The following is a 144,179-nucleotide window of genomic DNA, read 5'->3' on the forward strand; positions in this document are numbered from 1 at the left end:
GTCAATGAAAACAATATTTACCTACATTACCTTTTAGGCTTGGGGAAAAAATATAAATTTTTACTATTTCTTTTACAGTTAATTGTGTCAGACTCTGGAATTCCCTACCTGATGTCTGATGACATACGTCAGGCAAAATCCTTGCCTCTTTTTAAAAGTCGTTTGAAAAACTATTTTTTATGTATGTAGCGTTATAGTATGTAGTTTATTATAATTATATGTATGAACAATATATGTTATATATAATAATTATATGTTTAGTATTAGAATTTATACCATGTATGTAGTTTAGTTTGTAATATTTTTATGTAGGTAGAAATTTTTATTGCCGCACCAACCCGTTCCTTACAAAAACTACTATCGCCAAAGGTTGTCTGGGAGAGATCGCTTTAGCGATAAGACCGCCTTTGCACACCTAAACTAGTTTTTTTTTTTTGAATTATTATTTTTGTAAATGTGTTTCTTTGTATTTTGTTTTTGTGTGTGCAATAAAGAATTTAATATTTAATTTAATATGTATATTTTTAAAAGCCATTTATTTGTTATTTTTTCAATTTTAAAACCATTTTACACTAAAAGGTAATGTAAGTACTAAGTGTACGTATTGTTTATGACAAAATTAATGGAGTTAGTATAGGTAGATCTCAGCCATAGTGCCGCTTTCGAGTAAAGAAACACGATATCATGGGTTTGCTGTTCACAATTAAAAAAAATCTACTTAATATTTATATATAACAAAAGTCTTTGAGCGTTGCCAAAAAACATAAAAAAACTATCATAGCTAAACGACGTATTTACATGAAATCTTATTTCCAACAATAAAATAGTATTATACAATACTTATCGTCTATAATTTACAGGAGTCAAATATCTTACCTAAACAATAATTATAGTTGCCTAACTATTTTACAATAATTTACACTGAAGCTTACTATAAAGGTTTAAAATGATATGCAATAAGCTATACAGGATGCTATTTTGGCTGCGGTCAAAAATGTCAAAGAACTAAATTAGAGATAATACCTCAAAGAAAATAAAATTCCAGCATTTTCAGTATAAAATTGTTAATGCAATGACAGTTTAAAGTGGAAGAAGGAGGCATAGAGGAAATGTAAAGGCTTTTAGACTCCATAGTCGGTTATCCAGTCTCTTGAGGCACGCTCTAGCGCCATCGACTAATTTGAGCTTTTGTTACAAGGTCAGAGCCAATACCACCCACCTCGAAATATATTTTGGAAGATATGAATAAACAATTTAATATAAATGATGAACGAAGAAATTGAATGAACTGAAAATCGTTGTAAATATTGTATTATATTATACAATATTTTCAACGATTTTCTTAAACTAACTGTAACTCGTATTAACTGTTGCATTCATATCACTTGCTTTTTTAAGAAGGACTTAGAAACGAGTTATAGTCTCGATCTGTTAGTTTAAAATCAGTTTAATCTTTAGGTACACCAAATTTATTAGTTATTCGGTGACATAGTTCCGTAGACCAAATTTCCGTATTCGTTTAAGCTGTAACCTCTTTGACTGCTGCCAATAGAACATCCTGTAGCTTAGCGGGTATATAATTGACCCGCTATATATAACACATTAAAAACAAAATACTGTTTAGGCATATGTGCCGCCATTTTGAATACATTACAGATAATATATCGCCATTTTGTAAAAAAGGGGCAATATAATGATCATATAAATAACATTATAATTTTGTAATTTAGCCACGTATCACTATAATACTGTAAAGACAAAATACTGTTAATGGCTTCTTTTTAGCTTAAGTACCGCCATTTTGAATTGTTTAAGTACAAGCTAAATTCTGATAGTAGCAGTTGCGTTTACAAATTATAAATAGGTATGTTATAGTAACATTTAAAATTCTAATTAAATTCCTATATTTTTTGTATGCCACATTCTGTTTATATTTTTGGCACAGTATCTGAAAACACTTATCATAAAGGAAATTCAACTATTGTGTTGGCCCATCCTGAGTATTCGATTTTAAGTCTTTTTACATTATGTAATTGTATCCCTCATATCCCATAATAATCAACGCAAACGAAATTACTATACAAACTAATTTATAGAAAAGTTTTCGAAGATAACAAAACTAGAAAACAGTATTAACAAATGAAAAACAAACTTCCAAATAAAACTATTGAAGCCTTCAAGGAAAATTCCTTCGGGGATATCCAAACTATTTCGTCACTAATGCAAGTATGGCTATGAGCTGCTCGAATACCAATTAGTATTTGGCGGAGCTGACTTATCTGTCGATTGGTGCGAGTGAGACGCATGAGCGGAATGCGCTTGCGGATGATAGAGATGGAAAGATGTAGGTGGATGGAAGAACTGCGACTGATCTATCGACGACGCGTAGTCCAAAGCACCGGGCACGGCTGAGTAAGCCTGAGGTTTCAATGGAAACGAAGACTCTAAATAGGAATGCCTTATTGCTTCGGAATAGTGACTGTTATCGTACGGCAACGGGTATTGTTGTTTATCCCTAGGGGATACTGATCCTGGAGGCGTCATTGCCGGATGATAGTCCGCGTACGGTCCGTAAGGCAAAGAACTGATATCTGTCCCTTTGTGGCCTAATTGTTCACCATAACCAGACCCTTCGCTTCCGGGAGGCGTCGGTAAAGGTCCGGATTGACCATCACTAGAGTAATAACCACCTGTTCTTCCATCCCCTAATCTAATAACGCTTTCTCGACTCGCGTAAAGTTGCCTTAATAACGCCGATGCGGGCGTAGAAGAATGACTCACAGGGATTTGTCGATTCAAATGATTCAAGTGATGGTTTTGCGTCCCGATCCATTGGATGGTAGATTTCTGCTGCTGTTGTTTTAGTAATGCATCGGTTGAGAAATCTGTAGGCCTATGCGCAATCTCTTTTCCGTCTAGCGATGGCAAATGTTTGGACATTGCGTTCTCTAAATCTCTCACTGACGTAGCATCGGATGTTTCCGGAATTGCCAAATTTGTCTTTGTCATGTCCCGTTCGGAGGGAATAGTGGCAGTAGGGTTTGATGAGCTTTTTCGCCTCTCTTCGTCTCTTTCTGGGTCTTCTTCGCAGTCTGTGGTATGTTTTCGTTTTTTCATCCTTCGCGCTGGCATTGGAGAGGTCTTTTCTTGGGTTGTGTGTAGTGATAAAGGTTGCGCATCGTTGAGTCTTGTTAAATGGGGGACTTCGGAGGTAGGAGGTGCGGTTGACGCTGAATCAGTATTCGAGGGAGCTTCATTCCTCTCTGTAGTGTGTCGTGTCGGGGGCGGGGGTGCTCCGGGCGTGTCGGCGTCCGGTGGACCATTGTCTGGATCACCTGTAGTCTCCTCCCGCTTAACTCCCTGTAAACTTTCCTCTAATTGGCAACAGTCCATCACCGTGTTTGGGTATTCTCGGCCACTGAAAGGAAAAATGATCCATTAACCAAAGAAAATAACATTTTTTTATTTAGTTTCATAGATTTTGGTTCTTCGAATATCTACAAACATGAAGACACAAAATTATTTGTATAATTTTCATGTTTAATGTAATTTTTTCAATACTGCATAATAAGGCATGAAAGACTAAGTTATATACGAGCAAAAGTAATAAAAATTGTAATATATGATTATCTACAAAAAGTAACTTCACTGAAGGTTTCTTATAGTTATGAAAGGAATTTCGGGGTTTTACCTAATAACATAATTGACGCAAATAATGTTTTGCTCCTCAGCATTTTTGGTCGAACAGATGACGGTTGCACAGGTCTGCATCCAAGTGTAGCCGCCCAGTTTGTTCATCAGTCTGTAGTAGTGTGTCAGCACTTGACCCTTGTTTATAACTGTAAAGAGATACATACTTTGTAGGCCAACATCTCCTGCATAGACTGTCAGACTTTGGTGTTTTTTTTTTGTAGTTCTAGTTTCTAGTATAGGGAATAAGGTTATTGGCATCGGATCGAATAAGTAAAAGAATAATATTTCATGGCCTAAAATAGTTAAATGATAGTGAGGTTTTTACAGAACTATGTAACGCAAAGCAATTTAAAACCAAGAAAAAAATATGAAATACGATTTAATGTATAGAATCCAAATAAGGAATATTTGGTTAACAATTTCTAAAACCAACATAACACTGAAGATAATATTATTTTAATAGCACAGTCCCTAGGTATGATTTTAATAATATACACAATAAATTGACAACAAAGACACTAACTTAAAGGTTCTGGCCATATATGCATACGATTCAAAGAAATAATAGCGATTGATCATGTAATTCAACCGCCATAATTATATTTATTATAACTGAATCAGGACGGGGATATTCATAATCATGACCTTGAATTAGTGACTTAAAACGCATTGATGACGATAATATTCAGATTGTGCGAAACAAAGACGGCGATACATTAGCGACAAAACAACCAGGTCTTCAGAGCTTTATTTTTAATTTAAGAGACAAAGAGGTAACCGTTTATACTCGCAGTTCTTTAAACTTCGTCCATTTTTTTGATATTTTCACTTCTACCGTGAAACGAATGAGAATCTAAACGGGAAACGAAAGGAATATCATCCGTTCTCAATGTCGTTTCACTTCGATTCAATTAACTAAATTGATTTTAAGTATTGTAAAATCTATAGCAGCACCCGGAATTATATCTAGCCTTCTGTCGAGTAGATTCTTTTTCACCAATAGTCACAACCTTCAGTTATTTTCAAAAGCAAGAAATACTTTTCTTCGGAGCTATATAACAAATGTATGTTTTTCTAGAGTCCGTCGTTTTGTAGTGCGTGTGTAGTCATTTTATTTTGTAGGACGCATCATATTCCATATTCCGTACATACAATACACAAAGTGTTCGACATGTGTATTGTGTACGTGAATCATTAAGACAATCCCGCTTTTTGGTTTTGTTATTTTATTGTTTATTGTTGCCACTGTTAATTTACAATGCGTATGGCGTCGGGCCAAAAGTTAGGCGTCATTCGCTAATAGTATCTTATTGTTGTGGTAAATTGTATTGATCGCATATTTGAGGTTATGCCTTTTTATAACTTCACTAGTGTAGCTCTATGACATCAATTGTTTATGATCGGGCAATTGTTTCTGAGAAAGCTGTTATTCCAAGATAAAAAAGAGGGAATTGTCATCGTTCCTTATATAATATTTATGTGCTGTTGTTTAGTTTATTTTGATTAGTTTATTTTTATATTCATTAATTATATTATGTATTTGTGTAAACTAGTTTATGTATTAGTACGTAGTTATTCGAATGTATGAAGTTTTAAAATTTGTACCACCAGCAGTCTATTCTCCTCTTCTTTTTTCCAAATTCGAAGGTTGTCTGGCAGAGATTGCTATTTAGCGATAAGGCCAGCTCGTGTATTCTATTTATTTCTTCATGTTTCTGTTTTTTTATTATTTTTGTGTTCATATGGTAATGCTATGGAATACAAATAAATAGTTCAACGATTCCTTGATAATTAGGCACGTATTAATAAACCGACCTCAAGCCTAGAACAGTTACCCTAACTATCAAGGAATGATAAAAAATGCCCGATTTGGTGAGACTTAAGCGGAGATATAATATGTGATGCCATTTTTTGTGATGCACCCAGCGAAAATCCGATTGTAAATAGGTATATCGTCATTTTGGATGTTTTAAAAAGATCTGTTGTATATTGTAGGTACAGTGAACAATATTCAGATCGAATCAAGAACGGAATAAGTTCAACAGAGTTTTATCGAAAGTTCAGTGGAATTGTATCGGTAGTTTACAGCATTTCATAAATTTTGCCGAATCGCAAATAATAAAATCGACGATAGGTTGTCCAGTCCCAAAGAAGTTGGTCGTAAATTTTCCTTCCACCTTGAAGTTGTCTTGACACGAATTTCTATTCGCACACATTGAATACAAAGTGGGGTTACGCCATCCGATGGATTTCACTCTTATTGGGTCATGGGTGGTATCGACGAAAACAATCGTTTATGTCAATCGATAAGGAAAATCGATTAACCTGTAATGACTAATGTGGAAAGCAAAGATGTGCAATTGGAAAAACATTGCGTAAATAAAATTTCATTGCTTAGTAATGCAGCTAACTTTTTTAATGCTAGAAGTGGTCTTTTAGTTCAATATCATGTTTCAATGGAACCAATTTGTAAAGTCAAAGTCAAAGTCAAAGTCAAAAATATCTTTATTCAAGTAGGCCCACAGGTGGCACTTTTGATGCGTACATAAGAATTACACGGTAGTGAGATGATGGCGATAACCACATTCGTAAACTTAAAACTAAAGCTACGAGGGTTCCAAACGCGTCCCGGTCTAAGAAGAAGCCCACAACAAACTTAGCCGGGTGTTTTTTTTTTTTTTTTTTGTTATCGCCATCTCACAATGTCATTTTAAATTATTAGAAGAGCAACCTGGTTAGAGCAATAATTTACACCCAAGCTTTTTTATCGTTGATGTAGTCCTTTATACTATAATAGGACTTTTCTATAAGCTTACGTTTAATACAAACTTTGAACTTTTTAAGAGACATCTCCAAGATGTCAATTGGTAGTTTATTGTAAAATTGTATGCAATTTCCTTTAAACGAATTATGAATTTTATGTAACCTAGTATATTGCACTGTAAGTTTATTCTTACTTCTAATGTTTAAATTATTGCAGTCACATTTTTTCTTAAATTTAGAAATGTTTTTATGGACGTACATTAAATTTTCAAATATGTACTGACTATACACATAAATTATTTGGAATATGGTGGTGTGTTAAATTGGTTAAACTATGGTTTATCAATAATGCATTGATCGGTTGAAAATCTAGTACCATTCCAATTCAACAAAGAAGCAGTATAACTATCAAGTAAGGATCACCAAATTTTTAGCCCAAGAGCAATTTAGCTAATTGGATCTTTATCAGAATTAGTAGGTAGTTAGTTACCAAATATATTTTAAGTAAACAGTGATGTGGAATATTAAAAAAAGGTTTTCCACTCCACATTTAGTATCTGCCATCATAGCAGCGGAAAAAATAGAGCCAAATAAAGCCATCTCCGCGAGTATGTGCGTGATATCATTATTTTTCCACGCATCCGTCTGAATACAATTTAGGCCTAGCGCCATACGGTTTGTGATTTGAATAATAATTCCGTAGCATCATTTCGTTTCCTTTTCCCTGGCTTAGACGTGGGAAATGTCGGCCCGTAATGCCTTTGAAGCAATCCTTCTTGGTTGACGCATAAAATAAAATAGACATTGTCTTTTATTTCATTCCGAGGATACTTAGTCATCTACATAGGTTTTACGACTCGAAACATTCCGAAATTCAGATGGCGTCTTTTCCGAAAATTTACATGAGTTTATTACTTTGCCTCATAATCATGAAGCGAACAGATCAGAACATCTAACCGAAAAAGAAGAAGAGAACATGCGTATCAAAAAAGAGAAGGGGAGTAAGAAAGAACAGAGAGCGATTGTAAAGAATTGCGGATCGCTTAGAAAGAAACAATTATATCTTTTACTGAAAGATATAAAATGAAAAATGCCATGTAATTTGAAAAATGTATATAACTGATGAGTTTTGAGATGTTTTTCGATGTTAATTTCTGATGTTTAGGTTCATGCCGACTGCAAATATATGTTTCACTAACTTTCACTAGGGTAGGCTTTAGGGAATGTGGGGAACTACCTAACATCGAATTAACATGTTGCAAAACTATAAAAACTTATACACGCAGGTCCAAGGACTTTCACGGAAGTTCAGTTACGGAGCACCTGATTCATACCTGACAAATATTTTGAAACTGTATCAAACACTTCATTTAATCGATCGAGCTATTAAAAAAATAAAATTGAATTTGATGAAATACCTTTTGTATTGTTCCTACTGAATCTATTATTTGCAGATATTATTTTTTTAGAAAACTGTTTATTTACAGATGATACTTAGTACAAAACTGTTTTTTGCACGTAAGAATCCATTGTTATTTCTTAAAAAGCTAACCAAATTGTTTGTCGTGTTATTTATTGAAGATATTAACCTAAGTGAAGACAGATACGGATTGCATTAACTCTCGAAATTTGTAATTAGTTCTACTTAGGAAGCGATGAACTCTATAATCTATTTCAAACACATTTTGAAACTTTGCTTCTTGAATGCTTTAAATAAAAAGTGTCAATCCCTAAAAAGCATCCAGCATTGTTTGTGACACAAAAAAAAATTCTGAGATTCAAAACTCCAAAAAAATCCAATGCTGGTACTAAAATAAATTAATTAAAATTCGATAGAAACCAAAATTAACCAACCAAATTTTTCCCTTACTTGTGCTAGCATAGGGACAGTTACGTTTACTTTACACACTCCGTAACAGACAAAACACTAGGCATGTGTAAATTACAAAAGCAAGATGGCCGCCGATTAACGCGAATCACGCCCCATCGACGTCATTTAGTAACTTTTTCACTACAACCGTTGATAGGTTTACGAGACCATTAATTTGAATTTAAAATGCACAATATACAGATGCCGGTCAAATGTGGACAATTCTGCTGTTGAATAACAATTGTTGGAATTACCATAAAACACCGGGTGTTGGGTAGAAAGCGGGTGATTTGGTTACAACTGTACGCTCAAATTGTATTCCCGATTGTGATATCACAGTGCATATTAAAGTATATTAGGTAATAAAGTTAGGGGTATTTTACGGCTAGAATTTCCGTCATTGAACGATAGTGGAATTTCAATTTTATAATGTGGTTAAGTACCTAGTACCTACCTATAAAGTAAATTTACAAAGCGGTGAATAGTTTGACTAGCAAAACAAGCATATGAATTTAGCTGATGTCTTCAACATTATGCCTTGGCTAAGCGGAAGTAACGGAATGAGGACATCCCAGTTTTTGTTATGGATTCTTTTATGCTTTCCATGTTTAAGTCTCACGTTTTAGGCAATAGGCTCGTGGTAAAGTGTTGCCTTGTGATCGCAGGATGGAACTCGCAATGTAGAGTATGCTTCCACTGGCCAGAAACTATGCATCTATAAACTTCGGATAGTTCTGATTATTTTCCGTTACATTTGGATTCTAATGGGTCAGTTTTGTTAACCCATATAGATTATGGGTTCGAGAGTAAAAAACATAATTTACTTACGATCAACGTGACATTTTCTAAGCTTATTGGCGTCTTCTCCGTGGCAAAGAGCGTAAATATTTTTCCCTGTAAGTTCCTCGGCGGTGTACCCCAATAGCTCTGACACCCTGCTGGGAAATAGGAAAAAAACATTAATGCCTGATATCTTAAGGTTAAAGAAATTTCTTCTTTCCAGAAAAACTTATAGTGGCCGGAATAAGCAATATGTGTTCCTACACAAATGATTTTATGTTTCTGGAAGGCCATCGTAAGAACTTGAGATGTTAAAGGAGTAAATGTAGGTCTTTTAAAAGTTATCCTGATCTTGGGACTAAATCATACCACTAAATTAAACGATTTTAGGAGGAGGAAATTCTCTACAAATCCTTGAAAGTCTCGTGCTAAAAGTCAAAATCATGTAATTGTAATACCTGGGCTCGCAGTGCGCTATTCGGAAGTCAAAGTTGATCCTAGTGACAAACATGTCTGACTCCAGTCTTATTTCATGAACTGATGGTGGAGGTAGTGCTATCGCCAAAGCCACCATTCCTAGTAAAGCAGGCGGTGTCTTGCGACTATGTGAGAAGGAATATTGCGGCCGCAGACGACAGAGCATAAGCACCACCTGGAAATAAATGAGATATTGTAGAACATGAATACAATGCAAAATTAGCGACTGAAATAGTTGATCAGAATGTTGACACTGAAATAAAAATAAACGATGTACCTGTTCGAGCTTGTGAGATACTTAAGATGTCAGCATTAAAATCAGTTAATTAATTGAATTAAAGGTTTAATGAAAGTACAATCAAGTAACACTCATAAATCTAAAATACATTGACAGTAGGCTTACATCCAAATGTTCACAAATATTAATTGATTCTCAGTCACACAATGATTACACCAGTTTGATAAAAATGAAACAATAATTTGTTTAGTTGGAGCATCATACGAACATAAAATTTGAAATTTAAAAGCTCGTTATCAAAATCAATAGATTACTCGGAATCAATAGATACATATTTAAATTGCGCAGAAATTAATTGCACAAATCTAAATAACAATAATCTATCCTCTAGCAGTCTTGTCTTTGGCATAAAGCAAGTAAATTCGTAGCGTTGCGTTGTTAAAACTTTGTCTTTAGCTTAACTTGATACTTTGCCTCGAGACGTGGTTCACAAGAGCGCCAAACTTCCGCAGAAGATTCAAAATCTAGTCGTAACGGATAAAGTCACGTCCACAAATTCCCAGGTAACTTCCAAAATCATGAAGGATGAACTAATTTGAAATTTTCGCAATAAACGCTTCGCCTTTGGCACAAAAGCCATATAGAGGGTTAGGAACGATTTTCTCTAATTGCTCTGTCGATATTTGCGAATTGCATGAGCAATTTAGATTGCGATAAATACGAATTATGGGCTAACTTTAGAATTGCTAATCTCTATAACGGTTACCTACTACGATTTTGAGTATACAAATTTTACAATAAATAAATTCTTTCAAATGATTTTTAATTAATTTAAATTTTTTAAATACCTAAAACCGAAAATACTATTTTATTTTATTTTGAAAAAAAGAAATTTCAGTATAAATGGACATTTTTTGAATTAAGACAAATTCAATGATTAAAATCCAATAAATAAAGCCTATAAAAGTAAACTGTACTAAATATCGTAGGTAAAATCTGGTAGGTATGTAGCTGAAATAACGACGTCGTTTATAAGAATCATAAACTTCCTCAGTTGATAAATAAAAGAAGTATAACCACCGGAAACAATCTATTACGAACAATTTTACCCACCTAGTACGTTATTCGCAAGTCGCTAGAGATATAATCACATTTTATGTTCTAACACTGAGTTAAGGCAAAAATTATGGGCCCACAATTCGCCCTGAGGCACCCCACGCTCCGCAATAATTCCAACAATAATATTTGTGATCTAAAGACGGATAAAGCTCGCGTGAATTTATTTAGGTGCAATAAAATGGTAATTCGAGTATTTATGAGAACGGTATGACCACATAAATTATATTTCCAAGTTAGTTCCAATACAACCTTGACTTGTGTAACCTTTTCAAATGCAATGCTAGATTTTAAAAAGGACCTTTCTCTTATTTTATTTATTATTTTCATGAATTTTATCTCTTTTATACATTCTATTTAACTGACCTATTTCAATGCTCTAAGTTCAAGAGTTAACAAAATGTAGTCGTGAATTTAATTTAACTCTCAAAGAACTTTGCAATCCATGATAACTTAATTATTAAAGGGTAATTTGCAATTTGAAATTAAAACTCTGTCTCCATGTTGGAGTTTAATATATTGCCAAAAGACTATTCCACGAAGCTAACTAACTAAACCGTTAATAATTCCGATTTCATCTTCGAGGGTTGTCTCGCATTAATCCTAAAGCTCGAGCCTTGCTGATTTAGCCACCTGTATTTTCTACCACGTCTCTTTGAAAAAACCTGCAGTATTATGCTGAGTAATGACTCGTGACCGTGTTTCTGCGGATATTTGTGAATGCAAAGAACCTTCCATTGTAACTGCTGCACTGCTATTACCAAAGCAAGCGTCAGAGAGGGCAAGAAATATATCAGTCTAAATAAGAAAATGACATTTTCGTTTCTAAATTATTATGTATCATTAGTATTTTGACTTTATATTTTATATTTTAATTTAATTGCGTTATTTTACTTTGACATTTTTAATTTTAATTTTAACTTTAATTTGAGTTAATTGACATTATCGCAGTCTTTATATGGTTATCTTTACTGTATTTTTAACTCGATTTTTTTTTGTGGGTATTTGGCCTGAAATAAAAGCATTTATTATTATTATACCTATATTATTATTATATTATAAATGCCTATATACAAATAAATATTTATTAATACACATCTTGTCTATTCAGATACCCACCCGCCAATAACCACCCTCTCCGTTACTGGATGGATCACCGTCCTTGCTTCTTCCAACCTAAATCGAAAATGAAAATACAGCGTACATTTACTTCTCATTCCAAATCATAGATAAGAGTTATGTCCACAAATTTTCAGATTCCCTTTAATACTATTGATATCATTTACCAGATAATAATCAAAGCTATACCATTACCTATTGGTTATAAACCAACACGTAGTTTGACAGTCGCATTTGCGTTAAGACATCTAGATATTCTTGTCAGTTGTATCTCAAAATCAAACTCCTCATCTGTTTCTGTAATAGGCCCATTTGATTGAACCAGTATCGAGTTTATGTTTGTCCTTACTCATATCTCTCAGCTAATATATAATTTCAAAATGTATTAAAAAAATTCAGAACCAACATGATTTGAATCCGCATCGCTCCGTAAATTCCGTAAATTAAGGGCAGAGTGCTTTGCCAACTCAGCCACGGTTCTGGTTCGTTCTGATCTTTCGTCTTCTCAGTCTGATCTGTAGCCGAACAAGTTTGACATACCTACCAGGACTTCAGTAGATACAAAAGCTTAAATTAAGAGATTCCTTACCCTATAACCTGAGGACTTGAAGTGGCATCCTCTCTTTGTGAGAGTGCTCTTCATCCGGATGCAGAAAGCTCTGTCCATCCCTCGGAATAAAGTCCCGCTGGCCGCTAACGTCATTTGTGCTGATACTGTGAACAAGGAAATCATACTGTTAAGTATCCCTACTAAATGTCAATGTAAGTTTGTTTGTTACGCTTTCACTCAATAACTACTTAACCGATCCTCGTGAAACTTTTTACAGATATTCTTGGAAGGGTTAGAATTAATATAGGATACTTTTTATCCCGACATTAAGCTCGGTTCCTTTGGGAAAGGGGGTGAAAGTGTTTGAAATTATAACCGATTATAATAATCATTTTTGTACTATAGAAGTTATAGATCAGATGAATGTGGTTGGAGACAGAGGACAGAACTCCTCAGCGGACAGCAACAAGCCCCTCATTTAAGGCTTAGCGATACTGAATACTTTAAATTTTTTAGAACTACAACTAAATTGAATGCCACATCAACAAAACAAAATCCAACGCAGACGAAGTAATAAATATACTACGACAATACAGACATCACCACCTAGCCTTAAAGTAAGCGTAGCTTGTGTTATGGGTACTAAGATGACTGATGAATATTTTTATGAATTATATATAGCTACATAAATACTTAGAAAATATATATAAACACCCAGATCCTAACAAACACTTATGCTCATCACACAAACATTTTCCAGTTGTGGGAATCGAACCCACGGCCATGGACTCAGAAAGCAGGGTCGCTGCGCACTGCGCCAGTCAGCCGTCAAAATGCGAGTAGGTGCTTCCCCGGACGAGCTCTTCACAAAAAGCCCTAAAGCGTCACTTAAACATGGTGTAAAATGTTACTAAATTGAAAATGATGGCTTGATTCATTTATGGGCAGGTAGGTGCATATCCAGTTAATATCTAATTAATGAACCGTAGTTCAACGATGAGGCTTGGCAAGAATCGACGCGGCCTAATTGATTTCTTTGGAGATCCAAAGTTAATTTACCAAAGGTTCTCAAACTTTACTAGGGTCCTTGGGTTCAAAAGGAATGTTATCTCAGTTAAGGTGTTCGTTTTATTCGATTTTTTTTTGGTTCCAAGGAGCGGGAATAACATTTTTGGTTTCCCGGGAAATCAATCATTGTGAGAACATTCAGCCATTCTGGAAGTTTGCTACAAAAAGTCAAGTTTAACACTTCAACAATCATATAATCATAAAAACAGCAGCAGACAAGGTATTTAACAATCACGAATAGGTGATCACTAATAATAGTAACATCGTCATAATCATCTGAACTAATTACCGGCTCACTACAGGGTACCTACAGGTCTCCCGCAATGAGAAGGGTTTAGACCGTATTCCACCACGCTGGCCCAGTGCGGATTGGTGGACTCCACACGCATTTGAGAAAAGTATAGAGAACTCTCAGGCGTGCAGGTTACCTCACGATGTTCTTCATCATTGAAGCATGTGTTATTTTAATTGCTTAAAACGCACATAACTCGAAAAGTGGCCCCCTGAAAGTGAAGCCGAAGTCCTCGCCTCTAGGCTATCACAGGTTACTAGGCTTTCACCAATTTCTTTGGCTATTTTATGTTAACTATAGGTAATAATTCAATAAGCCATCACTACTTTTTCTGTACTTACATCACTTAGAGATATCTACTCAAAATGGCACATATTAAATGCAATTCGTCACATGCAAAATCATCTTTTATAGGATTAGTTTAAGGAAATCCTAAATCAGAAAGTGTTCTTTGCAGAATTAATACTTTATTGTAAGAAGTGAATTAAGAAACAAATTATAAAACAAAATATCCAAGTTAAAATGGCGTACTTTTATGGAGTAATGAACAAATTATAATGTATTTTTACCTTATAATAATTTGATAGGTTACTGATGTTAATAGAGATTTTAGTAAAAGTAAGTCAGTGACTAACCTCAACGTATTTTGAAAATCATGATTCACCAAGTATTAAACGTTGACTGTAATAGGTTTTTTGCTATTACCACCTAAATTAGGCAAAGAGTTTTGTATCGGTAAAGAATGCCATGTCTATAAATATTCGTGATTTTTATATCACTAGTAAAAACAACTCTGTTACGTAGTGTTACAAATCGAGTGTAATTTTAACTCGAAGGATAGGTTCCCACAATGATACCTACGAGGGTATTGTTTAATAGTTAACTGGAGTAGACTTACGTTAGAGGCTTATGGTAGGGATACCTATTTGTTGAGTCTTTCATTGGACTTTGGATTCATTGGACAATAAATGGTTGAATAGTTGTTGTTTTCATAAATCATTATATTGCAATATTAGGCAAATGGGTAGGTCCTCGGTCGGACTTCGACTTCACTTTCATGGAAGAGGACTTCACCTCACAACGTTTTAAGCAATTAAAATGTTACATCTCCGGCGGTGAAGGAAAACATAGTGAGAAACTTGCATACTCGCGTACTCCATAATGTTCTTACAGGTGTGTGAAGTCCACCAATCCGCAATGGCCAGCGTGGTGGACTACGGCCTTAACCCCTTCGTGGTACCCTGGCCGGTAATGGGGTGTAATGATGATGATGATGATCTTAAATCAGTAAATAGGTACCATAAAAGTTTGGGAAAGTAGATTAACTTCCCGGACGAGCTATGTCAGAAAAAGCTCAACTACAACTCTACTAGATATCTAGAATCTGCAAATTGAACTTTCATTTGATACAATACTTACACCTCAAATAATTGTCTGACATATTCGCTAAAAAGGATTTGTCCTGACTTCAAAATTATGTCGAACGGCACGCAATAGGTTAACTAATATGACGGCATAAATACGAAAGATGTAAATGACTGTTTGTATCTTTTCCTTTTGGCTTCCGCAGGCCAATAAATTTGAGAAGCACTGGCCCAAAATCAACTTGTCCCTATTACGCCAGGAGCCACTTCTATGGCTATCACGCCACAATACGACTTTATCCACGCACATCACCTGTCCATCACTCCTGTGCTACATTCACCACGCCATTCTAAACACAATTGGAGACTGTCACCCGTGCACCTTGATTGATTTCTTTCCGTATTTTTTTCTTCACATTAAAGTCGAAATTGATTCCTTTCCTAAGCATTGTCAAAATTCGGAAGCTTGGTTATTTCGTGGGTGTAATTAATTTGTCCCTACCTAGATAAACATAGGTACCTACTTCTATTGACGGCCGATTGGTGCAGTTTGCAGCGACCCCACTTTTCGATTCCCACTACTGGAAAATATTTGTGTGATGAGCATGAATGTCTTTCAGTGTCTGGGTGTTTATATGTATATTCTAAGTATTTATGTATAAAATTCATAAAAATATTCATTAGGCATCTTAGTACCCATAACACAAGCTACGCTTACTTTGGGGCTAGATGGCGATGTGTGTATTGCCGTAGTATTATTTCTTTATCAGTAAGTTTCCCTAATATATGAATCCCTTGCGGTCCCTGGCGACTTCGTCCGCTTATAAGTCAAACTTGAAAGATAGACTGAGAGAAGATGCTGTCGCGGACTTTTTTTTTACAATTTTTAAAGGGGAAGAACTTTGTCATACTTGATTTTATCAAAACTTTAACCGATTTCAGCAACGTGGCTGTTTTGGCAAAACAGCAATAGCCAGAGAGATTCGGCTAAAAATCCCGCCGGTTTATCATCATGATTAGTTTATTCATGTCCAACATCTGGGCACCGGCTTTCTATTGGAAGGGAGAATGAAGCTAGCATCAATTTTGATCATAATATCGACCGCCTTACAGGGCAGGGGTCTCCTCCCAAAATGAGAAAGGATTAGGGTCTAGTCCACCACGCAGTCGTCAAGTGCGGATTGGTGGACTTACACGCCGTTAGGAACATCATCGAGAACTCTCAGGCATGCAGGTTTCCTCCCGATGTTTTCCTTCACTGTTGAAGCAATATTTTTATTGCTTATACTTACAAAAATTTGAGTTGCGTGCTGGGATTCGAACTCGGGCCGCTGAAAGTGAATCCGAAGGTCTAACCACAAGGCCATCACTGCTTTCTTTTTGTTTTCTGTTTGCTTTTTAATATGAATTAAAATACGTCATCTAAAACATCACGTATTTTTATTCATGTGATGTAAAACATCACAGACTACTTTGGGATTCTGGGATGTTTTGTTGCGGAAAGATACTTCTTTCAATTAAACTCAAAATTGTCGCTACGTTTATTCGAATTGCTATTTAAAAATAATTACATTAATGTAGTGAAGCGCGAATTTCGTTTATAAAAAATGCGACAGTTAAATTAGTTACGACACCATGAGTATTAACTGTGATCTAAAACCAGTTAGGTGGTATTGTCATTTGTCAAAGCGTCTTAATGGCAAGTCAAGGCGAGTCCACGTTGGTGCGTTTCCATCTGCATTTTGCTTCTTGAACTGTCGAATCCTAACCTCGCCACAAGATTAAACAATCATCATATCAACCTATTACCGGCCCAATACAAGTAGTGGCGTGCACTTCATACATGTACAAAAGCACGACCTACCCTAAATTTTTCATATTAGGTTGGGGAAAAAGTTTCTTCGCATTTTTTAAGAAAATTCAAAACTTTTGTATAGTTTTATTTACATTTAACTAGAGCCAAATATCCAGCTTTTCTGCGTACCCAGTTTCTTTTAAATGCGCCAAAACTTTTTCGTGGTCAATTCCAAGTTCTTCAGCAACGTTGTAACTACTGATATGCTGATTTTGCTCCACTTTTTCAAAAATGGCATCCATTTTATCCGTAATAGGGCGAACAGAGCGAGGTGCATCTTTGACATCAAAATTTCCGGATTGAAAACGCTTAAACCAAATTTGTGCTACTCTCACAGACGCTGCACTAGGTCCATAAACATCGGAAATTTTTTTCGCGGCTTGCGTTGCATTTTTACCTTTTTTGTAGTAACATTTTAAAATGTATTGAATTTCTTCATTAGATTCACTCATCTTCACAGTACGAAAAACAAATAAAAATTACACATTTTCCTAAATTGAATTTGGAATTATCTTCTTTAAAATTTAAACTTTAAATGATACCAAAACCAGCCAGATACAAATAGTATAGACAAAGAGATTTTATTACAAGTTCATACATACTATAATGCGAAAAGACTTTCCCCAACCTATTATAACTTGTAACGAGTGAGAGGATTTTACTACTTTACACCATCTTCTGGATTTATGCCTACCCTGGTCGTGCACTCAATTGACTACAGGGCATAGGTCTCCTCCCAATCTGAAAAAGGTTACGGTTTAGGCCGTAGTCCACCTTAGTCAACTTGTGCTTATTGGAGGACTTTACCCGCCTTTGAGAACATTATGGAGAACTCTTAGGCATGCAGGCTTCCTCGCGACGTTTTCCTTTACCGTTGGAGCAAGTAATATTTTAAACTTAGAAAAGTCAGAGCTGCGGGCTGGGATTTTAACTCGGCCCCCCGAAAGCGAAGCAGTAGACCTAACTACTAGGCTATCACGCTTTAGGAAACAATATTCGTGATATGAAGCTTTCTCGAGTGGCAACTTCAAGACAGATTTTCAACCGCGGTTGGATAAACGGAGGGAAACAGTTTTCTTCAGTGTCAGAAAGGACCCGTTGAAGAGATAGCATATATACCGACAAGATTACTAGCCCAAGGAGTTATCTCGATGTTAGTCGTGTGGGACCGAGTATTAAACTCTGTATCGTCAAAGTAAAATGAACTTAATGCCACTCGTTTGAGAGTCTCAAATCCTGGACTTCTGATTTTGGTTTTACAAAATTGCTGTCGAAAGCCTGAGCTAAAGAACTTGAGATTTAATGCAATGCAAATAAGATCCATTTTACTCCGACGTTCAGGTATTCCATATTCGAAAACGACTTCCTCGATTGATAGCTACTGAGAGTTACACTCCTACAGGTGTAACCGAGACCTAAGTTACTGTACAAAATTGCGTTACAAACCGAGAAATGTAATTGAGCGATTCCAGTGAAATTCGCGGTACTTTCGATCGCACAAAAAAAGGTGGACTAATTCAATTTTTTTGTCACACAGTATTACAAAATAAAACTATTCCTATTGAAACAAATACAAAATGACTATTACAGATGCGTAAAATACTGATTAAAGTTTTTTGTAACGAAATGTACATTGTTATTTACGTACTTACTTTTCGTAGATAGTAAATTAAGTATTCCGTGTGCAGCGGACCGTATGATGGCATTTAGAGAAATTATAATATTTTTTTTGCCTACCTTCACTTTTAATTAAGCTTACCTATTCTGCTAGGTGTTGGGAACGGTGAGAAAATTTCAATTTCAGAGAGAAATCGGTTTAAAGTTACGGTAGTGATCGATATAAATAAAATAATAAATGGACATGCTGCTGTAAGAATTTTTTTTTTAAACAAATATTTCAGTGCCATCTCTTAGCATTCTCATGAACTACGTTGTAATTTTGTCACAACGAATAACAGACTGTCAACAAAGGTACGTGTTTATGTAGAAAGATCTAGAAGAGATAAAGAAACATGTGCTGATCTAAAAAAGATACAGATCTCTGCTTAAATATCTGTACGAGATGAGATTTCTTTTTGTTACTCCTCTACAAGTAAACCCCGTCACTACGAGTATAATCGAAACTGGTGGTAAGCGATCCTAATCATATTTTATCATATTGTTATTTGTCTGGTGGGAGGCTTCGGCCGAGGCTAGTTACCACCCAACGACATAGACGTGCCGCTAAGCGATTTAGCGTTCCGGTACTATGATGTCGCGTAGAAACCTATTAGGTGTGTGGGTTAAATATAACTGCTAACTCCCTTACAGGTTAGCCCGCTATCATCTTTTACTGCATCATTACTTACCACTAGGTGAGATTGCAGTCCAGGGCTAACTTGTAGTGCAATAATAATATATATGTATATATTAATGTATAATGCTGAAGAGTTTGTTAACTTGAACGCGATGATCACAGGAAATACTGGTCCGATTGTAAAACTACTTTCAATGTTGGATAGCCCATTTATCGAAGAAAGCTATAGGCTATATAATATTTATTACCCTGGGAAGACCAATAGGAGTATAGCACCAACAGTGGCGTGCACTTCATATTTGCACAAAAGCACTGCCTACCTAAATTATTTTATATAACTCGTATTGGAAGGGATTTTTCAATTGTATGCCATGTACCTGCTTTATACCCTGGCCAAAGACCCTGTGCACGCCACTGAGCACCAACGAGGAATGATTAAAAATCAGGGGTTTATTTTCCTTTTGAGAGCTTCCGCATGCGCTGCGTAAACGGTTAATGTGTCGATAAAATAATGTATCACAAAGTTGTTTATCTTCAAAAGTTCTATAAAAAGACCGCGACAGCATATGTCTATCTTTTAAGGTTGACTTATACGCGGACGAAGTCGCGAGTGACAGCGAGTCATTTAATAAATGCGAAAGTGTTTTTATTGGTGTGTCCTTCATTTATTTGCATAGACAAGTTTTATAGATAATAGAGTGACAAAGTAACTACTTCAAAGCTCACGAAAACCAACGGTTCCAGTGGAAATATAAAAAAACCCGAAAGAAACACGGGTGAAGTCATGGGTGCCACTACGGAGCTCGGGTCTCCTCCCACAATAGGATGGGGCTAAGGCCGTAGTCCACCACGCTGGCCCATTGCGAATTGGTGGACACCACACACCTTTGAGAACATTATGGAGAACTTACAGGCACGCAGGTTTTCTCACAATGTTTTTCTTCACCGTCGAAGCAAGTGCTAATATATTTGCTTAAAGCGCACATAACTTAGGAAAGTTAAAGGTGTGTTCTGGGATTCGAACTCGGTCCCTGAAAGCAAAGCCGAAGTCCTACCAACTGGGCTATCACCGCTTCAAAATATATAATCACATTTCTCTAACTTCATTTTTACAGCGCGACAACGTGTCCTAAATCCAATAAACATTCGATTAATTCCCATAACGACATAAATATAATATTAATCAAAAGTATAAAGGTCGACGCTGACTCCCCATTGACCGTTTCATAAGGTGGCAACACACCGTGACGTTTCCCTAATCTAATTTCAATTTGGTGCACAATTTATTACCATTATAGCTGGACCATTGAATGAGCTTCGAGACCAGTAAAGTTTACAGCTTCAAAAAGGCGCATTATACTCCGAGAGCGGGTGGGGAGCTTTGAGGACGTGCTTGATACAAGTTTCAAGTTTGAAAACTCTACCTAACCGTAGTATGGACTACTTAGTCCACCCAATCAAGTAGGTAACTATTACTTGATTGGGTCTTGATTTTTTTGCTGATTTTATTAACTTGAAAAATGTGGTGTTTATACAGCCGACTATCGTGACATAAAATATAATAGTTGTGACTTGTATTATAAGTTGTTTAGACGACGTAATTGTTGAAGCCAGAAACTGCTTTAACCATATTTATTGAAAGTGCATGCTAATGAGAGATAGTATAGGTAGGTACTATAAACTTACTAGTGGAGTAACGCAACATATTAGACCTTACCAAGGAAATTATGATGTCTTTGCATACCTTACAACATCTCCATAACTCTCAACAGTAGGAATGTAATCTTGTGATATATGAGTCTCTCTATCGGGTCCTGTCCTTGGCCATTTTTACTAAATTGTAGAAGGTACGGACACCGGTTTCTCTTAGTTCGTCTTACCACCTGGTTGGAGATCTGCGACGAGTACGTTTGCCTTCTACATTTCCAACCACTATCAACTTTTCAATGCTCTTGTTTTCGCGCCTACCATTCTTAAATGTACTGATAAATTACTAATTCACCACTCGAAACACAACTTACCTGACCTGACGGTTATACCCACTCAAGTAGGTATTACTTACTTGTAGCTACGTATCTACTAAAGTGAAACTTACATACAGCTTATTTCAAGCTCTTTCTCAAAATGCTCCACCAGCTCTCAGCTATAAGCCTTCAAAAAGAGGGAACTTTAATTGAATTCCGTATAGTTTTTTCTCAATTTGACAGTGAGGTCGGTCGCGTTTTTGTAAGTAGTCGTTTTAGCTGGAAAATGCAGCTAAGTAGATTGGCTAACGGTATTACCGCTCTATTTTATAAATTACCGCTCTTTTATTAACTTTTTCGATGCTAAATTCTAATTTGGGTGCGCCTCGTCACCACAAGCGATGGATGCCCATACTCAAAGTCCTTTCTACAAAGGTTGCCTGTAAGAGATTGCTTGCAGCAATAAGGTCGCCTTTGCATGTCTCCATTGTTTACTGTATACTCCTTAATGTTTCTTTTCGTGTATGTTATACGTGCAATAAAGTGTCTCAAAATTAAAACTTAAACCGACCGCATTTTATATGTTTATAATGATGGGCCTTGTTACCTGATGCAAATATATAAATTAAATAAGATGATGGTCAGGGTGGTAAATCGAATTGTATATAATTTAGATAAAGCACATGCAAATAGCAATGGGCTATATATACACTTGTATTTTTGGCTTGAATGAACGGATCTATAACAAACATTATAAAGGTCGAGTCACGTAAAAAGAGCGCGGTCAGTCGCCCTGTGCTTAGGACTAAATTTTATTTATTACAATCATATGCAATGGAGAAATTGTATCGCTCGTTCGTATCAAAAGTGTCATACTTATAAAAATTTTGGCACGTAGGTACCTAACTACTCAGAACTAGGTAAGAATTAATTGTGTATTAGTATTAGTAGCGCTGTGTATTTAAGTAGGAGGTCCCGGAATATTTATGATTTCTGATTTTTTCTCGTCTGTTGGGTTGGTTTTGGCCATGTCTGGTTACCATCCTACCGACAAAGATGTGCTGCTTAGCGATTTAGTGTTCCGGTACGATGTCGCGTAGAAACCTATTAGGGGTATGACAACCATACTCCTTAACCAGGTTAGCCCGCTACCATCTTAGACTGCATCATCACTTACCACCAGGTGAGATAGCAGACAAGGGCTAACTTATAGTGGAATAAAATAAAATAAAAAAGGCGTTAATGAAACATCTAGTGCTTTATAATATCTAGGATCTGGTGGGATGCTTCGGCCGTGGTTAGTTATCGCCCTAGCGGCAAACACGTGCGCCTAAGCCATTTAAACCTATGAATATATTCTATTTACTCCTATGATGACAATCTTAAACACAAGCCTATCATGAAATGTCACCCCGATGCCATTCATAGGCGTTAGATTTTAGCTTGTAGCTCACTCACCATCCCGCATTAGAAAAACGTGGCGGTTTTAGAACCTAAAACTCCTCCCCTCTGAAGACTGAGATAATCTGTGCCCATAAGTTGGGCGGTAATACGCTTAAGATGAAGAAAATATTACTGTGTTTATTTATTAAGGACAAAAGCTTTCTATCCATCCATCCGCCATCTCTTAGGATTCCTATAAACGCATAGAAACACGGAAAACAAAATATGACACAAAGGTTCACAGGAGACACTCGGTTATATGTACGCATCAAAAGTGCCACCTATGGGCCTACTTGAATAAAGATATTTTTGACTTTGACTTTGACTTATGTATTGGGTTATATAATAAATTTTCTCAAGTTCATGCTGAACTAACTCTAACTTTTTATGGCTGCGGCATTTATTGTCAAAATCATCCTAAACACAGTATACGCTCTTTTTATCTGACGCGACTCATACCTAGTTGTATCGATATACGTGCCTTAAACATCGATACCCAATCCATTGTTGAATGAAATCTAAACTACAATTACGTTCGTATTATATACTGGATTCCTAACTCCGGATAATTTGCGGATTTGAATCGCATCCGCTTGTTAACTAACAAATGGTATTGTAAATTCAAAATGCAGCTTTAACAGCGTGAATTCTCGCCTCGCAATCAAGAGGTCTTGATTGCGAGGCCAAACCAATTTGGGTTTCAGTACCATCTGAAACCACCCGTCCAGCAATTATTTCTTTAGCGAAGTTATATACATGGTGTACATAACATCGCTAAAGAAATAATCTATGTCGAATCTAAACAAATGTTGATGTTTATTTCTATTCATAAACCGCGTAATTGATCGCATTAAAGAGGACAGATCCTCAGATAATCATCTAAATAAAAAACAAATTAAAAAAACTAAAAATCACGCATATAGAATAGCGAACTAAAAAAATAGAAAATAAATTGTAATAAATTGGAATTAAGAATACTGTAAAAATTCTAACAAATTTAAATAAATATCATTCATTTATATTAGGAGTTGAAAAAACGTTTTATTAAAAAAAAAGAAAAAAAAGCATGGGTGCATAGTGTCAATAGTTATAAATATTTCATTGGCAGATATGAGAAAAAGGATTATCATTTCGATAATATCTTAAAAAGCTTTTTTTTTAATAAAACATTTATTTTTTCTTATTATTTTTTCTAATTTGACTGAAATCTGGCCGTCTGGTCAAAATCGCGCCCTAAGATTTCGGTCACAAACATACAAGTGAAGCTAATATAGAGCGAAAAAGTTTAATATGTTTCTGTTTTTCTAGTTTGTGGTGTGGTATATTTTTAGGGTTTCCAAAATAAAAGTGCAATAATGTCGTAATTCAGTGTTTTGCCACACTCTGTTATTTGAAAGGTCTCCGTTCTCTCAGTTGAAGTATAACAAAACATTGAGTAACTTTTCCGACTTTATTCCACGTTAATTTGTATGGCCCTTAAATTCTATTCTTTCTTATCTAATTTTGACATAACAGACAAAAACAATAGAGAGTATAAAAATAGTCGTTTGACTCCTAGTTTAGGTATGTAATGTCAAAGATTTAGTCAGAACTGTGGCTTTTTGCTTGTGTTTTTAAAGAATCTATTTATAAACGTTTCTTATTAAGAATAAACGAATCTACATTTTATAAAACAAACCGAATACCTGTTTTGAGAAAAACTAAAGTGATTTCTCATTGTTTGCTTAAAATCCGTAACTGAGATTTCTGCTAGAAATGGTGCTACAAGTCATTCGGACGGACCCAGGAAACCTTAGATATTTTTTACAAGAATTCAATTATTCGGAAATTCAACATTATATATATTTTACTATCGGATTAAATCAAACCTCCATTAGCCCCGTAAATAAATTTGCTTAGTTTATTAATTTATTATGTATGTACCAGAAATTGTGATTAAAAAGATAAAATATATGAAATAAACAAACAAATAAATAAATATACTAATGAATGTACTACGACAATACACAAATCGCCACCTAGTCCCAAACTAAGCGTAGCTTGTGTTATGGGTACTTTGATAACTGATGGATATTTTTATGATACATAAATACTTGTAATATACATATAAACACCCAGCCACTGATTAACATTCAGGTTCATCACACAAAAATTATCCAATCGGCTGTGGGAGTCGAACCCACGGCCTTCAACTCAGAAAGCAGGGCCACTGCCCACTGCGCCAACCGGCCGTCTTATCAAACGCACGCACAAAGGAACGCTTATCTCTATAGAGATCTCTTACTGTCATCCTAAGGCAAAATAATAGTTAATAGATTAATTATTTATAGTTATTAGAGAATTAGTTTCAAAATAATAGGTAGCCATACACTTTTTCCTACAGTTCAGACCTCTTTAATTATTCGGCTGTAAGATATTATAATTTTCTTGCAAAGACATTATTTTACCTTCTTCATCATCACTGGAGTTTGAAGGAGGTAATGAAGAACAAAGATATCAGCATAAAAGCCAGGTTATACGATGTCGCAATTCTCCCATGCTTAATTTATGGATGCCAAACATGGACACTTAGAAAAGCGGATGAGGAGAAAATTGCGGTATGCCAAAAGAAAATGGAAAGGAATGCTCCTTTCCATGCTGGGGGTAAAGTTGTCAGACAGGCTAAATAACCAAAAACTCAGGAAAAGAACGGGTGTTAGCGACGCCCTGAGGCAAGTTATATTGCTAAAATGGAAATGGGCAGGTCATGTTTGCAGAGCAAATACCATTTCATGGACGAATATATTGACAGAGTGGCTGCCACGGAATAAGAAAAGGAGAAGAGGAAGACAAAGGAAACGCTGGGCGGACGTTTTTACTCGAGTATGTGGACCTTTGTGGATGAGAAACGCTAAGGAAAGAAGGGAATGGAGAGAGTTGGGGGAGGCCTACGCCAGAGAGGCGACTTCTAACACAACACAACAAAACAAATAAGAATTGAAGAGTAGCTATTAAATAAATGTAATGAAATAAAATATGTAATTTGTTAAAATATGTATAAATTTAATTATGTTATGTTGTTTAATTATGTGAATGAATGTAATATGTATTTATTTATTTTTTTGGTAGCTTTATTTATTGGTAGTAGAATAAATGGCTTTTATTTATTTATTTATGTTATTTATCATCATCACTATCCCTACTTTTATTAATGAATGAATGAATACTTTTTTATTAATAGTATTATAGAACATTCTATTACACCACAGAAAATTCACAGATATACAAATACAATAGAGCTTTAAGGTAAAAGGTACAATTTGGCTTCCCTATCGCTAAATAGCGATCACTTTCAGGCAACCGAAGGCATACGAGAAAAAGCTACAGGTAATTGGTAGGTGGTACAACATATATATAAGTAAGATATTATGTTTTAGCTATATTTATTTCAAGTTTAGTTTAAATATGTTTTATAAATATAACCTAAACTAACTATATAATGTAAAACTTAATAAAATCTAAAACGTCTTCGAAACCACCGCAGCGAGGCGAGCATTTAGAAACTATAAATACAATGATGATGTTGAAGAAGAAAAAGTGAGTTGAATAGAAAAATATCGGAAGAAGAAGAAGAAGAAAAACTTTATTGCACGTATAACCTACAGGAAAAGAAATAGAAGGCGGCCTTATTGCTGCAAACAATCTCTTACAGGCAACTTTTGTAGATAGGACTTACAGCAAGAGAACGGGATAATGCCAAGAGTGCGCAAGAGTGCAATCGGAATTGATTTCTTGTAATTTATTTTTCGTGAGCCTCAGATTCCGAAACACAAATGAGTTTTGCTTAGCAATCAAGAACTCTTGAAAACTACTAAGAAGGGAAAGTAGGCAGCTTGTAAACATTAGGTACATACCGTCAGGATTATTCGTCCCATGCTGACTGCCCTCTTCGCTGCCCGAAGCTGGACTGTTGAGCCCTGTACCTCCAGACCTGCCAGCTAAAGACAGCCCCAGTTGCTCCGCTATCTCCGCGTGATCTGCCTGGTGGACGTAGTCAAATATACTACTGCCAGTCATTTCTACCTGTTGACAAAAAAGGACTGTCAAATTTCTTATATCTTGGATGTCTAGATGATCCACGAAACATATCGTTTATTTCACTTTTCAATGATGTTTAGATCAACATATAAAAACTTGTCCTGTTAACTATAGTTTTGACTTCAAGACTAATCTTCACTTTCGGGTTCTTTCGCTGATTTTGAACCACGGCACGCACCTATAACTTTTATAAGTTATGTCCGTTTTAAGAATTAAATAGCTTTAACTTAATGCTTTAACGGTGACGGAGAATATCATGAGGAAACCTGTCATCCCTGTCCAAGAGTTCTTCATAATGTTCTCAAAGATGTGTCCACCAATCCGCACTAACCCTAAACCCTGAGCCATTCTGAGAGGAGACTCGTGCTTCATAATGGACCGATAATAGGATGATGATGGAGACCAACAACAAAATCAGCGCCATCTCTTAGAATTCTCATAAACTCATAGCATCACGGAAAAAAAAATATGACACAAAGCTCAGGAAAAGATTTCTTCAGCAATAAGATCGCCTTTGTTTACCAATGTTTGTGTAAATTTATTAAATTGTAATTTGTATTGTTTGTAATGAATTTGAGTGCAAAAAAGTGTCTTTCTATATAATAAATCTAAATGTGAACTCTGAAGGAGTTATACGTAACTGAAATTAATCTAAACTTAAAATTAAACTTCCGTTGCTATAATATTTCATGTTTTTAAAGTACCTACTTACTACCACCGGTCTAATATCGATCTAAAATGTACCTTATGCCAACAAACTAAAGTTGAAATTACTTAAGATCAGCTATTGTAGTCAAATGAAGACACCTCACGTACGGTCATCGTTATGAATGAACCTACCGTTATCATACATCGCATAGCAGGTGGCATCAAAAAAGACAATGAAGCAAGTAAACTAGAACCCGTGCAAACAGCCTCAGATGCTGGAAAGCCGACTGTTAAAGTGAAATTAAATGAGCATGATTCCCTTGAAGATAAAATTGTTTGTAACAACAAAAATGGGAACTTAAAATAACGTTTAATATTACTTATAATAATATTGGTATAAACATCTACTTTTAAAGAATCAGCTTGCACTTATGTAAGGTTCCCTTCTCCCACAGGAACAAAAATCAACAGTGGTAAAGCACCTGTAGCCACAGAATTTAGAAATTATCTTGATTGCCATTGACCATCGATTGGAAACTTGTTGCTATCTAACTTTCTTGCTTCTTTCACGGCGTATGCTAATGTTTTCTTTAAATAAATTTATCAAATATAATTGTGAGATCCTATTAGGCATTCAGTGGTCGTGTATCCGCAGTGCTGCCGTGCATGTGAATTGCGCGAACAATGGTGACGTTACGGTGGTCGTTTCTGGGAAAGATCCTAAGCATTTTATGGCGTTTACCGATTCAACGATTGAGCGCTCACAAATTTGATGCTGTTGACAGGTGATTTGATGCTGAATATGTTTAGTGGCTGCTGTTCATGTTGACTTCTGATTGTTGTTTTGTGATACGACACATTGTCACTGTCGGTATTATATGGAATGTTAATTCTGTTACCTACCTAATACTTACTCATCAAAAACTGCCTTGTGGTTAGCATGATCGACTCTCGAGATTTGCTATCAAGAAATTCAAATTCAAATTCGAATTAATGTAGACCTATTATAGGCACTTATGAAGCAGTCATATAAATAAAAAAAAAAATAAAAAAAAAATAAAAAAAAAAAAATAAAAAAAAAATAAATAAAATAAAATAAATATCATATAAATATATAATTTATTACCATTACTGGGAGGTGATGGTATATTTTAAGAACCAACCCTGAGTTTGAGTTTGACAGCCGATTGGCGCAGTTTGCAGCGACCCTGCTTTCTGAGCCCAAGGCCGTGGGTTCGATTCCCATTACCGGATAATGTTTGTGTGATGAGCATGAATGTTTTTCTGTGTCTGGGTGTTTATATGTATTTTCTAAGTATTTATGTATATAATTCATAAAAATATTCAACAGGCATATCAGTACCCATAAAACAAGCTACGCTTACTTTGGGGCTAGATGGCGATGTGTGTATTGTCGTAGTATATTCATATTTAGTTTTAAGTTGGTGGCTAGAGAGCCTTGAAAGACACGTAAAGCGGTCCTGCGCCTGATGTCGTTTACGCTCCTGTTGGAGCGGTCGTCCCAATCGACTATGAGAGTGAAGGAATAGAGTGAAGTATAGAGAATAGTTATTTGGAAAAGCTCTCTGAAGATTGACCACCTTTTTCGAAATCACCCGAGTAAACTGTTTGAAGTAGTATTTAACCACTGTGCATTTAGTATGAAATGAGTATCTAAGCTGTAATGTAGATTAAATGAAGTGCTTGCTTTAGAGATGGGGATAAACGCAGCATTAATCGTCCCCCATAGAGGTGAAAAAAAGACATCAAACGAGTCTCTGAGAGTCACTGAAAACAAGCTATCCAGAATCCACAAACTCCACAATTGACCTATGTCCAGCAGTGAACGTCTATCGGTTGAGGTAATGGTGATAATGAAAACAGCAGTGTAGATTATAATAAAAAAAAATTATACGCAATTATAATTTTGTCTTGTTTTTGTACTTTTAGAACTTATAACCGAAATACACTTATTTAAACTTTACAAAACTAGCTCAGAATAGTGCACACTAAACGAAACTATTTCCTTGATATTAATGTGATTGAATTAGTTGAGTTTTCAGCTATGTTTTCAGCAGCTAAGAATAATGTGGGATAATGTGGAGATAGTAATAGTTCTAGGTATATTAAAAATACTATGTATGAGATAAATCGTGGCTAAAGTAGTAGTAGGTGATAAAGGCTAACTAAGACTTAAATAAATTGAGCTACATCTAGAACAATCCAAGTCCATATCTCGTAGAGTAGACGCTCGTAACTCACAATAATGGACCTACGTGAACCAGCACGTAAATAATTTCCAAACGAAGGGTCGAAAGCATGTCAAAACAAAAAATAAAATATCCATTTTCACGTTTAGCTATCCATAGAAAATACGACTTCGGATTTCCTATTGTCGGCGTTATCATCAGTCTTTAGGGTTCCTTAAATCCCCCGAAAAAAAATGGCGGCAGAATTTAATATAACAGGAGCAGGGCTTATAAGGAGGCTATAAGAAAGTTGTGTCTGCTTATTTACCAGGAAGTTTATGTATTTTATGTCTACTCACACCGACACAGCCTAATGTCCATATGTTAGGTGTTGGTACTTTGTTTGTGTGAGTGTTTAGGGGTGTGTGAGTTGGCTTCAGAATTAGGATGAAGAGCACGCGCGCGCCTTACCCGGGACGTGACTAGCATATCTCATTTCTCTTTCCCCCCCGTTCGTTGTCTCCCTCACACCACCCTCCAGCCATTTTGAATCAACTGTTTCTCAGTTTTCAGATCTTTTCCTCCTTTCCTTTAATTTAGTAATGTTTAATTTCATCTGGATGTAAATTTCCCATTTTTTTCCAACTAATGTTTTTCTTAAAAAGCTTGATTTTGAAATTTTGTTATAAACTCTTTAAGAAAAGTGTAATATTTTGTTATCGCTGAAGATCTGAGGGTTTCTCTATGACACTTTGTTTCTTATCTACGCAGTCATTGATTTACTAACCAATAATTAGATGGCAGACCGAATTCCAATGTAAAAAATAAGAATAGCACTAGTAAACTTAATCTACCATCTTAAGATTTTGTTTAGACTGATTATTATAAATTTGATTTGAATTCTGAATAACAGTTTTAAAATGTCAGAATTAACATAGTTTTTAATTTAGGAGCTGTTCATTTAAACTTATGTCAAAATAAATCAATGTTCAGCTGAACAGTTTGCTTGAAAGCCCTTATCTCTGGAACTTACAGTCAGATTTTTTCAGAAAGCCCAATTAGGAATCGAGTAAAAATAAAAAAAAGGAAAAATGTTATTCGAAAACTAAGTCATTTAAAATTCTGTCGTCAGGCATAGCTGCTATATATAATATCTAGTATATTATGTACTAGATATATTACAACCCATTGCGTGTTTTTTTTAATCTAGTTATTTGTATTTAGCTACGTCACAAAAGATATGGTCGCAATAAAAGTATGAAAGTTATAAAATAGACTTCATTCATAGTTTCACAGCAGAGCGGAGACGCGGCGCGATGCTATCGTGAGCGTACACCGATCTACGATAAAACTCACGTGTGTATACGTGGGTTGGTTACGTTGTAGTTACCGGGCGTTAGTACATAAGGTACTGCTTAAAGCTTTTGTGTCTCTTCCAACTTTATTTAAAACCAGCTGTTATTCGCGGCTTCTTGGTTTTTTGTTTTTTCATGAATCCGGCGGGAACCGTAAATTTTCCCGGGATAAAAAGCAGCCTATGTGTTAATCCAGGGTGTAATCTATATCCATTCCTAAATTCAGTCAAATCGGTTCAGTAGTTTTTGTGTGAAAGAGTAAAAAACATCCGTCCATCCATCCCTACTAACTTTCAATTTATATTAGTACGACGTAACGCTTGTGGGTAATATTTCGGATAATAAGTGCAAAGCTTATATAACACGTAAGCTAATAGAAAAATACTTAATATTAAAGGTTATATAAACTTATTTTTAGACCCCTCTAGCGCAATGGTGAGTGCTATTTTAAGTGGGAGGTCCCGGCTTCGATCCCGGCGGGGGCAATTAGGGAATTTAAATTTCTGAATTTTCGACGTGCCGCCAAGCGATTTAGCGTTCCGGTACGATGTCGTGTGGGAACCGATGATGCAGCCCAAACCTGTTAGGAGTATGGCAGATATATTAAACCCATACCTCTTATCGGTTTTTACATAAAATCGTTCTACATTTCGATTCGACGGCCGACTGGTGCAGTGGGCAGCGACCCTGCTTTCTGAGTCCAAGGCCGTGGGTTCGATTCCCACAACTGGAAAATGTTTGTGTGATGAACATGATTGTTTTTCAGTGTCTGGGTATTTATCTGTATATTATAAGTATTTATATGTATTATATTCATAAAGATATTCAACAGCTATCTTAGTACTCATAACACAAGCTACGCTTACTTTGGGGCTAGATGGTGATGTGTGTATTGTCGTAGTATATTTATTTATTATTATTTATTACTTATTTATTACTATTTGTCGGTAAGGTTGTAACTAGCCACAACCAAAGCCTCCCACCGGACAACACCCCAGAAGATTCAGAAATTATGAATTCTCAAATTGCTCCTGCCGGGGATCGAACTTGGGAACTCCCATAGAACGCACCACTGCGCAAGAGGGGTCGTCAAAAGATAGTTATGCAGCGCATTCATTTGAATGCCAAGTTAAATGCAGTACATTTTCTGCACAGCGCAATGTCATTCATAAGCTCGCTTGGTTGATTAATTATATCTATGAATTTTCATTGAATTAATAATAGGTATTAGGTACCCATGTAGTAGGTAATAGTCAGTCATGAAAATAAACATGCAAACAGGTATTCGAATTAGCATGCATGCCGCGCCTTTATCCATACTTTTCCATACTAATATTATGAATGCAAAAATTAGTTTGTCCCGACTTTACGCTCTAACTGAGCAACCAATTGTCTAGATTTTTGGCATAAAGTTATTTATTGGATAGAAGCAGGCGTTACTTTGCGGAAATCCATGATATATTATCAAAATTAAGCTTAATTTGCTATACTCCGCGAAAAGCAGGAGAATCTGTGTGGTGTAATTTATAATTTCTTCAATCCTTATACCCCACACCAAACAGATCTTCGGCAATATACCCTCTACGCACGTTTCGCTCCGAAACCGGAGCATCATCAGGAGATGTTGACTTTACAATGAATAATTGTTAAATTGTTAACTTAACAATTATTCATTAAACAGATTGAAGAAATTATAAATTACACCACACAGATTCTCCTGCTTTTCGCGGAGTATAGCAAATTAAGCTTAATTTTGATAATAAAGTTATTTGAAAGCACGTGAAGTAACACAGGCTTTTTATCCCAGAAAAGTAAACAGTTCCCACGGGATTTGTGAAAAAGTTGAATAGTCGTGGACGAAGACAGCATAATCGGATAGAAAGTACATAAAGAAATTGATGGTGTACTTACTTGTGAGAGCCCTAAATATATAGAAACAGTTTCGGATATGTACAGAAACCTTCCATCCGCTGCCACCGACAGCGCAAAACCGTCGAGAGACTGTGGACAAAGGAAAACATATGTATTAATAAAAAGTAAACCCAAAATAATTCATTAAACTGCCTGTCTGAGGCACCTATGAGAAATCACATATTTTCCATTATACACTGTGAGATAATGGTAACATTTTATATTGGTTAACTAAAAAAAAACGTAGATTAAAGCACACAACAAACTTAGCTAGGATTAAGATTTAGGTGAAGATCACCACAGTGTCACTTAAAACTAATTAGGTATTGCTATTTCTGAAAACATGGAGTAAATTATGCAATTTATGGTTTTTAAAAGAAAATAAACATCCACGTAAACATCTACGTCTAGATCTGTATGTAACTATGAATTCTAAAATTTGAAAAGAGCGTCATCTTTTTTTTTTAATTAACGTCCGTAATCCGGGAGTTTTATAATATCATGTAAGTACAGCTTTTTTTTTCCGTCACTCTATCGCCATCTAGCCTCAAGATGAGCATAGCTTGTGTTATGGATACCAAGATGACGGATCAATATATTTATGAATAACATACATAAATACTTATAATATACTTATAAACACGGCACAGACGGCCGATTGGCGCAGTGGGCAGCGACCCTGCTTTCTGAGTCCTAGGCCGTGGGTTCGATTCCCACAACTGGAAAATTTGTGGTTGTCATTTGTGTGATGAACATGAATGTCTTTCAGTGTCTGGGTGTTTATATGTATATTTTAAGTATTTATGTATCCTGTTCATAAAAATATTCATCAGCCATCTTAGTACTCATAACACAAGCTACGCTTACTTTGGGGCTAGATGGCGATGTGTGTATTGTGTGTATTGTCGTAGTAAAAAAAAAAAAAAAACACCCAACCACTGAAAAAACATTCATGTTCGTCACATAAACATTTCCAGTTGTGGGAATCGAACCCACTGCCTTGGACTCAGAAAGCACGCTGCCCACTACGCTAATCGGCCGTAAATTTTAACGACACCTCACACATCCTTTGTTCATGCATTTAGTAGTTATGATGGAATAGAGAAATTTACAAACACATACATGGATCCTGAAAATATAAAACCTCTTCTTTCGGCAGTCATGTAAAATTTTGTATACAGTGGTCTGCCTTGATTGCTCAGGATGCTTAGCTAAGTTCCAAATAAATGGCGCTTTCTTTATCAATATAATAAGCTTACAAGTTTTGTAAAAAGTTTAGCACATATCTATAGATCTGTCATACATAAATGAACGAACAATCTTCTGCGCCGCACGAAAAGTAAACTCAAAACACGATAATATAAAAATTAACTAAAAAAACACTTATTCACGTAAAATTGTTTGAAAATCGATTACGCGACCGAATTGACCTCCAAAACGTAAAACGTAAATCGTTGCATGCACGTCCTTATTTTTTTCTCAAAAAACGTACAACTAGTACCGCAACGTTGCACCTATTAAAAAAAAACCAAGTGGGAGTTGCGCTCCCACACCGATGGTTCCGTCTAAACTTGTTGCATAATGGTTTGTCTATTACTGAAGTCGATTAAAACGGTTTTCGTATTTTTCCCAATGTATATAATTTATTGTATTTATATCTTTACAGTGTGTATTATATTACTGAGAAGATAGATGAATATTATATAGATAGACGAAGAAATAAATGAATATCTTTAAACGAGCAATTTTTGTATATACATAATTGGAACCTCGGAATCGGCTCCAACGATGTTCATGAAATTTAGTATACAGGGAGTTTCGGGGGCGATAAATCCATCTAGCTAGGATTCATTTTTGGAAAATATCATTTTATTCGTGTTTTCCGGTAATAACCGATTTGGTGCAGACGAAGTTGCACGGGTCATCTAGTTATTAATATTGAAAAAGGTCATTACTTCTCGCCAAAATCATGAATCTTATTTATCAGGAAGTAACACATTGGTTTTGATTCCTACATCATCAACATATCAACCCATTACCGGCCCACTACAGGGCACGGGTCTCCTCCCGCAATGAGAAGGGGTTAAGGTCGTAGACCACCACGCTGGCCCAGTGCGGAATGGTGGATGGATGGAGTCAAAATATGCAGTATAAGCAGCACCTACCTTTATATTTACCTTACTTTAGACGTACCCTTTGAATGCATTGAATTAAAAGATTTGATTTGGGCTTGCAGACCTGAGTTTTAAATATTATTTGAAACTTGATACCTCTACGCGTTCCTCATAGAAATGGTCTTGTGACATAGACAGACAGATAAACAGAGAGCTGGACAGCGATCCTATAATGATCTTGTAATTATCAGAGTACCCAGGAGACTGTATGGTAACGCATTTTAGTATATGGTAGTAATAGTAAGAAAAAACCGATTTCAATGTTTCAAGATCGACTCCACGGGATCAAAGGGGATTTCCCGGCTACGCTTCTGACCCAACCAAAGGTTCCATGTGTCCATTTGAGGTACGGAACCCTAAAAACAGCCGATCGAATCAAGGAATCACGTAGCAGCCAGTTTTCGATCCGCAATAGAAACCGCAGCACCACAGTATTATAATGTAAGATTGCATAAAATTATATTGTTTACGTGAGCGAAATGATAGTATTATAATCGATTTTTTTAGCATTCCGCGCCCGTTACGTTGAAACGCGTTTTATCTTTTTTTATGTCTTTGCGGCCCTCAAATACCAATCAAATGTGGTAAAGTTGTATTTTTTTTCTTAATCTGACAATTCCAGGGTTTCAAATAAATAAATGTTGAATCATTAGGTTATCTGTGTGGATAAAAAAGAGGTCTATGTTTGACTGTATGTATTTTTCTTGATTTTTGCTGTTTACCGATTTCTACGATTAGAAAAGTTCTATTATAGTAGTCAAGGACTACGTCGACGACAAAAATGCTTGGGTGTAAATTATTTCAAACCAGGTTGCTTCTTTTATAGTTTTAAATGACAATGTGAGATGGTGATACCAAAAAAACAACCGGCTAATTTTGTTGTGGGCTTCTTCTTAGACCAGGGCCCGTTTGGAACCCTCGTAGCCTCGTTTTAAGTTGACGAACTTAGTTATCGCCATCAACTCACTTCTATGTCATATTTTCCATGTAATGAACGTGCCATCTATATGCCTATGAATAGAGAAATATTTGACTTTGACTTTGACTTTACGTAAATTTTTGACGAAATTTAATATCCCTATAATAGTTCCATTCTCCATGGAAATCGAGGGAAATCCTCAAATCTTTTAAAGTGTGTTTTGAACTTACTTTAGTATAATCAAACATAAAATCGTCATCGCCTTTTAACAGAGGAACACTTTGCAGGGCATGTAAGGAATACCTCCTACCAAGTATCCTCCTGCACTCATCAACCTGAGCCTTTTATGCCTTATGCGCAGTATTAAACCAACAAACACGGTCTTCAGACCTGAACACAGTAAAGTTGCTTGGAGGCAACATAAATAAATATACTACAACAATACACACATCGCCATCTAGCCACAAAGTAAGCGTAGCTTGTGTTATGGGTACTAAGACGACTGATGAATATTTATATGACTGCTATATATAAATACTGATAAACACCCAGACACTAAAAAACATTCATGTTAATCACACAAACATTTTGCCGTTGTAGGAATCGAACCCACGACCTTGGACTTAGAAAGCTGAAGCTGATGCCGAAGATTTTCGTTTCAATAAAAAGTCGCTGCACACTACCCCAATGGGCCGTCAAAAAAAAAAATAGTTGGAAAATCCAAAAGTGCACGCCTCATAATCTCATTCATTACAATAAAATTGAGATTATTTGTAACTAATAATTAAACTACATCTTATTATACCGTGAAAAGTAATAGGCTTTTATTCCTCAAAATACTGAAGCCTATAAAAAAAACCAACTCGACAAGTGAAGTATTTCGCTCGTTATCGTGACCACAATGATACGGGATCCACACATACAGACACACGGACGTCCAAGGCAGAACTTTTTTAAACCATTTTTTAATTGGTTTAAATAATAAAGAGAGATTTTAAATAAATTTGTCTATATTCACTTATAAAAGCAATAAAGAATAAAAAAAGTGACATTTTAAGTTGGAGAATTAATTTTAAGTCGGTGTGCGTAAACTGACAGTGATACCCACCTCAACGCTTCGCTTATGAGGCGTGCAAAACATGAACATGGGACAGAAAAATAAGCTTGGCTGTAGAACATCTCCGGACGAGATTTATCACAAAAATAATTACTACTGCAAAAGTTAATTTTTAAGGTACAAACCAAAATTAATTAAAATAGTTGACCGTTGTCGACACCAATTGTGTAGATTTTCGGTAATCTTATCGTTCGCCCTCCGCAACATTGTATATAATCGAATAAAACAACGAAACTCCATTAACAAAACAACAATGAGATTAACTATTTCGTCTATTATTTCGCTAAAGTTGCATTACATTCAATACAGAACCTAAATTACGAAGCCGTTCGCACTTGGCCGCGATTTTTTTAAGCAATCCTTTAACAAAGTGAGGTATCTTAATATAAATGTCGTTTCAATTAATATCGGTTATGAAATTTTCGGTGAAACCGGCGAATTATTAAGTTTTGATGTCGAAAGTTATATGTTTAGACACACTGCGGCCGGGCTATTGTTGAAAACTTTTTCAACTAGGTTATTGAACAGGTACCATTATTATGTTATAAAAAGCATGAAGTTAGCCAATTGTGTAACAAAGTCAAGTTCGATTGTGTTTTGGGAGGTTTTAGTTTTTTATGAAAATAATACCGGACGATGATAAATAAAGACCGGGAGACGGCGGACTGTTTATTCGGACTGTTTTATAAGTTTATCATCGTCATTATCATAAGCCTTGATAATGTTATACAAATCTTAAAGCTTCCTCTTTTATAATTAAAAAATAAACGTATTATTTAAATGGGATTTATTTTTTTTGATCAGATTAAATGATCACATAGCATATAGTTGTTTTTTTTTTTGTAAAATTAACAGTACTTCTAAAAATTAGTATTTTTTTCCTGCCCCATCCTAAAGAGACGGGGTATGTTTGTAATTAAGGTAGAAAATAAAATTTACTGCTGTTTACGAGCCAATATTAAAAAAAAGCTATAGACGAGCCTGCTAGAATGTTTTCAGTACAACAATATTTATATGAACGAGTATAGGTGGTAGGTTGACAATATTATGCAATATAGGTACGAATCTAAATTAAGTATAAAAGTCGTCTGCAAAAACACATACTTGAATAATATAACTTCGAATTTAAATCGGTTATTTATTTTGTAATGTATAACTGTAAAATAAATTCCAGTACGACACTGTCAACAAGTCGATATCAGACTCTTTTACTATAAGCAGATTGATAAAAAATAAAACTTCCGAGACGATGGATATCAGCTGTGAAGTTAGAGTGTCAATCACATTATTACGAATGACCTTCAAATTTTTTGGGTTCAATTGTGTCGGAGATTCTTATCTAGTTTAATACTTTCTCTATACGTAAGTTCGTGGCTACTACAGTGGTGTTCTTGGAATTGTATTCCAATGCGTACAGCAATAGTTATCTATTTGTGATTTTATTTAACGTTCATTGTTTTTTTCTTGATTCGTTTTGCGTATGGCTCTCAGACTATCTTATTGAGTACTTTTCACGTGAAATGCATATTGTGTAACAATAGAAAGCTTTTTTATTATCAATGCAGGGCTTTTCCTTGGATAGGAAAAATATACTCAGCAGATAGTCTTACGTTCTTCAAGGTTCGACTTCTACTAGCAACTTCTGGTATACCTATATTTATTAAAAAATATATGTATCAGTAGTTTCAAATACTTCTATTTTCATAAAACTACTAACGGATGCCCGTGACTTTGTCTGCGTGAGATTTCTGATTTCTTGTGAGTAAGTAGTGTTTATATCTCGCAGTACCTTGCCTTGCCACCCTGCCCGCCGTTGTCCTCTGTGTTAGTCGATCCACATGAGCACGTTAAGCTGTCCCGGTTATTATAACTAACTTGTGATCTTCTTCTTTAGGTGCCTCTCCAACTAGTGAAGGTTTCTTTTGAACTCTAAAGGCTAAACAGCTGGGCGGCACTCGCGATCCCAGTCCACTCTCCAAGGTTGCGCAACCAAGACTTCCTCTTGTGACCGATGCGGCTCTTTCCAGCAACTCTGCCCATCATTATCAGTCGCAGTAGCCTGTATCTATCATGCCTAAGCACATGGCCTAGATAGGCAACTTTTTTCTTATTCACGGTCTTCCAAAGTTCGCGCTGACAACCAACTCGTCGCATGGCATCCTTATTGGTAAAGGATCTTACAACGTTTAATCGTTTTAGTATCTCTAATTACCAAATAGCACACTATTATCTCTAATATCAATAACGTGATATCTTAATTATTATTTAACAATTATTAATAATAGTGTATATCAATCCATCTGAACTTATAGCACTTTGGTAATTCGGTACAAACTTCCCTTAACACTTCTTTCCGTACTCTGTATTTTACCTCTATTTTTCCCGTCATTTTATACAACCCTTTTTTTTTGATCTGGGTTCCTGTCATTTTGAATTCCTACTCCAACTTAAACTGACCTCAGATTATACAAGATTTTACATGACCAGTCTGAACAAAGATTCCTTTTAATCTTTAACCAAATGTACATATAAAGGCAGATTTGCTAGTATTGGTAACCTTTTGAGTCCAGCAGATTTTTAGCAACTTGTGATAATATTTGTTAAACCGCACCAACCTTTTTAAATCTCCATTTTTAGATATTCATTAATTTAAGGACATCGAAGATTGTATAAAATTGGAAATTGTACCAATAGTTTTTTTAGGAATGGTAAGAAACCAGTTGAACTCGTTTTTGACTGTGTATCATTTTATATTTACCTGGAGGATGTGTGTACCCTGGTGTTGCTCAAACAGCTCCATCGCAAGACTTGCAGATGTCCGTCTGTTCTGAGCACCTGCAACAATTCATACATTTATAAGCATATTACACCAAAAAGAATAAATTATTTAAGCATTCAATGATTAATTATAGAGTGTTTTATTGTGAATGTATTGACTTTACATTCTAAGGACAATTTTGAATAGTTTTACTTATAAGGTTATTTCAAAAGTACCAATATAAGAGTTTTTTTTTTAAATTCCATCACAAGTTAGGCTTAGAATGCATTATGTAAACGATAAGATGTTAGCGGGCTAACCTCCTAAGGAGTAAGGCATTTATTTTTAACATGAAATGTAATAGCATAGGTTTAAGAATTATGAAATGATATGAGTTAGAATTAGAATATAAATAAATAATAAAATAAATAAAAAGGGGCAGGCCTTTTATGTTTACGTAACTGAACGCTTCATCGCTGGCATGTCCTTGTTGATGGTGGTAACTAGCCACGACCGAACCGTCTCACCAAACCAGTAAGTTTAGTTGTCAATACCGTAGGGTTTTAGTCGTAGAAGTTCCAAAAAACCTCTTCGCCTCTTAGTGACAAAATATACTTATGAGGATATCGGCACGAAAAATACAAAGGCTAGGTGCCAATATTAAAAAAAAAAAAACGCTGGTGCCGGGACGATGCCGAAGTCCATTAATATGCGACCATTAACTCTGACACTATGTGTAATCAAATATTCCATATTGTATTACGGATTGCCTTTAATATAATATACCTAACTGGCTACTGATTATGAAGACATCGTTTTGATTAAGGACAACTGTACGCAAGTAAATAGTCAGTGAATAAAGACGTAAATGTAAGCCTATTTTATAGGTCGCGTCACGTAAAGAGAGCATTGACGGTGTAGTTGGACATCGAGAATTTTACAACTGTGTCAGTGTAACATACTTATCTATACGACTACTATTAACGTGAAGAGTGGGTTCTTGCGAGTTGTGTTGTTAAATATAAGTAGCTTTCATATCTTAAAACTCAATACTCTATAAAGTCTTAAGGTTATGTGAGTTAACGATCGATTAACTAACGAATCAGTCTCTCTGGCGAAACGGTGAGCGCTGAGAATTTAAGCAGGAGGTACCGGGTTCGATTCCCGGCAGGGGCATTCGGTAATTTATTATTCCTGAATTTTCTCCTGTATGACCTGGTGGAGGCTTTGGCCTGGCTAGTTACCACCCTAACGATAAAGACTGCCGCTAAGCGATTTAGGGTTCCGGTGCGATTACGCTTAGAAACAGATTAGGGGTATGGCTACCATACTCCCTAACAGGTAAGCCCGCTACCATCTGAGACCGCGTCACTTACTACCAGGTGAGATTGCAGGTAAGAGCTAACTTATGGAGGATAAAAAAAAGAGCCTTTTTTTTTCCTAAGATAAACTACGTCCTTTCACGTAACTCTATTCCGAAAATCCAGTTGCTTGGTTGCTTAGTTAGGGCGTGTAGGACGAACACAAACAAACAGAAACACTTTCGCACTTATAATAATTAGTAAAGATTTTAAGGACAGTCGTGTTAAAAAGTGGTTGGTGGCGTCTGCCGCCCGCCAGTGCTCGTTTTTCGTGACGCGACCCACAAGGGCGCACATAAAGGCCTATAAACAAAAGGAAGCTCTCGTCAGAAGCGGCGCGCGATACCATCAGTGTCGGGTTACAACTTACAACTTTCCTTTGACAACAACTTTACGTGTCCCTTTGTTCTACTGAGTGAGAAAAATAATTTCTACTATTAAATTACTTGTTTAAATTAAATGTTTAAAATCACGCAGCTTATTTCGCAGTTTGGATTGCAATAAGTAACCTTCCTCATCATCACCATCTTGCCGGCCCTCTACAAAGCACGGGTTCCTCTCAGAATGATATGGGCTTGGGCCGTAGTCTACGACGCTGGCCAAGTTCGGATTGGTAGACTCCACACGCACTTGAGAGCACTATGGAGAGCTCTCAGGCATGCAGGTTTCCTCACGACGTTTTCCCTAACCGTTAAAGCTAGTGATATTTAATTGCTTACACAAAAAACGCACATTACTCGTTAAGTTAAAGGTACGTCCCGAGGATCGAACGCGGTCCGAATCCTCGTGGATAAGATCCTCGTGATTCCTTTTCGGGAATCTGAAGCCTTGTCCTCTAAGTGACTTCGCGATGGTTTCCCGGTAACCAACAGGTGGGCCAGTTCCTTGGTTCCATCTATTCTTACGTTGAAAAACCCACTCCGGACTCTAGTTCGTCATGAAGTTTTCCACGTACATAAAGCATTGAAAGTGACACGCAAGGACACGTCGTGACAAGGTCCGTGACGCGCTCGTGACCGCGGCGCAACGGACAGACCAACGGACAAGCACGACCCGCGCAATATTACGATAGTCGACGCGACGCTGTCCGTCACGAGTATACGCTATAACTTATAACACACCGCGATTATTTTGGTGTCCGATGTGAATCGCTTAAATTGGTCTGCATTGGTAATAACATACTCTTTTTTTAAAGAGAGAGACAGAAAGTTCTCTGTCTCTCTCTGTATCTCACACTCTCTTTCTTTTTACCTTTTTCATGATAGAGATACGATTTTATGTATTTATTTTTAGTCGGTATTTATTTAATAAATTATAAATTATATAAAGACGACGTCACATCTGCAGGGTACTTTTCATTTATATAATACTAGCCGATGATAAATTATGAACTTCAGTAGTGAACGCTAGATTGCACTGAAGTAGCAACATGTTGATATTTTATAACAAACATTTTTTTTATTACTTGTAAAATTTTTAAATAAAAGTACCCTATCTTACTTCTGATACCTTCAACAATATTTTTACAAACTTTCAAGACGATCGGCTGAGTAGTTTTAGCGTGACAGCGTAACAAACATCTTTACATTCTCATTTATAACTTTAGTGACAACTAGTTTGTATAGAATTGTTTAAGACCGATCACATGGGATTTAATTGTATGACTTTGTTTGGTCGTTGATGAACTCGCTAGCGCTGAGAGGTCCCGAGTTCGACTTCGACTCAATCTGATCAAAATATAAAAAGCACTTTTGATTGATGCCTTTTTTGGGAGTTATATGACTCTTATAACACACTGCAAAATAGTGGTCTAATATTTAATAAAGCAGCATAAAAATTAAAATGACAAAAGAATATGTATATTTTAGTGGAGTGTGCGTAAAGCACTGTTGGCTGTACAAAGTAGGAACAAAATGCATATTGTTTAAACAACGCTGTCACAAGAATCCAACCGTAACTTCGCTTTACAAAACAATACAAAACAACTTTTGCTCTATGACTTTACCGTACTGTAGGGGCTGCATAATTTTAATTTTTGAAGGAAATTCTTTGCAGATGGGGTTGATTTTTAATGATTTAATTTTTATTTTTTTACATTGTTTACAGATGGTGGTTTTCTGCTTATGTACTTGATATTATATAAACACCTATTGTTCTTAAAATTCAACAGTAATGAAGAATACATTATTATTATTGTCAACTGGTTGAAGTCATAATGATGATCATTATTATTATTGATTCCCACCAATCAGCAATGGGCCAGCGTGGTGGCCTTAACCCTAAGGCCTTCTCATTGTGGGAAGTGACCCGTGACCTGTAGTGAGCTGGTAATGGGTTGATCTCATGATCATTATTGATAATGGTTTTCCATCTTTTTTTATATGCATCTCATCATTAAATGTCAGTAGCCTTATTTTTTAAACTTCTACTTGTTCATGGTACGCCTCCGACCGTCTAGTAGCGAAAAAACATCCGTATAGGTCGTATAATTATTCATTATGATATCAACCTATTACCGGCCAACTACAGGGCACGGGTAAATAGAAGGGTTTTAGGCCGTAGTGTACCACGCTGGCCCAGTGCGGATTGGTGAATCCACACGCCTTTGAGAACATTATTGAGATCTCTCAGGCTGCATGCCTGAGAGGTTTCCTCACGATGTTGTCATTCACCGTTAAAGTAAGTGATATTTTAATTGCTTAAAGCACACTTAAATTGGAATAGTTAGAGGTGGGATGGCGTGCTGGGATTCAAGCTCGGCACCCCGAAAGTGAAACCGAAACCGAACCACTAGGCTGTCACCGCTTCCCGCCTTATAACAATTCCGCGCTTATAAAGATTCATCCATCCTTAAAAGGTTTGAAAGTAAAATACGATTATCCGCAGCATTGTGAGAGCATGGCCGCCCTACGGGGCCGCAAGTCGGCAATATCAAAGCTAAGTTCTCTCTGTTTTGTTGAATTAAATCGTAATAAAGCACACGCTTGGCCTATCGCGGCATCGCGCGGGTTAAATATAGTCGCGGCCCAAATGTGGCCATGTGAACTTTTGGTTTTATCAGTGTAAAATTTCAGGGCAGATCGAGTCGCGAGATTAGTTTTGCTTTTTTTATGTTTTAACGATTGAAATTGAAATATCTGAATAGTTTCAAAAAGTCTGTGTCGATACCCTGTTTTTTTTTGCGTGGTGGAAAAGCTGTATCGCTACCTCCTTCGGCAGGATGGAGGTTATGTGGAACTCCCCCCAAAAGGGGGTACACCCAAACTAAAAACCCGTGTAATGTGAGACGCCCGGGGAACCTGTGTTGATATAATGTAGCTGCATCACACATCCCGGCCACCTCGCAATGGTGAAAGCGGGCGTAAATATGGAAACCTTGATAGCAGTTTAATTTTTGTGCCTTTCGGAGTAGAGAGTTTGGGACCGTGGGGGCCGGGGACTCGGGCTTTTTGAAGATTTATCAAAAAGGGTTAACGAGTTTTCTTATAAAACAGACAGAGATATAAACAGTTTATATAAAACATTTCCACTACCTATTGTGGTCACCAAAAATCACTTGCCGTCAAGTTAACAATAATAAATAAATAAATATACTACGACAATACACACATCGCCATATCTAGCCCCAAAGTAAGCGTAGTGTTATGAGTACTGAGATAGCTGATGAATATTTTTTTATGAATACAATACACATAAATACTTATAATATACAGATAAACACCCAGACACTGAAAAACATTTATGTTCATCACAAAAACATTTTCCAGTTGTGGGAATCGAACCCACGACCTTGGACCGAGAAAGCACTGCTGCCCACTGCGCCACTTGGCCGTCAAAGTATATAGTAAGCCAGACGCTCGACTTAGTCAAACATTAGTTAGTAATGAATCGGCCACTGGTTCGCAAGGTCTAGAAGTAATAAATAAAACAATTTATATAGCTCCATCGCCCCCCAAGCAAGAACAAATTTTTATTAAGGCCGCTAAGTCTCGGTATAATTTTCTCATTACACCAGCCCGGAGTGGTATTACCCTTAAGTCTGACGCTGGCCCCATAATGGCAGTAATTTCCGAAGCACCAGTTACAAGTTAATAAAGATGTAATAATCCGCCATTTATAAGAAACTTTGACGACCTCCCTAACGTGGCAGTGAGCGCTGTGGTTTTAAATGGGAGGTCCCGGGGTTTCTCTGGTCTGGACTGGCAGGCTTCGGCTTTGGCTAGTTACCACCTTACTGACAAAGACGTGCAGCTAAGCATAAGCGTTCCGTTACGATGTGGCGTAGAAACCGTTAGGTTTTATGTTTATTTATTTATTTTCTTATTCTAACACCATCAATACAGAATACTTAAACCTAATGCGATATTGTAGCTTTATTTAAAAAATAATCTTAACATGCTATATCCTATGCTATATAATTATCTATTCCCGTAACAAATAACCCACATTGCGATCCTTGTGAATCCACTCAGAGCGCAACAATACAATCCAATACAATATAACTGCCATACCCCGTTCAGGTTAGCCCGTTAGACTGCACCAATATTTACCACGTGAGATTGCAGTCAAGAGCTAACTTCTATTGGAATAAAAAAGTTGATGACTGAAACGTCATCTGCGTGTATTACCTAAGGTTTCCATAATTTTCGGTGAGAATTTCCATCGTATCAACCCTTTACCGGCCCACTACAGAGCACGGATCTCCTCTCACAATCAGAAGGGGTTAAGGGCGTAGTCAGTGGCGTGTACTTCATATATGCGCAAAAGCACTGCCTACCCTAAAATTTTTATATAACTCATAAAGGGGAAGGATTTTTCAATTTTGTGTCATCTTCCTTCTATATGCATACCCTGGTCTAAAACCCTGTGCACGCCACTGGCCGTAGACCACCACGCTGGCCCAATGCGGATTAGTGGACTCCACATACCTTTGAGAACATTATGTAGAAATCTCAAGCATGTAGATTTCATGACGATGATTTACTTCACCGTTGAAGCTAGTGGTATTTTAATTACTTAAAACGCATAAAACTTAGAAAAGGTAAAGGTGCGTGCTGGGAATCAAATTCAAAATTCATTTATTTAACGTAATTGTTTTGATTTTGTAATTCCTACCGCTCACGTACCAGCTGTATTAGAACCGATTGGTTTGGCGCGGAGCGACGGCAAGAGCTGCATCACACATCAAGGCCTCCTCGTCAATGGTGGGTGCGGCTGCTACCGAGCAGGCCAAGAGGCGTAAAATTCAAAATTCAAAATTCAAAATTCAAAATTCATTTATTTCAAGTAGGCCTAATACAAGCACTTTTGAAACGTCAAGTCTGTCCGTGTGTAGTGACTCTACCACCGGTTCGGAAGGCAGATTCTACCGAGAAGAAGCCGGCAAGAAACTCAGCAGTTGCTCTTTTCCAACATCAAAAATTTACATTTTATATTTTAACATTCATTTTTCTATCTTGTGAGAGATGAAAGCGGAGCCGGATGCTTCCAAGCAACCTTGTCATTAAGAAACTCATCAATTGTATAATAACCTCGCTGTAATAAATGTGTTTTAACACATTCTTTAAACTTATGGATTGGTAGGTCCAAAATTACCTTAGGAATCATATTATAAAAGCGTATACTCAATCCCACAAATGACTTCTGCACCTTTCGCAGACGATATGCAGATGTCACTAATTTATGACCATTTCTTGTAAGTCGACTGTTTATATCCACTTTTTGTTTATAAAGACTAATATGTTGTCTTACAAATACTATATTGTTATAAATGTATTGTGAGGCTACCGTAAGTATACCAATTTCTTTAAATTTTTCACGGAGGGATTCACGTGATTTAAGTTTATATATTGACCGTACAGCTCTTTTCTGCAATATGAATATAGTTTCAATATCAGCAGCTTTGCCCCATAATAAGATCCCGTAAGACATCACACTATGAAAGTACGCGAAGTAAACAAGTCTTGCTGTTTCTACGTCAGTAATCTGTCTAATTTTCCTGACGGCGTAGGCAGCCGAGCTTAGTTTACCTGCTAGTGTATCTATATGGGTACCCCACTGAAGCTTACAATCCAAGGTCATGCCCAGAAAAACTGTGGAATCTTCCATTTTTAGTGATTCTCCATTTATTATTATATTTTTATTAACTTTCTTTACATTTGGTAAAATAAATTCCACACACTTAGTTTTTTTTGCATTTAAAAGTAAATTATTGACAGTAAACCAGTGCGACACATGCGACATAGCACGGCTTACATCGTCAGAGTTGTCTCTACCTCTATCAGTTTTAAAAATTAGAGATGTATCATCAGCAAACAGTACAATGTCACAGGTTTCACTGACATGGTGTGGTAGATCATTTATATACACCAAAAATAGAAAGGGACCCAAGATTGAACCCTGTGGGACACCCATTGACGTAGCCGACCCCTGCGACTTAATGTCTTTTATGCAAACCCTTTGGGTTCTGTCACTGAGATAAGAGGCAACCAAATTTAGTGCAACGTTTTTGATACCATAATGGGCTAGTTTAAGAAGCAAGGTTTTATGATCGACACAATCGAATGCTTTGGATAGATCACAAAAAACACCAATGGCATTCTGCGAACGTTCCCAGGCATCGTACACATGTTTTAAAAGTTTAGCGCCTGCATCCGTGGTGCTACGACCTTTAGTAAAACCGTACTGCTCCGGATGTAGTAAGTTATTTACATTGAAGTGATTCAAAAGTTGATTTAATATAATTTTTTCAAAGACCTTACTAAGAGCTGGTAAGATTGAAATGGGTCTGTAATTGTTAATGTCGTTTTTATTGCCAGATTTAAATAGAGGTATAAGTTTACTATGTTTCATTAAATTTGGAAAAGTACCTCTATCAACACATTCATTAAAAAGTATGGCTAAGTAAGGGGCAATAACGTCTATAATGTTAGATATTACCATTACAGACATACCCCATAAATCACCGGTTTTTTTCTGTTTCAACAACTTAAAATTCTTTATTATATCATATGCAGATATATGTTTAAAATTAAATAAAACGTTGCACTCATTAACGTTGTTCCTCAATAAACTCTGAGCTGCAGTAGGTGAAGAATTAAGTGAATCAGTCAACAAAATAGGAACACTCTGAAAAAAGTTTTCAAAGGTACTTGCAACCTCACTGTCAGCGGTAACTTTATTATCATTAATAATTAATTCAAAGTTTACGTTGCGAGATTGAAAGTAAATATGAAAACCTGGATAGCAGCTTCATTTTTGTGCCTTTTGGAGTAGAGACTTTGGGACAGTGGGGTCCGGAGGCACGAGCTCTTTTCAAAAATCTATCGAAAAGGGTTATCGAGTCTACCGGTGATCCTAGAGCGGGCATTACCTTGGCCAACGAATTAGTTTGGCCATCCAAAGGGGCAATGCTGCCAGCATCTTAAGAACTGTACCTCGCTGCGGTGGTTTCGAAGACGTTTTAGATTTTATTTAGTTTTAAATAGTTTATTTTAGGTTATATTTATAAAACAATTATTTTAAAGAATAAATAAATGCTAGTCTTTATTTAAAGTAGGCCTAATTCATAAGCACTTTTGAAACGTCAAGTCAGTCTGTTTGTAGTGAAGTTACCACCGAAAGTGAAGTCGAGCTCCCACCCACTGCGCTATCACCGCTTTTTTCAATGTTCAATTAAATTGATTGCATTTTATATATTTTTTATCCTTTTCCAATCATACTAAAAATTATCGAGTTAAGCGAAAGAAGTAGAACAAAAAAAATATATGTTTATTATTATTTTCTATTTTACTATCATTTGCCAAGAATAATTAACGATCAATAACAATGAGGGAATAGGGAAAGCACCGATGTTTGGACAGAAAAAGGCAATAATTTAGCGGTATTTGTCCACTTCGGCGTGTGCGGCCAGAGTTAACATTGACCGGGGGTGTTTTCACAGGGCGAAATTAAATAAGACTCAACGCCTAATAAACTGAGGGGTGGCCAGCTGAAACTAAGTTTCCTCAACACGAATTCCTTATCGTCGAATATTGTGTATAAGACGGTATATGTTTCTACATAGGTTTAATGTCTTTATGAATAACTTGAGAAGTTTAGGTTATAAGTACCTTATAAATTAAACTTAAATTCAATTGTATTTGTAATACTGCGTAGAAAAATTTTAAGATTAAATTATTCAGTAAGTTTATTAATATACTTTAATATTATTTTAAATTGTCTTTGTTTTGTTTTGTGAAGGAAAAATGTTTGGTAAGATTTAATTAAATCTGTGTCAGAAAAAAAATTGCTACGTAGCCAAATTTTCTAGACTGTATTTGTACTTATCTAATATAAAATAAGGAAGTGAAAATCGTGTACAGTGTAGTGTGTAAAGTTTAAAACGTTTTGGATTTCAAGAAAACTACAACCGAGATAATATATAATAGTAGCGTAGAAAACTCTCAATAACTCTCCAATCCACCCCGATAGTGGGACAGTCATATGCTGAGGATGATGACGATGTCAAAATCTTATCTTATTAATAATTATAAAACTTAAAACTATTGTATCCAAGTTCAAAAATATGAAATTAATTCCAAAATTAGTATTTTAATAAAAAAATATCAATTATGAATGGAAAATATAACATTTGATTAGTAATAACTTGTATTATAAGCCTTAAATTAATTCCTGTGCTCTATTCAATATTTTTAATTGATTAGCACGTCCTACTCCGCAAACTAGATGGCGCTCTACTAAAACACGCAAAAAATTAAATACTCGTTAGGTTTGCGCACAAAAACTGCCAAGGAAAATATTCGGTTCAGAACTTTGGTTTCGAATTGCTTCCAAAGAAATACCCGAAAGATAAACTACACCCCCTCAAAAATAATACAAGTCTCGCGTTGATTACCAACCCCTGGGGGCGCCACTTGACCGGAACCGGGGCATCTAATGAAGAATTACGCCCTTTGTGGTCGAACCCACTCTTAAAGGCTATTGATTGATTGGCCGAATTTAACCGCTTGCGAAAAAGAAAGTTATTCCACCAGTTAAATTGTTTACCTGTAAGTAAGAACATTTTGCCATTACATCGTATTAGATAGTCAAACATTTTTTTTTTCAACATAAACCAAATAATGTGTGTAGTATTAGAATGTATGAGTAAGTAGTTTATTATAATAATTTTGTATATATAAATATATATTTTTAAACTTAAATTGCTGCACCAACCCGTTCCTTCGTTTTTTCCTAACGTCAAAGGTTGTCTGGAAGAGATCGCTTTAGTGATAAGACCGCCTTTGCACGCTCTATTTTATTTTCTCAGTTTCTTCTGTATTTTTGTTTAATTTGTATACAATGTGTGTGTGTAATAAAGACTTCAAACAAACAAACAAATAAATGGGATAAATATAAAAAAAATATTCCCAAAAAAAACAACCTTCTATGTTACATTGAATAACTAAGAAATAGCGCACATATCTTAACTGATAAAACAAGAATCAGAAATAAGCGTAAACACAGTATGTGTATTAGAATGTGTTTTTTTAAACATCCATCCATAATAGGGTAAAATGTATGCAACTGTCGGATAATATTGGATAGAAGCAGGCGTTACTTTGCGGAATTCCATGATATATTATGAGAATTAACCTTCATTTGATATACTCCGCGTTAAGCAGGAGAATCTGTATGGTGTATTTTATAATTTCTTAAATTTTTATACTCCACACCAAACAGATCTTCGGATTCTCTAGAGCGTAGAGGGTACATTGCCGTCGAGCTTATCGCGGAATATAGCAAATTAATAGGCGGCCGATTGGCGCAGTGGACAGCGACCCTGCTTACTGAGTCAAGGCTGTGGGTTCGATTCCCACAACTGGAAAATGTTTGTGAGATGAACATGGATGGTTTTCAGTGTCTGGGCGTTTATTTGTATGTTATAAGTAAGTAAGTAGTAAATATCATCTTATTGGTGAACCGGTGGTAGAGTCACTACACACAGACAGACTTGACGTTTCAAAAGTGCTTATATTAGGCCTACTTGAAATAAATGAATTTTGAATATTGAATTTTTGAATTATTACCTATAACACAAGCTACGCTTACTTTGGGGCTAGATCGCGATGTGTGTATTGTGTAATGTATTTATTTTAATTAAAAAAAATGAAAATTAAGCTCAATTTTAATAGCTGTTGGAAATTTATAGCAAACGCAAACCTTATTTTAATAAAAATAAAAACCATTTTTCCCGATTTTTGGGGTAACTTTCTTATTGGAAACATTGTAGCGTTATCATAACCAGCCTAATCTATGTCTCATGCTGCTCACTGGACTCGTTTCTAATAAGAAAAAAAAACCCACTATGCTTCTTTACTGCGTGTAGTTTACACACGATTCTTATCAAACATTAGTTGTAATGACCGACCGATAAAAAAAACAAAAATAAATTTTAATATGTAAATTGTTAATGTTGGTAAAAAGCAACAGTTGAGTTTCTTGCCAGCTATTCTCGATAAAATCTGCTAGAAATGGTGGTAGAGCCACTAATTAACAGTCTCGTTGTTGCCAAAAACTTAAAAATGAATAAATGAATTTTGAATTTGATTGTTTCACTAACTTGAACAAAGGTTTAAAACGATTAGGTACACAGTTCGACATCTCTGAAATTACATATCCATACCAAATCCGCGCAAAGTGAGTGCGAAATATCCAAAAATCAGGATAGCATAATGAATTGTAACTAGCCAATTACACGGGCGAATAACCCTTCAACCGGCGTCCGGGGTCGAAGCGACCCGATCGATACCAAATAAAAATGGCTACAAAGTACGGAAAACGTTGCTCATTCACAACACGTACTGTCAATATAGAATGGCGATGATTGTGATGCACCGGCCGAAGGGACAAAAATGGCTGCGGATTGAAAATAAACGGAAGCTATGGATAGTTTTGCGTTGGCTATGTTATATAAACGGTGCACGAGTAGTTATTTGGTTGAATAAAAAAGTGGTTAGGTGTCATCATCTTTTACATCAATCAGCACATTTGTGTTCTTTTAATGGGTTCTGGCTTGTTCTCCCATACAACAGATATTTTTAGATTTTAGAAACACAGCTTAAATACGAGTTGGCTTCAAATATTCCTTTAAGGGTAAATTATAATCACAATAATTAATCAATTATAAATTGAAAATGTCGTTAATATACGTACAAACATCAATTAAATTGACTATAATAAAAGAAGAGTTCGATAATTTAAAAAACTATAATAAACACGTATAATAATCTTTAATATCTCGGATTATGAGCATATGTGTATATAATTTACGTTACGAACAAATGTGATGAAATATACCTACGATAACTCCTGTTTCTTTTCCACATCTTTTGTTATCTAAAACATTGGATATAAAAACTAATAGTAGGTTTGCAAAATGAAAAACACTTAACGTTTTACGCTGGCAGTTATATCAAATTTACGTACAATATTGCACACATTCCTTAAGTAGGCATTATTCAAATGAAATAAGTAAGATAAAGTTATACATTCAATTTAAAAATACCTACCTACAATATAGAATGACTACTGCAAGTCTGAGATAAAAGAAACCGAGAATAAAACCAGAATACATTAAGCTGACGTGTACTAAACTGTACCTACTTAAGGCCGAGAGTGGAGAGTTAATCAAAGATGGATTAGGAAGGGTTAACTTATTGAATGAGACCACGGTATTCATGAGTGTATTAAGAGATAAAAGGGGTTTCTTGGACTTGTTATGGAAGTAATCAAGAGTGTCTATTTGTTGAGTCTACCTTATTATTTCTCTTTTATCTCAATTTCTAGAGCACTGCTCGGTACTTGTTAATAGCACTAAGCATCGATATCACATCAGAAATAATAATAATATAGATACTAAATACTTGGTCCTTGCTCACGAGATTGCCGTCATGTGGAATGTTTAGTCGACCGTTATTGTTCCGATCGTCCGTTTCAGTCAATGGTCTTCTCGCGATAAGCTTCGACCAACATCTTAAGAAGCTTTCGCTTGGTTGTTGGATCAAGGGTCGGATACAGAAGGCAGTAGTGCTTGAAACTGCGCGTATTGTGAGGAGGTTCCTCACTCTGGTGCCCCTACCGCCGGTTGCTTGGGCATTCATGTTTTTTTTTATACATTTTTAATAGTGTTTTTTTGGAGGCAATGTTAAGAATTAAAAAAAAAAAAAGATATTTATATATATACTACGACAATACACACATCACCATCTAGCCCCAAAGTAAGCGTTAGCTTGTGTTATGGGTACTAAGATGACTGATAAATAATATCCATAAATACTAATAATATACGTATAAACACCCAGACACTGAAAAACATTCATGTTCATCAACATTGTGTAGTTGTGGCAGTCGAACCCACCGCCTTGGACTCAGAAAGCAGGGTCGCTACCCACTGCGCCAAACGGCCGTCAGAAATAAGCATGACGGTAGAAATTCCTGTTCTACTACTACTAAAATCTATTCACTAATAAATCAAGCTAAGTTAATATTAAATAAAGCTTTCTTAACCGTTTCAAAAGCTTGTTTCTTAGCTAAGACAAAACAAAGGACTTGTCGAAAAAGAAAAATGGTGGAAATCCAATATTTCGCGCGTGAGCCGGTGTCGTGGAGCATTTTCCCTTATTTATTGTTATTTTTCTATTTCGCTGGCAGATGTGCCGCACAATGATTTACGGACGCCTTCGGTATTAGGATTTAGTAGCGAGAAGTATTACAGACAGGTCAGCTAACATGTATGTACCCTTTGTATGAGATTTGTCCGCCAGCCTGCAATTCAGTAGCGTGGTGGATTTCAGCGCCGATTCCCTATTTGATGAAGTGAATGATATTTTTCAACAATGCCATTAAAAAGGTATTTTTGGATAATCAAAAAACTTACCAATAAAAAGACATTCCGGATCTTTCAGACGAATTGCTTGTTGTCGTGCTTAACATCTGTATATGTTTTTTTTTTGACTATTTGTTGGTTCTATTGTATTTAAAAATAAAAGTCCTTACGTCTGGTGACCCAAGAGCTGGCGCTTATTTAGCCCAACGGCTAAGTCTGGCTATACAAAGGTATTGCCCCTTTGTATAGCTAGACTTAGCCAGCATTTTGGGTACCATGCCCATAAGTGAACAGTTAGACGGCTTATATTTATTATAAATATTAATTTTAGTTTGTAATTATTATTTCCATCTATATTTATTATTACTTAAATAAATAAATAAACATGAAAGTATTCTATTGTATAGAATTCCGCAACGTTACATCGCCATTAAACATTGAAAACCAAGCAATATGTTATATTCGAAATGAAACAAGTGTAAAATCCTGGTAACATACAACACATCCTCCTTCGGAACCCTAAACGCTATAAATCAAAGGTGCTACCGCCGCGCCAATATGGGGAACAGAACATGTGTTTACCACCCAGTTAATTTGTCGAATTTATCTGCTTGCCTCGCTGATATTGTATTGAGAAATATTGCAATTTCTTGAGTTATATCTCGAGTTTCGGCTGAAGTTCTTTTCAAAAGAAAAAAATATTTCTATTTTAGTCACCATTTTAATTGTACGAGGCTCGAATTACATTTGCGCTTTTCAAACAGGTTTTTAAAAATTATCTACCATATTTATTTCCACGCAAGAGTACCTACTTATCTATATCTACAATTGCGAGCGAATGCTGAAATCGTACACACACATCGACAGCCGATTGGCGCAGTTTGCAGCGACCCTGCTTTCTAAGCCCAAGGCCGTGGGTTCGATTCCCACTACTGGAAAAGGTTTGTGTGATGAGCATGAATGTTTTTCAGTGTCTGGGTGTTTATATGTATATTCTAAGTATTTATGTGTATTTTATTCGTAAAAAAATATTCATCAGGCATCTTGGTACCCATAAAACAGGCTACGCTTACTTTGGGGCTAGATGGCGATGTGTGTATTGTCGTAGTATATTTATTTATTTATTTCATTTATCGTACCTAAACGTTTGAACCTATACGCCAATTACTCAATTAGCCACGCTTAATAAAGAACTGGCTAATTTGACATCCGTTGACATTTGCCTTAATAATGCTATCATTCAACGGCCGACCATATTAGGGCGCTCGCGGACGATGATAATCAGTTTTACTGGTCGTTAAATGACCGCAAGTTATTTATCTCCAGGTCATTTGCAGTAAATAAAATCTCCTTGACAAAGTGCAATTTAATTTTTTTTTGCTGGTTCTATTTTTAAACTTCATTAAACTTTTAGACTTTCAAAAAATTTTCAGTATTTTACCTGTATTATGTTTAGAAGCAGGACTTACTTTGATTTTTACAGTGAATAATTAGTATTGGATATTGGATAGAAGCAGGCGTCACTTTGCGGAAATCCATGATATATTATGAAAATTAAAATTAATTTGCTAAACTCCGCAAAAAGCAGGAGAATCTGTATGGTGTAATTTATAATTTCTTCAATCCAGATACTCCACACCAAACAGATCTTCGGCAATGTACCCTCTACGTACGTTTCGCTCCGAAACCGGAGCATCCTAAGGGGTGCTCGGGTTTTTCATAGTGAATAAGGCAGTGCTTTTGTGCAAGTATGAAGTGCACTTTATACACTACACTAAAAAACTGTTTAAAAATGCAATCTTTAGCATCATTGATGATAATAAAAAAAGTATTTGTCACGCAAAAAGACTGAATTGAATCAAATTTCGTATATAAACAATTTTTATTGATTTTTGGCATAGAGTTAGGTGAAAGCTCAGAGATTAACGTAAGCTAGTATATTGTACCAAGGTAGTTGGGTCACTGCGCGAATTCTTTGTCTCCCACAAGAGAGAACCTTTTTATTTATTTGGCGTGGTGGAAAAGCTTCCTCCGACCCTTGGGCAGGACATAGGCTATGTGGGACTCCCCCCTCTAAAGGGGGTATACCCAAACCAAAAACCACCACGGCATCTCCCTCTTGTTGGCTTTGTTAAACCCGGGGAACTAAGAGAGAAACCCTTTTGCAATTAGGCTAAAGATGATAATTATTGAGAGAAAAAACTATAATAATTTACAAACAACCTGCAACAGCTGATATGCTAAAAATAAATATCCAATCATAAAAATATAACTAACCGTGCAGGCGTCTTTATAACATGGCGTTGGTAATATAACGGGCATGGCTCGTAATGGTCTTTTTACTGCAGAGTTATGCAGTGAATGCGTTTAGAACATAATCGCGCCATTCAATAAATGTACTGAGCGTAAAATAATGTGTTACGTTCACGCGACAGTTTAAGACTAGTAATAGCTTGTGATTCAGCAAACATGGTTATTTGAACACACTTTTGTTATTATGAAAATTAAGCTTAATTTGATATACTCCGCGAACAGCAGGAGAATCTGTATGGTGTAATTTATAATTTCTTCAATCCGTATACTCCACACCAAACAGATGCTCGGCAATGTACTCGTATGCACGTTTCACTCCGAAACCGGAGCATCCTCAGGAGATGTTGACTTTACCATGAAAAATTGATGTAAGTAAAAGGATGAGGTCATTGTAAAGTCAACATCTCCTGAGGATGCTCCGGTTTCGGAGCGAAATGTGCGTAGAGGGTATATTGCCGAGGACAGATCCTCGGCAATGTGTGGAGTATAAGTATTGAAGAAATTATAAATTACATCATACAGATTCTCCTGCTGTTCGCGGAGTATAGCAAATTAAGCTTAATTTTCATAATATATTATGGATTTCCGCAAAGTAACCTGCTTCTATTCTATCTTTTGTAACATCAATATAACTTTGAGAGCTGAATACATAGACTTTTCAGTAGCAGTGGAGCTTATTGTGACAGAGCTCATACGAGAAACTTCATGCTTATTTCTGCTGCCAAACAGCATTGCTGTGTTCCGGTCTCAAGATGGTTGCCGGTGTCATAACGGGCACATGACGCTTAGCAAGCAGTGGTAGCCTAGTGGGTAGGATTTCGACTTCACTTTCGAGAAGCCGAGTTCGAATCCCAGCTCTTCTATCTCTAACTTTTCTAAGTAATGTGCGTTTTAAGCAATTAAAATATCACTTGCTTGAACCGTAAAGGAAACATCGTGAGGAAACCTGCATGAATGAGCGTTCCACATAATGTTCTCAAAGGTGTGTGAAGTCCACCAATCCACACTGGCCCAGGGTGGTGGACTACGGCCGTAACCCTATCTCATTGTGGGAGGACCGTGCCCTGTAGTGGGCCGGTAATGGGTTGATATGATGAGGCTCTACGCCTCTGGTTGATGAGACTTTATACTAAAAAGCTCTTAAGAAAATATACTTGGTCTTCGCCACAGAAATAAGAACATATAGAACCCTCATTCCCCTCAACCCCATTATTGCATGTGCATTGTGTCCAAAAACAGTGAAAACGCCCCGCGCACGCCTCCCTTCCCACGCGCGGAATGTTGCTAGCTCCCAAACTTTTTCCCATTTTCCCCATTTTATGGTAAACGTTTGGAACATTAGAAGTAAAATAATTATTATCAACTGTTAAATGTAATAAGGTTACTAACCGCCTGTACGAGAAACACTTCTAAAGTTAAGTTTTTAATGCTCCAGTATTAGTCGCGTACACTGTTTCTATATATTTTTATCTGTTTTTTTTTTTATTCTGTAGTATTTTCTTATACTTAGTACTAACCGGCAAACACTTCCTTCAAGACGAATTAAGCATGGTTGTAGTATTTTCACAGGTGAGCTCTGTCATAAACGTGTGAAGCCCATAGACATAGCTGATATATAAGTAAAAATATTAACAAAAAAAAACATCTTTTAAGCTGCATAGTCAGAAACTACTGAGTTTCTTGCCGGCTTCTCCTCGGTAAAATCTGCCTTCCGAACCGGTGGTAGAGTCGCCACAGACAGACTTGAGGTTTCAAAAGTGCTTATACTAGGCCTACTTAAAATAAATGAACTTTTATTTTTTTGAATTTTGAATAAAGTCTTTGAAAACGTCAAACTTACTGTGAAACGCCGCACAGTGATAACCAATTAAACGGGCCAGACAAAATCGTCAAACGGACCCCCGAACGATTTGAATAACCGAGTCACGTTCGCCAAATAAGCAACACTAACAAGCGGTATATCGTTTGCACTGATTGTTAATTGATTAGATTAAAAATTTTGGCCCAATTCACGGCGTATTGTTACGGGGGAGGCACCGGAATAATTAGATATCTAAGCGGTGTCTTTTACAATTCGCGTGTTGACAGATGTGATGAGTCGATCCTGTTATAAAGTTTGGTAAACTTTAAATACTGATTGTGTTTTTTGAAGTGAGACTTGCGAGGCGACGATTCTTTTTTTTATTGTAATAATTGACGCGAAAAAACCTTACTCCTACTGATTACTAGAGATACTTCTACTAACGCTTTTATAATATCATTCCTAAGCTAATTTTGGACCTACCAGTACATAAGCTTAAAGAATATGTTTCAACACACTTATTACAGCGAGGTTTCTGTGCAATTGATGAATTTAATAATGACAAAGTTGCTTGGAAGCATTCGATGCCGCTTCCATCTTTAACAACACGTAAATGTTTAAATGTGAAATGGAAATTTTTGATATTGCAAGAGCAACTGCTGAGTTTCTTGCCATAACCGATGAGAGAGCAATATACACAGACAGACTTGACGTTTTAAAAGTGCTTACAGTGTAAATTTTGTATGGAATTTCAAAATGTTTTCAAAGTGCTTTATTTAATACAAGTAGTCGTTATAACGAAATTTGTTACATAAATTCGTAAGGTTACAATTTTTGGATTGTATTTTAAGCTGAAACGTTATTTTGAACCGACTACGGAATGCAACACAAAATTTAGTATATAATATCTTAAAATGTTGACTTAGCAATGACAAAATAGTTGTTTCTAAACATGTGAATCAACGATTTATTTTGGTATTCTTTGCATTTCATTATGTTATCTAAATTTAGCTCAAGTTTAATCGTTGTGGAAAACGTATACCTGAATTGACGTTTTTTTTTCTTTTGTACAATACCTATTTATACTCGCCAGTGTCGCGCTGATTAGTAAACATAAATAAAAATGTTTTAGGCTGATAATTTTTTCGTCGTTGCTGTTAATCATATTCTTAGACTAATCCAAGGTTTAAATTGACCGACGTTTTTTTGTCGTCCGTCATTGTTGTTTTAAGAAATGTATTTCTGTATGTATTGTAGATTTTGTTTTTAGATATTCATCAATAAGTAATATTCAGTAATGATACATTAAATGTTATATGATTTGATGTACCTTTTATATGACGCGGAAGTATATTAAATTTTATAGCTGCTTTAATATAAGGTTTATAATGAAATAGTACCCGTCTATATGCATCAACGCAATACAAATTCGTATATAAATGCTCATTTGCATCCTAGGTTCTACAAACGTACATAATAGAGTTATAAAAGCCTCATAAAATAGTTAAAGAATTACAATCGTACATACATCTGAACTAATTTGTATAAGACATTGTAAAAACAATACAAAGTGCTAGGCTATTTATTATTGTACTACAGAGAGCGTATAAATCTCACAGGTGACATTTACTTACAAATCGAAGTACTTTTTCAAAGTACCCCACTTTATAGCCTACGTGAGCATATTGGAAACTGTAGAGCGTGTAGTCCCCCAAAAAAACATTTTGCTACACAATTTTGACACCCCTAAATGGCCATGTTTTATTGTCGAATATTTTTATTTTAATACCGCTATAGACTATAGGTGGGTTTGAAAATTGAGTTAAAATGACAGTGGCATACGTAGTGATTCGCTCCGCGGTCGCATTAAGCGTATTAGGGGCCAAAATTGGATTTGTCGTGGGGCGGTCTGTTGGTGCACTTGTTACGAATTTGGTGATGTTAAAAAACTGGATGTGGAAATTCTTCTAAGTTAAGTTCGTTCATTTTGTGTACCAGAATCATTTAATGAAATCATTCATTAAATGAGTAATATTCATTTATGACGATAATGAATATTATTCATTCTGGTACTTACTCTATGTGAAAACTTATCTTAGCATTTTAAATAAAATTAAACAATAGCTATTGAATGTATTCTAAGTTAAAGTAAGTTTTAATTTCTAGTTTTTTAGGAACATCATTTTTTGACCAGGAAATATTTCTTCTAGAGGTCATCACAGCAACTCTTCTTCTTCCACTCACTTCTATTAGCGGTCATCTCATTACCCACTCCTACTATACGCAGTCTTCTTTCTCGAAATCTATCTATCTCTTCTTTGTTTACCTTTTTTTTTGTACTCATAATATAATTTAAATTAAAAAAAAAATTTAAGTAAATTAGATACAATATGTCTGATGATTGTGATTGTGATTATGATTGCGTTAAAACTCATCTTTAAAACAATGCTAAAGAAACTTTTTTAATTTCATATTTTATTAAGAAACACCAACATTATGTACATAAATAACAGAAAAGAAAAATTCCCAGCGCATCCTACAATCAGCCACATGTGCCACGTTTGCACAGTAAAGCAAACGTTTGTATTTTTTCCCAATAGCTGTATAGGTAATTTATTTATTTGAAGTATTGCGGTGAATCAGTGTCCCCAAGGCGTCTTTATTTGCGTGCACGCTTCGCTTGTCAATGTTTGTGATTTAGTCCGCGCCTGTGTTTTTTATTCGGGAGAAAAGATTTTGTCCACGCAATTGTTTTGCGACCCACTGTGCTATGTTTTAGTTATTGATGGATGTGCATGTTTTTAGTTTTTTTTTTTTTAACTACTAGATAGCATTAAGCAATCACACCTGGTGGTAAGAGATGACGCAGTCTCAGATGGTAACGGGTTAAACTGTTAGAGGTTCGTCAGTTATATGAAGCCCTTCTTCTGTCCTTCCAAACAATATACTATATAATATGTTCTTTGGAAGGACAAACAAACAAACACATTTTCCTATTAATATTCATCATCATTATATCAACCTATTAGCGGCCCACTACAGGGCACGAGTCTCCTCCCACAATGAGAAGGGTTTTAAGCCGTAATCCAACATGCTGGCCCAGTGCGGATTGGTGGATATCACACGCCTTTGAGAACACGATGTTTTCCTATACACATAACTTAGAAAATTTAAAGGTACCTACTGGGATTCTAACTCGGCCCCCCGAAAATAAAGCCGAAGTCCTAGCAATTGGGCTATCACAGTTTCCTTTTCCGCTTTCATTTATAGTATTAGTAAGCATTAAATTGACTCAGCCGGAGTTCAACTGTCCCCTTACACTTATAAGACCACAGCGGTAACCATTGCGCCAGGGAGTTCATAAAATGTACCAATATACATAATCTATTATTTTTGCATTTTATTTTTTATCTGCGGTGTGAAATAAAAGTATTATCATTCGTTCATTCATTCAAGTTAGGTACAACTATTTCGCCATAAAATCAACAAAACGTAAACTGTAAACCTTGTTAAACCCGCACAGACGTAACTCGGTTAGTACCGACAATGACTTGACGAAGGCAAATCAGATTTGCGAACCCTCTCCGGTTATTTTAAAGCCACTCACTCACTTTGCATAGTTCTAGAGGGTGCGCTCTCGCCGGAAATATTTGGTGTATTATTTTAAGTATATCTATTGTCTTTGATAATCTTTTTAAAGTCCTGAATCCTTGGTTGTCTCGTTGGTCTAGTGTTAGCATACTCTACACTAGTAGAGTATGCTAACACTAGACCTTCACGAGGGGTTCGAGTCCCAGGTAGGGTAAAACATTGTTAGTGTAGTGTGCTGTACCTAGTATGGTGTATTTTCTGTTAAGCTGTATTTGGATATTATTTCCTCCCGTGCTCGGAGAGTGGATAAAACTGTGGGATAAGATAATAATTTTGTCCTTTCTCCGTGGAGACAGTATCTCCTTGCTATTCTATCTTTGCTGGGTAGGGATAGATCTTACCTTTTAAAGCTTTACTAGAGGGCAGATCGCGACTCCACGGTGGATCGCCGTGGTTAGCGAAGTCTCTTAGCTTGAGGTAGCTTATGGTGAGCCTGATGATGGAGGCCTTGTCCAATTGGCTTGTGATGGCAGCTGGTAGCGGCAGCATCTTCGCCAGCTCGTAGAACTCGTAGTTCTCTTTGCCGCGGCGCGATCTCGCTGCGTCTCTGCTCTTCTCTTTCCGCAGCTCGAGGATGCTGTAAGAGAAAGGAAAGGTTAGTTTTTTTTTAATTCTATTAATTCGCAAGTAAAGCTTCCATTATTTAGAGCTTACTGCCAATCATTTTACACGTGCAGTCTGTGGACACACTATACGCAGCGATCATATAGCGCCCTGCGAGTTCAGTACAACAATGTGCTGAGGGCGGTGTTCAAGAAGCCACGACGCTGCAGCGCGTCAGAGATGTTTGCGGAAGCGCGGGTAGATGATTTCTACGCGATCATCCGCAAGCGTGCTGCGTCAATGATGAGCAGGCTCGTGAGCAGCACCAACACCCTCCTCAGTACACTGGCATTCAGACTGGACAGCTCTCTCTGGGGAAGCTGGGATGGTGTGCACACGCGCTATAGGGGTGTTATATGTAGATTATAAGGAATTTTGTGTATAGAATAAGGTTGTTTTTTAGTTGTTAAGTACTAACATAGGTTTAACTTCATTGTTCTACTAACACGATATGGACAAATGTCTGAAATAAAGATTATTATTATTATTATAGTACCAACATCGCCATGTAGTGTGTAATGCCGCGGAATTTTATAGGTACATTGTGTACTTAACTTTGTTATTTACAATATTTCTGTATCTTTACGTTGTGTAAAAAAAAAATGTGCATTCATTCATTCATTCATTTATCATCAGTAGGGCTATCACGGGCGGGCGATAAAACCTACATCCCCCGATTTTATCACCTGCTAAATCACTGGAACATGGAATAGAAAAAGTTATTAATAATACACATTATATTATTTGGATATTATTTCCACTTGTGCGCCAGTGCTCTGAGAGTTTATAAAGCGGTGGGAGAAGATAGATTTATATCCTTTCCCCGAGGATATAATTGTCTTCGCCCATGCTAGCCGTGCAGCAGCATTTTAGGCACAGGCCTCCTCTGTCATAGGAGAGGGCATTCAAACTATAGACCCAATAGATACCTACAAATATACACTGGTCTTGTTTGTTAAAAAACCCCATCAAAAGCAACTATGAATCGTTCATACATATGTTCTTGCATTATTGTAAAGTGACGGTAATAACTATAGCGGTGCTGTTAAATATCCCAGTTGACACCAAATCAACCAAGCTACCAGTCGCGTGCAGAGAGAGTATACACAGGGTATGCAGATGATATAAAATGAAGAAAATCTCCAATGAAGAAAAAAAAACTTTTTTTCTTCTTGAGTTCTTGCTTATAATACATAGGTAGGCAATTATATAATTTATAATTTATATACTACAACAACGCACACATCGCCATGCTCCAAAGTAAGCGTAACTTGTGTTATGGGTAGATGACTGATGAATATTTTTATGACCAATATACATAAATACTTATAATATAAATAAAAACACCCAGACACTGAAAAACATTCATGTTCATCATACAAACATTTTCCAGTTGTGGGAATCGAACCTAAGGCCTTGGACTCAGAAAGCAGGGTCGTTGCAAACTACGCCAATCGGCCGTCAACATTACAATCTTAATATACACTCTAAAAAAAAAATTGGTTATTCCTAACAAGATAGTGATTGTTGTGATCAAGCATCTTGATTCCATACGAGCCTAACGAGAACATAGATACATCAAATAAGATGATAATGATAGTTTATCATAATTCAATGGACTGGGCAACTGTATTGCTCCTATTATTGTTACTTAACTAAGGCATATTCTTAACTGATTCAATTTACGTACTTGTTTAAGCTAAATAATTAAAAATGATCTAATCATACAAAGAAGTAAATAATAATAGAAACAACGTATTTATTTGTTAGAATCAATGAACATACCTACATTGTTAGCTCAATCTATAATGAACTTGCTGCTATAACTAACCAGCTTTTGTTGTTATGTTTATTATCATAATTGTTATAATTTATATAACGTGAACTAAGAGAAAATCTCTCTTAGTTGGCTTTCTTTTTTTAGAGTGTATAGTAGTAATCTTAATATGTAGGTTACATTACAATGCATATTAAGATTTAAAGTGAAAACATAAAATAGAAAAATTAAAAAATAAAAATGTAGTTTTTAATTGCATTTGTAAACAGATTAATAATTATTAACTGATATAATATTTCTTCTCGTAAAAACCCGTCTCATGCGAGCGTAAAGGCCTCCTCCAGAGATGACCACCGGTCTCCATCTTTGGCTACTTGCATCCAGTTTAAAATATTGACCCCATTTATACACGTTGTGAAGTGGTCTGTTAAAAATCGCATCCAGTGAGGTGGGATGTTCCGCCCCTCCCACGCCACTCCCACGGGCGGCGTCGCTAATGACTTTGTTTTATTAAACGGCACTCTTAGCAACCTTCCCGTAGATGCGTATCTATACGTTACTTAAACGTTTTATGTTGCTTAACCGTTTAATATCGTTATTACTAACTAATTTAAGTAACTTATTTACCGGCCGGCTGGCGCAGTAGGCAGCGAACCTGCTTTCTGAGTCATGGCCGTGGGTTCAATTCCCACAACTGGAAAATATTTGTGTGATGAACATGAATGTTTTTCAGTGTCAGGGTGTTTATCTGTATATTATAAGTATTACTGTGTATTATATTCATAAAAATATTGATCAGCTATCTTAGTACCCATAACACAAGCTACGCTTACTTTGGGGCTAGGTGGCGATGTGTGTAGTGTCGTAGTATATTTATTATTTACTAGCGTACCCAGCCCGCTTCGCCGGGCTAGATTTTGCTTAATTTATTTAAACAACAAACTTACTACATTAAATCAACACTCTTGATTTTAAGGTACTCATATTGTAAGCACTGGGGAAAATGGAAGCTGGAAGGGCATTCGAGATCCTAGCGGTGCGGATCAGAAACGAAGATGCAAAGCGCTTCGTACGCGTCCGCGGTATATCGACCACGTAAGGATCCAGATCCTTACGTGCCTCGCGTTTCGATGGTAAAAAGGCGAGGGGGGAACTAGATCGAATAGTTCTTGAGCACACTCTCCGAAATATATCCTATAGAATAGAAAGGCAGGCAACCTTGCGATGATGTTCCAAACTCTGAAGTTTTTTATTTGCTAGGTCACCGATGAACCTTCTAGCATGGCGATCCACCGAAATCTCCAATCCGATCTTTTCGGAGATTTTCTTCATTTGATATCATCTGCATACCCTGTGCATACCCTCTATGCACGCCACTGAACATATGTATGAACGATTCATAAGTGCTTTTGATGGGCTTGAGGGTACATTATTGCTTCAACCAGGTCGCTCCTTAAATTGTTTTAAATGACAATGTGAGTTGCTGATAACAAAAAAAAACCGGCTAAGTTTGTTGTGGGCTTCTTCTTAAACCAGGGCGCGTTTGGAACCCTCGTAGCTTTGATTTTAAGTTGTTGAATTTAGTCATCACCATCAACTCACTTCTAGGTCATATTGGCACTGAAGCTGAAATACAAGGTTTCTTAGTTTAGCTTCAGAAGCTTGTAGTAAAATAATTATTTAAGAGGTCATGGATGCCTTGTCCTATAAAATAAGAAAACCTTTAACTATATTGTTTAGACTTGAGATTTTTTTGAAATAAACATATTATTATTATTAGGAAAAAAAAAATTTCACATGTAATGCACGCATCAGAAGTGCCATATAGGTATGTGCCTATTTGAATAAAGAAATATTTGACTTTGATTTTCACCTTGATAATAACGCGTACCCAACGTGTAGTCTAGTCGACAAGTTGAACATGGTAAAAAATAGAGATACTGCTCTTAAAATTATGTGCGATAGCTCATTGGATCTGGACTGACGCCTCCAAAAATGTGCCAAAAGCGTGTATTAGCATATAAAAAATTGCAAAAGTTATAAACAACTAGCGGACCCGCGCGACTTCGTCCGCGAATGAGTCAACTTCAAAAAGTAGTCGTATGTTCACACGCTCACAAAAAGAATATTTTTTTGCAGTTTCTGCAACATTTCTCGTTAATAATGGTAGCCATTGGTCGTAGCGTGATGTTATATAGTCTTAATCATCATCATCATCATCACATCAACCGATAGACGTCCACTGCTGGACATAGGTCTTTTGTAGGGAGTTCCAAGTTCCACGATTCACGATAGTCTTAATAGATACTACCAATCCAAATAAATCGAAATCGATACAGCATTTTCGCGGTCAACCAAAAAAACTCAAAAGCTTGATAACATTTCAACTATGCCTATCTAAAAAAAACACGTCAATCTAAAACTCCGTCACGCGGATTTTGAAAGACAAATGCAGAAAAAATAGCGATGTTATCCTGTAGGAGCTGTTGGCTTTTCCAGGATAAAAATAAGCCTATGAGCTATTCCAGGATACGCATGCATTCGATCGTTGTCCCATATGCCTAGCGACGTGCTGTTATCTGTGAAGAGTTTTCTCCTTCATCTCCGACAATATTCATCAGATCAAAAAAATGGCATTTCGTTTTTTGAAAATAGTTCATAAACTATTAATTTTTAAGAAATTTCAAAAAAAGATTCTGAAAGAGGGGGAATAACATAACTTCCAACAAAAAAACTCCCAACTCCCGGAACTCTATCTCCATTATTTATACGCTTTTGGCACATTTTTTCCGGATACAATGAGCTATCGCACATAATTTTAAGAGCAGTAGGTATTTTGTACAATTTACAACTTGTCGACTAGACTAGTGCTTTTTTATCGCGCTTCAGACTTTGCTGCAATCAAACATTAACAAACTTTCAAAATAAATAATATAAAACCTTTATAGGATTATCTTTGCCACGTCGTCAACGGGTAAAAAACAAGAATACAGATTTAGGCTTATGTCATTCATGTTTATTCAAACCAAAGATGGCGCAATCATTAAAAATAAACTGTTTTGCATTATGCTAACAATTGCAATAAAACTCATGTTTTTTTATAAGTATTGAAATGTTTATTTTACCGTTACTTCTATATACTGCCAGCGATTGACTTTAAACGAAATCTTGTCAAGTCTAATGGTGTCTATGCTGGAAATAGTTTTATTTTTTAAAAATACTAAGAATTTACAACATATCGAAATCGTGTACACGACTAATATAAGTATCTAAAAACAACTCCACTTTAGAAATGTTTCTCGAACAAACGTTTAGTGACTTCATATAGCAGTTGACAGTAATTATTTTACCTCTTATGTTCTACAACAACCATAAAATGTTACCATGAAATGTTAACGTTTACCATAAAATGGGGAAAATGGGAAAAAGTTTTTGAGCTAGCAACATTCCGGGGGTGATGTGACAAGTGCGCGAGGCGTTTTCACTGTTTTTGGATATTGTATCCAACAATATCCAAAATGGCTGAATGAGGATTCTGTATGTTCCTAATTCTGAGTAATAATAGTATAAAATTCCAAAGAACTCCTCCGAGTTTTTTTTATTCTAACCAAAAAGGTACATAAATTATCACAATTTTAAATTAGCTATATTAGGGGTATGTCTACCATACTCCCTAACTGCTTAACCCGCTACCATCTTAGACTGCATTATCACTGACCACCAGGCAGTGGCGTGCATAGAGGGTATGCACAGGGTATGCAGATGATATAAAATGAAGAAAATCTCCAGTACGACTCATAGACAACTTAAGGATTGGCATTGTAAGAGTTATAAAAAGCCTACCCTTAAGTATTTATAACTCTTACTGGAGATTTTCTTCATTTTATATCATCTGCATACCCTGTACATACCCTCTATGCACGCAACTGCCACCAGGTGAGATTGCAGTCAAAATTGCAAAAAAAAAAATGGGTTTTTATATTTATTGATCTAAGCAGTTTAATAAAATGATATAGCTTAAAGCGTAATGCCCGCTGGCCGTCTATTTCTTGAAAGAAAACTTGCGTTTAAGACTGTGTCATTATTAATTTAAAAATTTAAAATGCATATAAAATGCGTCATTATTGATAATGATTTGGTGCTTACTCATATAAACAGCGTGATTAATATTTCGCGCGTCAATTGAAATATCTTGGCTGCATTAAACGTGCCTACGTTTTTTAGACACACGATAAATGTATAAGTACAGCCGGGCGAAGCCGCGATTAGGGCTTGTAAAATATAAAAACATTGCAGGCAATTTCGCTAAATTCAAAACGACTCAAGATATTACGTAATGGTCTGGGGCGGTCAACCCTCGCCCGCTATAAAGTTATTTTAAACAATTTAATGCCGCATTGGGTCAAAAGTGACCCTTGAGAAGCATTAAATCAAGCTCAAAGGGCCGGTTGTTTTATACATTAGCTATTTTGTATGGTTATCGGGAAATTTGATCTTCAATCGTTTAAAGGGTACCCGCTCAGATTTTCTCTATTTTAAAAGAGTTATTAGTCCCAGAACTGCAGTAACTTTTGTGATAAGGATATCGTTATCAAAATTTTATTGGTGCCTCTGATTCGAATGTTTTTTTTTCTTTTGTCGATAAACATTTTCTTTTTCAAAGAATCATCTAAACTGTTTCATGAGACGCCAACAGTGTCGTGCAACAATATTAAGGAGGTAAGTGGCAATATTAATATTTGGCTTTAAAATAATATATATTTATTTGTTTTAAAATATAAATGGTTTTTGACTATGCAATTTTTTTATACATTTTGCTAGATTCTTTATTTTCATGAAAATAATTTTTATGTTTCAGATCCAGCCAGGTGTCACGCGACGACACCTAGCGTGACACCTAGATCTGTGGCCACACGACCGAATACTACCGAAATACCCTTAGGTTTAGATTCAATGTTTACTTAACGCATAATAATAAACAGGATTTCCTTTACTACTGACATAATTGTGCAATTGATGATAATCGTTTCCGAAGCCGAAGAGAGAGCTGGAGAAGGAGAGTACAGCAATGAGATATTATTTATGACTCCTATACTCAATATTATAAAAGCGAAGCAGTGTTTTGTAATGTTTGCTGGATCAAAAAAAAATATTTTTTCTACTAGCAACAGAACAGATCGTCATCATCTTGATTGACGTTAATTAAAGCGAGGCTACTTTTGTCCCTAGCAAAGAAATCTTTAAATGTAAACAAAAATTGCCTGGCAAAGTAATCCTAAGGCAGAGATGGTTACTAAGCGATAAGGCCGCCTTTTTTATTCTGCTTCTGTCTTTGTTTTTTTTTTTATTCTTTTTCTGTTTTCTCAACTTGTTGTGTAAAAATGAGTAATTTACAAAAAATGAGAATTATTTTCTAAACATCAACTATTAAACTGTAATGTAATTTTACTTGTAACTTTTTTAATGCGCATATTACACCTATTTTATGACAAATAAGCCTGTTGATAAATAAGCTTTTTTATATCGTAATAAGAACTTAGAAATGTCTCCAGTGTCAGGGAAACAGGCTGTTTCCGATGACCTCACTCAGGTGACAATAAACCAGCGTCCTTCGGGAGGGAAGTAATCGGGCTCCGTCGTAAACTAAGCCCATCAACGGAACGCGTACTCAGCACTGATTCAACACGCCCTCCAGTAAACTCCGCATGTTAGATATTTAGTGCTTCACTTTTTTTTTACAGACATAGTTTACCATTACATTTTTATATCAAAACTTACTTATATTTCTAACTAAACTAAATTTGAAAATGTTTACAAAAATGAATTATTCATTCATTGTTGTAAACATTTTCAAATTCAAGCAAGGCTTAGAAAATAATTTAATTATGATATTATTTATAGTATATGGTAAGATATACATAACCATAGACATGCCAACCCGTATGTGCGTGGCGTGATGGTTCCATCAAATGAAAGAGAGGAGAGCCTGTGCCAAAGACTTAAACATCAGAAGTCCGAGGAAGTTGAATGTAGAGATGTGCTATTTTATTTAATAATAGCGCAAAATACATTTTAAAAAAATGAAGAAAAATAATAAAACCAAATACAAACTTCACAACGCTTAATCCCGACTATTATCAATTTATTACACCAATCATCAATACCCATTGGACCACAACAATGAAAACCAATGTTTAGACTTACGACTATTCAAGCAGAAAATACTCTAAAGTTCCCAGGCGCGGTCTCAAAGACCCACAACAACAGATTATGCCCCCGAATACACTCCCATCATTTGAACGGTTAATCGATGAGCTCGACCTTTGATGCCAACCCTTCAAAGGTGACAGTTGACAATAATGTACCCAGCGTCACAGACACTTGGTTTTCTTTAATCCTCTGCTACCCGATAGCTTAATCTGTAAATAATAAAGTTTAAGTGTGTTTCTTCAATAAAAGATTGCGCTCTGTTGGTAACTTATTAAAGAGGGATTATTGTAGTAAAAGGTTTTTCGCGCTTTTTACTGTACTTAGTAATGCAGGGAAGTGCTTTATAGCATTTTTAAAATTATTTTGTTGAAGAAGATATTTAATCGTTTTTTTTCCTTTAATTATAATTTGTATCACTTTCAAAAGAAAGCGAATTTTAATATTTATTAATAACTAGGGTAACTGCCTCAGTAGTCCAGTTAGGATGTTCCAATGTGGATCACTAAATCACGAGTTCAATTTACGGACCAATTAGAATAATGTTGAATTTGTGTCCAGATTTTTTTTTGGATATAACCCTATTTTTTAACCCTAGTTGGCTAAGTTACATTTTGTAAACAGTATCCTGACTTGCTTTGGCATTGAAATTTTAACGTACTTGAAATCTGCATAACTTAAGTTGGCCGACTAGCGCAATGGGCATCGACCCTGCTTACTGAGTCCAAGGCCGTGGGTTCCCACTACTGGAAAATGATTGGGTGGTGAACACGAATGTTTTTCAGTGTCTGGGTGTTTATCTGTATATTATAAGAATTTATGTATATTATTCATAAAAAAAATTCATCAGTCATCTTAGTACCCATAACACAAGCTACGCTCAATTTAGGGCCAGATTGCGACAGGTGTATTGTGTACAGTATATTTATTTATTTAAAAAAAAACTTAACACCACGTGAGATTGCTGGCTAACTTGTAGTGAAATAAAAAAAGAAAAAAGAATAACTCCAATTAATGCACCCTGCGTGTCACGTAACATAAATGTAATCATAGCCTGACACCTCCGTCATACTATGCAAGTAACTCCCCGGGGCGAACTAATTCCTACCCGGGCGAAACTCAATTTGTCCCGGGCACATTAGCCGTAACTACTGCGACACGGTTGCGTACCGGACTTTTTATGACCGGTTTCGATTTCTGCGTACCCCGGCTTTCTACTATTTCAATTCACGCGTTACTTTTCCTCGGCAAATATATTTTTTGCTCTTTATTTTTCCGCATAAGGTACTATTTTCTTTCCCCCGGTTTTGTGAGTTACGACCTCTTTCCTCGGAACTAAACTAATCAACGCTGACCGCCGCGTTTGTATGTTTCCAATACATTCTGAACTCTGTATCGAGAAGATTTATAGTTGATTTTCGTCTGTTGTTTTCGGGCTGAGTTTACTAAGGGGTCAAGACGTTAGTGCCGTATTGTGGGTTCGATTCCCAGGTGTACAGCGCGTCGGGACACGTACGCGAACACTTAAAGACAGACACTTCTAAGATGAAGGGAGGACGTCATAAAAATAGGACGAAGAGCATTGGAGTGGTCTTCAGTTTAAGTAGAATTTATGGGAAACAGGTAACCGATATAAGAGCAAAATAATGTCCCTTAAAGCTATAATATCTTGGTGCTAAATAATGTATTAACTAAACTAAGTTGTAGGTAGACCGTCTAAATCTCTAAACATCTTTAAACAGCGCGTAAAAACTATTTCCTATCTACATATTAGATAGGAAATAGTTTTAGTAAAATATGCAATGATTTATATATATACAAATATGTATATTTATCTTTATTGGTATGTTAAGTACATTTAATGTATATCAATTATTTATTTTTAAATTTAATGTCGCACGATCCCGTTTTCGATAACAAACATGCTTCTATTTAATTTTATTCTAACATATGCCCTATGCACGCCACTGGCTATCACCGCTTATTTACCCTTATTACTAGACCCATAATAACCAAAACATCATCATCATCATCATCTCAACCAATTGACGTCCACTACTGGACATAGGTCTTTTGTAGGGAGTTCCACAATGCACGGTCCTGGGCCGCTTGCCTCCAACGGCTCCCAGCTACTCGCCTGATGTCATCTGTCCACCTCGTTTGGGGCCGACCTACGCTGCGTTTACCGGTGCGGGGTCGCCATTCGAGCACCTTAAGACCCCAACGTCCATCGGTTCTCCGAGCTATGTGCCCCGCCCATTGCCACTTCAGCTTCGCAACTCGCTGAGCTATGTCGGTAACCAAATACCGAAATGTAATTTACTCAAGGTGTATTAACAAAGGTTCGTTGCCTGTCATAGACATGGGACTTATCTATGACTATAGAAATTCTAACACTAGAATGCGTCGATTTATTTGAACTTCCTTCCAAGTGACCGTGGGTATGAAAGACCCCCGGGACTGGACGGTTGACTAAATTCCAGGGGCTCGGGTGTCCGCGCTTTTAAAGAAAACTAGCCGACCCTTAAGTGTATGGGGTGTGAATTTCCCTTTGAAAAGTTTCACTCCGTTTAACTCTATTACCTACAGCTTTTACTTTGTATCGGAATTTTTCTTTTGAGACCTTTTTACTAGGAAATAAAAAGGCACGCGACGCGCAACTTAGACGTCAAGTCCTTATTCTTTACCTTGACTTTATGAAACACATTCTTCTTCATCACACTGTCCCATTTTTAGCACGCTGGCTTCAATAGTTATAACTGATAGCCCAGTGGTAGGACTTCGACTTCTCTATCGGGAGGCCGAGTTCTAATCCCAGCACCTCAAACTTTTCTAAGTAATGTACGTTTCAAGCGATTAAAATATCACTTGCTTCAAAGAGATATAATGTTCTCAAAGGTGTTTGGCGTAAACCAATCCGCACTGGGCCAGCGTGGTGTATTACGGCCGACACAACCTCAGTTATTACGACGTAGGTATTGCGCAAAGTGCCCTGAGTAGCCCAACATCTGCGATCGCGATGAACTTCTATGACTTAGTGGCTTTGGCTCATCCTCGAATCATATAATAGTATGTAAGATTTAGTTGTAATATTCGGTTCTTATTTTGTTTAATCTTAACGATCTCACTGTGTAGGTTACGATGGGGCTGGCATGTCTTCGAGGATAAAAGTCCCCAAAAAAAAGATTAAAAAAAAAAAAAAGAAACCCCTGCGCTTTACCGGGCTGGCAATGGGTTTATATGATGATGATGATGATAAACAGTGCAATACTTCACAGGACATACAAATAACACCTCCTGGAGGGTGCCGTCCAGTGTCTATCAACGTGAGACATAGGCATAGGTGTTGAGCCTTATGTGCCTGTAAAAGCAACGTTAGCAACTTCAGACCGGAACAAAGCGTTGCTGCTTATCGGCAGAAATATACATGGCGGTAGTACTTCCCCGGACGTGCTTTAGTAACTCCTAATACCTGCTAATCTTAACCCTATACAAAATTTCTATATAAAAATATTAAGAATGATATTGTGATCTCTGTTAAGACGCCCTTTCGAACTCAAGTGGGCATTTTGCCGTAACCACTTTATGGTGATAATGTGACATGTCATATTCGTCACCGTGAGTTTCTCACCGCACTTATAACTTTTATTGTTGGGGTCCCTATTGATATTTTATTAACACTTCACTTCTTTACAGTGACATAAAATGTTCGTAAGATAAATGGTATCAATATTTCGGTACTTAAGAATTATAACCATTAGTAGGTATTCTGCCGACCGATGGCCGATTGGCGCAGTTTGCAGCGACCCTGCTTTCTGTGCCCAAGGCCGTGGGTTCGATTCCCACTACTGGAAAATGATTGTGTGATGAGCATGAATGTTTTTCAGTGTCTGGGTGTTTATATGTATATTCTAAGTATATAATTCATAAAAATATTCATCAGGAATCTTAGTATCCATGACACAGCTACGCTTACTTTGGGGCTAGATGGCGATGTGTGTATTGTCGTAGTATATTTATTTATTTATTTATTCTAGCATACCTACTAAAAGTCCCACTGGCGTCGAAAATTATTACGATCATTTATTTGTTCTGGCTTCAATACTTCGTCAGGTGTTAATGCATTAAGGGTTAAGTTGTAACAAAATTAAAAAAAAAAACAGTAAGTGTATAAAGTTTTCATAAAAATTACCGATTTCAAAAAATGTTATGGTTATAACATTTTAAAATATAAAAAAACAATCAAAATGGGGTCATATAAAAAAGGCAACGTAAAAGTTTACGGACCAAGATAATACCTATTGAAAAAATAATTCACACACTAGTGAATTTGTCAAGGTATTTCAACTAGTGAGTGAGTGGCCCTTATTTTTTTTTGGATTGGTGTTGAACTCTTTACGATTTTTATATAGTAGTTAGGTATATGGCAAAATAACGTTAGAAAATCGTTTGTAAACTCTGGTTTATATACGAATTATAATATATTTAACGGTAGAAGAGTCTTAAATTATTCCAAAATAATAATAGCTTCATTTGTAACAAATTTCCGCAATAAGTTTTCAATGGAGGCACATATTCTCAGTTTGCTCCGTAAAAATACTTATTTATAAAAAAACTACTTGATATTACCATAAGTTCTCTAAATCGAGTATTAACGATACTTCATTGTAGCGTTTTGGATCCTTGACACTACTGGCTTGCACTACTGGTAGTCAGTAGCGTGCATAGAGGGGGGCTTCTTCATTTTATATCTATGCATACCCTGTGCATACCCTCTGTGCACGCCACTGCTGGTAGTGTAATATGTATTTTTTAATACCTATTACTTTACAAACAAATAGTGCTTTGCTGCCAAGAACAGTATTTCCAAATGACCTTGTAGAGACTAAGTATCCTGAATCAGTAACAAAAGTTGACTGCATTTGCGCACCATCTAATAGTTACCTACCAACGTTATTAAACCGAACGTATTAGCTAAACGATCTAACGCTGGATTATTTATACGAAGGGTACACGTATTGGGGTGACATTGTGTTGTTACTATTTGACATCGGAAATGAAAATGTCATCTGATTATTACGACGCCAGATTATTTATATAGCCGAAGATTATTTTCACAGATAAATAATATACTCAGTCATTTTCGTCTATAATCTATTGTATGAATGAATGAATGAATACACTTTTATTGTACACCACATAAACATATAGAAACATTATACATAAAAAAATAACAAAAAGTATACAATTTGGCGGCCTTATCGATACATAGCGATCTCTTCCAGGCAACCAAAGGCGTTAAACACAGATCAAGAAGAGTTGTACATAAAGTTATTAATGAACAAGTTTATGACTCTGATTTTACTCTCCTAACATGTCTCTTATAAAAAGAAGCAAGCAATATTAAATCGATACGACTCTCCAATTTACAAGTTGTATATTAAACTCCACGTAGGGCTGCCTGGACGCAGTAATTTTAATTTGTAACTTTTTTTTTATTTTGCATATTAATGTTTAATGTAAGTTTTTTTTTTTATTTAGATTAGATTTTAATTATAGAATAATGGTATAGTGTATTGCTTAGTAATGGGTCATAGATACCAAAATAAATAAAATAAATAAATATATAAAATAGAGGGTTTTGGACCACAGAATATACTGTTAGCCGGACTGTGAAGATTGTTTCTATTAGGTAAAATATCCGGCTTAAAATGCTCTCCAAGGCAAGGTTTTCATCAATAGCTTTTAACAGCCCATTGGAGTGAAGGCCCGTAGCACAATGGACGCTGATGTCTGTTCGTCCTTATATTTCTACGCCTCTTACGACCGGGAAGAGAAGGGGTGATGAGCAGTGGCGTGCATAGAGGGGTATGCGTAGGGCATGCAAAGATATAAAATGAAGAAAATTTCCAGTAGGTACGAGTTATAAAAAGTCCATATCGTGTTAGTAATACAATGTAGTTAAACCTATGTTAGTACTTAACAACTAAAAACAACCTATTCTATACAAAAAAATCCCTATGGTATAACTGAACCCCCCCTATAGCGCGGGTGCAGGCCATCCCAGCACCCCCAGAGAGAGCTGTCCAGCCTTATAACTCGTACTGGAGATTTTCTTCATTTTATGTCATCTGCATACCCTGTGCATACCCTCTATGCACGCCACTGGTGATCTGTGTTCTGATCTGCCGTCACCGTACAGCAAGGCATTGAGGTCGGCTACTCCAAATACGAGTAGCCAGAATCGAAATATGGCAAAAATATTATATTACCCAAAAAAAAATTGCAGCGGTGATAGCCTAGTGATTAGGACTTCGGCTTTACTTTCGGAGGCCGAGTTCGAATCCCGGTACGCACCTCTAAATTTTCAATGGTATGTGCGTTATTAGCAATTAAATATCACTTGCTTTGACTGTGAAGGAAAACATCGTGGGGAAACCTGCATGCCAGAGTTCTCAATAATGGTCTCAAAGGCGTGTGAAGTCCACCGAGCCGCACATGGCCAGTGTGGTGGACCCGTGCCCTGTAGTGGGCCGGTAGTTGGTTGATATGACGATGATAATGACCTGGGCAAGGGGCCCAGGCCCTTAACCTGTAGTCGAATATAATGACTAGAGCAACGAGTCAGTAAAAACACATTCTCGTAATATTAGTAGATATGATACCTAGGTCTAGAACATCATAATGACTGCCGCCATTTTTGATTGCAAACAACTCTATGATTACCCATTATACATATTCTTAAGGTAATAAGGACATGATAATGACGTTCAATATATACCAGAAGGTATAATATATTTGGCTTGGAATTCCGATGTAGTCATACAAAGGTATACAATTATTGGTGTCGTAATTTTAGGCAATAGCTAATCGAGATCCCTAGTATTACTCATTCCATTGTAGTGGTTAATAATGTGGGAAATATGGTTTATTTAAAATTTTAGGTCCTATTTTCCTGCTATAATTGTATGTAGCGAATGTGCGTCATCTTCATCATCATATCAACCTTTTACCGACCCACTTCAGGGCACGGGTGTCCCACAGGCTACCAGAATGAGAAGGGGTTAAGGCCGCAGTCCACCACGCTGGCTCAGTGCGGATTGGTGGACTTGACGCTGTTTAAATTTAAAACGCACATAACTCTGAAAAGTTAGAGGTGCGTGCCAGGGATCGAATCGTATCTATATCGGTACTCTTATTTACTTATAAGCTTAGCGGAGCTCATCGTTCAGTCATCATATCAACCTGTGGAAGGGGTTAAGGCCGTAGTCCACCAGGCTGGCTCAGTGAGAATTGGTGAACTTTTAACGCTGTATAAATTAAAAACGCACATAACTCTGAAAAGTAAGCGATCCGTGCGGTGCGGATAACCACAGGCACTTATGAAGCGTTCGTACATATATGATTACATAATTGTAAGGGGTGAAAACTTCGTTCGCCAACTTAAACCTAAAGCTACAAGGGTTCCATACGCATCCTGGTCTAAGAAGAGCCCACAACTAACTTAGCCGGGTATTTTTTTTGGTATCATCATCTCACAGTAAATTTATCTCACTATGAAGCTAGAGCAATTCACACCCAAGCTTTTTATCGTTTAAGTAATCCTTAATATTATAATAGGATTTTTCTGTACCTTTTATATAAACTTTGAACTTATTGAGAGACATCTCAAAGATTTCATTCGGTATAAAATAATACGTGGTCGATATCTCGCGGAGCGCTTCGCATCTTCGTTTCTGATCTGCACCGCTAGGATCTGGAATGCCCTTCCAGCTTCCATTTTCCCCAGTGCCTACAATATGAGTACCTTCAAATCTAGAGTGAATAGGCATCTTCTAGGCAAGCGCGCTCCACCTTAGGCTGCATCATCGCTTACCATCAAGTGTGATTGCAGTCAAGCGGTCTATACACATAAAAAAAAATATATACAATTGCCCTTGAATGAATTTGCAATTTTGTGTAGCCTAGTAAACTCTAGTGGATTAACATAATATGAAATTAGCAAGAACGATACTCTTATTTCTTGGTAAGCTCAGCGGAGGTCATCGTTCAGTATTTCTTTTTTTATATAAAAAAATGGCCCGCTCAGTTTGAAACACGATCGCAAACGCGCGTAGCCAGAAAGGTCACGTTGGTCATTCAGTTTCTTCCCAGTTGTTTGATAGTGTGACTAAACGCCGTGGTCCATCAAAAATTGGGCACAGCGCTGTTTTATTGTCAATTCGCTTAGCAAACTTACAAAAAACACGTCTGGTACCTACGTGACTAAAACTTTTTTTTCTGACGTGCCTTTTTTGAAGCTACTGTTTTTAGATTCTTTAAAAAAATTATCGATATTTAACGTAATCATCTGAATGCATTTTTTTTGGTTATTTTTTGAGAGGTGAGGTTGAGGCATGTAGAAAATGCATTGGATAAACCAAATTTTATTCAAAAAAAGTTATTATCATCTTATTCAAACTAAAGGAACAGCCAAAAGAAATCCTAAGTTTGTCTGGAGGAGATCGTTTCAAGCGATAAGGCCGCCTTTGCGCATATATTTTGTATTATTTCGCTTTCTATTTGTATGTGCAGTAAAAACTTCTTCTATTCTTCTTTCTAATTGGTGGTTTTGTATGGAAATTGCTACTTTTAATAGATATAGGTACATAAATAGCTTTCTTCAGGTATCATTAGCAATCCACTGGCTCACCATGGGGCCCAGATCTGCTCAAAGTTTAAGCCGTATACACGTTAGTAGATATTAAATACTCTAGACAACATTATGAATTCTAATACGGGTTTCCTCACAATTTTTTGTCCTACTTACAGCATGTGACATTTCATTGCTTAAACACAAGTAACTTCGAAAAGTTGGAGGCGCGTGTCAGGGTTCAAATTCAGTCGCCCCGAAAAGAAAGCTGCTTCAATAGCTACAAATTTAAATTAATGAAGAAGTAGGCACCGATGAGATGAAGATGTTGAGATGGGCAGCAGGTGTAACAAGGCTCGATAAAGTGCGTAATGAATACATCAGAGGCAGTTATAAGGTCGTCCCCATAGCCGACAAAATGACGGAAGGCAGACTACGGTGGTACGGGCACGTTATGCGGCGCGGTGACGATCACGCCGTGCGAAAAGCCTTGGGCACTCCCTGAAAATAAAAGAAAAAGAGGACGCCCTGCTTCCACGTGGTGGACGACGGTGGCCAAAGATATTAGAAACGCAAACCTGATTGACCTGACAACCCAAGACAGAGAGTCCTGGCGCAGAAAGACGAGGAGAGCCGACCCCAAATGATGGGATAAGGCGAGGGAAAAGAAGAATGAAGAAGTAGGTACAATTAACACAACACAGATCAGTGATACTCTTATTATTTTATGAAAGTACAAAACCTAATAAATAAAATACAGGCACCTAAACTCACTACAAAATTTCAAAGATTTCTCTATAGAACTGTCAGCTCGAGATATACCTTGTATCCTTACTTTTAAAGATCGGGATCAAAACTATTCATACGGGTCCGATCCCATGGGACAGCAATTTCGCCAAGACCCCTGTGATGAGCTTAATATGACTCGGCGAATTTCTGAATGACCCCGGAAAGGTGCGGATAGATGCGATGAGAAGTTAAACAAACTTTTAAATTTTAAACGATACCGCTTCCTACAATTCTGTAAAATAATACCTACTTGATTTGTAAAATTTGGTATATGATTTGAATGTAAATAATATATTGATTTATTTAATATAAGTTTAGCTAAGTTCCTAAATTATATTCAGACAAATTAACATATTTTTTTGTAATGTACATCTGTAACTGACTAAGTATATAATTTGGCTAGCTGTAAACTAAGAAAGTCCAAAAGTGCACGCCTCATAATCTCATTCATTACAATAAAATGGACATTATTTGTAAATTTGTAAAAGTATTTATTAAATAATAATTAAACTACATCTAATTGTACCATGAAAAGTGATAGGCTTATATTCCTCAAAATACTGAAGCCTATAAAAAAAAACCAACTCGATAAGTGAAGTATTTCGCTCGTTATTGTGACCACAAGATACGGGATCCGCACATACAGACACACGGACGTCCAAGACAGAACATTTTTAAACAATTTTTTATTTAGTTTAAATAATAAAAAGAGATTTAAAAATATCATGAGATTTAAAAATAGTATTTTTTCTCAACATTTGTCTATTTATATTAACTTATAAAAGCAATAAAGAACAAAAAAAGTGACATTTTAATTTGGAGAATCACTCGGTGTGCGTAAACTAACAGTAATACCCACCTCAACGCTGCGCTTATGAGGCGTGCAATAAATAAATTGATATGAATGTAAATATTGAATGGATAGAATGAACAGTGAGTGAGTTAGTAACTAACATTTTATTTTACATTTATACACACTTAATATACACTGAAACAGTTAGGTACATGTCACAGATGTCATACGAAGGTGGATCTTGATAAACTTTATCAGACGGCGAGGAATTCTATGGGTGCGGGTTAACTTCACGAGCATTTTATTTTTGCGCTGCAGTAAAAATAATTTTATGTTTAGGTTAGTAGATGGGCATTATCATCAGCCTATTATTCCCGTCTTCTGCAGTTCAAGCGCGAGTTCTCAGTTTCTTTGGTCACGTGTCCAGGCGTAATGGCGTGTCCATTGAGCGTCTTGTGGTTCAAGGGAAAGTAGGAGGTACCAGAGCACGCGGTAGATCACCGATGAGATGGACGGAGCAAGTGAAGGCCACAATCGAGGCTCCTCTGCATGAATGCGCAAGAGTTAGAGAAGAGTGGCGAAGGATTGTAAAGCGAGCCATGATACACGCACGTATCTATATTGTATTGGGGTATGTATGCGTATATACCTTTTCTTTTCATGTTATGGTGTTATTGTATATTTTCATATGCTGTGTTTACTTTAAAGAAAACATTACACTTAAATAGAATAGTTAAAATTTTAAAAACGTTTGTATTAGTGTAAGTGTTTTTAAGTAAACCTAATAAATAAAATAAAATAAAATAAAATAAAAATAAAATATTTTGTACACAGTCTATACTAGTTTGGCGGGTTATGTTCCGAGCATGTCAAGGTCATCGGTGACGCGGGCCCATCAGTTATTCCCATACCAAAAATCAAAAATGTTTTTTTTTTCTTGCCCTATAAACTATTCTCCATATAAAATTCATGTTGCGCCATTATGAAGATTATCAAAATTATTATCAAAATTAACAATTATTCATTGTAAAGTCAACCTCTCCTGATGATGCTCCGGTTTCGGAGCGAAACGTACGTAGAGGGTGTATTGCCGAGGATCTGTTTGGTGTGGAGTATAAGGATTGAAGAAATTATAAATTACACCACACAGATTCACCTGTTTTTCGCGGAGTATAGCAAATTAAGCTTAATTTTGATAATATATCATGGATTTCCGCAAAGTAACGCCTGCTTCTATACAATATACAATATTATGAAGATTATTCCTCACGCTAATGACGAAAAATAAAATTAATGTGGTCATTATAAAGATATATTTCTAAACTTGCATCTTAAGAATTTCACTATGAATCCATTTCTTATTTTACCATAAGAATAGGTATGCCATTGAAATCGGATCACATTTGCAACCACAATTTGAGTTTACAAATTTGACAGCTCTTGTAGGAAGTGGTGTCAAACTTGACGTCAGGTCACTTCGCTAATTGACTACCTACCTATCTAATAGTGATTCTTTCTGTGTATTTTTATGATATATTCCGTCCGTCCGTATCCCTGGATATATATTCCGTGAGTAAATTTGTCATGTTTATTGAATGCTGTACAATCATTATATCGTTAAAATATTTCAAGTAAATACTTAATGCAAGAAGAATGATTGTGTAATTAAGATGCTGTCCCGATGTTTTACTAAGTCTGTTAAAGAATTTCTTACAAACAACTGCACAGTGGTACATTTGCCGTGGAGTTCAGGACAAAAATAAATAAAACCAAACTGCCCCGTCCATTGGGACTAACGATTTGCGCGCTGGCCAAATTGCAGCTCTTTAGGCGGACTTTAATAATCACGTCATATCCAATTTTCCTTCGGAACGGGCGTGGAATACCAAATGGGGTGCTAAGAGGTTGATTGAATGCTTGTTTAGAACAAATTGTAGGTAATTATCAGGTACATTTCAATTAATTATATTGATTGCGTTTGCCTTTGTGAAATAATAAAGCAATCCATTATTTTAATTGTTCTGTGTAACTTCTCCATTAGTCTAGTGGTTAGAATGTTCAAATACGTATTCCAAGATCCTAAATTCAATTCACAGGTCAGGTAATATTATTCATCGTATCACATTTTGCTCCAATGCTCCCATTATAATAATATTCGGCGCAGTAGTGACCTCTATGGTGTTCTAATTAGAAGCTTAGAGACAATTTGAGACTTTATAATCTCTGTTTGTTTCTGGTTTCGTCTCGCTTCAGCCTTGAATATAAACGCAAACTTTTTCGAACGTGTTTGTCTTAAGTATTTATTCATACAGCACACAGACAAAATCATAAACTAGTCTTTATTTGATCTATTATACCAATATTTACTTAGTCGACAGTCACACTACCGGATACAATGGCCGAACTAAACTATTCAAAACGACTCAATATTACTAAATTTAGCTAAAAAAAACAGTCACATAAAAAAATGTATAACAGGTCTCGGCCAATCTCTTGATTTTAAACAGAATAATTAGATTTTTCAGTCGGGCGACAGATAAAAAATCCTAGACCGTAGAAGAAACAATTTCAAGCGTCACCTTATTTTAATGAAACACTCAAGAAGCAGTTTTTTGTGCAATATCTAACAAATACTAAATCAAGCCTTTTTTCACGCGTCACTCCTTTATTATGTTATATCAAATAAAAGAATGACTAAATTATATCAAACTAGCAGCTAAATAGCAGAGACAGAGAGACAGAGAGTAAGTTAAGTATGATATTTTGAACCTCCAAATTTGAGACAAATACTTTTCAATTTGATGTATAATTTGGACCTACAGATGTAGATTGTTAACAAAAGACTTCAATTTAACTGTATGCAGAGCTTTGTAATGGCTAATGATATTCACGAAAGTCCGGTATTCGCTATACACTTCTATCCATATTACACCCCACCGGGCACTGATCCGACGTTCATGGACAAAAAATGGCCAATCTGCCCGACGCGTCGATACAAGCATGACTAATGGTCGCTGGCCGCTTAGCAAATTGCCGGCCAAAATCGTAGCGAAACTGGAAAATTGTTTCATTCATAAATGCAATAAACTGGGCTTTGCTGTGGATAGATGCATGATGAATAAAACGTGGTCCCATCTGACAGTGGGATTTGGGATGTTGGAATGAGGTTTACTTATAATATATCATATATACAATCGACAATTGTGTTTTGTTTATAGATACCTAGTTAAATTTATCAACTACAATGGGTGTCAGATATTTTTTGTAACTCTAATTCATGATAAATAAACATAAATTAAATTTAACAAATGTGGGTATTCCTCAAAGTGTTTTATATGAATGAATTTTTGGATATATCCATGTATTGATTTAAGTTTTGTTAAGAATATAATATGTAAATAGGGTATTATAGGACTAGCATGATCTCAAAGAGATTCACAGACCAAAAATTAAATAACTGTTAGTTTTCAATATGCTAAGCGTATCATTTATAAATCAGTATGAAAGTGGTAGTAAGGTTCTTATTATATAAAAAGAGCTAAATTCAATTATTATTTAGAATTACCCAAATAGTGAATTCGAACTATGCATTTCAAAAGCGTTTTAATCAAGAACCATGTAGTTCAGTCTAAAGTCATTGTGAGATGGTGATAACAAAAAAACACACCCGGCTAAGTTTGTTGTGGGCTTCTTCTTAGACCAGGACGCGTTTGGAACCCTCGTAGCTTTAGTTTTAAGTTTACGAATGTTGTTATCGCCATCATCTCACTACCGTGTCATTCTTATGTACCTACGCATCAAAAGTGCCACCTATGGGCCTACTTGAATAAAGATATTTTTGACTTTGATAAAAAAAAGACCTTATAAATAAAAACCCGGTTAACAAATTCACTAGGTACATACTGAGCAAATTATTATTTTTTTCAAAAGATCATTGAGGTCGGTTATTATATTGTAGAGGCAACCGATGTTAGACTATTAACAGAGTCACCGTGTAAAGTCAAAAGTTAGACTATTAATAGTCACCGTGTATAGTAACAGTCAAATATATATCTTGCATAGGTACTTCCTTTCAAGGGCTGTTAAATGCAAAACTCTATTATTTAGTTCGTTGAATTACGTTAGAGTTACCGAATTCCTTAAGAGTCCCTAAATAGAGAAAACTAGCGCTGTTAAAATTAGCAATACAAAGAGATCCGTTGGGGCCACATTCTGCCAATTGAAAGGCGAAAGGAAATAATAGTTATTTGCAATAATCGACTGAAGGGACGGCTGATTGCGCCCGGGGCGGGAGAGAATTTTTCCCGTATTTTTGTCTGGAAACTTTCGATTTAACTCCACTGTTTTTACGTTTATCGTCTATTCCAATTCTTTTACTTTCAGATGACATTTTGAAAAGATGCTTGATACAGGTTAAGAAGGCAAATCCTTACTAATATTATAAATGTGGATAAGCGTTTGTTGGTTTGTCCTTCCTTTACGCCATATCTAAGCAACCAATTAATTTTATTTTTGGCACATAATTAGTTAGGGCAGTGCCGTGCACAGGCTTTTTGACCAGGGTATGCTTAAAGAAGGAAGATGCCATAAAATAGAAAAATCCTTCGCATTTATGAGTTATACAAGAATTTTAGGGTAGACAGAGCTTTTGTGCATGTATGAAGTGCACGCCACTGAGTGAGGAAAATAGTTAGGGACGGTAACTTAAGCTACTTTTTGGTAAGTAAGGTAAGGTAAGGTAATGTGTTGACGATGATGAAGGTTTAGGGAGTCGAATTGAAATGGCTCCATACCTACAACACACCACATCGGACCAAATAATGACCCCTCGCCCCATCCCGATGCCAATTCAACCCTAAAAGAAAGAATTAAAACAACAGGGGTCACTACAAAAGTGCGTTGATGAGGTAAAGGGGAAATAATGCATCATTTACGGGACACTTGTCGCGCTAATCCCGACTGGTCCTGCTTGATTGATGGTCATACTATTGGAATGTCTATTAAATTTGGGAGAACTGGTATATTACGATACGATTACGGTTTTGCTGATAATTTCAAAGTTCTTTAGGTTAAAACATTTTTGTTAATATTACTTTTTAAACATAACTTTCTTTCTTTTTTCTGGTTATATAAATAACAAAATTCATAACGTTGGCCGAAGCATGAAAGCAATTTTCGGACGAAAAAATTTAGATTTTAAATTATGAAAGTAGGATATTAACGGCCGATTGGCGATTGAGTCAAAGGCAGTGGGTACGAACCGAATCGAATCATCAAATATTCAGAAAAAAAAACAACGTCTTATGAAAAGAGTGATAGATTTTACGCTCACTGTGCGTCGCAGTCAGCAGTCTAGTCTGACCCGCACAATTAGATGTTTTCAATCAAAACTACATATTATCAGCAGGTCAATCCATTACCGGCCCATTACAGCGCACGGGTCTCCCCCACAATAAGAAAGGGCTTAGGCCTAGTGCGGATTGGTGGACTACACACACCTTTGATAACATTATGGAGAACTCTCAGGCATGTAGGTTTCACCACGATGTTTTCCTTCACCATTAAACCAAGTAATATTTTAATTACTTAAAACGCACATAACTTAGACAAGTTAAAGGGTGCTGGGATTCGAACTCGGCCCCCCGAAAGTGAAGTCGAGCTCATACCCACTGGGCTATCACAGCTACTACATATAAGTGAACCCTATTATTCTGAACCCAGCGTAAAGCTTGCGCACCCTTGTCCGGCAATAGTAAGTTGTGACTTGTTGCGAGATTTGTAGCCCCGATAGCTCCGCATTCCACGTTATTGTCAGCGTAAACGACGATTGCGGGTTCATAAAAATGTAAATTATACAACTGAATCTCATTATGTACTTACCGTTCCAACATTTAAAAATGCGCTTGCTCTGAAATGCTATGTCTGATAACTTTAGTTGGATTAAACTAAAACACAAACCGTTAAATACCTGTAGGTACTTTTGTATTCGCTAGGTAACTCGTATTTACTTTTTTTTTGTAACCGGTTAGTATCTGACTTCGATGACTGATGGTAACTGGCCATGATGACTAGGGCGTTTAACAAACCGAAATCTAGTTCTTACGCATCAATACTTGAGAACCTGTTTTTAGTTCGATGTCGTATTATATATTAAATGAATTTAAAAATTACACAATTTTTCTCTTCTTCTCTTACACAATGAGTGCGAGGTTAATGTACAAAAATTGCACAAAAAAGATACTTTAAAGACTAGAATGATATTTCTTTTCCCCCGAATGAAAAATCATCCAAATTTTTAAAATAATGCAAGCTTTTTTTTATCATTAACGTAATCCTATATACTATGCTATAGCTCATGTTCAAATCGAACTTTGAACTTTATAAGATCTACTACGTGGAGTTTCAATTCATAATGTGTTAAAAAAAAATCAAAATTCATTTATTCCAAGTAGCACTTTTGAAACGTCAAGTCTGTCTGTTTGTTGTGACTCTACCACCGGTTCGGAAGCCAGATTCTACCGAGAAGAAGCCGGCAAGAAACTCAGCAGTTACTCTTTTCCAACATCAACTATTTAGATTTAAAAAAACAAAAACAAATATTCAACATTTATTTATTTCAAGTAGGCCTAATATAAGCACTTTTGAAACGTCAAGTCTGTCTGTTTGTTGTGACTCTACCACCGGTTCGGAAGCCAGGTGCTACCGAGAAGAAGCGTGCAAGAAACTCAGCAGTTGCTCTTTACCAACATCAACTATTTAGATTTAAAAAAAAAAATGCAACATTTATTTAGTTATTTCAAGTAGGCCTAATACAAGAACTTTTGAAACGTCAAGTCTGTCTGTTTGTTGTGACTCTACCACCGGTTCGGAAGCCAGATTCTACCGAGAAAAAGCCGGCAAGGAACTCAGCAGTTGCTCTTTTCCAACATCAACTATTTACATTTTACATTTTAACATCCATTTTTCATCTTGTGAGAGATGAAAGCGGAGTCGGATGCTTCCAAGCAACCTTGTCATTAACCTTATGTAGGTACCGAAAAACCGGAACGAATTGTCAAAAAAGTCAAAAGTCAAAAGTCAAAAATATCTTTATTCAAGTAGGCCCACAGGTGGCACTTTTGATGCGTACATAAGAACCACACGGTAGTGAGATGATGGCGATAACCACATTCGTGAACTTAAAACTAAAGCTACGAGGGTTCCAAACGCGTCCTAGAAGAAGCCCACAACAAACTTAGCCGGGTGTTTTTTTTTTTTTTTTTTGTTATCACCATCTCACAAACCCAAGCTTTTTTATCGTTTACGTAGTCCTTTATACTATAATAGGACTTTTCTATAAGCTTACGTTTAATACAAACTTTGAACTTTTTAAGAGACATCTCCAAGATGACAATTGGTAGTTTATTGTAGAATTGTATGCAATTTCCTTTAAACGAATTATGAATTTTATGTAACCTAGTATATTGCACTGTAAGTTTATTCTTACTTCTAATGTTTAAATTATTGCAGTCACATTTTTCTTAAATTTAGAAATGTTTTTATGAACGTACATTAAATTTTCAAATATGTACTGACTATACACTGTCATTATTTTAAAATCTTTAAATTTATCTCTCAATAGTTCCTTCAAATTTTAATAAACCTGCATTCATGTGAGCACAAGTACATACGCAATACCAACCGTCCTCTAACAGAAGAAGTGGCGAGTAATTCCGAACTACAATTACCGAGTATTACAAAACGATTATTGGATATAAAACCGAATAAAAGTTAAGAAATCGATGATTCAAAAAAGTGCATTTACGTCTGCGGTTTGGATTTGAGGTTTGGTGCAGGTGGTTTTTTATAATCGAAAGAAGTAAATGGGTAGGCTTCTACTTTCGGTTGAACGAAACTTTTAAGACATTTTAGCAGTTACGTTTTACCAGTAACAGTTATATATACTAGCTGACCCGTGCAACTTCGTTTGCACCAAATCGTTTTTTACCGGAAAACACAATGACATTTTCTAAAATTGAGTCCTAGCGAAACCCCCTGTATACTAAATTTCATGAAAATCATTGAAGCCGACTCCGAGATTCCAATATAGATATACAAGAATTGCTCGTTTAGAGATTTAAGAAAAAAAAAATTTTAAACATTTTCCAGTGGACCAAATTGTGGATCTAAACCATCATCGAATCCCCTTGAACTCACACAAAAAATTGCATCAAAATCAGTCCAGCCGTCTAATAGGAGTTCAGTGACATATACACGCACCAAGAAATATATATATATATAAAGATTACTAGCAGTGGCGTGCATAGAGTGTGCATAGGGTATGCAGATGATAAAAAATTAAGAAAATCTCCAGTACGAGTTATGAAAACTTAAGAGTAGGCCTTTTATAACTCTTACGAAGCCTATCCTTAAGTTTTTTTTTATCTTGCACTGGAGATCGTTTTGCATTTTATATCTAGCCGCTTAGTGCTTCCCCTTTGCATACCCTGTGCATACCCTGTGCATACCATGTGCATACCCTGTATGGACGCCGCCGATTACTAACTTACGTATTTATTTGTATAATGGTTAATATCTTGCTTATAAAAACACCTTCGCGAACGATGCAGGGCACGGGTCTCCTCTACAAATGAACAGGGTTTCAGCCGTATTCTACCACGCTGGCCAATTGCGGATCGGTAGACTACACACGCCTTTGAGAACATCATGGGAACTCAGACAAATTTGGTTCATCATCGTCATCATATGAACTCATTACCGGCCTACTACAGAGCATTGGTCTCCTCCCACAATGAGAAGGATCGGGTTGGTGGACTACCACAAAATTTAATTTTAATTTGATTTATAATAATAAAGCCTTTAGTTCCAACTGTAAACCAATAACAATTTTTAGTCGTACATAGTAATTCATAAATTTATTCATTGTAATTTTAATCAGTTATTGTATGTCAAAAATTTACAATCATTTGCTATCTTAAATTTAATCTTTATTATTATTGCCTATTTTTGGGCATAAGCCTCCTCCATCCTTTTCCATCTGTTTCTCTCTCTCGCCAGCCTTGTCCAGGTAGCGCCAACAGCCTTGATAATATCGTCACTCCAGTGACGCCGCGGCCATCCTCTCGGTCGGCGATCTTCGCGTGGGTACCAGTGGAGTATCTTTTTAGTCCATCACCCGTCCTTGGCTCTCGCTATGTGTTCAATTTGATTACCACACTTTAATTTATATTTTAAAAGGCTGTAGAGAGTCAACTTTAAGCTATTGGCCCTCTTTATAGCCTTTTTCGGTAGAGTGGTAACTAGCCACGGGCTAAGCCTCCCCCCATCAGACCAGACCAGAGAAATTCAAAAGAAAAAACAAATCTCCTACCGGGAATCGAACCCGGGACCTCCAATTTAAAACCACAGCGCTAACCGCTGCGCCAGGGCGGTCGACAAAAATAACGAATAGGTAAACGTAGGTAGAGTCTCATTCTAGGCACCCCGAAGGCTATCTCCACAACATCAACGGCCGAACGAATATCCCAAACGGTTTGTTATATTTAAGTATTACAAGTTATATTTTTTCTCGGCCATTTTCTAACATGTTCTAGTTGAAAGTGTTAAGGCTTGCTCAACAAAAACTCCAATGGACAGAAGGCGCGACGAATTAGCGTGATTCAGCGGTTGCCCACTGATTGAACCGATGCCGTGCTCTACAAGGTGTAGTCGTTCTAGCGGGAATCTCGCACTGTCCAAATCATTCTTTTATACACTCCGGCTACATAAAATTAGTAATACATTCATGGGTTATAATTGTATATCATTGTATAACAAAGTGGCGGTCACTGGCGACTTCTCCGCGGAAAAGTCAACCTTAAAAGATAGACATGCTGTCGCGGATTGTTTTTAGAACTTTCAAGAACTTTTACCGAAACTTTAACCGTTTACGCAGCACACGTAGTGAATCTCTCAAATGAAATAAAATCCCCGATTTTGACATCTTCTTAATTCGTGCTTTGCTACTATTGGTACTAACGTGATGATATAATAAATAAAAACAAATGAAGTTAAATGAAACAAATGATGATATAATAAATCCAACACTGAAAAAATTGCTCAAATCGGTATGAATTCATAAGTGCCTTTGATAGGTCTACATGAGTAAACCAATTTTGAATTTGAATTTGAATAATTATAATATATTAAACCGACAATATACACATGATGGAAGTAACAAAGAATCGCTAAAATACTATATTTTTCTAATGACACATTATGTTTCATGTATTTAGAAAAATGTGAGTTTTATTTAAATAATAAACAAACACCCTACGCTATCTAGCCCCAAAGTAAGCGTAGCTTGTGTTATGGGTACTAAGATAACTGATGAATTTCATGAATAATATACATACATACTTATAACATACAGATAATCAACCAGCACTGAAACCATTCATGCTTATCACACAAACATTTTCTAGTATTGGGAATCGAAACCGCAGCCTTCGGCTCAGAAAGCAGGGTCACTGTCGACTGCGCCAATCGGCCGTCAATCGGCCGATTGGTGTTTATTTTCGATAAATAAAACTGATTAATCTAGCAATCCGCCATGACAGGTGAAACGCCGAATTAAAAATTATGACTTCACGTCTATATGTATTATTAACATAATTTTGTACCGCTTGAAAATCTCTGTGTATCTGAAATAGGTACTGATTATGTGAATTCAAACTATCAGTTGCGAAGTTTTATTTTATCAATAACAAAATCAATAATCATTTGTTATTGAACAAGGACTTACGTAATGATCTAATTTTCAACACCAGCAAACCAACTCAAAGGAATAAATAACTATATAAGCCAAGTTCAGAAAATAGTAAATAAAAACCAAATTAGCGTCTTTACTTCGTAAGGGGGCCTTCATCACGCAGTCGTTTATTTTTCATTTGTGGAACAGCAGTATTTTATCATTGCGCGAATAAGTGTTTTCTTGCTTTATGGCGAGTTTTACAGTGAATGTAGACAGACAGACTTTTTTTTTTGTGGATGTTGTCAAGACTTGCTGATAGGCTTTTTATTTATGTAATCCAAAATAGTTTACCTATATTTTACCGCTGTTTTCATCATGACGCATGAGTTGTCTAACACTCATACAAAATTGGGCATTCTCCTATGGTATCATTGAACACCCTGTAGCGAAACCACAAAAATAACAAAAGACAAAACGTAATAGATCCATATATTCGAAAAGGGCCGGCGATCATTCTTAAAACCGTAGCAGATTCTTGTAAAAGTTGGCTTGTTGAAATTGTCACGTTTTATTACAAACACTTAGAGTTCAAAATTGCTTGTAAGCTTCAACTACCGTAGAGTCAGATGATCTTCATAAAATGATTGCTGGGAATCTGGTTTAGATTTTTGACAACCTCCCAAAAGTGAACGCGAAAGTCTAAGAAGTAGTAGTTCCCAGGTTTGATGTCCGATAGGGGCCATTTGGGAGATTAAACTTGGATCTGCTCCGGTGGGTGGTTTCAGCCGCGTCTTATATTAGCTACCCTATCGGCAAAGACATACCCGAGTCCTAGGACTTAGGAGTAGGTATAGGTTTTAAATAACTGCCTATACAGCAGCCAAACTGGCATTGAGATGCTTTACAAAGAAAATACTTACTCAGTACCTTTACTTTTTTATAGTTAGAAAAAAAAACAAAAAGCCCCGATATCCCCGACGTCGAACCCGGATATTTAGAACCATAGCGTTAACCACTGCACCCATGAGGTTGTCAAAATGATGGTAAGTGAATAACCAACGCGCATATAAAATCGCCTATGAAAATTAAATAAACAGTTAACAGTAAATTCATCTATGATTAAAAAACATATGGGTTCTCACCTAACGTTTTTTTTAATTAACACCAATAAATGAAAATGAATTGATCACCAATGATGAGCAAATGACGACAACTTGAAAGATGGCAAGAACAAAGTGCGACTATAGAAGTAAGATCTTGGCCAAGACGTACAATAAATAGAGAAGATTAAAAAGGTTTGGCGGTGCCAAAGGACACACAGATTAGTCAGCACAATATTATGAACATTGTATAATGTACAAAACAAAAAAGAAATATTAATATAGTGGCTAAGTAAATAAAAAGAAGCTACAAATTAACGGTTTCAAAAATCAAATATCATTGCGAGTTCAAAAATTGAAATTTTCGAATAATTCTATTAGAATAGTTAAGGCGCTTTATAGGAATCTACTTTAAATTTTGTCAAAACTATACAATATCAAAATTAAAAGGACCTAATTTTCCGAAATTTGACGTCTTGAGAGAATTTGAGTTTAGCATACTTGCTATCTGCGATTTAGAGTCATTTTCAAGTATCAGAAAAATTCAAAGTCAAAATGAAATAGACCTATTTAGCTAGGTATTAAAGCCTGCTTTCGTTCACACTTTTAAAATCTTAAAATAACTTTTAAGCAATAAATTTATTTTTAGACTCTTTTTAGCAAGCAGTAAGATAGAAAAACCAAAAGAATGCCAGTATCTACTAACATCAAATTCATGTACGATCCGTTTAGACACGGTCTTTATTTTCCAATCAAAATAGCTTAGACAACGGATGTGGGACGCTTTTTGACTTTTTTTCTCTCATTTCAAAAGCTTTTTGTAAGGAAATTTTGATGAAGTGTAAAAGGGTTCTATAGATTGAGTCAAAAGATTTTTGTTTTCGGTATACCAAGTGTTACAAAAAAGTGTTTTGGATTTTTGTCGATTGTCTTCTTAAATATATTTTAAACGTTATTAGGTATATTAAACTTGTTTGTAAAAACGGCCGGTGATGCACCGGGCGAATACTACTAGATAGCCAATGCTTTGAAGACCAAAACATTTTTTAACCTTTTTAACCTATTCATTATCATTCCCCCTTTACCTACAGGGCACTGGTATCCTCTCAGAATGAGAAGGGTTCCAGTCCACCCTTCTCATTCTGAGAGGAATGAGGTGCGAATTAGAAGACTACACACGCCCTTTGAGAACATTATGCGGAACTCTCAGGCACGCATGTTTTCTCACGATGGTCGATTAAAAACGCACATAACTCCGAAGTGTTACCTACAGATGCGTGCCGGGTATCGAAGTCGGTCCCGCCGAAAGTAGAGCCGAAGCCAAATATAACATATTTTAGCACTCTTTAAGGTTAAAATTTTCGTTAAAAATGCGCGATAACTTGTTAGCATTATCAGCATATCAGTATCTTCTAGCCAATTTTTTTTGAATGCACCTACTTAGTGGGTTTAGTTAACCTAAATAGATCATTAAAAAGCACGGTTCTGGGAAAATAACAAATTGCTGAGACAAAACACGATTCAACGATAGTAGGTATGCAAATTGCGTTGTTATGAAATGTAGCGACGAGGATTTCGTTGTCTATGACCGGTTTTTCGCTTGGCTAGTACATACCTACTTAGTGTCAATGTGAGATGGTGATAACCGAAAAAAACCAGCTTAGTTTGCTGACCAAAAATGAAACTGTTAAAACAGTTGCGTTAATGGGAAACAAAAATTTTTGTCAATTTTAATTGAGCTAGAAGTAGCTCTTCTTTAACTGGATTCTTGTTTTTTGCCTATAATCTAAGTTGTTTATAGAATAGAATCGAACCCACATTTCCTCAGAAAGCAGGGTCGCTGCCCACTGCGCCAATCGGCCGTGAAATCATGTCAACGATGCAGCTTTGCGGCAAAAATACGCAACGAGTAAGCAGTTTGTGTCCCTGTTATAAACAATTCTTAAATAGATGACATGAGAAGTGAGAACGAAATTTTCACACATTTCCCGTTTTCAGTCAATGTACAGCCCAGAAATCAATTACGGCTTAGATTTCTAAAATGCTGAGAACCTAATTAGTAATTTGCCGCATGGCCGCCGATGAAAGATTACGACAGACGTGGAAGTACGTGAGGCTGTTGCATATGTAAAAAACGCGACTATGTGTGCCGAGTGGTCTGGGGCAGACGACAGCTAAGTTGCTAATTTTCCACTACATAAAGATTCTTTTTAACTAACTATTTTTTATATATTCCTATTTGACTGCATAAGACTCTTGCATCACCATATCGACCCACTAGCTTTTGCCCGCGGCAATAACGATAGATTCAATTTTTTATTTGGTAAATTTTAACTACAAAAGTTAAAAAAGTCGTGCTGCTAATAGAAAAATGAGAACGGTAACTACTTAAAAAATCAGAAATTTTCACATACATTTTGATCCCCTATTTGTTGCCTAAGGAGTTAGAATTTTAAAAATTTGTGAAACACGTATTTTTTTTATTTTTAATCGAAAACCTAAAACCAAACTTTAATGGATGTAACTTGAAAAATAAATTAATAAATGAAGGATTTTATACAAACTTTCATCCTCCATATAACCCAGTTAGGGATGAATTTTCCAAAAACCCTTTCTTAGCGGATGCCTAGTCAGTCAGTCACCTTTGCCTTTTATGTAGGTACATAGAAGAAGAAGATTACCGACCCACTACAGTGCTCGGGTCTCCACCCACAATGAGAAGGGGTTAAGGCTGTTGTCCACCATGCTGGCCCAGTGCGGATTGGTGGACTCCACATCCCTTGAGAACATTATGTAGAACTCTGTGGCATGCAGGTTTCCTCATGATGTTTTCTTTCACCATTGAAGCAAGTGATATTGTCACTACTTAAAACGCACATAACTTAGAAAAGTTGTAGTTATATAAGTGGGATTCGAACTCGGCCCCCCGAAAGTGAAGTCGTGCTCCGACCAAATGCGCTATCACAGCTTCCTCTCTTCAAGACTTTTGCATATTTATTTTGAATTCTTTGCGTTGTTGTGAAAATCAAGCTCAATCTGCTATATATTAGGAGTACCTGTACTTTTATTAAACCATACAGATTCTCCTGTAGGTTTAGCAAGTTGAGCCCAATTTTCATTGTGTATCATGGAATTCTGCAAAGTAACGCCTCTATTCAATATTATCCATCCACCAATTATTGGCCCACAACAGAGCACGGGTCTCCGCTGGCCCATTGTGGATTGGTGGACTTTACACGCCTTGTAGAACATTATGGAGAACTCTCAGGCATGCAGGTTTCCTCGCGAAGTTTTCCTTCGCCGTCGAAGCAAATGATGTTTTAATTGATCAAAAATTATGACCCGTGCCCTGACGTGGGCCGCTATTGGGTTGACGTGGGTATGATGATGAACGATGCTTAGCCAAAGCAATCGCAATTGATTAAATATAACAGAACGGTAAACGACTCGTTATCCTTCACAAGTACCTAGATACTAATACGTTTTTTTATTGTTTCATTATAGGTTAGTTGCGAGATCAAAACAAAAATAAATAGCCCGGTACAGTCGACGATTCATGACACGATAAAATCTTAATTTACGTAACTCCACTCTTTGCGGGTATCACTTTAAATATTGTTGCTTGAACGTCGGGCCACGGGCATGCTACGTCAGCGATAGACAAAGAGTATAGAAACATAACACAGAGCGACAGCTTCGGCTAAATTCAGATGGAAGCGAACTTTTTGAGCGTTGACGCGTTTACGAGCGCTGAAGCTTTAAGATAACGCTCGATAGTCTCTATGTAGTGTCGGAGCGACCGGCGATGTGCCTATGTAGTATAGATAGTATAGTATAGTGTCGTTATAGCTAAATATGATCACTCAAAATTTTAATCATAAAATATGTACTCATAAATATGTCTCAACTACCCATTCTGACATAATTCACTTTGCGTGAAAATTCGCTTCTAGTCGTAGCTTTCCTATGCAGTATCCAACAAGTTGCCATCCGATCATCTTAGCATAAAACGATTTGACAGATCTGATCGATAGATATCAGCGGGCGATAGAAACTGTGCTCAGATTATCTATACGCGATCGAATCATTACATGATTCCGTAGCAGAATAAAGTAGAGTTACCAACCAACTCGTAGATTCACGTTTCGTGAAACTGTAATGGCGATGGTGCTGGAAAGGCAATCCCGCACCGCTAATATTAATCGTTAGTCAGATAAATATCTAACTAAGCATTAATAGATAATATAATGAAGACAGAGCATTATTTTAATCGTTATTACCTTAAAATTAACAATCCATTGTTCATTGGGCCACGTTCACCAGAAAATTATAACAATTGTTTTCAAATTTACTCGAAAAAACGCCTGAGCCGTGGCCCGGGAGCTGTACGGAAAATCGTTTTAACCTTGGTAAGTATTTCATCTCACTGAGAATGTTTTATGTTTACGTCTTTATAAATAACAAAAAGAATTGTTTTATACAAAGATGTCAAAGTTAGCGAATTAAAATATAAATTTATCAAAAGTTTAATCTGTAATGGATATTTTTAGCTACATATGTTGCTTACTTATACTATATAATAAATAATAATACATATTTTTATACTTCCTGTATTCTTATTAAGGCGAACACTTACTATGGAAGAAACAAAATTTTGTATTCGTCGCAATTTTATATTTACACAAGTCATGTATTATTTCATCGGCTTACTACCCCCCGTCCTAACTAAGGACTATATATAATAAAGGGTAACTGTACCTAGTAATAGGGCATACATTATTCATAAGTTTTTTTTTTTTTTTTGTCTTTGACTCAAAGCCAAAGTAGATATTAATATATGGCTCACTTGATGATAAGTAGTACCTCTTCTCTTTTTCACATATAGGCACTCTTACTGCCTATGCCTGTTAAGCCTAATGTGCCTGTAATTACACCGGAAACCAAGCCCTTCAAACCGGAACACAGCACTGCTTCTTGGCGGCAGAAATAAGCACGGCGGTAGTAGGTACTTCGCCTGACAAATCTGTCATTAAAAACTCAGCTACATTTGGTCCAAGTTTTGGAGATACGATGTCAAACAAAAACACATGTTAAAATTTACATAGTCTAACTCCACAATCTCTGCTGGGTGGCTTATGCCGTGGCTAGTTACCCCTCTACCGACAAAAACGTGCCGCCAATCAATTTAGCGTTCCGGTACGAAGCCGCATAGAAACCGAGGGTATGGAGTTAGATATAGCTGCCTTACCCTTAGCCGATTGAGAATGTATACTCAAAGGCTTGTGGCAGAATAAAAAAAACCTTCTTTTTGCGTCGACGGTATCAAAAAAATGAATATACAGTAATATACGTGAGACTTGTAGAGTCTTACCAGCTCGTTTAGACGGTTTAGAAATAATCATGTTTGGAACCAGTAAGACAATGTCATTGAGATACAAATCAGGTACAGCTTGGAGTAATTTCGCTGACTCGGGCACTCTTAAAAATCTTTATTATCTAGTTTAGTTGCTATTTCATTACCGACCTTTTTGTGGCGTAAAATTAAATATAATTCCATAAATAATTATTTCGTAATTATTTATGGAATTATATTTAATTTAAATGTATGTCTGTGATTTTGAAATATATGCTTTATAAAGCAATCTCAGACTAAGATTATTAAAATGGTGGAGTAACCCAAGGTAGAACTTTGGAACCTCTTCTCTTTTTCACATGTAAGTCGTCTGTAATTCCATAGCGCGTAACTGACATTATTAAAGTAATAACTAATGTTTATCTAGAGCCGTTTGAAAAAAATACCGCGTAAGATATGTTGGGAGCCAACTAAAGGGAATATAAACAATAATGGCATTTATTTAAGGAGAGGAATTAAATACCAGTCTTAATAGTCCAGACTCGTTAAAGTTTAACATCTAAGATTTTTAATATTTTGCAGTTATTTAAGTATATATAATGTGCTTATTAGGTGTTTTTTGTACTCAATTCATATGCAAGTGTCTCTCAATTGCATCAGGTAAGACGGGATTTTTGGAAATCGGTTATTTTTCATTACAATTATAAGATTTACTTACAAGTTGTTACATTATAAATTGTGAAAACGAAACTTGAATTAATAGAGTAGAGTTTGTTATATCCGATACAGACTGACTTACCTATTGCAAATCTTAAAACTCAGTAATATTAACTAAGCAAATAGATTCCTACTGAAAATGGTTCATATTTTCCTATCCCACTTCTGATGTCTGTTTTAGGAGCATTCTGTGACGGCCGATGTACTGGTATCGTTTATTTTATGAAAGTCTACGCTTGCATGATTCGTTAGACGTTGAAGTTGACTTGACTTTGACTTGAATGCCAAAGATAAAAATAATCCAGTTGTTATAGAGGTCACGTTTCTATCATTTGTACAAAAAGACAGAAGATATTGTTTTAAATTATATATAATAAATAGCCTTAATTTAACTAGATAGTAAAATTGTACCTAGTTTTGTAAAAACAACATCAAATGTAGATACAAATCTACGAAGCACATTAAATGAAGCCTTTTAAAAAAAACAAGACGCAAAAATAACAAAAAATGCTTATTTGAACACACAACCACCAATTTGCTGATACTAAACGTTCTATTAAAATACATTAAAAACTTAAAAAGTCAACCGGTTTCTTCGGGTTTTTAAGTTAGAGAAAAAAAGAAATATACGCAAACTTTACAAGAGCCAAGTTTGCTATATTGGTAGGTAAATAAATATTGTAAATTTTACAAACTAGTGAGTCTTAAACAGAAATGATTTAAAGCAAATTGTTGGTTATAAGAAGAACACTATAACTAAAAAGAAAAATATAAAAAAGAAAAATGAAACGTGCCCAGGTTCGAGATGCGATTGGTTGGATGCTTGTTGCTGCCGACAGATATCCGGGCTTGTCTGTACGAACCAGGAATGGGTGAAAGCCGTATTCAGGCCCGGGTTGAGGCCAGGCCCGGGACCCGGCAGGCCCATCACGGGCAACCCGCCCGCCCGCTGGTGGTGGTGGAACCCTGAGGCCACGTAGTCCATTGCAACCGCTTGGTAAGGCAACATTATCACTATATCGCGTCTATGTCTTTTATTATTTTAGTCTTTGACAGTCCTTTCCCGCGCTGACACACTCATTTTAAAAACAATAAAGTTCCAAGTTCAAAAAAGTTTATTCCATTTTCAAATACAGGCGCTCACTATTTGGTTTGTCTTTGTCTTTCGCACTTCGAAAAAGAAGTTATATATTTGGAATAGTTATTGTTTATTCCATTTTCAAATGCAAGCGTTCACTTTATTATCAACCGAGTCTCAGACACTAGTTCGAAAATAGAACGCCGAACATTTTCGTCGAACTCGCGCCGCAAAAAATCCACACCAACAGATTAATAGTTTCAGCCGCAAACGTTTTCAGTTAGCAAACAAAACAAACCGTCCTATTTCGCGACCGATTTACGTGGGCAGCTTTAACCTATTCACTGGAGAGAAGTCACGCACAGCCACCCACTTAATAAATATTCTGGGCATATATCCGTTTTTACGCAGACGTGACCGGTCGGGTACTGAACCGATTTTCACGTACGGAACGCGCGGCCGATTATCGAAAACAGTTGCGCGACCCCCTCCTTCGACCTCGGACGTGCAACTGAGACCTCAGACGAAGCACGCGCCAAACGCGACTTTATTCACTCGATTCACTGTGTCTAGGTCCCGTGCCTTTTCGTGCATTAGAGGGAGACGGAGCTAGGAAAATGAAAGAGAGGCGAATCGATCGGACGTCATCGCGAAGTTAAAAGCCTGCGTCGTTACACGGACTGTAATAGGCGGTTACGTGATTGGGCGTGGCTTAGACTATTAAGTTGAATTGTCGCGCTGTGATTGGTTGAAATTGGTAGTAGTCTCGCACGTGATATGTTCGGGAATACGTTTATAGCTTGCGCTCATAGAATATAATAAGTAGTAGGTTGGGAGCTCGCCAGTTTGTGCCTGCGTGCTGCGGTTTGGTTTGATTCGCGTAAAGATTTTTAATTGTTCCACACCGTTAATGTGTTATCAGACGCTGAGTTATAGACGTCTGGCAAACGTGGGTGTGGCTCACACTTGTAGGTATAACTACGTAATAATGGATGGTGCTATGAGATGATACCTACGTAGGTGTGTGATCAAGGGCGTGCACAGATTGCTGATCAGCAGGTGTAGCCAATTTGACTGTCTTTAATCGTTAACGCTTTAGAAAACGAATGTAATGTACTAACTGAACTCAATACCTTAGTTTTCTAAAGCGATAACGATTTCGTATACCTACCTAAAATCCTCGTCAACAGCTGCGTGGATACCAGTGGCTTGCACTTCATACACGCATAAAAGCAATGCTTACCCAAAATATTTGAAAAAGCTAACTAAGTAATAAGTAGGTAACTAACTTAATAACTAAGTAAGTAATAAGTAGGTATACCTAGCAACTTTAATGACTCAAAAACGAGATCTAACTTTTTAAACTTATGTAGATTCTCGCGTAAAACTACAACTCGATAGTTCTTATACCATAGTGATGGATGGTAAGTAAGTAGGTAGAGATGATGCCATCGCTTAAGGTGGATACCTATAATAAAGAATTTTGCGCAATTTCGGCCCAACATCGTCCCGTATGGAGTAGCGAGATAAATCTATCTATGTAGGTATACCTACAGCACAGGCAAGAGGTAAAAATTATATCCCCCGATTATATCTCCTTATACTAGGGATATAATTCACGTTTCATCCTGCTTGGGAAATGGTTAATGGTGGGCACATAGCTCGGAGAACCGATGGACGTTGGGGTTCCAAGGTGTTGGAATGGCGACCCCGCACAGGTAAACGCAGTGTTGGTCGGCCCCCAACAAGGTGGACAAACGACATCAAACGAGTCGCTGGGTGCCGCTGGAAGCAAGCGGCCCAGGACCGTGGATATTGGAGCTCTCTACAAAAGACCTATGTCCAGCAGTGGACGTCCATTGGTTGAAATGATGATGATTTTTTTTTTTAATTTTATGAATAATATACATAAATACTTATAATATACATATAAACACCCAGACACTGAAAAACATTCATGTTCATCACACAAACATTTTCCAGTTGTGCGAATCGAACCCACGGCCTTGGCAGAATGCAGGGTCGATGCCCACTGCGCCATTCGGCCGTCAATGATACCTATGCGTCAACAACTAGAATAATAGAAAAAAATGGCTAGGCTAGTGGCCAAATTGTAGTGTGTGTTACAATAAGGATTTAATATACATATCTAGTAGGTACATATTACATATACAATTATTTTATAACAAAATACCGATTGAAATCTTTGAGATATATTTCAATAAGTTCAAAGTTTATATAAAACGTGAGCTTACAGAAAAATCCTATTATAATGTCAACTGCAACACTAACCATCAGGTGAGATTGCAGTCAAGGACTAATTTGTAGAGTAATAAAAAAAAAACCAACCCGTCTGTGGGTTATGGGCAAACTCTTTTATTGGAAGGGCCTTTAGTCCAGCAGTGTACCGATGCTATGGATGACTCTACAAATTGCAGAGTTCTATAATTACTACTACTTTAAAACAATCGATTTACCTTTACACCTTTTTATCGGCTTCGTACGCTAAGGTTGCCTTGAAAAGAAAACCTTTAGTGATAAGGCCGCCTTTGCACCATAGCACTAAGTACTATCACTGTTTTCCTTGTGTTTTCCTATTGTGTTGTGTTGCAATAAAGTTTTTCTATTGAATTCTATTCAATTCTAATCCAAATGTTTTGTATATCTCATACTAAATTAAAAGAGCCTGTAACATATAGGTAGCTACGTATTATTCGTGCCTAACCTAATCTTTCTCCCGCCACGCCCACGCCTCGTCTAAATCAATACGTCGCACAAAAAATACCTAGCGACATAACTTTTAGTATAGGTATTTGTGAACTGTGAACTTCGCTATCTATCTATATATCTGTCTATCTATCTTTTGACAGCCGGTTGGCGCAGTCGGTTGACCCTGCTTTCTGAGTCCAAGGCCGTGGGCTCGATTCCCACAACTGCAGAATGTTTGTGTGATGAACATGAATGTTTCTCAGTGTCTGGGTGTTTATATGAATATTATAAGTATTAATGTGTATTATATTGATAAAAAAATATTAATCAGCTATCTTAGTACCCATAACACAAGCTACGCTTACTTTGGGACTAGATGTCGGTGTATGTATTGTCGTAGTATATTTTATTTAATTAATATATCTATCTATAGGAGTACACCGCCATCTAGTCCCAAAGTAAGCGTAGCTTGTGTTATGGGAACTAAGATAACTGATGAATATTTTTATGAATAATATACATAAATACTTATAATATACATATAAACACCCAGACACTGAAAAACATTCATGTTCATCACACAAACATTTTCCAGTTGTGGGAATCGAACCCACGGCCTTGGACTCAGAAAGCAGGGTCGCTGCCCACTGCGCCATTCGGCCGTCAAATTGGACAAAAAAAAATTTGGACAAAGAAGCGGTGATAGACTAGTGGTAACAGACAGCTTAACTTACCGGGGGCCGAGTTCGAATCCCAGCATGCACCTCGTAGCTTTTCTAAGTTATGTGCGTTTTAAGTATGAATGAATGAATGAATATACTTTTATTGCACACCACAAAACTATATAAAAAAAAGAAAAGTGTTACAAAACAACGTATACAATTTTGCGGCCTTATCGCTTCATAGCGTCTTCTTCCTCTACACACGTTGAATAATTGTTAAGTGTAAAGACAACATCTCCTGAGGATGCTCCGGTTTCGGAGCGAAACGTGCACGGTACATTGCCGAAGATCTGTTTGGTGTGGAGTATGGAGGGTAGAGGTAAGGAGAGTCATCTTATATGGGAGAAAAGTTGAAAAAGTGTCCAGTTGTTGCGCTAAATAACAGTTCAAAAATCCTCCACAATGGCGCTGGTGGATGCACAGGGTATGGTATGAATGTAGCAATCGTAGATGAATTGAAGTATGCCGAGTCAAAAAATTTAATTTCATTATCGACTAAGGTAGTTAATTATTGAGAATTTCAACAACTTACGTTGTACAAAATATTGTGGTAAATATAACCTTACTTTCTTGTATCTCCATACTTCCTTGTTTATTTTTCAAGCCTACTCTAACAATATTTATATTTGGCGCTTCTTTTAAGAGTTACCCTGATGCAAATGTGGCGCCATCCTAATTTAATACATTTTGACGACACTTTTTCATATACACAGATGACTCTCCTTACCTCTACCCTCCATAGTGTGGAGTAAAAGGATTGAAGAAATTATCAATTAAAAAATACAGATTCACCTGCTTTTCGCGGAGTATAGCAAATTAAGCTTAATTTTCATAATTAGCAAGCCCAAAATGTTTGTGTGTTATAAGTGCTAAGCTTGTAAGGAAATATCTGCTTATATAAATTATTATACCTATTCACGTGATTTTGTATCAATACTTCCAAGCTACGTAAAAATAACTATATAATCGATGCGTACCTACACCACAATTCCAAATACCGACTTGAATTTTAAATTTTAATGTTACGATTAGGTATTTTCCTGTACAATAAAATACTAAGTAGGTAAGTACGATTCAATTGATTCAAAACACGTTTTCATCGGAGGTGAAGACAGCCTTATGGCCTACTCTAAGGACAGTTAGCTCAGTGTCGTGCACTTCATACATGCACAAAAGCACTGCATACCCTAAAAATTTTGTATTAAACTCAAAAAGGGGTAGGATTTTTCCATTTTATGCCATTTTCCTTCACTATGCGTACCCTGTTCAAAAACACTGTGCACGCTCTGAGTTAACTACTTAGGAAACTTAAGAAAACTACCTCGTACCTGACGGAATAAATACGGTTAATTTTTACTAGCTTGCTTTTTAACCACCAAAACTGTTTAATGGCAGCAGATTGGAAGTTATTGCCAAATTTTGTTGAAGCTACGAGCTTAACTGATAAATCAAAAGGTGAAAAGCGGCAATAGCGCCAGCATTTTGGTTACCATGCCCATAAGTAAACAGCCGTCACGGGACGTCTGGCAGATGTGAAACATCGAAATTATTTTGTACAAGCAATAGGCACAGATTATGACAGGAACTAAATATGACATGATAAAAAAATACAATATTACGAATTTTCTCCAGCAAATGATGCCTGTTTATTTATTATACATTTTTTTTTTCAAAAGTTTATATTCCAAAATTTCTCTAAAAAGGTCAATGCAAGTATTTTCATCAACGTATAGTACATATGTTCTATTATACAGCGTGGCGATGCGTCGCCACACCAAAAATCTGGTTTACCCTCCGCCTATAAATGTTATACATAAAAAAAAAGGTAAAAATTGTTTGATATCGCGTATCCCTATGATTCCAATTAATATGCCATTTGAGTTCAAACGATTACAATATCCTGTGCGTTTATAATTTGCAATGTCCATCAACAAGGCCTGAGGGCCTGAGGGCAAACAATTAATGTTGCCTGTTCCAGATTTAGTACCCCCCAGCCGTTTGTTTATTCCGGCTCAAAATGGAAAAACAAAAAAATAGTTTATCTAAATGTTTTTCTTTTTTTTCGGATTGTGTGTAGCTGATTAACCCTAATGACGCAAACGTTTTGGATTTAGTTATAAGACAGCAACCGAAATTAGGCACGCATGTAGCCTTTGACATGGAAGGAACATAGACTTCCTATTATCCCGATTCCTTAAGAAGTTTCCGAGGGAAAATTAAAAATTGTTTACGAGCTAAGCCGCGGTCAGACAATTTAGAAATTTGGAAAGTATTTATGTTTGTTATGCAATCACGTCGCTGAACCGATTTGGCTGAAATTTGTTACAGAGATAGATTGTAGTCTGCAATAGCACATAAGCTACTTTTTATCCCGTGTGAATCATCATCATCATTTCAACTAATGGACGTCCACTGCTGGGACATAGGTCTTTTGTAGGAAGTTCCACAATCCACGGTCCTGGGCCGCTTGCGTCCAGCGGCTCCCAGCGACTCGTCTGATGTCGTCTGTCCACCTCGTTGGGGGCCGACTTACGCTGCGTTTACCGGTGCGGGGTCCCCAACGTCCATCGGTTCTCCGAACTACGTGCCCTGCCAATTGCCACTTCAGCTTCGCGACTCGCTGAGATATTTCGGTATTTCTAGTTCTCCTACGGATCTCCTCATTTCTGATTTGATCACCTAGAGGTACTCGTTAGATAGCTCTCTCCATCGGCCCATAGTTATCTTGTGGGAATAAAAAAACCTAAATCCACGCGAACGAAGTCGCGAATATCGGCTAGTATAAAATAAAAAACAAAAATCTATAGATCCGGGGTATTTGATCAAACAATCATCGCCGAGGAAAACTACATCTCCCTTGAAATATTAAATCCACATTTACCTAGGGTTCAAGTTCGTTCGAGCCGTACAGTATTTAGTATGCGAGCCCACGTTCGATACGCACCCATAGAATTCCATCCCACCTGAGGGTCTGAGTTAGCTATGAATGCTATGACTCAAGGCAGCGTTGAGATAAATATACTACGACAATACACACATCGCCATCTAGCCCCAAAGTAAGCGTAGCTTGTGTTATGGGTACTAAGATGAATGATGAATATTATTATGAATAATATACATAAATACTTAGAATATACATATAAACACCCAGACACTGAAAAACATTCATGCTCATCACACATACATTTAACAGTAGTGGGAATCGAACCCACGGCCTCGGGCTCAGAAAGCAGGGTCGCTGCAAACTGCGCCAATCGGCCGTCAAATAGTGAGATATTAGTATTAAGGAAGGTTTGTAGTCAGCATCAAACACTTACTACAAATAAAAAAATAAATATACTACGACAATATACACATCGCCATCTAGCCCCAAAGTAAGCATAGCTTGTGTTATGGGTACTAATATATATAGATAAATACTTATAAAATATAAAATACATATATATATGTTCGTCACACAATAATTTTCTATTAGAAATCAAAGTTGCGGGTTTTTATTTTTCTAAATTTGAAAATTAAAAACCCCCAACTTTTAATATAGTGTAGGAACATTATTCTACTAGTAATCCCCATATATTGAGGGAGTTGTGATAAAATTATAATGTAATACGCCATTTTGAGGTAGCGGCCATCTTGGATTTGAAATTAGTCATAGTGTATTCTACTAGTCAACCCCTTTAATTTTGTAACCATTTGAGGGAGTTGCGGTATTGGAACTTGGAAAGTTAAGCCGAAGGCCACTGGGCTATCAACGCCTCCATTTTATTTTGTTCAATAAAGTTCCACGCAAGCGTGAGATGTACGAAACGTACGCACGATGTGTGTACTTTCGTAGTATATTTATTTATTTATTAAAACAAAATGGATTAATAAAATGGAGTCATTGATAATCTACTTATCAATCATTGAATATTACATATGTACCGGTTAAATTATGAAGTGAATGCACCAAAATGATGGCGGTCCTGTTAGCCGGATGTCCGCGAGTTTGCGGCTTCCGTCCGGGATAGCCTGCAATTGAGCTTTGTTAGGATTAGATATTGTATTGTATAAAGAACCCTATACACGGTGCGATCTGTCGCTTCCAGTGGCGTGCATTGAGGGTATGCACAGGGTATGCAGATGATCTAAAGTGAAGAAAATCTCCAGTACCAGCTATAAAAACTTAAGCATAGGCACTGTAAGAGTTTTAAAAAGCCTACCCTCAGGTATTTGTATCTCATACTGGAGGTTTTATTCAATTTTATATCATCTGCATACCCTTTGCTTACCCTCTATGCACGCCACTGGTCGCTTCCATAGAGTATCTTATACTAATACTAGCTGTTGCCCGCGACTTCGTCTGCGTTTGATTTTGTTTTTAAAGTATTCAGTATCGCTAAGCTTTAAATGAGTATAGTAGTATATATATATAACATGTGACTGCCAATTAATTATAGACAAATAATTTGAAATAAAATAAAATTGCGACTATAATTAAAGATCTAAGCTATCCTATCTCTTAAGTTGGACCAGACTGCTCACGGTGTACCAATTTAATTTTAAATCGGTTAAGTAGTTTAGGAGTCCATCGCGGACAAACATCGTGACAGGAGATTTATATATATTAAGATAAAAAAACTGCAGAGTTTGTTTGTTTGTTTACGCGATGATCTCAGGAGCTACTGGTCCGTTTTGAAAAATTTCAGGGTTAGCCCATTTTTCGAGGAAGGCTATAGCTTATATATCATCACGCTCAGACCAATAGGAGCATAGCACCAATGAAGAATATTTTGAAATGGGAACTTTTTTATTTTGTAGAGCTTTCGCTGCGTGCGCTACGTAAACGGTTAAAGTTTCGATAAAATCATGTATAACAAAGTTTTGTCCCTTTAAAAGATCTAAAAAAAAGTTCGTGACAGCATATGTTAATCTTTTAAGGTGGACTTATACGCGGACGAAGTCGCGAGGAACCGCTAGTATTATATAAAACAGCTTTTTAGCAGTAATTATTTTACCTCTGATGTTCTACACGCACAGACACATGTTTGCGCGTCTAACTTGGCAGGATATGTGACACATATCTTATCTTATATTATATCTTTAAACGAGCAATTCTTGTATATTTATAATTGGAATCTCGGAATCGGCTTCAACGATTTTCATGAAATTTTGTATTTAGGGATTTCGGGGGCGATAAATCGATCTAGCTAGGATTCATTTTTAGAAAATGTCATTTTATTTTCGTTTTCCGGTAATAACGGATTTGGTGCAGCCGACATTGCACGGGTCAGCTAGTAAAAATTAATTAACATCCAAATAAACATGTTGGATGTACCATATTCAAGCAAACTAAGAATTGATTGATTAATTGTATTTACCTACTCGTTAAATAATGTTGGACTAAAACCGCCTCGCATTTCATAATAGGTTAGTTATTTGGTAAACTTGAATCCGAAACGGTAATGAAAAAAACATCTTTCCAAGCATACCTATAACAATCCATTGCCAGCTACGCTCATTCAACGTTTTGTTCCGCCATTCCAATGTTTTTGTTTTGCGGGTAGTTACAGTAAACAGCGCTGTAATCAATAAAGAGATCGCTGCGATGGACACGGTCACGTGGAGTGCTTAGACACGGACACATTGGTACGCGGACTGGGGGCTTAGTGGATAGGATTGGCGGACAATCGTTTGTATTTCCCGGCCGATTGGCGCAGCGTGCAGCGACCCTGCTCTCAGAGTCTAAGGCTGGACAATGTTTGTGCGATGAACATGAATGTTTTTCAGTGTCCGGGTGCTTATCTGTATATTATAAGTATTTATGTATATTTTATGGTGATAACAAAAAGAGCACCCGGCTAAGTTTGTTGTGGGCTTCTTCTTAGACCAGGGCGCGATTGGAACCCTCGTAGCTTTAGTTTTAAGTTTACGATTGTAGTTATCGCCATCACTACTCACTGCTATGTACACATTTTGTATATAATAACGCATCAAAAGTGCCATCTATGTGCCTATTTGAATAAAGAAGTATTTGACTTTATTCATAAAAATATTCATCAGTCATCTAAGTACCCATAACACAAGCAACGCTTATTTTGGGACTAATTTTTAATAATATACTGTTTTTTTTTTCTTTTTCTGTGTTAAAATCTGTTTTTTATATTTATTTTATGTTTACCTCTCAATTTTGTATATGGGTCCCCGACCTGAAATAAAATGATTTTATTTTATTTATTTTAAGTCAAGGAAGCATTGCTTGGCCAGCGTGGTGAACGACCTTAACACTTCTAATTCTGAAAGTTAACCTGTACCTTTTCGTGAACTGGTAATTGATTAATGAATGAGGGAAAAAAACTCTATAGCACACAAGGGAATTCCATAAAACGCTCCGCTTATCACAGTGGTTCGGATGGACAACCAGGCGGAAAAGTGCTTCTTATTGGATAATTCGTGATTTTCATTTTTTCCCCCCGTCAGGTGTTTGAACCAGACACGATCTTGACATTGGAGAGTTTGGGATTACACAAGCACCAATGATAACGCGGTTCAATGGTCGACTATTTTTATTTTTTTACTACATGACTGCAATCTCACCTGGTGGTAAGTGATGATGCAGTCTAAGATTTTTTTTTTATTACACAAACTACTAAAATTAGTATTCTTCGCATCCTGAAAGTCACAAAGTTTATTTAGACGCTGCACATTCCTCTATAATCCAATAAGTTTAAATATATACAATATCATTACGCCAAATTGTACGGTCTACCTTTTTGTGGTGTTTTATTTGTATCTCTGTAAATTTTCTCTGTGGTGTACAATAAAAGGGTATTCATTCATTCATTCATATTTTAACCATTAAAAAACAATAGGTACAGTATACAGAAGGAAGTACACTAATAATTCCAGATGGTAGGGCTAACCTGTTAGGGAGTATGGTAGTTATATTAAACCGATACTCCTAATCGGTTTAATACGCGACATCGTACCGGAACGCTAAATCGCTTAGCGGCACGTCTTTGTCGGTAGGGTGGTAACCAGTAGCGTGCATAGAAGGTATGCACAGGGTATTCAGATGATATATAATGAAGAAAATCTCCAGTAAATAACACTTACTTATAGGCTTTTTGTAACTCTTACAATGCCTATCCTTAAGTTTTTTATAACTCCAACTGGAGATTTTCTTCATTTTATATCATCTGCATACCCTGTGCATACCTAATATGCACGCCACTGGTGGTAACTAGCCACAGCCGAAGCCTCCCCACCAGACCAGACCAGAGAAAATTCTGAAATTATAAACTCCCAAATTGACCCTGTCGAGAAACTAAACGTTGCGATGACTATCATATATTTTTTTTTTAATACCGCTTTCTTGGTATATTTTTATTTTTTTTCTGCTACGAGTTAGCCCTTGACTGCAACCTCACCTGAAGGTATGTGACGATGTCAGTCTATGCTAGCGGGCTGGCTTGGTATAGCAATTATCTATATTGGACCTATATCCCTTAGCACGTCTTTGTTGTTAGTGTGGTAACAAGCCTCTAGACAAGACCAGGGAAAATTAAAAAAAAAATCCCAAACTGGCCTTTTGGGGACAAGGAGTTTTGTCTGGTGGGAGGCTCGGCCGTCGCTAGTTACAATCCTACCGATAAAGACGTGCCGCTAAGCGATTTGCCGCTTAGACACCGATTTGGGGTAGGTATTGGTTTTATGTATATATAACTGCCATACGCCCGTTACAATCTTTAACTGCATCATCCTTATCAACACTTTCCTATTATAATATTAAGGATTACATGTTATAAAAAAGCTTAGGAATGAATTGCCCTTACTTAATATCTAAACATTAACTCTACTGTGAGATGGTGATAACTGGTGTGAAAAAATTTGTTGTGGGCTCTTCTTAGACCAGGGCGCGTTTGGAACCCTCCTAGTTTTTGTCTTAAGTTGCGAATGCAGTTATCACCTTCACATTAGTGTTAACATGTTAAGTGTATAAACGATTCATAAGTGCATGTGATAAGGTCTATATGAATACAACATTGTTGAATTTGAATTTTGAATTTTGAATTTGAATTTAAATTCACGCACAGCAGGCGAGATTATTGCCAAGGACTAACATGTAGTGGAGTAAAAAAAAAAATCAAACATGAGTTAGGTTAGGTTAGGCGTGCACCTGCATTAAACGGCAAAAATCCTCCTGCTATACGAGATATATATATATTTTTAGGGTATGCAGTGCTTTTGTGCCTGTATGAAGTGCCGCCACTGGTTATAAGTGGGAGAATTAAGTCCATAGCGATAAAGGTTGTCAAAATTGAGAGAAACTAAAAACACAACACTTGTTTACAATACTTGTAGGGATTATTATAGTGACGTCATCCAGCTGTGTCGGCACACCAGTATAGTACATCGATACGGAATTTTAAGCAGCATCGATCGCGCCTGCCCCACATCCGAGGGTACACTGACCCAACCTTTATTTTATTGTTAAGGGGTCAAATAAATCCTCAATAATAGTGGTACAGACGTGGTCGGGAACTGTAATTGGTGTTTAATCTCTAAGAACGGTCGCTTTTCCGAAAACAACTGTAGAAATTCTAACCCAATGATTTTTATAGCAAAATCAACATTTTACGTCACTTATTCAGTGTGATAAACCTTTTAATAATTGGAAAGACTTGAAGGTCTTTATATTAAGTCTTTAATAGGTAAAGATGTGGCCACTGTTGTTGGGGAATTGGTGTTTAATGTTGGAAAAACTTTAACAACTCTTTTCCAAAAACAACTGTAGCTACCACGAGGATTTTATAGCAAAATCAACATTTTACGTAACTTACTATTTTAACTTCCAATGATTCTGTTTTGTGTTATAAACCTTTTAATCTTTGGAAAGACGAGTAAGTTTAATGTTAAGTACTTAAAAGGTAGAGATGTGGTCGAAACTTTATTAAGGTAATTGGTGTTTAACGTTGGAAAAACGGTCTATTTTCCGAAAACAAATGTAGCTATCACTTATGCTAAATTTATTTAGTGTCGTAAACGTTTTTTTAATTTTTAGTCAATATAACACGTAGGTAGAGATAATAAAGGGTGTTTAGTTAAGTAGGTATAATAAATAAATAATAAATAAATAAATATACTACGACAATACACACATCGCCACCTAGCCCCAAAGTAAGCGTAGCTTGTGTTATGGGTACTAAGATGACTGATGAATATTTTTATGAATTATATGTACATAAATACTTAGAAAATACATATAAACACACAGACACTGAAAAACACTTATGCTCATCACACAAACATTTTCCAGTTGTGGGAATCGAACCCACGGCCTTGGACTCAGAAAGCAGGGTCACTGCCCACTGCGCCAGTCGGCCGTCCGTTAGTTTAATATTAAGTCCTTAAAAGGTAGAGATGTGGTCGAAACTGTGTTAAGGTAATTGGTTGGAAAAACGGTCTCTATTCCGAAAACAAATGTAGCTATCACTTATGCTGAATTTATTTAGTGTAGTAAACGTTTTGTTTAATTTTTTGTCATTATAACACGTAGGTAGAGATAATAAAGGGTTTTTAGTTAAGTAGGTATAATAATATATATAATGCACCGAAGTCTTGACGCTAACTATGGGCCGCATAAGAAGGTCAGAGTCTCTCAGCGAGCGATGGAAAGAACTATGTTAGGAGTACATGATTAAATCAGAAATGAGGAGAACCGTACAAGAACTAAAGTTACTGACAGCTCAACGAGTCGCGAAGCTGAAGTGGAAATGGACGGGGCACATAGCTCGGAGAAACGATAAACGTTGGGGTTCCAAGTTGTTGGAGTGGCAGCGACGTAAACGCAGCGTTGGTCGCCCCTCAACCAGGTGGACAGGCGACATCAAGCGAGTCGCGGGGAGCCGCTGGATACAAGCGGCCCAGAATCGTGGAGTTTGTAACTCCCTACAAAAGACCTATGTCCAGCAGTGGGCGTCAATCGGTTGATATGATGATGATGATGAATAATATATATTATAATATAGGTATATTAGTTTTTTTTTTATATATAGTACGACAATACACACATTGCCATCTAGCCCCAAAGTAAGCGTAGCTTGTGTTATGGGTACTGAGATAGCTGATGAATATTTTTTTATGAATATAATACACATAAATACTTATAATAGACAGATAAACACCCAGACACTGAAAAACATTAATGTTCATCACACAAAAACTCTCCAGTTGTGGGAATCGAACCCACGGCCTTGGACTCAGAAAGCAGGGTCGCTGCCCACTGTGCCACTCGGCCGTCAAATATATACCTTCGAAAAGCATATCTATGCGAAAAAGGATTTTTTTATAGGTAGATACTTACATTTTTACCTATAAAATCTTGGAACATGAGAAAAGAGTGCGTATTAAGCTATATATCTATTGAAGATATTTTCTTTAATAAGCACCTCTGAGGTAACAACATTTAATAATCCCTAAATCACGATAACATACTAATTAGACATAAATACACCGCAATCTCCATACAAAACCCCGTGTACCCACATAAATTCCACCATAAACATTCACTTACACAAATAAACATGTCCAGGGACTTACACGAGTTTATCTCTGGAATTAGGGAACAAGCACGCATTAAGATGGCAACCCAGATACTTCGATGTGTATTAAGATATTCTAATTTTAATTGCTTGCGCTTTACGCTTGCTGTGTTGCCCGTAAATGAAATTTGCTTACTTTTGGTAATTATGTACGATGTTTATTATAGGTACATGATTATAATATGTACGTGAGTATGTTTTAGTATATTTTTAAATTAATCTACTTTTAAATTTAGGAGGACCTCAATTTTTGGAGGGGGTGTCGTTATTTAACTAGTAAACGTTTATATGTGGGTATGCACAGGGTATGCAGATGATATAAAATGAAGAAAATATTCAGTACGAGTCATATTAAAGTTAAGGAAAGACATTGTAAGATTTAATAAAAGCCTACCCTCAAGCACTCGTACCTATTTAGAACTCATACTGGATATTTTCTTAATTTTATATCATCTGCATACCCTGTGCATACCCTCTATGCACGCCACTGCCTTTGATAGGCTTATTTGATATTGACTATATTTGACAAATAAGCCTTTATAGATTAATAGGTATAAAATATTTAAAAGAACTAAAAAATACAATTTTATAAATATAAGCATATACATTTTCTAAATAGTTATTTCTAGATAAAAATGGGTAGAATGTGTTTAAGAGATCAAGAGATTTTTACATGTTGCTACCTACATTTTGAAATACCTAGACTCACACACAAATAAGCCTATTTAGACAATAAAACTTCCAAAAATTTCATGATCTCTCAAGCACACCCTACCTAACTAGGTAATTCTAAGGTTAATTCTAGATAGGTAAAACTTTACCTATCTAGAAATAACTAAGTAAACGTAAGTATATAAAATGTTATTGATTTGAAGTTTTAAAAGCAGTGATAGTCCAGCGGTTAGGACTTCGACTTCACTTTCAGGGGGGGGCCGAGTTCCAATCCCACCGTGCACCTCTAACTTTTCTAAATTATGTGCGTTTAAAGTAATTAAAATATCACTTGCATCAACGGTGAAGGAAAATATCGTGAGGAAACCTTCGTGCCAGAGAATTCTCCATATCGTGTTCAAAGCCGTGTGAAGTCCACAATTCCGCACTGGTCCACTGTAGTGGGCCGGTATTGGGTTGATATGAAGATGTTGATGACAGTTTTTATTGAATCCTCAGGAACAAATTAAGTAAGTACCGGCTTACTACAGAGTAAGCGTAATATACTCAATAATATGATAAAGTATCATATTATTGAGTAACTAAGCTAACTTGAAAAGTTAAATTCCTTTACAAACACCTCAAAATAAAGCGATACACCGTACACGGACCCCAACCAAGAAAATGTATTAAGCGATGATAAAATCAGGGCGAAACATTAAACTTTGCATATGGGGGCCAATTATGATGGAATTTGTATAATTTCGAAGATACGAGTAAATAAATTAATAAAACAACCCCTTCTGAAGGGTTAAGTTATCTCGATATAATCTTTCAACCCTTTTGTGTTCAGTTTAAAAGGTTTTGTGAACATTTGAAACACGACATTTTTCTCTAGTACTGCGGCATGCGGCAAATTTATTTTAACACGAAATTCAATACCTAAATATTATTGAACAAACCTGAAATCAAACTCCGTACCTACCAGATGGGCTATAGTTCAATGTGCTAACTGCTAAAGCAACGAGGCAATTGTTTATTATACAAAACCAAATAACCTATAATTGAATGACCAATCAAGAAACTTGAAAATAAATATATATACCTACTAGAACAATACACACATCGCCATCTAGCCCCCAAAGCAAGCATAGCTTGTGTTATGGGTAGTGGGTACCAAGATGGCTGATGAATAATTTTATGAATAATAGGTATACATAAATACTTATAAAATACTGATAAAAACCAATACACTTAAAAACATTCATGTTCATCACAGTAACATTTTCCAGTTGTAGGAATCGAACCCACGGCATTTGACTAAGAAAGCAGGGTTGCTGCCCACTACGTCAATGGGCCTTAAAAATATACACAAACAATACAAAGAATATCCAAACATCAACTCTTTAAGTTGTGATAATTCTACAAATATTATATAATATTGCTTTTGCAATAAGGCCGCCTTTGCACACAACTGTATTTAACTTTTTTTTATTATTATTATTTTTTTTTTTAATTGTTTTTAATTTTACTTATTTTTTTTTTTTGTTTTCTTGTGTGTTTCTTGTATTGTTTCTAAGTTTGTGCAATAAAGTATTCTAAAATCATATCATTAAGTACTAATACTTATAAATTTATAATAAACATTATCATTTAACTCATCATATCGTTTCATCTCATCCTTTCAGAATGCGAGTCCAAAGCGAGCCTGTATTACACTTCATACACCTTTGAGAACATTATGGGGAAAAGTGAAAACAGGGATGCAGGTTTCCTTCCTACATATATATTTTTTAATAGCAGTAGCTTCGCAATACATTTATAATAATATAGTCTTTGTGATGCAAAATATTACTCTTTATAAATCAAAAGCTGAAATTAACAATCGACTTACCAGAAACGGTCATAAATTAGTGATATCTGCATATCGTCTGCGAAAGGTGCAGAACTCCTTTGTGGGGTTGAGTATACGCTTTTACAACATGATTCCTAAGGAAATTCTTGACCTACCAATGCATACATTTAAAAAATGTGTAAAAACGCATCTAGTACAGCGAGGTTACTATACATTTGATGAATTCCTCAATGACAAGGTAGAATGGAAGCAGCCAGCCTCGCTCTCATCTCCCGCAAGATAGCAAAATGATTGTAAATGTTGATGTTGGAAAAGAGCAACTACTGAGTTTCTTGCCGGCTCTTCTCGGTAGAATCTGCTTTCCGAACCGGTGGTAGAGTCACACAAACATGCATACTTGACGTTTCAAAAGTGCTTATAAAGTAGGCCTACTTGAAATAAATGAATTTGAATTTAATTAAAATCTTGAACGCGATTAAATCCGATAACTTCCACCATCAACAAAGTATTTCCGTCGCAAGTTTATCTGAGTGAGGGAAACAAAGTCGGCGTGATATTAATCCTATGCCGAGACACTAAAAATAGCGAGCCGGATATGAGTTTTGGAGGCTGCATCAAGCATTCGTGACACGCGCTGACAACCCCTGCTAACAACAGACTCCGTAAGTATTTCTGTATAGCTAAGTTATAGCTACATACAAAGACGGAACGGTTTACAGCTGGGAAGTAATAAGCGGTCATAGCCTAGTGGTTATAGCTTCGGTATTCCTTTTGTGGACTGAATACGATCCCCGGCGCGTACCTCTATCTATCAAATAAAATATTAATTGTGAAGGAAAAGATCTACAAAATTTACAAAATTAAGAAAACAAAAAAGGAACTTCACAGAACTCTCCTAAAGCGTTTTACGTTCGAAATTTATACTGAACGGCGAAAAGACTTTTGTTTAGATTTATATACTCAACCTGTATATTATGTTATTGAATTTTAATATTAACTGGCATGTCTTAGAAAATACTACTACATAAAATATATTTCCACTTAACTAAATCAAAGAATCGATACCTACTGGACATAAAGTCTGCTATAAACTTAACTAAAAATAGCAAACAGCCGGATATGAGTTTCAAAGTCTCCATCAAGCATTCAAGACACGAACTGCGACCCCTGGCAAAAACAAAACATATCTAAATCTATATAATATATTTCTGAACGTACTCAAAGACTTATTACGTAAATTCAGGAACTATTAAGACTACGAATTTGGAGTTTGGACAGTGGATTTCTTCCAGGCATAATTCAGTTGCACAAAACTGATGAAATACACTTTTGTTTCCGGAAAACTATTTGAGATTGAGAACAGAAAGAGTAAAAATTTTATATAAAAAAAATATATTTTTATTATCCTTTGACGGCCGATTGGTGCAGTTTGCAGCAACCCTGCTTTCTGAGCCCGAGGCCGTGGGTTCGATTCCCACTAATGGAAAATGTTTGTGTGATGAGCATGAATGTTTTTCAGTGTCTGGGAGTTTATATGTATATTCTATGTATTTATGTATAATAATATTCATCAGCCATCTTAGTACCCATAACACAAGCTACGCTTACTTTGGGGCTAGAAGGCGATGTGTGTATTGTCGTATTTATTAATTTATTTATTTTATTTATAAATTGATATATAAACCTGTTTATTATAAATAAAAAATACGTTGTTGTTGAAATCTCAATAACATTACGCTAATCTTCATTATGGAAGAACAGATAATACTTCATTAAGGGTTACAGAAATATGTATTAATCAATATTTAATGTAAGGAAAAAAAACAAAAGCAATATTTCTAGAGTGTTAATTAATGGAATTTGTAGGAATGGTCTGGATGAACGTCCGCCTTGTAGTTTTTGCACGTACCCTAAATGTAATAACGTTTCAACTTGTTTTTGATGTGCTTCAGGTTTTTATTTTCAATATCTTCTAGTAAAGGTCTAGGTCATTTTTCTAAAACACTGCAGATAGGAGGTACTACCATACCCTCTTTCCATATACATTATTAAATGTGGGTGTACTAAACATAGGTAGGTAGGTTAAGTTACGTAAGTTCATAGGTTTAACAATCTTGTTTAATTTGTGAATATAATTATGATACTGTGTCTTTGTGTGTGTGTGTTTGTTCGTGCGTTCTGTCCGAGACTTTTAATTAAATATTTTTTCACAACTCCCTCCCAACACATTGAAAGTCTAGGATTTTTTTTTTTCCAGTTTCCGAGTCCGAACCCCGGCACGGTCCTCTAACTATTCTAAATCATATGCGTTTTAAGAAATTTAATATTGTTTTAACGGTTAAGGAAAACATCGTGAGGAAACTGCATGTCTTATGTTCTTAAGGTATATGTCTCTATCAATCCAATCCCTATCAATAAATTCGGTGGATTTAGCGCTTCTCATCGCGTAAGAAGACCCGTACTTTGTGGTGGGCTGGTAATGGGTTGATATCCTAATGAACAGAAAAAAAAATCACGTTAGGTACGCCCATGCGAATGTAAAATAGCTTTATGTACTTGACAAATCTAAATCGTTGTTAAGATTAGAACCGAAGCCCTGTTCTTTTAAAACCTATTTCTTTTAAAGGAACATTTGTTCAGATGTAATTGCAAATTACCGCTTACGCTAAGGCTCGATTGTATTAGCACCTCCCCTCCAAAGTACATTTTTCTTGCTCGGATGCCCGCGTTTTTCCACCGGCACCAATAAAAGTGTAAGTGAATTTTTTTTTCTTCGGCAAACCTAATAACGCGAGTAATTTTTCAATTGCCTGTACAGTTGGTGGATACCTTTGTTGGATGGTTTTATGCAATAGGCTACGACTGTACGCTGAGTAATTTTTTTTTTTTTTTAATGTCGATGTCCATTAGAAACTGTGTTTAGCTTATTACATCGAAAAACACAGGGTTCTAGGTTTTATTTTCAGGTCAGCAAAAATATCTAACGGCTTTTATATTTAAGAGATTAGTGATAGGTAATTGAATGAATTGTTATGAAATATAATTAAATGATTGAAGGTGATAGATACTTTTATACGATAGGAACGAATGTTTTCGCTGAGTACTTTGCTCGCGATAAGGCAGCTAAAGTGTAAAAAATTATTTAATTTTTTGTTTGTATTTATGCGGTGTATTTTTTTTTTCTTTTTTTTTTCTTACAATCATACAAGTAGGTATACATAGGTGACTTGATGTCCTGAAAATCCACTGAGTATGAATGGACATTGCACAATCCTCTAATGTTAAACCAAATTTAAAAATTTAAGCGGGTTGGTGAATAAATACGCCGCCAGCAGGTCGAGATACCACATCACATAATGCAATCCCAACGCCAGCTGACACGCATGGGCATATACTCATTCATTCATTCATTCATTCATTCGTTCATTCATTTATTCATACTTTCGCATATGATGTTTTCCATTGAGTAACTGCTTTGTTGGTCTAGTGTTAGAGATAGTGTTAGAATTGTTAGAGATTGTGTGGTAAGTGTTGTATTTTCTGATAAAGAACTATCGGTACCAGCCTGGGGTTATGGCATGGTAACAACCCCCATGTCGCGGAGAGCATGTTAACTGATCCGTTCCGGTTATTTGGACTTAAAGTCTTTAAAGCCCACCAACCCGTCCTCTGTGCAGAGAAGCATGGAGACAGGTGAAACACCGATACCCGTAATGCTCCAATGCAATGGACTAGAGAACAACGCTCATGCCTTGGCTCCTCATTATCACTCCAATGAAGTCCTCGGTGACCACAGACCTGGGCAGCCTGCTAAGCTTCTGGAGTGAGCTCGGATCGGAGAGTTCCAGCGGAGACCCGCATCAGCGGCCACACGTACAACGGACGGTTCTGACTAACCAAGCATGGAGACAGAAACAGAAACAGAAGATGACAAAGCCTACCAACCCGTATTGGAGCAGTATGGTGGGTCTATGCTCTTTGTGTCGATACATCGAAATAATAAAAACCGTCACAAATGTCCTTTTTGTTATGTTTTCCACAAGCCGTTGGTAACGCAGGAACAGAAGAAGAAGCCCACTAACCCGTATTGGAGCAGCCACGCTGCTGGGTCCATGCTTTTATTGGTACATCGAAAAAGAATTAATAAATACCGTCATAAAATTTCGTCATTTTTTCTGGGTAGGTACCTACTCCATAATACCCCATTGTTGGTCAGTTAAGCGTACTGTCTCACAATACGCGTGTTGACGACGTGTTGACAGGCGGCTAAATTCGCTTAACTTCACCCACCCACGATTCCTTACCCCATTGGAGAGTGGTGATATCGGAATGTGTAGAACTGCCAACGAAATATCTCTTAGAGGTTAGTACATAAATTTGTTAATAATAATTAGGAGATCTTTCCTGTAGTTATCAGTGCTATTATGACTTATTTTATTATTTACATTAATTTCTTGATGCTCGTCACTTTGAACAAAACCGTCGTGCCTCTAGCTTGCGTCTTGAATGTGCTCAACGCTTGCACATTAAAACATTGCTATCTTTGGCGGCCGATTGGCGCAGTGGTCAGCGACCCTGCTTGCTGAGCCAAGGCCGTGGGTTCGATTCCCACAACTGGACAATGTTTATGTGACGAACATTAATGTTTTTCAGTCTCTGGGTGTTTATCTATAAATTATAACTAAGTATTGATGTATATTATTCATATAATTATTCATCAGTCATCTTAGTACCCATAACACAAGCTATGCTTACTTTGGGGCTAGATGGCGATGTGTGTATTGTCGTAGTATATTTATATATTAATAAAAAAAAAACTTTATTCTAATGAATATATAGAAGTAATTTTTAATAGGTGCATTTAATTGGTTCCACTGTAAAGAAGTGAAGTATTAATTTTCCGATTCCAATAACTTAGGTTTAACTGAAGTTACGACGCGACGACGCGACGGTTCCAATCAGATTAAAAAATGCTCGTTAGTTTTTGTATATTAACTAAACAATGATTAAACGCAAATGTCTCGTTTGCTGTTATATCTTATATTGAAGCCTAGGACTGAAGTTTAAAACTTTAGACTTTAGGCTAAATCCAAAGTTTTCCGCATAATTCAAACCTTAGCATAACATTAAGTTGTAAATAAATAAAAGAAGCACATGTTCTTTTTACATGTATACCATTAACTATTTTTAACTTGCGTCTATCTAAACGTTTGTAACTCTACACCCAACCCCTCAATTCACAGTAATGAACGCGAGTTTGTGGGTGACTTTAAGAAAAAAAAAATGTAACAGTTAAAAAAGTCCCTATTAAAAACATGACTTGTGCATTACTTGGGGCGATTCTTAAATGTAATTTTAGAATGAAAAATTGTGATGACCTTTTTTTTTCCTTAGTTTGACTATGGCCTTTGAATGGAGGGTCTTAGTTCGATTCCCGGTCTGAAACTTCTCAATTTTTTTTTTTATATATTAATAGCGGGCAAACGAGCAAGTGGGTGACCTGATGTTATGTGATCACCGCCTAAACATCTACAGCACCAGAGGAGCCACCGATGCGTTGCCGGCTTTTACGGAATTTGTTTACCCGCCCCTTGAATAACCCTAGATTGTATTTTGGAGGAAACATCAGATGGGAGATACACAATTTGCAAGTGCGCGGTAGAAATGATCTGGTATTTCGAATAGTAGAAGAATAAGGAATCCAGATGATGAGGGTGGAATTTATTTCTACAGCGTGAGGTGCGGTCAGAGAACAGGGAAGGAGGTATCAATGCAAACAACTCGTCAGTACACTATCCATTATAGAGTCGATAGAACACACAAAGAGAGAGCGCTTCGGTGCCCCAGGGACTCCAAACTGCAAGTAAATTTGGGATTGTCAACCAGTCGAGCAGCCCGCTTTTGTATCCGATCAAATGGAAGGAGTGAATTGGTTGAGGTTTGACCTGATGGCCATCAGGCATTTAGGCTATAATTGACGTCCACTGCTGGACATAGGTCGTTTCAAAGTCCACTAGCCTGGGTCGGTCGCGTAGAAACCGACTAGGGTTATGTGTTTAACATACCTGCTATTTCTTAACGTAACGTACAAGCAAAGATTGTAAACTGTAAAATGATGTACAAAAATAGCAATCTACTGAGTTTCTTGCTAGCTGTTCTCGGTGGAATCTGCCTTCTGAATCGGTGGTAGAGTCACTGCAAACATACTGACTTGACGTTTCAAAAGTGCTTATAAACTGGGCCTACTTGAAATACCTATATGAATTTTGAATTTGCTATACCCCTAACAGGTTACCATCTTAGACTACACTATCACAAACCAGTGGGAAAAATTGCGGTAAATTTTAAGAAAACTGTTGTTATTGTCATTCGTTTGGGGATTGACAATATTGTTTTTATTTATTAAATACTGTAAAAATATATTATTATTAATATTTTTACAGTATTTATGTATATATAGGTATCTATGCAAAAATATATATATTTTTATATGCACCACCTACCTCTCTTCTTGAGCTGTGTTTGGTGCACCATTGCTTGCCTGGAAGAGATCGCTATGTAGCGATAAGGCCGCCAAATTGTATACTTTGCGTTAATTATTTATTTACAAATTTTCCGTAAGTCTATGTGATGTACAATAAAAGTTTATTCAATCATTAATTCATACATGGATATTGGATATGTCTGGTAGACTTCAATGGCGTGTAAGTAAATTCGAGTCTCTAGATATTCACAATTGGATATTTCTAAACGGTAAGGGTTTATCCAATAAAACAATGAATGGACTCGCAGTAATAAGACAGTAGCTAAGGTATGCGTCTTTGTCAGTCAAACGATTATAGTGCTCTCAATAAATTGTTCAATCTTGATACTTATCATAAACTTTTCTATTTACTAAGCGCCATATTTTTTTAACGTTTTCATAATATTTATTTCTTTGAACGAATACGAGAACCTACCTTCTTTTCTGCATCACTTTAATAACATGCTCGTGAATATTTCCAAAATTTGTTTATACTCGTAACAAAATCTTTATTATGGTATGGTCGTGTTACTTTGGCAGGTAAGTGAACTTTGGCTGATTGAGACACGAGGGTTGAATTTACCGAAAAAAGTATTTAATTAACAAACGTAAAATTATTTTTTAGTATTTACTAACATCACAGTTCAGTAGTAATATATATATAATGGCATTACCACATGACATTACCACATGACATAGCTAAAAGCTGTTTTATTTTAAAACTTTTGAAGTATTGCTGGAAATTATACAAGGGTATCTTCTACATATGTGGCTTCTAAACATTATATAGACAGCCGGTTGGCGCAGTGGGCAGTGACCCTGCTTTCTGCGTCCAAGGCCGTGGGTTCGATTCCCACAACTGGAAAAATGTTTGTGTGATGAACATGAATGTTTTTCAGTGTCTGGGTGTTTATCTATATATTATATGTAGTTATGTATATTATTCATATAATTATTCATCAGTCATCTTAGTACCCATAACACAAGCTAAGCTTACTTTGGGGCTAGATGGCGATGTGTACATTGTCATAATGTATTTATTTATATTTATATTCTATATATGTAGCTTCTATACATTATATAGACAGCCGGTTGGCGCAGTGGGCAGTGACCCTGCTTTCTGCGTCCAAGGCCGTGGGTTCGATTCCCACAACTGGAAAAATGTTTGTGTGATGAACATAAATGTTTTTCAGTGTCTGGGTGTTTATCTGTATATTATAAGTATTTATCTTATATCTTTAAACAAGCAATTCTTGTAGATATATAATTGGAATCTCGGAATCGGCTCCAACGATTTTCATGAAATTTAGTATACAGGAGGTTTCGGGGGTGATAAATCGATCTAGCTAGGATTCATTTTTAGAAAATGTCATTTTATTTGTGTTTTCCGGTAATAACCGATTTGGGGCAGACGAAGTTGCACGGGTCAGCTAGTGTGTATTATATTCTTAAAAATATTCATCAGCTATCTTAGTACCCATAACACAAGCTAGGCTTACTCTTTGGACTCAGAAAGTAGGGTTGCTGCAAACTGCGCCAATCGGCCGTCAAGAAATTCTAAGGAAACTTGCATACCATCATGATGTTCCCAAAGGTGCGTGAAGTCCACCAGAATACCCACGGAAGTGAAAAATGCGAAGTCGTTTACAATTTTCGAACGCAAACTAAAAAATCACATACTATCTCAGTTGTAATGTTGTAATACCGCTTATGACTACACTATGGCAACGACTTCGCATTTCGCAACTTACGGATATCGAAGTTTCTGAGGGTAGATTTTTAATTATTTATATGTATATCTAATAATAAGTTTAATATAATTGCTAATCTCATAATATAAGATCAATATGATTTCTCTGTAAGTGAATATGTAAAATTATTCTTTAAGAGAAATAAATGATTCTTAACCTGAGAATTTTTGTTTGTTATTTCTAGTATCAAAACTACTCGCTACTCCATCTCAAAGTCTAACTCAAAAGTCACGTATAGGCGCGGTCGTCACCGCACGTACACCAATCATCTGAACCGAGTCCGTGACCGTATGCCCCTCCCTTTCTAACTCGCATACAACATATCCACTCCTCTCATTCTAACATCCATCCAGCGGGAAATCAGAGTGGTATGAAGCCATCGCCGTCGAATTAGGTGCTTTGACATTTCTTGTAAGGCGTTGATAGATTTAGTTTGATATCCTTTGATGTACTCGTACCAAGGTGAAAGGTAGAAATCAGAAACCATACTAATATTATAAATGCGATAGTGTGTTTGCGGGGGTGATTCCCAGCTATATTCCCAGCTACCAATAACTTTTCTTTTGGAGTTTACTCCTTAAGAATCGATTTTCATATATAAGGTGCCCGGTATGAGAAAAATGTGAGTAGTAAAATCTACTGATGAATGACCTCGTTACGTTTTCGCTTTGTGACGTTGCATGCACGGCAACTGTTATGCGCAAACATGCAACGTCGCTTTCGTTAAATTAAATTATTTTTCCTATGTAAGTAATATATGTAACATGAGATCTTTATTGATTCGTTTAAAATATTTCTTAACAAGCTACTTAAATAGTGTGAAGATAAATCTGATAAAGGCAACCCTGACCTAGTGTGTTTGTAGTAACTTCTTATCAGTGATATTAAGATGTCTCTTGAATTAATTAATAATTTATTCACAAGAATGTAGGTACATACAGTTTTTAAAATGTAAAGTAGTTATTATAATATTTATACAAACAAATGCGTGCCTCACAAATTATATTGGTGTGTATGTAATTCATTTTCCAGTTGTGGGAATCGAACCCACGGCCTTGGACTCAGAAAGCAGGGTCGCTGCCCACTGCGCCATGAAACTTTGTACACATATTCTTAGAAGTGTTAGAAGTAATATAGAATACTTTTTTTCCCGACATTAAGCTCGGTTCCTTTGGGATAGGGGATGAGTGTTTGACGATTTTACACCATAACTCTGACAAATTATAACCGATTTAAATAATTATTTTTGTACTATAGAGGTTATAATATGTGTTTAATTTGCCGAAACTGTGGTTGGGATAGAGGACAGAACTCTTCAGCGGACAGCAGCAAACCCCTCTTTTAAGGCTTAGCGATACTGAATACTTTAATTTTTTTTAGAACTACAACTAAATTTTATCCCACATCAAAAAACAAAATCAAACGCAAGCGAAGTCGCGGGCAACAGCTAGTAGTATATATATGTGTAATAACAGACGGTGGTAATCTTGTCCTATTCCTGAGCTTTAGGAGGTGGACACGTCAATTATATCCCTTGTGAGGGGATATAATCGGGGGATATAATCGGGGGATATAATTTTTGTCTCCTACCTGTGCTAGCCCTGCTGGTAGTAAGTGATGATGCAGTCTAAGATGGTAGTGGGCTACCCTGTTAGGGACTATAGTAGTCATACCCCTAATCGGTTTCTACGCGACATCACACCGGAACACTTAATCGCTTAGCGGCACGTATTTGTCGGTAGGGTGGTAACTAGACAAAAGCCTCCCACGAGATCAGAGAAAATTCAGAAATTATTAATTCTCAAATCGCCCCTGTCGGGAATCGAGCCCGGGACCTACTACTTAAATTCCCAGCACTCACCGTTGTGCGAGGGAGGTCATTATGAAACCTGCAAGCCTGAGAGCTCTTTATAGTGTTCTCAGAGGCGTGTAGAGTCTACCAATCAACACCTGGCCAGCATTGTGTACTACGGCCGAGATCTTCTCACACAAACATATTTCCACATGTGGGAATCGAACACACGGCCTTGGACGCAGAAAGCAGGGTCGCTGCCCACTGCGCCAACCGGCTGTCAAATTTGTAACGGAGTCGGACTTTATGGATTAGTTTTTTACCCATTTTAGCAACGGAACCCTAGAACTTATAAGGCTGTACCGTGGCTGGCAATGTACATACTGCCTACTTTTCAAACTCAACATTGAAGCATTCCCTATAGTGTCACAAAGAGACTTTTCGGAGCCCTCCCGAGGAATCCACTCGTGCGTAATTTCTCCGAAATAGAATTGCGAATTGATATTGTCGATATAGCTACGTCAGACGCAAACAACTTTTTATATTTGGGCATAAAAATTTACCAATGTAGGTTTTCATCAATTTATCAGAACTAAAGTTGCCGAAGCTGATTTGGCTTTTAAAATATAAAATTTGACCAAATGTGTTTACCTAAATTGAGTGGAAATATGAAAAGCATTTGAAACGTAAACCGAAACTACAATATTTCCTACTAGATGGCGCTGACGGTTGAATAATTAATTATCAAGTAATCTCAGCATTGGCCTTACGAGAACCATGGCTTTGTTGGAAAGTGCCACGAGAGAACAGTGTTCAAATCCAGACGGTCCTGAAGATTTGGTATGCATGTTAAAATAAAAATGGTAGGTACGCAAGTAGGTACGGTCGTCTGCTGCTTTAAAAATCAATATGGAAGTCCAAGTAATGGTGGAGAGAATGTGGCATATTTTGATTTACCGAAGAAACAGAAACTTGTGTAGGTACCTACAGTGTAGTATGTAGTAGTGTCCGTAGTAGTCTGCAAAGCTACAGTCCGTTCACAGATAATTTAACTCTGAGATTAGTCCGCATAAAATTACGCCAACCTTACAGATAGGGGTAAAATAACTGTGAACGGACTCTACGAAAAAGGGATTTCATTTTCCGCTTCGGCGTTGTATCATTTCCACATGGTCCGCCATCAAAGTCAATTTTTCTGGTCAAACGGCGATCCGTCGCGGCAACCATCATCGATCCATCAACACGGTTCGCGCGCTGAATCGCAAATGACCAATTGCGTGCCGCGGTTCAAACGGACCTAAGCGTTCCATTCGAAATTTGAAATTCGGACCAATGACTTTTGTTTTACAGATTTAATTCGTGTTTACCACGTTCCTTTATTGAATTCTAATTCGCACACTGCAATATGTAATTTATTGTGTTGACTTTAGAGTTGGGTTTTGATTGTTTTAATATGTACATGAACAATTTATTGCGATTTGTTTTGAGAATATAAACTATTTCCTGTTAAAAGGTATTTCTTTCTCTGTCCGTGTGTACTGTGTGTGTGTCGGTTTCACTTTAGTGAATGTGTTAGAGGTGATGTCATGGCTAAGCTTTCCATCGGATCGCATTGTTTTAATGTATTTATAAAATGGCTATAAAAAATTGCATTAAAATTTTACATCTCATTGTTTCGATGGGCGACGGAAGTCGTTATTTTGGGAATATAGTCAATAAAGATTTTGTGATTGTTTGTTCAGGATGGTTTCATGACATTTTTACACATGAAACTGTTATTTCATAATTTGAGCACACGTTAATGTGAAATTTGAAAGTCATTCCTGACTCGTGAAATAGTCGCTGCCGCCGTTTATACTCTTAGATCCTTTATACTAAGCAAAGGATTTTAACGCACATTTCAGCACTAGAGTGTTTTAAGATATGTGTAATACATGCATGTCAGTAACTGAGTAAAGCCAAGAAATTTGAATATTTATAAAATTAGCGGACGCTCGCAACTTCATCCGCGAATGAGTAAACGTAAAAATTTTGACGTAAGTTGTCACGGACTGTTTTATAGATTTTTAAAGAAACAATTCCGACAATTCCAATATACTTCCGTCGTTTACCGTTCATGCATCGCATGCATCGGAATAACTCAAAAAGGATATTTATTGCAGTTTTTGTAACATTTCTGAGGAGGAAACTTATTGTTTATCGGGATACAAAGTATCCTAAGTATATGGTGACCCGGGATATCAGCTACCACTATACCAAATTTTATTTAAATCCGTTCAGTAGTTTTCACGGGATGCCCGGACGAAAAATTAAATAAAAATCTGTTGATTCAATTACAATTTCAAGTCCACGTCCTTTTGCGGTTGTTAGCGAGTGTTCTTCTCGCTTTCGGCAGATGGCGCGGTCACTGGTACACAGCTGATCGTTAAAAAAAACTGTTATTCGCGGTCGCGGATATGTGACTGATGCAAAATATATAAAAACAATCCTTGATGCGGATTATAGATCATACTAAAATTTCAGCTCGATCGGTGCAGAACTTTTTGAGTTTTTAAGGCGTAAACCAACATAACATTTTTATATATATAGATTAAAAAAGGCTTTCCTATACCTAGGATCGATAAAAAAATGGGCAGTAAAATATTTTTTGCCTGAAATATATATATATTTATATAAATATATATATATATATATTTTTAGTTATTGCAAGCCATTAATCGTCTTAACAACCCTTCACTTCAGGTGGCAGAGCGGTACAGTAACGGATAATTTATTCAGATAAATCTCAAGGATGCAGCGCTCTAGGAGGCCCCGGGGCGTCGTTTTGCATTTCTTTTAACTGCACCGAGGAGATTCTTTTTATCGGGATCTTAATGGAAATTTCTCGAAAACGTGGAATTGTTAAATGGGATTTTAAAAAGATTTCAATTTTATTTACTTATGATGTGATATTCTGATGCTATAAGTTGAACTTCGTACCCGGTGAACTTCGTACCGCCAAACAATTATTTTTATGAATACTATATTTTAATACTTACTTTTTATTATACCTACCTATCCAGGTCCAGTCGTTCTTGAGTTATAAATGGTGTAACTAACAAAACTGTCTTTTATATACGAGTGTATAGATAATAATCCAAAAATCAAATATCATAAAAATTGGTCCAGCCGTTTGAGTTATAATTTTGTAACTAACACAACTTTCTTTTATATAAGTGACAATGATGCGTAATGCGTTATGGAAAGCGAAAAAATAGAGTAGAGGTAGAATCATTTTTGAATTTATTCTTTTTTTTTCGAACGGAAAATCAGTTATAAAATATAAATCAGGAATAATTAAATTATCCACGATTCATAAATTTTTTGTCAAGGAGTGCAAGTACCAGGCAAAAATATGCTCTCTTTTGTTTTTTTTTGGTTTTCCGTTATCCTCCTTATCATTTTATATTATGACACCGAAGATTATAAATGTCATTTATAGTTTTTACTCCACTTTTCCATGTATAATAACTATCGATCAATATATATCATCGATCACGACTAAACTATTTTGTAAATCAATATAATTTAAGAATTATATTGATTTACAAAAAAGATAGATTCTAAAAAAGCAAAAACGCTACGATTGAAAAACAAAAAATACTTACAAAAATTATTTTTCAATTGAAACACATTATTATGCCATTAGTAGGTAAGTCTCAGGAAGTATAGCAAACCATAAATAAAACAGATAAGTGTTACATTATCGCGTTGTTTTAATTTCTCCCGCCATTTATCATAGCGTCTCCTCCATTTATAATTTACTTTTTAATTTGTAGCGAGCCGTGGAGGGTTGGTTTTTTATTTATTCTCGTGAACTGTTGACTGTTGAGAAATGAATTTTGCGGATTTAATTCAAATTCTGGTAACTGATAAGTTAATAGCGACGTCTTGATGTGCAAATAGGAGTAAAAAGTTCTCGGCAATACTTTCTTATGCTTTGCAATTATATTTAAATACAGTGGTGAACGTTTACATCACCGAACCTTCCACGATTCCACACAGTCTAGTCGGAATTTTACAAAAAAAACCCCGCCAGGTAAGGCCAGGAAAGAGACACCTGAGTTTTGACGTCCGAATTCTGACGTCTGATATCGCGATCATAATGCTCGGTCAGATTTACGACGTCGTAAAATGACCCACAATAGGCTGTTGACAAAACAGGCGCCTACATAACCCCGATAGCTTTGTGTGGATAAGAATGTCAGACGATATATCTAGAGCAGCGATGAGCGCTGTGATTTTAAATACGAGAACTCAGGTGCGATCCATAGCTGGGGCAATTTTATAATTTATAATTTTGATTTTCTCTAGTCTGGCCTGTCGGGCTTCCAGTGAATCTAATCTCAGTAAAGAATAACTATCCTGGTAAATCGTCATTGTTCTTTCGAAGCATTTTTTGCTTAATTTCTGTTTAAAGTAGGTATAGTAGTTTTCAAGAAAATTGCTATTATGTCCAAATGATTCAGTGTTTCGACACACTTTAACAGACAGAACTACCTTTTAAAAGTCAAAACACTCCATAGCCATAGACGTTAGATATACAACGTTTATACCCAAATACAAACCAGCAGCAATTTTTTGAAAAAAACTTTATTAAACGAACTATTGGAGGCTAGTTAGACATTTTACAGCAAAAAACCCTAAAAAAAAAAACTTCTATATTTTAAAAAAAACACCGTCCTCAACTGGGGCCAATGGGCTTATGCATGATATTTTTCGAAACGACATTTTTCGATGCACAATGTCTTGATGCATTTTTTACAGTGCCAATGTGCTTTCCTGTGGCATACTACGCAACGAAGCTGGCTTGGTTGCTTCTGAGGGAAGTGTCCAGCTCCATCCAGATTCATACCTGGCACCACTGAAGATTTACGCCGGGATTTAATAATAGCGGGCCATACTTCGACGAAACTGGAGCTTGGTCCATTTTGTCTTCCACGGACAGGATATGCCGAGCCTTACTTCCACCTGTTTGCCTAAGCCCAGAGGGTAAACTTAGTCGTAGTTTATATTAATAAAGGGGGAATAAGTTTTACTTCATCTTATAATAAGTAATCTAAAGATCTTCTAGCCAACTGGCCATATAGGGTAAATCACAAGCAATTATTAAATGTGTTGCTAGGTGACCGGAGGGAAAACCAAAAAATAATGCGTGAACAGTAAACGTTTCGCCAAACGACGGAAGTATGTAATAAGTATATCGCATTTGTCGGAATTATTGTTTCTTTAAAGTTCTATAAAACAGTCCGCAACAACACAACTATTTTTTAAGTCGACTCATTCGCGCACGAAGTCACGCGGGTCCGCTAGTAAATAAATATAAGTGGCATGTCCTTATAGTCTTTCCATTAACCTATAATTCACCCAGTTATTGTAAAAGGGCCATAGTCAAACTGAACCAGCGACATTGAAAAAACAGATTATTGTTATTCTTTATACCCTCTAATATCAATATCCTCATATATTTGAGGTTTTATTAACACCACGAGAACGGTAGCTTTGCGATTTTAATAAAAATTAAGAAAAAATACGTGGCTCATAGCTTGTAGTATAATGGATGATGGAACTTCAAAAGTAATTCAAGAATTAAGTGGTTAACTAAGGTGGTAAGTGGTCATACATCGCCTATAAACAGAAGAACACTTAGCAGAGTATACGACGGACACGTTGTGACCATCCTTTTTAGGTCCCTAAAGTACCTTCTCAGCATTTAACCGTTTTTCTCTCATTCGAGAGCTTCTAGAAGAAATCTCTTTTGAGATAAGTCTCTTTTAACCTTGCGCGTCCTGTCCTTTTTTATGTTAATCTTAATCTCTTGTATCACATTAAATAAATAAATAAATTATTGAAGGTTTTCATTATTAATTAAAATCCGAATAAAATAAATAATAAAATTTGATAGCCACTAGTTGAACATGAGGACACTAAGTTCCTTAAAAAAATCTAGCCAAAATAATACTTGATTATAAATATTTTCCTTACAAAAATTAACAGGTTGAAAAAAACTTAAAAACTTTGTTTCGAAATTCACGATATTATCTACAGCAATTTGCAGATAATATATGACTTAATCGTAACCACCGTTCTCTGTTTGAAAAGGTTTTATAGCCACAGAAAAAAAATATAAATCATAGACAAAACGGCACTCCGTGGTTTATTGCCAATTTGTTATTGTTTTTTCTTTATTTTTTCTTGTATTCCTTACACTATTTTGACAAGTTGTGTGTAATATTAATTTATAGGGTTCATGATATATGAAATCTGAAATCGGGATACATGTTTTAATGAGAATTAGAAGATTTATGTAACTTTCTTAGTAGAAGTTTTATAAAAAGTCGGTCATTAAGGACAGAGGACCTAGAGCAAAGGTTTTTCTCATATTTTGTTAAATTTGCACAGGTCAATCTAACTTAATATGACAAAAAATATTTCAATTAAGCGTATACTATAGAAGGTTACACCTTCAAGATATACAATAATGAGAAGTTTTTGTCACAGATAACAAAGTAGTAGATATATTTTATCTTAGGTAGGTACCGACTATCAAAATATTTTATGACCACCGTTAAAGAGCTGAGTTGAAGAAAACTCAAGGATATGATCATCTAACGGGTTAGCCCGCTACCATCTTAGACTACACCATCATTTATACTAGTTCAGTAGTCAATGAACAATTGCTTTTCACTAACTACACTAATTATTTGTCATGTAAAAGGTACAATTTAAATATTACCAACATAATTCGAGACATCTAAATAGTTTATAATGTTTTACACATTTGCAGTTGCTATGTGTAAGTACAATCTACAAATTGAATAAATAAGTGAATATATTTACCATCAGATAAGATTGCAACGGAGCTTGTATTGGAGTTAAGCAAAAGATAATCTTGCTTTGATATTACTCAAACATCAAACATTATATTAACGAATCATAATAATATAAACCGATCCGATTAAGAAGCGATAAAAATACCAATAATACCAGTCGAGTCAAATAAAGCGGTTAAACTATAGGTAACACCCTTCTTTTAGAAATAGGGATAAAAATAGCTCGTAAACACTTCATCTGATATTATTTTGAAGCCACATTAATTCTGCGTTATCAAAATACCAACATAACAAAAAAATTACGACCGCGCCTCAGAAGGTAGACCCAAAAAAAGGCAAGAACAAAAAATTTTATAGCACCCACAAAACCTAGTGCTAATATAAATAAATTATATAAAACAAACAGCGTGATTAAGCTATAAAAATGCTACTGTTTTTTGACACCATCCACCTTCCTGGAACGTAAAAGTGTATAACAGCTATTTGTTTTTATCGCATTAAAGGGAACAGACTAATAAAGTAATAAAAATCCGAAAACGGACGGTCGGGGTTATAATTTCGCTATTAATATTCAATTTTACCCCAAAACTTTGCTCTTCAAAGAAAAATCTAAGATGACAATCTGGGATGAGCGTCGTTTACGCAGTTTCCTAGTACAGAAGGGTTGGGGTAATTTTACTCGTGTTCTTTAATGTTGGTACACGACGTCTCGCACGTGTTCTTAATTTTTTGATTTTGTGACTGAATGTCAAGCAATGTTTAGAGCTTCGGCAGTAGGTTTGCCATTGTTAAATCCTTAGTAATGTTATAAATTTGAATGTGTGTTTATTTGTCTTTCTGTTTGTCCTTCCTTTACGCCCTAACTAATATATAAATCAACTTGATTTTGTGCATAGAGTTAGTTGAAAGGACGGAGAGTAAATCTTTCTCCCAGGAAAACAAACGGTTCCTACGGGATTTCAGGATTTGTAAACCGAGACCGTAAAAAACGCGGGCAACAGCTACCTAGTAAATTAATGAGTAAATTGTAAAATTAGAAGAGAAAGCTTAGGAGATACTCAGCAAGGTTCAGAGTTCTACTTGAAAACATCGGATATTATAAAATCTTTAACAGAAATGAGAAACTTAAGTGAGACAAGGCACTTATAAAATACGAGAAACTCAGAGGACCGATGGTCTTCGAATTTCCTAGGACTGCGACCCCGGAAGGATGGAACTTACTGGACTGAACCGAAAAGCCTAGTTTTTGTTGATACCCATGCTAAAACAAAAAGGGAAAGTAGACCAATACGCGTAGTAAGGTAAACTTGTCATTTGTTCATTTTGTCTAAATTAAGTTTAATATTATACATTTTTTGTTAGGTTTATACAACGTTTAAACTAACTTTATAAGCGCAAAGTAAGTAGTAGATGATTAGAATATTCTTTGGTTGTTTACATTGATATCTGTAAAAAATATTTTGCTCATAAGTGCATAAATCAGCTAGGAGCGCTGTATACATTTTGAACGATTAAACAAAAACCTCGGCTACAAAACAATTTTTGTACTTAAGTGCCTGTTATTTTAAGCTTCTTGTTGTTTTCATTAGAATAAATATGACGTATTATATTTATTTATAATACTTAAACGTCTTCGAAACCACCGCAGCGAGATACAGTTCCTAAGATGCTGGCAGCATTGCCCCTTTGGATGGCCAGCATTTTAGGAACTGTACCTCGCTGCGGTGGTTTCGAAGACGTTTTAGATTTTATTTAGTTTTTAATAGTTTATTTTAGGTGATATTTATAAAACAATTATTTAAGTCTCATAATATATTAAATCATTTAATTCATAATACTTATGGTAAATTTATTAATTAGGTAGGTACCTATGATATTTCTACGTAACAACAATTATTTTATCTTTTTCTTATTGTTTTAAAATTTGTAATGTTTTAATTTTTATACACCAAATTATTAAGCATTATATATACCTACCTACTAAAAACACTCCATATTTTTTTATTACTGGGTAATTTGTTAAGCCGATTATGATCATCTTTACGACATCCCGTGTGGGTTTTAGTGAATGAAGATGTATAGAGATATGCCTAAACTTTTTATTTGAGCACTTTGCTGAGATGAAAGATGATGTAGGTGTGATATGATACGCCAGTGTAGGTGGAATGAGAGCGGTTGACGATTCCTCAAGCCTTTTTTACCTTTCGACGGGGGTATTGTAAAATTTTATAAATTTTTAAAATGTGTGTTCCCAAATTTTTATATGCATAAAAAAAGTATAAGATTGATATTTTCTCAAAGTGTTACCTACTCTTGAAAAAACAATACAAACACGTACAATAAAAAAACTAGTAAAAATTATATAAAACTGTTTATGTATGTAACATCATCATCATATCAACACATTACCGGCCCACTTAAGGGCACGAGTATCCTCCCACACTGAGAAGGGGTTAAGGCCATCGTCCACCACGCTGGCCCAGTGCGGACTGGACTTCACACACCTTTGAGAACATTATACAGAAATCTCAGGCTCACTCTTTCCGCGCGATGCTTTTGCCTTTACCGTTGAAGCTAGTGATCTTTTAATTGCTTAAAACGCACATATATCTATCTTCTATCTATATAAGTATATAAAAGAGATAGTGTGTGGGTATGTTCCGTATAGGCTCCGAAACGGCTGGACCGATTTCAATGAAACTTTCAGGGAATCTCCGGATTGACCTGGCGAGTAATCCTGTAAAGTTTGGTGACGATCGGAGAAATCCTATTTTTGAACTGTCAAATACAGCTTTTATTTACTATGATGATATTCTATTGTTGGGTGTACATGGGTGTAGATAATGATCTTCACCCCGAGAAGAGAGTAGAAGAGAATGAATACGGAGAGAAATAAATGATTTAATATATTATGAGACTTAAATTAAAAATTTAATGATGTAAGTTTATCTATCTATCTATCTGAAAGTGAAGTCGGAGTCTTACCCACTGGCAGTTTATATATGTGTAAAAGCACTGCATACCCTAAAATTGATATATATATCTCGTATAGCAGGAGGATTTTTGCCGTTTAATTCATTTTTCCTGCTGCATGTGCTAAAAAAATATAAATATGGAAGGCCAAGGTATTCACTTATTCACTTCAATACCCACAATGTTCAGGATGGCACTTAGATCTTTCATTAATTAACAGTGTAATTGAAGCTAAATACCTAGTTTCTTATATTAAAGTATTCATTTTATAAAAGACATCATTAAAGCCCACCAACCTGCTTTAGAGCAGTGTTGTGGGTATGTACTCTATAAACCTGACTTCCCAAGGAGTGAAATAAAACAACTAGACTGACTCTAATACTGTATATTAGGCTTCTCTATAATTCATATTACTTGTTACCTTCAAATGACTCTACTACCAGTTCGGAATGCTGTCTTCGGCAGAGAAGACCACTGGCAAGAAACTCTACCGTTGCTCTTTTATTCAATCAATTAAAACAACTTATAAACACAATTACAACATTGTCATATGTAAAAACGCTAGGCCCTTTGATACAAGACATATAAGACAGGTCGAACATAACTACTATTATCACTTATAACATCAGGACTTTTGGAACAAGTTGTTTGTATAGAGCAACCTCTGCTACATAAACTGTCGGTATAAAGTTATGCTAGGGCTCCATATATGATACCTAAATAAACCAAAAGATGATATATTCTTATCTGATGCAACATCAAGTACAACTTTTAACAACTTATCTCAACACCATCACCAGTATATACGACTCTTGTTTGGCCACAACAATATTTCGTTAAGTATGTCGTTTCCATTATAAATCATCTATTCCCAATTTGTAACGTTCTATCCACAATACTTTACTTAATCTTCTATTCTCAATTCATTAATTTAAATCCGTCCTCACTTTTCTTTGCCGCCAATCTAACTTGTCAAACTCGCGTCTCCCGCCATAGATCCTATACTTTTCTTTGACAGTCTACTAAAGTCCATTATTCTATTTTCAATACATTATCAATGAGTATACAAACTATGATTTGTTGATACATTTAATATAATCATCGGGTTTATTATAGATAAAGTGCTGTAATTCCCTATTTCCTAACACGGCCATTCTGACAAGTACTTCGTTCTCGAAGTACATAGGGTTATTCTTTTTAGGTATATGTATTGTATCATAAGTCTTTAGGTTCAAAGAACATCCTTATAAGTACATCATCTTATGTACACCTCTATAACATTAGTTCAAATGGTATATAAGCATAAAAAATCATCAAATCCGTTACATTCTGTATACACTTTTATCAATAAACTGTAAACAATATTTTATCAAAAGATAGGCATAATCATAACATTTTATAATTACATTTAAGTGAAAGAGACCAAAAAAAAATTTTCATCAAAATTCCACACCATTTAACATATTACAACAATATAATACTTCTATTAAAGTAAAATGATTAATTTTCAACAATGTAAATCATAAATACTCATTTTCATTTATCTTGTACATCTTAACTTGTACCTACAATCACAATCCAAATATTTCCATCTCAATATAAATATCAAACAATTTATCCATTTGCCTCCAGTCCAACTTTATCAAAATATACACATAATTGTATTTCTCCTCAATTCTGTTATTTGCATTGTTAGTCTCATTTAGTCACAGATGCAATAGGTACAGTCTAAATATGCCAAGGCAATTCGAACAATGTGCAATACAAGTCTCAACAGCTCCTTACTCACAAACACTGAAGCCTAATCAGCTGTGGGCAAGAACCTGACGCATGACTTACTTAGCCAATACCAAAACACCAACTCCTACTGATGATATCAACATAATCATCACCCACTGGTGATATTCATATTCTTTTCACTGTCCAAGTCAAGTAATATATAAGATAAATATAAATAAATTAATATAAAAACGCTAAGATGGAATTATTTCTATTATGGAGGGTTTACCTCTTTTTTTTATCATATCATCAAAAAAGCCAAGGTTTATGTTTAATTGTTATTTCTATTATTCAAAGATTATTTCAATCTAAACATCAATTAAACCACCTGTTTAACAGAATATAATCTAATTATTTATAATGCAACTAATATATTTTCCTTTGCAGCAGCAACATTATTTTGTTTATAATTGTATTTTATTTATATCATTTTTAAGAACTTCTCTCAACATCATACTGAAAGATCTCTAACCTAACCTAACCCACAACATTTAAGCTTACTCCTAATTCTTTTCTTCACACAACCCAACATATAAACTATTTCATTTAGCTATTCAGTGGTAATTTTCCCTATATGTATTGTTCTGATACATAATCATATTCTATTCTATTCTACCAACAATTTTTTTTTTTTTTTTTTGTTTTGTTTTGTTGTTTTATGTGTATTCTTTTATATGTTCTGAATAATTTACATAATCTCTCCTATCTCTGCTTTCCTGACAAGTACTTCGATCTCGAAGTACATAGAAAAGTTCCTAAATAAAAGTTAACAGCTCAGCTAACCTGACTAGTTGCTCAATATAAACTTGAAATCTTGTATGTAATAAATAAGAATTAAAAGAAAAATCTTTTACACATTCCGTTCGGCTAACCTGACCAGTTAATTTATTTTACCCTGGACAGACTAATAAAATAAAACTTAGCACAAATTCCATTTGGCTAACCTGACTAATTAAATAAAACTTGATAATTCAAATTTATCAAACTCATTACACATTCTGTTTGGCCAACTTGACTAGTTGGTTTTCACAAACAAACTTAAATCAAATCTATTTTGGACTTAATCATTTCAGCAAAATAAACAAAGAGCCACTAGGCCATATCAGTTTCAGGTAATAAGTATTATCTTTCAAAAGTAGAAACCACAAAAAGAAAAAATAAATAAAAATATCACATCAATTGGTTCCCCGGACCACATATCCTTTAATGGAATTTTACCAAGTCTGGTGCTCTGTCTCCAGAGTGTTTCTGTTTTAGCACATAGCAGCAAAAAGTTGAGGCATCATCAAAAACATCAAATTCTTTATTATGTCCACATTTGACGGGATGGTTCTAAAAAAAGTAAATCTGCATTAGAGAAAGGCATAAATTGGACATGAATAGGATCCCACTTCTGATGCTAAAAAAATATAAATATGGAAGGCCAAGGTATTCACTTATTCACTTCAATACCCACAATGTTCAGGATGGCACTTAGATCTTTCATTAATTAACAGTGTAATTGAAGCTAAATACCTAGTTTCTTATATTAAAGTATTCATTTTATAAAAGACATCATTAAAGCCCACCAACCTGCTTTAGAGCAGTGTTGTGGGTCTGTACTCTATAAACCTGACTTCCCAAGGAGTGAAATAAAACAACTAGACTGACTCTAATACTGTATATTAGGCTTCTCTATAATTCATATTACTTGTTACCTTCAAATGACTCTACTACCAGTTCGGAATGCTGTCTTCGGCAGAGAAGACCACTGGCAAGAAACTCTACCGTTGCTCTTTTATTCAATCAATTAAAACAACTTATAAACACAATTACAACATTGTCATATGTAAAAACGCTAGGCCCTTTGATACAAGACATATAAGACAGGTCGAACATAACTACTATTATCACTTATAACAACAGGACTTTTGGAACAAGTTGTTTGTATAGAGCAACCTCTGCTACATAAACTGTCGGTATAAAGTTATGCTAGGGCTCCATATATGATACCTAAATAAACCAAAAGATGATATATACTTATCTGATGCAACATCAAGTACAACCATAGTAAGTACCAACAACTTTTAACAACTTATCTCAACACCATCACCAGTATATACGACTCTTGTTTTGCCACAACAATATTTCGTTAAGTATGTCGTTTCCATTATAAATCATCTATTCCCAATTTGTAACGTTCTATCCACAATACTTTACTTAATCTTCTATTCTCAATTCATTAATTTAAATCCGTCCTCACTTTTCTTTGCCGCCAATCTAACTTGTCAAACTCGCGTCTCCCGCCATAGATCCTATACTTTTCTTTGACAGTCTACTAAAGTCCATTATTCTATTTTCAATACATTATCAATGAGTATACAAACTATGATTTGTTGATACATTTAATATAATCATCGGGTTTATTATAGATAAAGTGCTGTAATTCCCTATTTCCTAACACATGCATACCCTGGAAAGAAACCAAGTGCACGCCACTGCCCACTGGGCTATCACCGCTTTATGCATGTATGCAACCTTTATAATAGCCCACTTCTGGACAAAATCCTAATCTTACAAAGAAAATATTCTTAGGAATTCCAGACACCTTCAGCGTTAGTGAGTTATATTATAGAAAAATTGAGAATGGGAATTGAGATAATTTTTTACGAGGTATACCTATATTATTTAAAAATTTACTATGCAAGCAACTAACAATTTGATTTATGATTTAATTTTTTTTTTAATAGAAATTACAAACATTACTTACATTCTAATGAATAAATATGCATTTATTAATTAGAATGCCAGTATGTAACTTTTACTGCCAGCATCTTAAGAACTGTACCTCGCTGCGGTGGTTTCGAAGACGTTTTAGATTTTATTTAGTTTAAATAGTTTATTTTAGATTTTATTTATAAAACAATTATTTTAAATGCTATTTAGTTATTGTAAAAAAAATAAATTACTTTTGAAACGAATTCTATTTTGGAATTTTTTTCAAGTTTCGTTCAAGAATCGAAGGACATTGCGTGCGTCTTTTTTCGTTTTTTTTTTAATTGTTTATCGCGAATTTACTTTAAGACTCGAACTAAACCTACGCAAACAATGCACACAAAATTACAAAACTGAGGAATTTCATTTTCCATTTTTTTATTTTCTTTTAGGCGTTAATCGTGATTTTTCGTTTAAGAATCGAGAGACATACCTATACAAACACTGCCCACTCGCAGGAAGAAAACCATTTTTCACAGCGAGACTTAATTTCTGGCCGCTCGTTTTTCATCTAACCCTAACGTCAGGCTCCGCGGTAAAGTGGCGTAAGTCAAGTATTCACTAAATAAAGTTAATCTTTATTGCATGTGCAATTAAAAAAAAAAAAAAGAATATACTACGACAATGCACACATCGCCATCTAGCCCCAAAGTAAGCATAGCTTGTTTTATGGGTTCTAAGATGACTGTTGAATATTTTTATGAATAATATACAGATAAACACCCAGACACTACAAAAACACCAAAAACATTCATGTTCGTCACACAAACATGTTCCAGTTTTGGGAATCGAACCCACGGCCTTACCACGACCACCTGGTAAGATTACTGTCAAGGGATGCATAATAAATAATTGTTTACGTACAACGTCGATGTTATACTTAAATTAATAATACCATAGATAAAAAAATAAACCGAAAATCCTCTACTCTGAAGTTATCACCCTTTTTTCTTGGAGGGTTGAAAGGTCGCGTCTTGTCCGTGCCTCGAATAGCGTAACGCCAATTTGTTTGCGACAAAATATCCCTTTAAATAAGTGTACGTCGACCCAGGGGACAAAAAGTAGGGCTAGAGTGACAAAATGATGTAGTATACCTCGAAGCTACTAAAAAAATATCTACAAGCAATAAAATCTATAAATATGCAGCCTAATTGGCCTATACTAATATTATAATTAGGGAAGGTTGATTTTGTAAGTTTCTATGTTGGAGCAGCGTGGTGGGTTTATGCTCTAAAACCATCTCGTATGCGAGAGAAGGCATACATGCATCATCCCTCATATGAATAAATAATATAAATGAGTCTGTATGTTTGTTTGCTGCCTATGGTCTTTTCAACCAGTGCACCAACTTAATGAATGGCACGTATATAACTTAAATCCTGGAGATGGACTAAAGATTTTTTCTATTCCGGAAAAGCACCGAGATAAGGTTTCCGGGAGAGTTTAGTTTCCGGGAGAGTTTAAAAATAATAAATTAATTTATTTAAAAAAAAATCCGCGGAATTCTATAACACCATACAAAAAAGCGGGCAATAGCTAGTAAATTTAAAAAAAAAAAAATTAAATTATCAGAATAGTAATAAAATAAAAATTTAAATTAATTATACTACTGTATAATAATTATAATTTATTACATACAATTCAAATTTTATTATTTTTATGATAATATGTCTATTATATTATAATCAAGGCTTGTAAAGAATACCAGCAAAAGTATTTGATCTCCCAATAGTATTGCTAGTATAATTAATTGTAAGACGCAATCAGAGCTCATGTGCTCGATTTCCTTAGTAGGAACAACCGTGAACCGGTGCCCAGTTATTTATGTGGCTTTAACAGCCGTTCAAAAATTGCCATGGCGGTCGGTATTTCACGACCACCCGGCGGGGTATTGGTAAAGTTTTCAACTAGCAATAATCGCACCTCGGATAAACCTCATTGGTTACGATATTGCCTCTGCGCAAAGTTAACCGTCGAATAATTTCTGAGCCTACTTATAGTTTTGAGGTGAACACAACGATAGCGCGAACTAAAGGTGCTGTGGCGCCATCTGTTGTCGACTATACACAACAATGGGAAACTACTTTGAATTTGTAACAGCAGTATAAATGTCGCCTAAAATTGCATCAAGAACAATTTAATTTGAATTTTTAAAAAGAGAAACGATGCTAATTCTTTGTAAATATGCTGCGATTGGCCAGCGTTGGCCGAATTTCTCCGAACGTCAAAATTTAAATTGTACCGCGATCACGCGCTCGGACCGTTAGTGCACATTTCAGAAATAGAACACGCCGGCCATACTGAGTACTCGGCCAGTAGCGATGCATGATCAGCTTATTAAACAGTCTATTTATTTTATCGCGGCCAATAAAGTATGCATAAGGCATACGGTGACCGCATACGTTCCTGTGAAAATGGCCATAAAACGGCGGGTAATAGAGCCACTCAATATTGCGATACGTCGACGGTTTACACATGTCAATCGATTCCTAGTCAACTCCTTAGGTGATTATAATGTAAACGTTTCCCGTATCACCGCCACAATTAAATATAATACATGCTCATTTTAATTTACAAATTATGTACTCTAAACAAAGTTATGTGCAAAAAGAAATTGGTAAATGACTTTCCAATAAAAGATTTTTTCTATCGAAAAGTATTTAGGTAAACAACACACAGTGTTCTCAACCAGTAATTAATTACGTTTATAAATCTTACCTACTATTATAAAAAAAAAACTGTTGAATAATTCAGATAAGTAGGTACTTACATCAAATGAGATTGTTTTTTTTAAAACTCTCCGTTATCTTTAACAAAATATTTCAATTATAATACGTTATAATCCAGTTAAAACGCTCTTTCAATAAAGTTTAAAATATATGAAATGGAGAAAATAAAACCTCTTTATTATTTTCACAAAACAGATAATTTATGTAACAAAACATCAAAACTCCGGGGTGTTAATTAAGCGGTAAAACAAAAAAAAAAACGTCTCAAGGAGAAGAAATCCCAGCGGCGGCATATTGCCAAATTTCCATACTTGTAATCTTCAGGCGGTAGACAAATTTACGGAGAAAATATGTAAATTTTATACGGAGAAAAACACGAAACTCTCCGCGGCCCCGCTGCTAAGTAACCTCGAGGTGTGAATTCGCCTTTGAAGACGAAAAGTCCCGATGAATTTTTTAACAGACTTCTTCTGCGGTAGCTTTTTTTTTAATGTTTATTTATGTGCGGGGACTAGATAGGGGTTAATATTAATGTGCGATTTGTTATTTGTTATTCATACAGTTGTAATGGGTTTGGGAACTGGTTTCATTGTGAAACAAAATATTGCGGAAATAAATGGTTTATCTTTGCGAATATTTTTAGCTTCTCATTCGATATGATCTAAAAATTATTTT

At 36.0% G+C, this 144,179-nt stretch overlaps 1 protein-coding gene and 1 non-coding gene across 2 annotated transcripts; both read right to left on the reverse strand.

Moving 5' to 3' along the window:
- Positions 1–1,780: 1,780 nt before the first annotated feature.
- LOC120633910 (protein trachealess) lies at positions 1,781–62,600 on the reverse strand. Its single transcript, XM_039904309.1, has 9 exons — positions 62,372–62,600; positions 40,037–40,113; positions 33,069–33,158; positions 26,782–26,950; positions 12,646–12,770; positions 9,565–9,758; positions 9,155–9,264; positions 3,692–3,839; positions 1,781–3,418 (listed from the first exon to the last, which is right to left on the reverse strand). The coding sequence occupies exons 1-9, from the start codon at positions 62,517–62,519 to the stop codon at positions 2,233–2,235; spliced, it is 2,247 nt and encodes a 748-aa protein (XP_039760243.1). The 5' UTR covers positions 62,520–62,600; the 3' UTR covers positions 1,781–2,232.
- Positions 62,601–142,604: 80,004 nt separating this feature from the next.
- Positions 142,605–142,743, reverse strand: LOC120634018. Its single transcript, XR_005659224.1, has one exon. It is a non-coding gene; the product is annotated as a U4 spliceosomal RNA (small nuclear RNA).
- Positions 142,744–144,179: the final 1,436 nt, after the last annotated feature.

Source organism: Pararge aegeria, chromosome 22, assembly GCF_905163445.1.
Source record: "Pararge aegeria chromosome 22, ilParAegt1.1, whole genome shotgun sequence".
NCBI lineage: Eukaryota > Metazoa > Arthropoda > Insecta > Lepidoptera > Nymphalidae > Pararge > Pararge aegeria.

Coding starts and splice junctions, on each gene's coding strand:
- LOC120633910 (XM_039904309.1), bottom strand. CDS start 62,519: ATGCTGCCGCTACCAGCTGCCATCACAAGCCAATTGGACAAGGCCTCC. Junction 26,951..33,068: donor TATATTTAGGGCTCTCACAA/GTAAGTACACCA, acceptor TTTTGTCAACAG/GTAGAAATGACTGGCAGTAG. Junction 9,265..9,564: donor ATAGCGCACTGCGAGCCCAG/GTATTACAATTA, acceptor CCTATTTCCCAG/CAGGGTGTCAGAGCTATTGG.